At 41.6% G+C, this 138885-nt stretch overlaps 16 protein-coding genes across 23 annotated transcripts in view; 8 read left to right on the top strand and 8 right to left on the bottom strand.

The window, feature by feature from the left end:
• The window catches only part of LOC115798436 (interleukin-21 receptor), a 5600-nt gene extending 3133 nt beyond the window's left edge, over positions 1 to 2467 (top strand). The window contains exons 5-8 of the mRNA XM_030755283.1: positions 857 to 1034; positions 1222 to 1312; positions 1414 to 1492; positions 1568 to 2467. Of these exons, the coding sequence (XP_030611143.1) occupies positions 857 to 1034; positions 1222 to 1312; positions 1414 to 1492; positions 1568 to 1984 (765 nt within the window). The 3' untranslated portion in view covers positions 1985 to 2467. The remainder of the gene's footprint in view (positions 1 to 856; positions 1035 to 1221; positions 1313 to 1413; positions 1493 to 1567) is intronic.
• On the bottom strand, positions 2461 to 8509 carry ube2ib (ubiquitin-conjugating enzyme E2Ib). Its single transcript, XM_030755284.1, has 7 exons — positions 8359 to 8509; positions 6905 to 6983; positions 6701 to 6784; positions 6393 to 6465; positions 5162 to 5271; positions 4425 to 4504; positions 2461 to 3266 (listed from the first exon to the last, which is right to left on the bottom strand). Exons 2-7 carry the CDS (start codon positions 6968 to 6970, stop codon positions 3203 to 3205), a joined length of 477 nt encoding a protein of 158 aa, XP_030611144.1. The 5' UTR covers positions 6971 to 6983; positions 8359 to 8509; the 3' UTR covers positions 2461 to 3202.
• A 3739-nt stretch (positions 8510 to 12248) lies between these two features.
• On the bottom strand, positions 12249 to 28362 carry kctd5b (potassium channel tetramerization domain containing 5b). Its single transcript, XM_030755186.1, has 6 exons — positions 28008 to 28362; positions 19433 to 19541; positions 18885 to 18976; positions 18708 to 18803; positions 15844 to 15969; positions 12249 to 13104 (listed from the first exon to the last, which is right to left on the bottom strand). Exons 1-6 carry the CDS (start codon positions 28227 to 28229, stop codon positions 13075 to 13077), a joined length of 675 nt encoding a protein of 224 aa, XP_030611046.1. The 5' UTR covers positions 28230 to 28362; the 3' UTR covers positions 12249 to 13074.
• A 2224-nt stretch (positions 28363 to 30586) lies between these two features.
• Positions 30587 to 38055, bottom strand: pdpk1b (3-phosphoinositide dependent protein kinase 1b). The gene is made up of 14 exons (XM_030754852.1): positions 37831 to 38055; positions 35420 to 35710; positions 35160 to 35202; positions 34917 to 35054; positions 34680 to 34824; positions 34485 to 34582; positions 33954 to 34029; positions 33809 to 33877; positions 32529 to 32625; positions 32210 to 32383; positions 31811 to 32028; positions 31562 to 31619; positions 31109 to 31261; positions 30587 to 30982 (listed from the first exon to the last, which is right to left on the bottom strand). The coding sequence occupies exons 1-14, from the start codon at positions 37852 to 37854 to the stop codon at positions 30869 to 30871; spliced, it is 1698 nt and encodes a 565-aa protein (XP_030610712.1). The 5' UTR covers positions 37855 to 38055; the 3' UTR covers positions 30587 to 30868.
• Positions 38056 to 38332: 277 nt separating this feature from the next.
• On the bottom strand, positions 38333 to 43299 carry tsr3 (TSR3 ribosome maturation factor). Its single transcript, XM_030755760.1, has 6 exons — positions 42889 to 43299; positions 42507 to 42717; positions 42108 to 42301; positions 41831 to 42001; positions 38946 to 39000; positions 38333 to 38648 (listed from the first exon to the last, which is right to left on the bottom strand). Exons 1-6 carry the CDS (start codon positions 43007 to 43009, stop codon positions 38525 to 38527), a joined length of 876 nt encoding a protein of 291 aa, XP_030611620.1. The 5' UTR covers positions 43010 to 43299; the 3' UTR covers positions 38333 to 38524.
• A 37-nt stretch (positions 43300 to 43336) lies between these two features.
• Positions 43337 to 46708, top strand: gnptg (N-acetylglucosamine-1-phosphate transferase subunit gamma). Of its 2 annotated transcripts, none has more exons than XM_030755759.1 (11): positions 43337 to 43475; positions 43565 to 43619; positions 43698 to 43765; positions 43893 to 43947; positions 44088 to 44171; positions 44282 to 44375; positions 44941 to 45055; positions 45125 to 45207; positions 45832 to 45960; positions 46058 to 46139; positions 46224 to 46708. In XM_030755759.1, exons 1-11 carry the CDS (start codon positions 43409 to 43411, stop codon positions 46298 to 46300), a joined length of 909 nt encoding a protein of 302 aa, XP_030611619.1. In that variant the 5' UTR covers positions 43337 to 43408; the 3' UTR covers positions 46301 to 46708. The 2 variants fall into 2 exon arrangements, with proteins under 2 accessions (XP_030611619.1, XP_030611618.1); XM_030755758.1 differs by having other exon boundaries at positions 46221 to 46698.
• Positions 46709 to 48573: 1865 nt separating this feature from the next.
• On the bottom strand, positions 48574 to 57010 carry chlsn (cholesin). 2 transcript variants are annotated; one of them, XM_030755069.1, is made up of 6 exons: positions 56936 to 57010; positions 56698 to 56834; positions 56499 to 56618; positions 49755 to 49966; positions 49323 to 49404; positions 48574 to 48922 (listed from the first exon to the last, which is right to left on the bottom strand). In XM_030755069.1, the coding sequence occupies exons 2-6, from the start codon at positions 56818 to 56820 to the stop codon at positions 48743 to 48745; spliced, it is 717 nt and encodes a 238-aa protein (XP_030610929.1). In that variant the 5' UTR covers positions 56821 to 56834; positions 56936 to 57010; the 3' UTR covers positions 48574 to 48742. The 2 variants fall into 2 exon arrangements, with proteins under 2 accessions (XP_030610929.1, XP_030610930.1); XM_030755070.1 differs by lacking the exon at positions 56499 to 56618.
• On the top strand, positions 50643 to 53317 carry LOC115798268 (uncharacterized). Its single transcript, XM_030755068.1, has 2 exons — positions 50643 to 50779; positions 51169 to 53317. Exons 1-2 carry the CDS (start codon positions 50777 to 50779, stop codon positions 52231 to 52233), a joined length of 1068 nt encoding a protein of 355 aa, XP_030610928.1. The 5' UTR covers positions 50643 to 50776; the 3' UTR covers positions 52234 to 53317.
• On the top strand, positions 54977 to 56086 carry LOC115797913 (G-protein coupled estrogen receptor 1-like). The gene has a single exon (XM_030754481.1). It carries the CDS (start codon positions 54977 to 54979, stop codon positions 56084 to 56086), a length of 1110 nt encoding a protein of 369 aa, XP_030610341.1.
• A 491-nt stretch (positions 57011 to 57501) lies between the features above and the next one.
• Positions 57502 to 59443, top strand: uqcc4 (ubiquinol-cytochrome c reductase complex assembly factor 4). The gene is made up of 2 exons (XM_030755394.1): positions 57502 to 57685; positions 58701 to 59443. Exons 1-2 carry the CDS (start codon positions 57591 to 57593, stop codon positions 59026 to 59028), a joined length of 423 nt encoding a protein of 140 aa, XP_030611254.1. The 5' UTR covers positions 57502 to 57590; the 3' UTR covers positions 59029 to 59443.
• Positions 59444 to 59743: 300 nt separating this feature from the next.
• h3f3d (H3 histone, family 3D) lies at positions 59744 to 61648 on the bottom strand. The gene is made up of 4 exons (XM_030755395.1): positions 61503 to 61648; positions 60606 to 60748; positions 60324 to 60477; positions 59744 to 60206 (listed from the first exon to the last, which is right to left on the bottom strand). The coding sequence occupies exons 2-4, from the start codon at positions 60731 to 60733 to the stop codon at positions 60078 to 60080; spliced, it is 411 nt and encodes a 136-aa protein (XP_030611255.1). The 5' UTR covers positions 60734 to 60748; positions 61503 to 61648; the 3' UTR covers positions 59744 to 60077.
• A 643-nt stretch (positions 61649 to 62291) lies between these two features.
• On the top strand, positions 62292 to 65194 carry c19h8orf33 (chromosome 19 C8orf33 homolog). 2 transcript variants are annotated; one of them, XM_030755393.1, is made up of 5 exons: positions 62292 to 62313; positions 63253 to 63701; positions 63792 to 63882; positions 64075 to 64221; positions 64299 to 65194. In XM_030755393.1, exons 1-5 carry the CDS (start codon positions 62307 to 62309, stop codon positions 64511 to 64513), a joined length of 909 nt encoding a protein of 302 aa, XP_030611253.1. In that variant the 5' UTR covers positions 62292 to 62306; the 3' UTR covers positions 64514 to 65194. The 2 variants fall into 2 exon arrangements, with proteins under 2 accessions (XP_030611253.1, XP_030611252.1); XM_030755392.1 differs by lacking the exon at positions 62292 to 62313 and adding an exon at positions 62781 to 62987.
• Positions 65195 to 66811: 1617 nt separating this feature from the next.
• Positions 66812 to 74267, top strand: anks3 (ankyrin repeat and sterile alpha motif domain containing 3). Of its 2 annotated transcripts, none has more exons than XM_030754264.1 (16): positions 66812 to 66891; positions 67248 to 67429; positions 67513 to 67711; positions 68381 to 68502; positions 68593 to 68674; positions 68836 to 68953; positions 69049 to 69198; positions 70196 to 70321; positions 71246 to 71361; positions 71456 to 71608; positions 71682 to 71806; positions 72248 to 72389; positions 72484 to 72742; positions 72818 to 72889; positions 72978 to 73069; positions 73161 to 74267. In XM_030754264.1, the coding sequence occupies exons 2-15, from the start codon at positions 67263 to 67265 to the stop codon at positions 73058 to 73060; spliced, it is 1914 nt and encodes a 637-aa protein (XP_030610124.1). In that variant the 5' UTR covers positions 66812 to 66891; positions 67248 to 67262; the 3' UTR covers positions 73061 to 73069; positions 73161 to 74267. The 2 variants fall into 2 exon arrangements, with proteins under 2 accessions (XP_030610124.1, XP_030610125.1); XM_030754265.1 differs by lacking the exon at positions 66812 to 66891 and adding an exon at positions 66901 to 67105.
• A 1560-nt stretch (positions 74268 to 75827) lies between these two features.
• On the bottom strand, positions 75828 to 84301 carry wdr24 (WD repeat domain 24). 2 transcript variants are annotated; one of them, XM_030754281.1, is made up of 10 exons: positions 84253 to 84301; positions 82063 to 82553; positions 81430 to 81607; positions 80613 to 81285; positions 79847 to 79959; positions 79643 to 79767; positions 79101 to 79205; positions 78647 to 78984; positions 78122 to 78306; positions 75828 to 76497 (listed from the first exon to the last, which is right to left on the bottom strand). In XM_030754281.1, the coding sequence occupies exons 2-10, from the start codon at positions 82541 to 82543 to the stop codon at positions 76329 to 76331; spliced, it is 2367 nt and encodes a 788-aa protein (XP_030610141.1). In that variant the 5' UTR covers positions 82544 to 82553; positions 84253 to 84301; the 3' UTR covers positions 75828 to 76328. The 2 variants fall into 2 exon arrangements, with proteins under 2 accessions (XP_030610141.1, XP_030610142.1); XM_030754282.1 differs by lacking the exons at positions 82063 to 82553; positions 84253 to 84301 and adding an exon at positions 81718 to 81747.
• Positions 84302 to 84321: 20 nt separating this feature from the next.
• On the top strand, positions 84322 to 86482 carry LOC115797783 (uncharacterized). The gene is made up of 6 exons (XM_030754280.1): positions 84322 to 84459; positions 84540 to 84689; positions 84884 to 84977; positions 85520 to 85679; positions 85851 to 86003; positions 86244 to 86482. The coding sequence occupies exons 2-6, from the start codon at positions 84565 to 84567 to the stop codon at positions 86423 to 86425; spliced, it is 714 nt and encodes a 237-aa protein (XP_030610140.1). The 5' UTR covers positions 84322 to 84459; positions 84540 to 84564; the 3' UTR covers positions 86426 to 86482.
• A 3102-nt stretch (positions 86483 to 89584) lies between these two features.
• On the bottom strand, positions 89585 to 135657 carry rhbdl1 (rhomboid, veinlet-like 1 (Drosophila)). 3 transcript variants are annotated; one of them, XM_030754320.1, is made up of 8 exons: positions 135112 to 135657; positions 127382 to 127540; positions 118501 to 118725; positions 117407 to 117555; positions 117187 to 117299; positions 98742 to 98842; positions 97014 to 97074; positions 89585 to 91427 (listed from the first exon to the last, which is right to left on the bottom strand). In XM_030754320.1, the coding sequence occupies exons 1-8, from the start codon at positions 135148 to 135150 to the stop codon at positions 91156 to 91158; spliced, it is 1119 nt and encodes a 372-aa protein (XP_030610180.1). In that variant the 5' UTR covers positions 135151 to 135657; the 3' UTR covers positions 89585 to 91155. The 3 variants fall into 3 exon arrangements, with proteins under 3 accessions (XP_030610180.1, XP_030610181.1, XP_030610182.1); XM_030754321.1 differs by having other exon boundaries at positions 135022 to 135157; XM_030754322.1 differs by lacking the exon at positions 98742 to 98842 and having other exon boundaries at positions 135112 to 135654.
• Positions 135658 to 138885: the final 3228 nt, after the last annotated feature.

Below are 138885 nucleotides of genomic sequence, written 5' to 3'. Positions count from 1 at the left end.
CAACTCTTATGCCAATGACGTATGCATTGTGGGTCATTTCCGGGTTCGAGTGCTCGTACGCGCTACCAGTGATGTAATTGGCATAAGAATTAGCCCCTGCAATTTACGACTCCTTTTGCCAGATCGGGTCACATTAGGGCTTCTTCTTTGCGTGGCAGAGCTTTAACCTGGATTTGTGGCTGGCACGGGAGACCATGTTCACAGACTGTGATTTCTGGAAGTGTTCCTGAGCCAGTGCCAGCTGAAGGCCTGAAGATCACAGGCATCCAATATTGATTTTCAGCCTCATCCCTCCCGCACACAGATTTCTCCAGATTCTCTGAATCTTTTGATGAGATTATGTGCCGATCAGATATTCAGAGTTTTTACAATTTTATATTAAGGAACATTATTCTGAAATTGATCTACCTCTGCCCGTGTTTAGTTCTAAGAAACTCTGCATCTCAAAGGTCATGTTACTGACCTTTTGCCAGTTAAATTAATTAGCTGCAAAATGTTTCTCCAGCTGTTTTTCAGTGCCACTTTAATTTCCATCATGAATAAAATAGAGATTTGCAAATCAGTGCATTCTTTTTGTATTTACATTTTACACAGCATAACTTTAAAAAAAAAAAATAAAAAATTGGGGTTGTGCATTGAAGTAGCAAGATAAAAAAATAGTGTGGATTATGTATGCTCACTATTACCACAGTGGATAAATCCCAAATAAAAGTGGTGACAGATAAAGCAGATAGGAGTAGTAAAATGAATGCCTAATTGAACGGGTTTCTTTATAATATATAATACACATAATCAAAATCAGGTCATTTCTGCCTCCTGAAAGTTAATGAGCCCCTTTTATGTTCATTTCTTTCAGGTTAAATTACATGATATTTACACAGAAAGTACGAGTTATTCTGTGGATGATCAGAACTTTGTACCAGACACTGAGTACGGTGCCAGAGTACGGTGCACTCCTACTCAGGCTTCTTACAAGGGCGAGTGGAGTGACTGGTCCATTGAAGCTCACTGGAGGACCAAACCTGCCATGAATGGTGAGTCTCAATTTTAAAAAAGCAGCTAAACTAGACTTTAAATAAATAAACAAAATAAAGTCTGAAATGGACTTTTTTGGATTCACCTTTTCCTATTTTTTTTTAAATTAGTAGTACACAAGTACTTCAAAGTTAAAAGTGTGCTACATTTCTTCTGCTTCAGGATTTTCTATTGTTTCCTGCACAGGTTTCTCAACGCACATGTCTAAGAAGGTGCTCATTCCCATATGTGGGCTGGTGGCAATTGTCTTACTGGTCTGCTATGCTCCTATTAAAAAGTAAGGGCCTTTTATCACATCAAATCTCACCTTAAAAAAACACTTGTTTGAATTTCATATCCATTTTTTTTTTTTTTATGCTGTGGTTTCTATACTCACAGGTGGAAGCAAAATGTGTTTATCCCAACTCCGGCTCCCTATTTCCACACTTTATACAGCGACTGCCAGGGAGATTTCAAGGTAAGTTCAGCCTTTCATGTTTGTAAAAATTCTATTACGTCATAAGGATGTAGCTGACCTTGGTGGTTATTACAGAGCTGGGTGGTTACACACGAAAACACAGCCGACATGTTGGAAAAAGAGGAAACGCTTCAGATTGACATCCTGACAAAGTGCGCAGATGTCCAAGAGGATGACTGCCCACCCAAGTTTGACCCGCACGTGATGGAGGGCAGCTCCTACAGCAACATAACTGCACCCGTCTATGATACCGCTCTCCTGGGCATCCCGTATGCTGTGAGCACCATGATTCCACTCTCAGCTCAGGGCGGCTCAACGAATAGTCTAATTCTAGGCTCTAAATTAGGGAGTCCTGCTGGAGACTCAGGGTGCTGGCTCTGCAGTGACACGTCCCTAGAAAGGGATCCTCCCTGGTACTGCAATGAGTACTGCACCCTTAGTAGCTTCCAGCAGTCTGGTTCAATCCCAGCAGAGGACCATGTGAGCTTCTAAAAAAAAAAAAAAAAAAAAAAAAAAAAAAAAAAAAAATGCCCATTAACTGGGAACGCTGGGAGTAGGTACGCAAAAAAGGAAGTTTTCCACAACACTGTAGTTGAACAGAAAAACTAAGTTCCCATCATGACTCAGTAGCTTGTAGAGCCTCCTGTAGCAGCAATAACCTCAATCACTGTCTTTTATAGGTTCATTGAGATTTGCATACCTTAATTTATGCATAGTATTACAATTTATCATCTCAGTCCCAATATCAGGTATAGATTACGTAGCATCCTTAATTTCAATGTGTTTTCTATGTACCACTTCAATAAGTTACAAATCTGTGCTTTTGTCTTCCCTCCGATCTAAACCGTTCTCCAAATGCGGTTGGAGTCTCGTTTTCACTCAGATTTCTGACTCATTTGTTTCTGAATCACTGGAATGCAAGTTGAACTTTTTGTATACATGATGTTCTTAATAAAGAAAATACAACATTTCGTAGAAAGGTTTATTAAGCCAACACATACATGAACAAAGCACCATATAACCTTTAAGTCTGATACAGAAGTAAGCCTACCTGCCTCAGTCACTGTGGCCATTTTTATTTATAGCAAACACTCTGAATAACAAAAAGACAGCCAAGGCAGCAGATTCTATTGTATATTACAGCATGCTGAATAGAAAACCTGGGAAAGAGAATTAGACAGAGCCATCTAGAGACACTAGTGAGATACAACAGTATAAAAGTGCCATTCATTATACAGCAGTTGAAATACTGACAATGAAATAAGCTAATTTTACATTAAATTTATGGAAAATAAAAGGAGGAAACAAACAAACAAACAAACAAAAAAAAAAAAAAAAAAAAAAAAAAGGAACATCCTGTGAAAGAGCAAAAATAAAAACAGACATTTTCTTCCTTGAATATTGATGACAGTCAGCTTGCATGGAGTTGATGAAACTGGTACCAAGCTGTGTCCCTTGCACGACATAAGACAATTATTGTTTAAAAAGAAATGACCAGGGTGCTAAAAGCACCCATCCCCTCCCAGCATTATGCGCCAACCAGCAATTAAGGAAAAAAAAAAAAAAGATAGGTCAGAGGAGAACGGATGGCACAGAATGTGGAGTTTAAATAGAAGTCTTTAAGCAAGTCCCGATGTGAGAGGAGCACATTCATAGAGAGACTGAGCCGGGAGGTGATTCTCGTTAAACCAATTCCTTCCATCTTCGCCCTTATGAGGGGGAGAATTTTTTGGCTTGTGCTCGAACTCTTTTTTCATATTCTACTCTGTTTTGGCTGGAAAGAGGTTAAAATGGTTATTATGAGCGTTTAGTCACAACGGGAACAAGATGCTTCTCAAAAAGTAAAATCATTTTGAGCCAATAAATTGGGGGGGGGGGGGGGGGGGGGGGGGGGGGTCCAGAATGTAAGATTCTTTTCTCATGTGTACTTAAAATGGGAAGCAGCTTCGCAATCTTACTCCCCAGAGGACCCCCCCTCCCCCTCCCCCTCGGAATTCCTGTTTTGACCACATGCAGGTGCACATCTGCTCATCTTCAGGCCAACCTTTAAATTTCATTCTGCTGAGGAAGACTTTTTTTTGCACGGAGCCAAATCTGGCAAATAGTCCAGGTGGCTATGATTGTGCTGGCGTGGTCAAGAAACACTCGAGCATAGTGGCACACAGCACAGATCAAACTGTACTGAATGTTCTCCCTCAGATGCCTCATATAGTAGAACTTGGCATTGAGACTGTGGCTCTAGGGGACAGATTCCCTGCACACCATCATGGATGTCAGGTGAAAAATGAGGGGAATGCTTCTGATCAGGCTCCCACTTGAATTGCTTTTTTCAGGCTCAGAGACTTCAGGCTCTTAATGAAGCAAGTTAATAAGCTCTGATCACAAATGAGGATCCTCAGCATGGAAGTTGGTTCAGATTGAGGTTTGCTTTATGAGCAAGTCTGAGGTCCAGGATTAAATAGCAAATTTGTACCTGCAACCGGTCAGAAACAGGACTTCCAGGGAACATTTTTTGCTTTTTAAACAGTCTCAGTTTTGGAACTTTTAAACTGAAACTCAATTTTTTTTTTTTTTTAGGTTTAACATGTGAAGCAAAACATGATAGAGTTGAAGAACCTGGCACACTGAATGGATTTAAAAAAGTGAGACATCCATACATCATCTAAGAAAAATGCCACACTGAGGCCTCCACTACATGCAGAAAACTTCAAGTCCCTCAACATGTTTGCACCCTTTGCATTTCAGCATAAAGGTTACATATTCAAAGATCTGTAATAAATGTATGATCACATTTGTCAGTATGTAAGTATACTGTGCCTTAAGAGGTCAGTGGTATTAGTTTATATAGAGTCTAGTAAATGACTTCAGTCTCTGTGGTCATTTTCAGACCCATACAGTTTATTTTAATGTGATGAAATTAAATGTTACTCACCAGTAGATCGTGTAAGCCTCTGCTTGGGCTGGATCCTGGATATTTGGCTCATTTAGGAGTTCCTGGATACCTAATAAGATCTATAAGATAGAAATGAAACACATTTCAGAAATTTAGCAGACTGGCATTTCTCTCTCAGGGATCCTTCCATACTGGTCAAGAACTCAAAATGTATTATGATTACATCTTAATACAGCAGCCAATATACTGAACACACTTTATGTAACACTGCTCAGTGACAATTTTAGCCACTTTGTGTAGAAGCCTTGGTTACTTTCTATAAGAGAAACACATTGAGTAGATGGGTGTGCGGAGTTAGAGAACACACAAGCTTACTGTGCGATCATTTTACATACAGACGCAACCCAAAATTACAGCACAGCCACTGTCTGCCACTTTGTGCTTAACATTATTAAAATACCGCCCAGCCTGAAAGGTAATTGGAGGATTCATAAGCATACATGTCTTCTTTTCCCCTTCAGAATCAATTAAATTTGACTGATTAGTTGATACTTCAAAGATAACGTTCTTAGTTTAGAAATGTCATCTTAAAGCAGAAAACGTGTACCAATTCACTGGAACTTTGTCCATTTTTTCCCCCCAAGACTACAGAAAGTGGCTTATGTGCTTTCATCAACTCCAAGAAAACAATTTTTTTTTTTTTGGGGGGGGGGGGGGGGGGGGGGGGGGGGGTTTAAGATAAGTATTGTCAATAAAGTGACCTTTGCAAGCCAAACCTGCTTTATCGTGATGGCTGGTCTCCAGTCCTTGTCCTCCTCTAGTATCGATAGGCATACTGTGCCTGATGGATACACATTAGGATGGAAGAGTGGAGGCTCAAATTTACCTGAAAGACAACAAAAAGTTAAGTGGGCTTATGTTTCAGGTGCATTATAACTGCCAGGCTTTTCCACAGCGTGCTCTGACTGAACTGTTTCACTGAAGGCAGCAGCGTCTGCTTTTCACAAACTGTGCATTCAGGTCATTTTAATTTGATATTCAGACACCTCCACAGTAGAGCTCCTGCTGCAGGATCGGATCTGTTGTAAGCCACAGTGCTCTGGCCTTGTGTGTGGCAGGTAAATGTGGTAGTGTTTTGAGCCATATAATAAGAAATCTGCTACTTGTTTGTAAGCAGTTTGTTACAATCAGGTCTAAAAATCAACCAAACTCTCAGATCATTACTGGCAAAATGTTGCACAACACATTTAAAAGAAACAGCAAATGATGCATGCATGAAAGCATCTATTGGCTGTGACCCTGAATTAACACCAAAATTGCAGCAACACTGTTATCTTGCTAAGCTTATTCAGCTCCAACATCCATGCTGTGCTCTTTAAATGGCTTTAATAACCCTCCCAAATTAAAATAATTAGAACGGAAAGCCTGCATTTGCTCTTGTGCCATAAAGGTCAAACAAAGGTTATTCCAAAGTTTTTCCTGAAGGGAAGAACTTTTGAGGCAACTCAAAAAAGATTAATGACAGCCACTGGAATAAAACACCTTAACCAGTTTCCTTAGAAATAATGGGCATTGTGGTTTATGAAATGATAATTAAAAAAACAAACAAACAAAAGAAAAACAGGAAGATACACAGGTTTCTGTCAAATACAGATGAAAACTCATCTTGTGTAGTTGACTAGATGAGAGCATGTCTTCCTAAGTCTTTAAACACATGTTGCAGATGTGTTGAGTAGGCTGGAGGACTCCAGTGCTCCCAAACCATCAAAAACTGCATGTTTTTAAATTAACCTTAATCTGACTGCAAATAAACATAACTAAGCTAGGGAGGTGCACTGGGCTACAAATTATACCCGGTAATGCTAAAGGCTCTACAGCTCTCCTGGCTTCATGTCCAGGATTCAACATTTTTCTGAATGACGTAAGATAAAAATTACAGCTAGTGTTTTCAGTTATGACATTTACATGTGTGTTCAGGCTGAATGCAGGTCAAACACAGTAACTCACATTTTGGAGGTGAAGAAGGATAGTCATCCTTGAACAACATGCGCAGTTTGAACAGGCCTCCTTCCCACGGAGTCTGAGGAGAGACACAATCATTAGCTCAGCTTAGAAACAAACCCACATCAGTGTCTTAAAAACTTAATACTGCCAGTTTAATTTTAAAATTATGTTTAAAGCTCATCGTAATTTAATCTGTTTTTATTCTGCTGAGGGATCAAGACATTACATTGTCCTATAAAGCTCACTGTGCCTTTTGTAATGAGATAAAGCAAATATATTCGCCATGCAAACAAATCTATGAAACACATTACCCCCTTTTTGCCAGGAATAGCACATTCCCAGTTCATGAGATTCATGGTTCCATCCGGGTTTTTTGTCGGTACAGCAACAAATCCCTGGAAAATTAACAGTTGGCGTTTCACTGTGTGTTCGAGAAGTGAACACTTTCAAGCCAATGCTCGGGCAGGCTTTAGTTACATGGCATCGTTAATTGGATCTCATGAGCCAACACTTACAAAAGGATGGTCCTTCCGCCATGCCTTGCGCTCCTGGGCAAGCCGGCTCAATGCAATGCCAGACATGATTTGTGGACTCCTGCAATCAAAGAAGGGCTGGTTGATTAGAAAAACTAAACATCTGACAGGCCCATCTCTAATCTCAGATAATTTACTGCTTCTCTTTGAGTCACTGTAAATTCAACATTTGTGTTTTGGACTATTAAATCTTAAGAAATGTAACCTAAATGATCTGTCAACAAAAATACTCATTAGCGGTAGCCCAACTTTTTTTTTTTTTTTTGCCTATTCTGAAAGATTTTGAGTTTTCATACTCTTAATGAAAAAGAATATGTGGTGATAATAGCACACAGCAAAGTGGCTCCCGTGTTGTTATAAAGAAGCATCATTTCAGCTCATTTCCCAACTGTTTTAAGTTATGGAAGGTTTTTATATCCTCCCCAAATAAAAAGTCTACGTATTGAGATATTAACACGTTTTTCATATGTGAAATCACACGGACACAACAACCCAACCTGTTTATGGCGCATCATGATTTTGTAACTATCCCGACTTGTTCAGAGTTATCTTGTCTCACACGCAACGCTGTCGCCGATTTGCGACAGTGGCAATTAGGATGCTGCATAGGAATGTCTATAAAAGCTACACACTGAAGCTAATGACAACGAGGTAAAGCAACAAAACATTACTAGTTAAGACTATTAACGGCCACCGTAATTTATCAACTTAATAAAAATACAGTTGGACTTTATCATATAACATTTTAGTATGCAACGTAAATGGTTTTAAGTGACCTCATGGCTGATATGTTGAAAAGTACTGCTTACTTCGACAAGACTGCGACGCTAACAGGGCTAACCAAGTTAGCTAGTGGTGGTAACAACTCTACAGAAAACGCTGCTCCTACCGTTTACGCGCCCACAGTTTTAAAGCTAAAACGGGCCCCAGTAAACGCGACCGTAAACATTTCATTCGTTAAAGGTTTGCTAAACTTAAGCGTGAACTTGCTGCCAGCGGACACTTACACAAATGGGCAATCAAAGTGATTTGATTAGCACGATGGCCGGTTAGCTTGATGAGCTAACTCATGTGCGCCAGAATCGAGCTACATCCCAACAGGCGCTGGCGCTGTTAGCGTCTGACACGGCCTGATGCAGCACAAAAATGCGCAATTGCGCTTGATTTTGATGACAATTTCTGGATGAGAGAAGAGCGATCACTTCCTCTCCTCTACCGCGTAATAATACCAACTACCTCGTAGGAACAGGGGTGTGAGATTTTCAACCGGGATGAACCACATCATTATCATTTAAAGAATAGGGACAAAGAACGCCAGAGCTAAAAGGCGCACATTTATGCTTTACCAAAGTAGCGAAAATGGCGCAAACTGAAGCGGGTAAAATGCCTTAATACGCGACAAAAACCACGTTTCCGCAATCAGGTTGTACTCCTACCTTTCAGTATGGCTGCACTGGCTCTAGTAATTAAGCGAAATGAATTAATCGTGCTCAAATCCCGTTAAACCTTGTAAAGTTTCCCTCCTGAAAAACCACCCGCTCCGACTCGAGCCAGACAGAGCGATGCGAAACAGTCATCCGCCCTTTACTTCCGTCTTTGCTTAAATACCCCTTGGAAGATACGACTGCGCATTTATCTTTCAGAGGTTTATGTTTTTAATGTATGTTTTCAGCTGACCTGGATTTAGCTGAAAGAGTTCACCGGGTTAGTTGTTTATTAGCTTCCATTTAATTTGAGCAGCTTAGCTGCTATTGGTAGAGCTGTTATCTACGTTTATGCTGGAGAAAATCTTGGTTTGCGGTCGTTATTCTTCGTTTACGTTACAAAGAAAAATAAAAAGCAACGGTCAAACTGAAAATATTACATATGATAAAGTGTATTTCTATATAATTATTTTAAGCCATTTATAGCCAAGTAAAATAAAAAAATAAAATAAAATCTCTCATTTCATATCCCAAGTATAGCGGGGTCTCAAGCTCAGAGGGATTTCTATCTTCTTTAATATATCATCTTTGGTTACCTTGACTAAATACCGTTAACCCGACGACAGTTAGTGACATTAAAATATTTTGTGCGCAGTTAACAAGGAGGTAAGGTAAACAATACGTCTCAATGACACGTTTGGGATATTTTAATATCAGGTGTACACAAAAACGCATTATTTTTATTTACTTTTTTGGCCTCTATTTAGACAGGCATTTTTTTAGGCTACTAAATTACACCAATTTTCGTGACACGACTCAAGAGGTCGCCGTTATCACACATTAGAATTTGTTGGAAAAACTTTTCCAATCAGTGCTACAGTTCCTACAACGTAAGAGCGCTCTGCTACTTGACACTGATCGGTTTAATGTTGCAAAAAATATATATATGTTGATTAAACTGAAGTTCTAGCAACTTGGAATAAGCAAGAGATAAACATATGTCAAAGGAAAAAAAAAGACACAGATATGAATGACAACATTTTATTGGGTTTACCTTACGCAAGACCATATAGATCTACCCCTTAACCCTCATACTCAGTTTGTACATTTTTAACATTGCATAAGATCATATAGAAGTGATCTATGTAGTGATATGAGAACCTTATTAATGTAATTAAGATTGAGGAAAAAAAATGACATTCATTCCCTCTGATTACAAGTGTGATCATCATCAGTCATGCATTACAGTGATCTGTGGTTTATGACTTGAATGCAAAACAAACTGGGCACTTAAAAGGTTCAAGCTACACATTTGATAAGTTTGTCCATCACATAAAAGATTAGCCCAGATCCTAAACCAGATAACCTGTTTGTGAAGGGCGTTCAATGTCATGTAGCTGCTCAAGTAGAGGGGGCGTTGAACACTTCAGAGTATTTCAAATGAGATTAAAACCAAACCAAGCAAATCAAACACAAACACCTTTAAAAAGGAAAAAAAAAAGCCTCAAGAGAGACCTGTATAAACCTTAGCTCAAAGCTAACGCAGATACATTTCATCAAATTAAGAGAGAGAGGCAGGCAAAAGCAAAGATTGTCTTCAACGCTCAAGCACTGGCTGTTCGAAATAGATGGAGCATCTCAACATCAGCCAGCCGGAGTGAATATTAGCTTATGGGGAGTGCTCATTGCCATCGGTGCAGCCACACAAGTCAGGTGTGTGAGGGAGTGCAAGACGGTAAATAATTGGAAGGCTTCTGAATACTATAGACAATGTAAACATAGTCTAGCTCTGGCAGGAAATCCAGTCTACTCTGATTGAACCTCTTTGCAGATCTCAAATTTTGCACTTTAAAAGCCCTTGTGTGTGTTTAAATGTGTGTGTGTGTTGATATATTTATATATTTTTTTAAAAACATGCATCCATACTTGTTTCCCCGACGATATAAAAACGGTCTTAAGTCGAGTGTATACGTGTACATGTGAGTAAATGGAGGTTTGTGTGTCGTTAACAAGTCTATATGTACAAAGTGTGTCAGCATTAAGAAAAGTTTACTCGTCCCTGACACTAAGATCAATGTGTTCAATACACATAAGACATTGGATTTTGGTCACTGGGAAGAAAAATGAAAAGGCAACACTAAATGATTATTTGTGAACGAAATACCCAACCTATCAAAACCACACGTCAAAACCTGAAAACAACTTTCTATTTAAAAAAAAAAAAAAAAAAAAAAAAAAAAAGTGTCCTAAAATGCAGTATTTACATTACCAGCATTACAGGCTGTAAGCAATGTGCAGTGTTTCCCACTGTAGTGCTTGTAATGCTGTGTACGAAAATCTACACAATTCAAAAATGCTAAGAGAAACCTATCACACTGCAAGAAAAAAAACAAACATTTTGTTTTTTTTTTTTTTTTGTTTGTTTTTTTAAACGTAACAGTCAACTTCATAGTCAGCCAAGTATAGCTTTGTTATTGGTTATCAAAACATGTTCCAGGCATGTTCTCACTGAAAGACGCCTTACTGAGCATCCGCTGTTTTTAAACCCCCAACTCGGAAATCTCTAGTCCTGTACAAACGATGCGAAAACAGAAGCCAACGTTGTCCAGGTTCTCTCGTTTTTAAAGATCCAGTATAAACAACTTCCACTTGAAGCTGTGTCTTTTATACAGTGTACAAAACGTGCAGTTTTCTTAAGAGTTAAATATTAATATTGAATTTGGATTATTTACATGAAAAAAAAAAACAAAACAATATCTCGATAGGAATATGAACAAAGTCCTTCACCGCTGCCTTCGAACAGTTCCAGTCCCCAAACACCACAAATACTAAGCCTAAAAAAAAAAACAAACAAAAAATCTTAAAAGATGTTCCCTCAAACGTATGAAATAAGCAAATTAAGGATCAACTCAGATGACAGTGGGGAAGGGAAAAAAGGTGCCATTGTTTTAAGGATGTTTTTGAAACAGGAAACAGGATTTTTTTTTGTTTTGTTTTGGGAGAACGTTGACTTTTTAAAGTTATCACTACATAACATTTTACCAGTTAACTTTAGATTTATGAACATGAGGTCTCAAATAGTTTAAAACTTAAGACATTATTTAAAAAAAAAAATTAAATTTATGTAAACACACTTATAAGCCTTTTAAAAGTCTTTATACTACTACAGGTCCACATTAGCAGAAGAGGACTTCCTGAAGGTATAATAACTTAAAAAGGGACAGTTCACCCTAAAAATCAATTATTGCAGAGGTGTCCGCCTTCTCTTGAACATAAAAGAACTAAATGGAATTCATCTTGTGGCACTGATCATTAAAAAATGCCAGCTGGAGGAAGCGTGCGCCTACCCACGATGAGAGGCTCGTGGCAGTGTGACAGGAGACAGGCTGAACACTTCCTGCTGCTGGCAGGTGTAGTTTGGAAAGAAAATAGTTCCTATGCGAACTGCTCACAAGATCTATGGATTTGTTTTCCTTTCAGACACATGAAACAGTTTTCCCTGACAATTATTATGCGTAGTTATGCATTTACTTGTTTACGCTCTGCCCAACTGTGCTTTGATCGGCTGGTTGCAGCCACTAGTTAAGATGCAGAATGCCCTCTGGTGGACAAGTTATGCAACATCAAAACTCAACATGGCTGAAGGGTGTTTCTCCCGTTATTAGCCGTCATAAATGCAGATACTGGAGGATAAATTGGTCAGACTCTTGCGGCATCCAGTTCCATTATATTCATGAGAATATTTTATACTAAATACGAATAGTTGATTTTCAGGTGAAGCGTCACTTTGATCTAAACAGGACACAAAAAAAGAAAATAAAAAGCACCTCAATTTAACTGGGTTACAAAAAAAAAAAAAAAAAAAAAAAAAAAAAAAAAAAAAAAAGATACAGTACATGGTACTATTACCTGAAGTTAAAAAAAAGTATATTGCTTTGCAACATTGCCATATTAGGCAGCCATTTCTGCATCATAAGTTGGTTTGATTCATGTTAAAAATCTGTTTACTACAGGTCATTATCTCATAACCAAAAAACCCCCCACATCCGCTTACTTAATGCCCCTTTATCTACAGTCAAACTTGGTGAACTTTTAATATTACTGGGAAAAAAAGTTACAATCAAATTCCTAAAACATCTGAAAAAAATGTACATTTGAGATCCTCATGATCACAAATCTCAGTAAACCTGAAGTCTTTGGGTTTTTAAATAATTCTTTGCTTTTTTGGGGGGTGAATTTCATGTTAAACAGCCTCACTCGCATGTGATGAGTAAATACAACAATTCCCTTCTTAAAAATCTCTAAAACAATGATTTTTCTGTTTGATACTCGAAGTTATAAAGACCATACCAATCCCTTGCTAAACCCTTGAGTTGGAGGATATAAGAGTTAACTCAATAGATGACCCTGAGTGAATCATTGGCCTTATATGATGATGGCCATTTGTTATAGCATAAAACATTTGTAGATTACAATTCTTTACTTTCAGTTAATAAAATAAAAAAAAAAAAACTTGCCGCTAATTTAATAAAAAGGTCCAGTTTAAATGTACAGGCACAAATTGTCAGTAAACAGACTTATTTACATCAAGAAATAAAAAAAAAAGTGGAGGGAAAACACAAAGTAAATGCACATCCCCCTCTTTAAATCTCCATTGTGCCAAACGTTCTTCCACATAGATGATATGTTTGCATCATAACACCTGGAGCTCATAATACTGAGTCCTTTTCACATCCGGGAACCCCTTTCCTGAAGAATCTGCAAAGATAGAAAACATTAGATAAGCAGCAAAAACATGTAAATGCTCAACATTATACAATCTGCAACAATTCAGTCACTTTTAGCCCCCCCCAAAACCACCTCTGAAGCATTTATTTTTGTCACACACTTACAGCACGGGATGATTGAAACAAACACACCGATTAGGGGGCAGAGAAAAAGGAAATGCTCGCACGAGTCAGAGTGCCAAAAGAAGTGAACGGCTCGACTTTTCACTCTTAATGTGTGACAGATGCTTTAAGGGTGCCCACATCTGCACACAAGCTGCAGAGAGATGAAACACACGTTTTGTGCGCAGCCAGATTATCCGTTTTTCTGAACAGAAAGAAGCTTTTAAAACTCTTTGTGCTTTTATGTTCTGGTTTCATGTAAAGATGAACTATTATTATAGATTTCTGGTTTAATTTACACACGCACAAATTTTGGTTTTAGAAAATTCTGATATTAACCACTTCCATCTTTTTTTCTCTTTTTTAAAAAAATGCAACTTAATAACAAAGAGGAAATAGTTGCACAAAATGTGTGGTTACATGTAATTTTAAAAGGGTCATTATTAGGCCAACACTACCTCCTACCTGACTTTCTGTACAACAAGATCTTCTAAGTTTTACATATTACTCTGAGACCCCCTGCATGCGCCAACTCTTAGTTAAAAAAAAGAAAATTTCCAGACCTAAAGAACATGTAAACGCCAGTGTTGTTTCTCCATTTCAACCACCTGCCACATGGTGATACAACCCTTTAAAGTTCACCAAAAAAACAAAAAACAAAACAGATTATACACAAAGGGTACCACTGTTTGTTTCTGTTCCTCTACATCCCAGATATGAAATTGGTGCAATTTTGCTATTGGCATTATGATATCCTGTGATATTGATGCTCAAAGTTGGTCATAGAAAGAACAGAAATGACAGGTGGCGTTAAATGATTACACTAGGAATGGGTGTGAAGCTGATTTGGCTTTTTTTTTTTTTTTTTTTTTTTTAATTTATTAATATGGCACTGGGGCATCCTTCCTGGCGTTATTCCCTATGGATTTATCAATAACAAAATATTAGCTTGCCATCCATGCCCTTAATCAATGCAATCCAGCCAGTGTAACATGGACAGGTGAGTGGTCTGACTTTTCAAAAAAAATAAAATAAATAAATAAATAAATAAATACTATGACCTACAGCTACTTTTGACAAAGAAAGGGCAGAGGGAGCACATCAGCCCACCCTTCCCTTTCAATGTCATTCACAGGGAGAATGAGTCAAAATGCAGCAGCTGATGATTCAGCATGCCCTCCATTAACCAAGGCTGCAAGCACGCCAATAATTACAGGGGTCTGAAACCAGATGGGAAGAGCTCCATTTGTTTCAAAGAGAGCTTCACCTGCAACACAGTATCCTGTCTCAGCAGGAGCCGTGAGGCTTTTGATCCAGCTTTGGCCTGCAGACTCGGATGTCCAAAGCTGATTTGCAAACTTGATTGTGGCATTTTATTTTGTAAGCATCTTATGAGCTCAGCTCTCGCTGTCTTTGAAAAATGTAAAAAAAAATAAATAAAAAATTTTGAAGTGTGTTAAAAAGGCATCGAAGAAAAGGAGGCACAAACTAAGGAGGTGTGTTGGAAGGACTATGAGCAGTTGAGCGCTCACCAGTGAGTCATAAGTGCTCAACCCTAATCAGAGTCATTCATTTCATAATCCGTCTCTTCGTCCTCGCTCTGAGCAACATGCAGCATGCAGACAGCACAGAAGAAGACAAGAAAGGCATGTTGTAAAATAATGGAAATGAATGAAGGTGCAAAAGGAGAACAAGGTGAAAATGAAACTAATAAAAAGGATCAAAGGGGATTAACATTAAATCGCTAGCATGCAGAGCGTCTGAGCCAAACAAAAATATAAGCCAAGGACACCGTCCCAACCAAGCTCAGTTCCTGTGTTTCAGATGCTTGCATATTAGTTCATAAACAAATTGCTACTATACAAAAAGACTGGGAATTTCAGATCCCAAATTTATATACAACAATGTACAGAATATAAAAATCAGTCATAAGAACAATCTTGATTTGGGTAGGATGCCCCTGGAAGGAATAAATAAATAGATAAAATCTCTACTGTCTACATTTGCTTCAAACATGCACTGGTAGCATCTAATCTGTTTACTAATCAGGAAACTAAAACAGGCATAACAATATAACTCTTCATGTGCAGCTTCCTTTAAGGAGTGGACTCCTACAGTTGATGGGAATTACCTAAAAAAAAAAACAGCTTTGAGAAAATATCACACTTTGCTAAAAGCTCCACTAATCTGCAGACATGTGCTCGCTTAATGCTCCGAGCTTTTTAATGCAGTTTAGGCTGCAGGTCAAATTCAATGGCAGGTTAATTTAGCCGGAAACATCGATGTTATGTGGAGGAGGGAAAAAAAAAAAAAAAAAAAAAAAAAAAGGTCCTGTTTAAGCCTCAATCTAAATAATTCCTGTAAGATTTTTTTCATCAAGTTATTTTTCTCTGGGTGCTTGTGGTTTTTCTGTTTGTGAATTTTCAGTAGGTCAGGAAAAAACCCAACCAAGCAAAAACAATGTACTCCTTCAGCGGGAGTTTTCATCAATAAAGTAGATGTGCTCTCAGCTCCCTGGAGGCATGTATATAACTGCAAAACATCCAGCACAGGCCATCTTTCACCGATGTTTGCTATGGATTTATAACAAGCCCTTTCACACACTTACCTTAGCCTTCTCACTGGGCTCACTGTTTGTCCCGTATGATTGATTGAGCAACTCCTTGGAGACTACGCACAGGAACTCGGCTTGATCTTCGTTTCCATAGTTGTAGGAGGAGCCGATGCTGACGAGCTAGTGAGATGAGAGCAGAGCAAAGAGGAAGAACTGGCTTTAGTCTGATAGAGTAAAGGCAAAAAATTGGGTTTCTCATGATGGGGTAATGTAAAATGTAAAACAGAAGGGAAACCAAACAGGGAGCACAGAGAGTCTACAGAGTCCTTAAATCTAAACTGCCTCTGCTTTTAGAGGAAAAAAAAAATAAGTATATCTCAGAAAGTCTGACCTTGAAGTTGGAGTTAGTGACGTCACATTTACTGCCTTTAATAGGTTGACAGGAATGTAGAACGCCACAAAATGCAGGACAGGTTGGGAATGACATAAATCTACGGTCAGATTTAATCTCAAGATGACAAGGCTGCACAATTATATGGTACACTGAGGGTAAACAGGGTGTGCCATTTAAAATGAGCCATTTTCAAAAAGGCTACACTGAAATTTGAGAGTCATTATATAAAACAGAATATTAAAAATTCATGATCTGTGGACTTGCAGACATGCCAGGACGGATTTCAAAGTAAAAACATCCAGAAAGTTCACAAAGACAACAGAAAACAAAAGAAAAGATAATCATTGGTTCACAAAATAAGGCTGTGGAAATAAAAGAATGAGCTACAGATGGAAAAGGATGAACAGCAGATAGTTACTGAAGAATACAAGTGCAGCAAAAGGATCACAGGAAGCAACATGCTGGTTGGAGAAAATAAATAAATGGGGAACGGTGGATTGATAGGACCAGGCTTAGCATCTCCTACAAAGAGAAAACCGCAGACTCTCGTTTCCATCCAACGATTCAGATCCATCATAAGCTACTTGACTCCAGATTTGACTGTTAGTGCTGCTATGATGCAGATGGCAAATGTAGGATTTTTCACCAATGCTTCCATCTTCACATTGCTGCTGTTGTCGAGCTGCACTCTTACTTTAAATTGGACCTTTTCTTTCACTTCTATCTTAATAAACATAGCCAAAGTTTCAAATAAAAAGGCTCCAAACACTCATTTTTTTTCCCTACTCGTAGATCGTTACAGTGTAACGACAGTGTACAGTATGGTCATCTCAGGCTTAATTCAGCCCCATCCAGAAGCTGCTGAAACCTTTAGCTTGTGAGAGGAAGACAAATCAGAAGGAAGCTAACTTAAAGGGAGGGTGCAAATAAACATAATAGGTCCACTTTAATGTTTTTTTTTTTCTGTCTCAAGGGCTTACTCAAGACTTGACAGGAAGAAGTAGGCCACTACATTTTTAACCAGATGACAACCTCACTGAAACCACTGCTAGCAACAGCAGCTACCTCTGCACCTTTGTTTATTTCTGGCAAGCAAGGAGTGGTATGAGAAAATGCTACAAATGACACCTATTTTGAGTCCCAGTCACATCAGTCTAAATAAAAAGCAAAAGGACATAAGTGAGATATCAAAAACAAGCAGCATGCATATCTTTAAAAAAAAAAAAAAATTATCAAAGTAACAGCAACTTCTGAATTTCTGATTTCCTGAATGTCTGCTTTTGCTGTTGAATATTAAATGCGTGTGTACTGCAGGCTGCATGTATACCGTCTGTACCCAGGTGTGCATGTTCAGACATGCATCGCCTCATTAGCCCTGCTGCCACAGACTTGTTGTTGTTACCAAACTCTCCAACATTAACACAGAAAAAAAAAAAAAAAAAAAAAAAAGGACCAAATAATCTCAACTAGTTATCTTGGATTCCACTTAACAGCTCAACGAGTCAAACAGCAAATTAGATTTATATAACCATAGCACGTCATAAAAGTCTGTCCTCGTCTGGTGGTGGAGCTTTAGGCTCAGTAGAGAACATTTTTAGGAGTTTCCCCCATTTGATAAGTATAAGGAGATTATTGGGTTTTCAGCTCTGATAGGAGATCCAATGATCCCACATTGCAGAGAGATACACTCACACATAACATACATGCGGTTTCTCTTTGGGTGGGGGGAAAAAAAAAAAAAGAAATAAATAACCTTTGTCAGCTTCAGCTGAACAAACTTTCATCTGGAATCACAATTCACTTGTAATGTTTGATTATATCAGTTACAAGGAAAATACCTGCTGGGAAGAAAAGCAGCATTGCACGTCTAAACAACCAATACTAGATTACAGCACCCACCCGTCCACCCATCCCTCCCCTCCAAAAGTGACTACATCAAAGCAAAACAGATAAAGCTGCTGACAGACTGAATACAGAAAGACAAAAAGTTAAAGTAAAAAAAAAAAATTTTTTAAAAATCACAGACAAGAACAAAAAGGTGTCAAGGTTCTCTTAGCCTCACTGGTGAGCAGGCAGTACACATGAACACTGAAAATAATCAACTGAAAAATTAACCAACAGCTACGTGTCTACTTGGGACAAACAATGGCCAACGGGGTGTGTATGGACAACATGAGGATCATGCAGTGACCAGCCCGTGGACAGAAATTCGTGGGACACACCTCTCCGCTGTTGTTTGGCAAAGCAGACTCCTCTCCCTTCACCTCCCTTGACACAATCAGCAGAAACTCTGACTGGTGGGCCCGCCCGTAACCTATACTGACAAGCTGCAACAACCAATCAGAGCACAGAAGGGATGCCCGGATCATGTATGCGGACATTGAGAAAGATGTGATTTGCTGTTTGGCTTTTTAACCATTTCCAGTATTGAGGAATGGACTTTCTGGGTCAACGTGAGCATAGCGGGGTGGGTGAAGCACATGAAAGGAGGATTGCTGCTGGGATCCTGCAGGAGGAGATTTACCTGTTCAAACTTCCAGCCGTCAGACATGGTCGACACCATTTGAGTGAGCTCCTCCTCCTGGCACTGCAGCACCCGGTAAACATGCTTTACTGGAACCTGACAGGAAGGATGAGCACACAATTAAACAGAATTTCAATGATAAAGAAAGCCATTTAAACATTACGTAATTTCACATACCTGTGATGTTTTGCAATCGCGTTCCCTGATCTTGTCCTTGATGAGCTTTATTAATGATGTGATGTTGTAGAATTCGGCTTCTTCTAACACACCTAAAAACAGGGAATAAGGCAAAAAGTTCTCAGGCAGAAATATTCTACTGAACATCAGGGCCATCCTTTAAAAAAAAAAGAAAAAAAAAAGAAAAAGCCATCTGCATTTTGGGATTTGAGGAGACACTTAAGCAGAATGTGTTTGAATCTAGCTGCATACTATTAAACTATTTATACTACTGCATTCTGTTAAAACTGAGATGTTAATAGGCAAGCAGGTAGGGTAAAAATCATAATCACATTTATTTTGGTTAATAATTTTAATTTCAGTAAGTTAATTATTTTAGACCCCAGTCACACAGGCCTAGAGACTGGCTGGTGGCCTACTGAAAACCACAAGTTGCTAGGCAAAAATGTGTGCTTCCCAACTGGTTGGTAACCATCACTACTGTTTAATACATGTTGTATGAGTGTGTTTACAATACAGTATTTCTTCCTGTTCCACAGAAACATTACCTTCCTCTGCTAAGTCCCTGTTGAGCACCAGTTTGCCATGCCTTAAGTAGTTAAGCACTGGCCCGAAGTACGTGGGGTCTCTGTCTATGAGATAGGCACCAGTTTCATCCTGAAAAGCAAAAAAACAAAACAAAAAGGTGAAATTATTATGAAAATAACTGTAATCATCATTTTCCAGCTTAAAGAAACAATCCAGTATTTAACTAAAATCCCTGTTTTGTCAAATCCACACTTAGAGAACAAAATATAAGATTTTCAGGACTCCCTTACAGATACGAAACAACTTCATTAAATAGCATTTGTTCATTGAAAGGAATTTTTCAATGAGCGAGTGTGTACTTTAAAGTGAAACATAATTCTGAGCACAGACAACATCCACTGCACATCAGTGAACACAGCTCATGGGATGAGAATTACCAGGTCAGCTCCTGTGCTGACAATCACTACACTGGTCGAAGAGACATGCGCACACCGAGCTACACATGCAAGCGCTCTGGGATATCACTTTGCTATTCCCACAGGCCTTGGGTTTGATCCCAATTCCTTCACAACCGCTGGGTATTCCCCTATTTCTGTGATTAGACTGTCTTCGTCTCATGAGGGAAGAGGAGGCTAAAACAATTAGAGCAGAACAGAAAAAGATTTGGAACAGCAGGGCTAACCCACCACGGGGACCAGGAGAAAGCGCCTTGGCTTAGAACCAAAAAAAAAAAATTAGCCAAGTCTGGGCTGCTATGCATAAAAGTCAGCTTGTGCAGCTGTCCAAGACCCGGTTGAATCTACAAGCCGTTTAATACAACATTTAGTTAGTAAAACGTGCTGTAACATTTAGTAAAAGGCCTTAAGCATATTTTGAGCTCATCCTCAAACGCTACATAATGTTCAACTTTGCCTCAGTTGCCCATCTGTCTTTAGGGGCAATCATAGCAAATTAGCAGCATCACTGGTTGATGTAACTTCTAACATTATTTGCCCAAGAACACACCAATATGTCATATACTCCAGAACACTGCATAAATCAAAGATAGTTCATTGCACAGAGATTAATTCATTTTGTAACCCATTAATATTTTCAATAATGAGAAAATGTCCCAGTGCAGTTTCCTTTGTAATGAATCTCTAAGCCCTCTTGGCTGGATGACCTCTTTTCCATGGCAAAAATACTCTACCGGAGCCCAGCGGAGCTCTATTCTGGTCTCAGTGCTCTGTATCAGATTCTTACACTTCCATAGTCACTGGTGTTTAAGCACATGTACAGGTGCGCCTGTATGGAGGACACAACTCAACATCTCATCACATCCACAGCATTTGTACACGATAGTTTGGATTTCACAGAGAAGGTTAAGCTCCAACTCTTGGATTCTCTTTACCGTTCTCTGCAAATCAAAAGCCGCCATCCCACAAATGTTCCAACTGCAGGTCTTCATTTACATAGAAATAAACTTGTATGTTTTGCCACGGTTTCTTTTTTGTATTATCATTGGCCTTTGACCAAAGGAAACTCAGCAAGGCAAGGTGATAAAAACACCTTTAATCAGTTCTTTTTACATTGGCATCACTCAAGCTTAAAATTCCTTTTAAAATGGTTAGAAATTAGAAAGACATCAGAGTCTTTGTCTAAACTATATGCAAAGACTGTCCATACGCCCGGGAAACCCAATGACTGACTGTTAACTTTAAAGGGGAACTTATGGTTCAGTGTGTGGGTGCACGGGCAGTCCACGGGCAGCTACTGACAGCACATCTACCTGCAGTGTCTTCTGTCAGATGAGGGTAGTGTCAAAAATATGTGGTAAAACCATCCTGTGAGCTACTCTTGCTTGCTTGCTGCTGTTGGTTCATCAGCCAGCCGTGGAGAAGAGCAAAGTTACAGCATACACGGGGCCATAGTGAAACCGAATGTTAACAACAAAAAGCGCCACTTGCAGCCACTGCCTGTACTTTATTTATATATATATATATATATATATATATATATATATATATATATATATATATATATATATATATATATATATATATATATATATATATATATATATATATATATATATATATATATATTTTTTTTTTTGCACTTCTCCGATTCCTGGGGAACATCCTTCCCTGTTGCGGCCCACATGTCAACCAATCAGCATTTAGCCAACACACAGCATCATCATCCATGTTGAGCAACATCCATGTTTTCAGTGGTTGAAAACCCCTCTCTCCATAGGCTCTATATAGGCAAATTAGAGCCGTTACATATCACATCGTCTGGGATAACACCGGTATAAATTTTTGCACGACATAAATGTCATATCACAATATCGTCACTTTGTTACCCAGCGTGGGCAATGACGAGACAAGCCCAGGCATGTCAGAGAGCCTAGAGAGCAAGAGCTGCATGTCAGCCTCCAATGGTTTAGTATCTAAAAAGGAAGCTACTTCAACAAAATTCATGGCAGCACAGCACTCGGTAAAATCTGCAGAAAAACTGCTCTCACTGAAGGTGGAAACAACAAACTTGTTTCAACACTTGAGGCAAAACACATCATCGAGTATAATACTAACGACTGACATGGCAGGAGTATTAAATGGTTTGATGATAGGGAACCAGAGTCTGGGACGTCTGTTAGCGATTCACTGTCAGTTTTCAAGCAGTGAGCGACAAGCCAGTGGACGCAGCTTTAGTCGAGCCATGCGGGTGTTTCCATAGTTACATTTTCACTGAGCTGTTTGTCCAATTATCACCATTTTCCCTTTATTTTCCTGTCAGAAGTCACGTGATTTGCATGTCATTTTGCTTTGTGAATAAAACCCAGTCTACTATTCCTGCTCTCTAAATCGCACCTGTGGACACTTTGTCAAAGCAGACTTATTGTAGTGGGAAATGCTACTGGGTTAACAACTACCACCACCGGCGCTGACCAGCAGGGCGCCAGTGGAAACTCTGCTACTACTGACTGAAGACAGTGGGGGAGGAGGAGGGAAAGCATGTTTGTAGGCATTGAAAGAGACTGCAAGAGTGCAGAGGTGATAGTAGGGAATTTAAATGAGTTTGAATGCTAGGGATGAGGTGAAAGGTGGAGGCAGATGATCCACTGTGGCGACCCCTGAAGGGACTGGGTGATAGAAGATGACTGCAACATTTACGGCCAACTACCATTTCAGTGATTAAACAGGGTTACACTCATGTTTGACTGGTCGACATGTTTGCACTCTGAAGAGATCTATTCAACATTAGTTTCACCCTGACTGCAGTGAATCTATGACAACACATTTGTGCTTCAACAAGAATTTTTGATTACAATGCAGAAAACATCCTAATGGTTGAAAGAGGAGATTCATTGCTGCCTGCCTCGGCCAGGAAACTTGCCAAAGAGGTTTTTCCTAGTTGAATAAAGGTTATATAAAAAAATAGATCTAGTCCCAAAGTTACTGTGTGTCATAACACCACCAACACCCACAGCAGGTTGTTTTTGTGAACGTTCACGTGTGTGGTTCAGCTGAACTTGGAAGAGAGCTGAAAAACATTATGAAACTACATGCATGAGGTATTTTTTTTCCTCCTCTCAGCTCATCATCACCACATTATCCAAGAAGAAAATAAACAAAAAGATGGCTTCATTCCATTTAGCTGATTTGCTTTCAGGGTTTCTGGTATTGTGTGAACTGGCTCATTGAGTGACTTGAATAACATGGCCATTGTTTGTGTTATTAGTAACACCTGTGCACACCTATTACTAAAAGTCAACATTACGTTGTGTGCACTATACAAATAAGCTTGATGTTGACACACATGCCAAAAGTTATCAGCAGCTTAAACAGAAAAATATTAGTGTACTCCTGAAACACAAGTTTGCACACACTTCTGTAAACTTGCTGCATGCTTATAAGCAGCACCTCAGGCTCAGTGGAGTTGGCCCTCTGGGTGTGCATGCATTCATGGGGGGTGGGGGTGTCACAGTGGCCCATTTTGTATGATTAAGGGGGCTCTGATATCGGCCTGTGTGCACAAAGAGGACTGTGTTTTTAATTAAAAACAAAAGGCTGTGTCTCTGGGGGCCCAGGCTGGGGAGCACTGGGCAACAAACAAAGGGGTGGGGACAGTGAGGGAGACAGAGGACGGCTGCTGCTAGGATGTACTACAGACAGGCAGAACTGAAGAATTAAGAAAAGTTGCTGAAGGCGAAGCTCAAATCGCAGTATGAAAAAGCTGATAGCAAAATGTGACCAACCTCAATTACACATTCTACAAGCTTCATCAATTAAATTAAAATGCAAGACCAATAAGGAACCAACTAAACCACATGATACAAACAAATATGCTGGACAAGTGTCATCACAGCTTTGGGCTTTGGTCTTGCAAGAAAAATTGAAACCGCATACGTGAGGACCTCAGACAAGTAAACATTTAGGTAAACAAAAGTCAATTAGATGGGTGGGCTTTACACGCAAGAGGGAAGTGTATTGTATGAACCTTATCATTCTTTCTACACACAGTACATATCCTCCAACAGGAAATACCACAGTGACCCAACCCTTGAAGCAAATGATGCCAAATAAGGCTTTCTGCAGACACATTAACACTGGAGAAAAAAAAATAAAAAAATAAAAAAAAATAAAAATAAAAAAAAAAAAAAAAAAAAAAAAAAAAAATAAAATAAAAAATAAAGTCGCTACACATTTGCTTCCAAGAACAAAAACGGCGGCGCATGAAAACACTGCATCATCAATTCAAGAAGAGCAACGCATATATAATGGCAGATTTATTCTGCATAAATGTAATTACCCACTGGTGACCAGTAATGATCAAATAAAAAAAGGGTAGCAACAACAGGAATGAAAGCAATTACCACTATCACCTGAAGCCACTTTAAGTTGTCCAGATGAAAATATAGTTGCGAGTAGCACTCAGTCACCATGACCATTGATATGATCACTAAAAAGTGCAGACATAAGCACTCTTAGGAAAAAAAAAAAACGGGTCAATGTGCAGTGCAGCACCCCCGGTGTCCAAAAACACAATTTTTTCTAAGAAACTGGTCCCAAGTTTAAAAATCTAATGCTGCCAGGCTCTTGCACATTGTTTTGATTAAAAAAAACCAAAAAAAAAAAACAAAGGCAATTATATCAATTAGGTTGACATGTCTTAGCCTTGGGGCATTCTGCAGCATTATCAAAATGAAGAATTAACCAAAGCAAAGACATCAAGAGCTTATTAGGCTAAACACAACTGCTTTTTGCAGAACCATAAATGGACAAACACCACTATTTTTTGTACTTCCTTGATTTGGAGCCAAGAATCCAAGCATCAAGTCTGGTTTTGTTAGATATGACCGTTGCTGTGATGAAAACCACCATAGGGTGCTTTTAACTCTGCTTGATTGAAAATTCATTGAAAAGTTGCATGCATAAATGCACATTTGACTCACTGTGCTGTTAGAGTGCTTGCAATAGTCAGAACTGCCCCCAAATCAGTGTTTGGTTTCAAAACGTTCTAGGGGCTGTCACAGATTCCAAGAACACGTGCAGGACAGGTAGAAACGGTACAGATGCTCATGCAGCTTTGCCGTTTGGCCCCCAACGAAGACATTTCCAAACGCTGCTCTGCCTGAATTGGAGTACACGCCCCTAGCAGAAACAGAGCTCAAATATGTTGCAGCAGATACCCGAGTCACATGACTGTAGATACTTAGCCAAGTGGAAGTCTGATCCTTGTAAAGTAGGAGTCAGGAATCCCTCCGGAGTACAAGCAGTAATGGCATAGTCAAACAGGCCTTCATCTTTTAAATAATAGACACATCACATCACGGCTATATTATGTGAAACTCTCTCATATTTCACATTAGTTGACGCTGATATCTGAACATGAGCAATAAGCCTTTGCCAAGGATGGGAGAAATTTCATACCTTTGAACCATCTTCAAATCTGAAAGGCAGAACCAAATTATGACTGAGTAGTGTTTCTGGCATTAAATGAAACACTCCTTTTAGGGCCCTAAAAGCTTTGCTGCTATGATGAGAGACAGTTTTAGCACCATGGCTTTGCTGGCAAACTAAAAAAAAAAAAATAAATCACTGCAACCTTAACCTCATAACTGAAGAATCATAACTGAAGAATAGGTGAAAGACTGACCAAGCTGACCAAGTTTGCTGCAAAACCTTTAAAACAGGGATGGTTTAATCTTCTGCAAAACAATATGAGTAGTTGGAAGTTCCTGGATTATAAAGGATAAAGCTGCTTTAAACTGGTGAAGGTGATGAAATCAGATTTGAGTCACACCTGAAACTGTCAACAGCACTCTGCAGCATCCTGCTGAGCACTTACTGCGAGAAGACAGTGCAGGAGGAGACGATATCACCGTTAAATATTTACATCGCCTCCCACAGTGTGCTCAGGTATGACACACAACCTGAATCCGGCATTAAACGCAACCATATTTTTCTCTCACACATGCTGCAGAGAGAACTTCTTAAGGCTGCAAATGGATATGAATATGATAAGAATAAGATGGTGAAAGAACAAGAATCTTTGTGATGGGTTGCTTGAAAAATTGATGCAGTACTCAAAGCTAGAAAAGCTGGGCTCTTACTTGAGAGGTCCAGAGCTGAGCAGATTAAAAAAAAGAAAAAGAAAAAGTCTGCCAATGAGACAGAGGCGGACTTAAGTGCAATTTTTAAAGCCTGCTCAAGACTGAGCAGCAAACAACCTAGTAACATCAATATCGCTCCAGCATGACAGCTAAGGCTGGCATGTGTCAGTTCTGAGACAAATTACATAAAAGAAGATTTAGAAATACATGATTATCAGCTGTTATGGCGGGGCACATGACAGCACTTCCTTCACTTTCTCCCTGGTCCACCCCAGTGTGCAAAATAAGCTCCAGTCAACAACATGAATAATGCAGCTCTCCTCAAGAGTCCTGCTGAAGCACGTCAGCCTGCGTGACTGAGAACTGAACCACTCATTTCCTTGGCTGGGAGAAACAACACCGCATTCGTCCAAAAACAGAGTTCTTCACTGATCTGTCAATCTGCCGAGCTTCCTATTCACATGCAGGGTTGTGTGAGTGATGAAAAATAGAAATAATTTTTTTTATTTATTTATTTTTTTTAAAAACACGACTTCTTGGCTCAGTTGTATTTAAGGTGAAATCATGTCAGTGTATGAAGTCTGACACACAGTGGCAAGTGAAGTAATATCCAGGAATAATCTGCCCTGCAGTGGGAGTTACCTTTAACTAGAAAGACTGCAAGGAGAGAGGTACAGAGATGGCTTGAGAGTGTGATACACACTTAAGACAAGGGATTGAGATGGACTGATCCACTGCTCATGGAGGATACAGACAAAAAAGCAAGCTGATTATTCAGAGATTAAGATATTTGTATGAAAATACGAGATGAGCCATGGTCTCAGCTTAGCATAAAGGGGGGCAGGAGTGAAGCTTAAAATGTCCCAGTAGACGAAAACAGTGAACAATGGGGCTATAAATTGAACACTGAAAAACAGAGCACAATACACTATATATACGGACAGTAATACATTGTGTTTGACAGTGTTGGGGAGCCTTTAAACACACATGCACTACTGTTAAAAGTGGGCAGATGGACCAACAGCCGGCTTCTGGAGCACTGGGGTCATTCGGGAGATAAGTGACTTCATCCCAGTTGACAGCAGCACCGCACCCCACCTGACCATGACTTATGTACTAATTAGGGGAGGCTCACCAAATGTACAGAGGTTGACTACTGCACAGCAAACAAAGCAAAGAAGCAGATGAACCTCAAGAGAGGGAGGAGGAAAAGACATTTCATGGGACAGCAGTTTTATTTGTTTATTCTATCATCAGTGCTTAGATATTATAATGACTGAAAGGCCAGAAACGGGATACAGGTTTGCAGTACATCCAAAAATCTCAACAATAGGACGTTAAAATAAATTTCGAATCGGCACATTGCGCTACAGCCAATTAAAGCTAAAACTAACTCCTGCAGTTGCACTACTTTATATACAACCATAATTAAAACTACTTCTTTTTCAGTGCTCAATACTGCCTAGGTTAAAGAAAAAACTAGGTTGCTGTAAACTGTTACTGCTTGACATTTGACACCTCGCTGAGTGCAGCGCAATGCAACGGCCTCAGATGGGGGGAAAGTTTCCGACTACTGTGGAGACTTGATAGATTCACTGCTATTTAAAAAAAAAAAAAAAACCCCACTGTGCTGTCCCACACCTTCAATAGCATGGTGGTGTATCCGCAGAATCTGATAACTTATTGTGTTAAATGATACAACAAAGAAATACACACGCAAGCTAGCAGTAGCAAGATCGTGTGTCATAGGTTGACTGTCGGAATCCAGCTAGCTTTAGCGGGCTAGTGCTAGCGAGCCACAAAAATTCGAGTTAACACCAAGTAGGTGGATGAACACTGATTTTCACAAAGCCGCAGATCCGATTAAAAAAGATGATACACATTGTTATTAATCATCCCAGTGTCGTCAGCAAATATAAGCAGATTCGGTAGAAAATAAGTTGAAGTTAGGAAACTGCTCTTAACTACAGTGCTAGCTCAGCTAGCTTAGCATTTACCTTGTCAGAGTCGAGCTCGGGGTCAGCTTGGCTCAGTCTGTACAGAAATGATTTTGGGTCTCGACACAGCGTCTGTCTCGTTGTTAAAAAGTAGGTCCCCCCGACATTTAGTCGAATCCATTTCGATGCCCCGACCCCAGCCGAAACGTTTCGCTCCGCCGGAGAATGGGCCAAACATCTGCGGTGAACGGGACCGCTCGTCTCGGAGCTGTTCTCTGCCATCCCTCTCCTCGCCTCCTCCGCCCTCGCCTCGGCTCGGCTCTTGTCTGTGCGGCTCACAGGAAATATCGGAGCAGCAGCCACCAACTTCGAGTCCGCGATTCACGTAATGCAAACTGCCAGCTCCTCAGCTCAGCCACTCCTACTAACCCACTCCACCAGCACTAACAGACACTTGCATAAATTATTCCAGAGAAAGGAGGCCCTCCCCGGCTTGATCTCTGACGCGTCAGCATGGAGAGCACATTTACAGGCTCTTGATACAGAGCCTGTAAATGTGTGAGTGAAAATGCACATCTTTGGAGCTGGTATGAACAAAAGTCTTAAGTTTTCTTAATTGTCTCATACTGTGTTTAAATATTCAGCGGCGAGCTGGATGCATACACATGCTTGCGAAGTTGCTGCTGAGCTGTATTAAAGTAACCTTCAGGACACAAAAACAATGATAATGAGCCGGTACTTTATTTACATGCTGCAAAATATGAGATGCCATTGCCAATGAATGATGCTGTTTCTTGACTGTCATGACCGAGGCTGTTGACAGAAGACAGGACACATGGCTTTATTTGTATGCCTAAATCCCTACATGCTTTAATTACTGGACTACCAAGCATTAAGTGGAAAATTCATCATTCAACATCTACTGACCTAGCGCACAAATAATCAGAATGAACAGATTCATTAAATTATCAGAATATGATTAAATCACTGAGCAAATAGAAAATGTATGATATAGTAAGAAAAAAGCTGTAAAATATTATAGTTTACAATAATTATTCACATTCAAAGGCTTTACATCTCAATACATACACAACATGGCCCCTGAACATGACTTCAATCCAAATATGATTCATATATTAGAATTTAAATAACACAGAATGAACTATAGGCTAAACAATAGCCATCAAATAACCTTATACAAGAATAAAAATACAAAAACTGTATCCTAATATCATTGCATTACTTGCTTCAGATTTTAATAATACATCATCTGTACATCACAGTTCTAGTCAGTTACAAGCCAGGTAGAGTATTCCACATACAATGTAACCGACTGCCATCGACTTGATTCAAACTATTTTTCTAACTAGAGGGGAAAACACATTTTTCCTCAACTTTATAGACAGATACAGCAATTTCATCGGTTATTTGGATGAGATAGATATTCTTTGACTGACATCCGGCCCCGGGCCTGAGGGCCAGAGGGTCCCCAGTCACACACTGCACACACAGACTCAGCTGAAGGAAGAGGACCTTTGGAAAAAACCTTAAGGTACTATGACAAAAAAAATTAAAAGCATTATGATAATACATATTTCTAAAACAAGAGCACAAGTTAAATCAATTGCTTTCATTTCTATTGGGCCAAACATCAGACTGAAAACAAAAAGGGGGGAGAAAAAAAGAAAAGATGCCATCTTGTCTGGGGACAACAGCTTTACTGTGATTGCTTCCGAAAATGATAGTACGTGTATGCATCGCTGTTGATTAAGGTTTTTCTGTTCAGCATGGGGTGGTCAGCACATAAGATTTTGTTTTGAATAGGGCATACTGAAGATGAGCCAACTATTCCACCCACCAAAAAATAAAATAAAATAAAAATTTAAGAACTCACACCACAAAAGAAATAGCCAGTGAATGGTACAGAACAACCAAATCATTCAACAATAGTCTCTATGGTTTCCAAAGCAGTCAAAAATATCCACCTTTAAACTTGAATAAACTATATCTCCAGTGCCCTAGGAGAGAGAAGCAGACAAGGCTGAGCTACAAAACTGGCCATGCAGGAAAGTTAAGCAAGTTATGATTAGGAAGTACAAGCTAGTGGCATGTTTACCCACCCCGTTAGCAAAAACATCCTCGGCTATGGAAGGCTCACAGTTATACCGAGACTGGTTCAGACCCACATCTCACTGCAGACCGGCACTCTGGATTGTTATATAGAGACCTTAACTGCAATAAGCAAGTACCGAGAGACTTAAAAAACAAAACAAACAACAATAAAAAAAAAAAAAAAAAAAAAATTTAAAAAACTCAAATACCAAGGGGAATATTTGCGTTCTGACAAAAATAGAGAGGATTTGAGTTTGGTAAACGTGTGAGACTGAACCATTTTACAGTATCTATAGAGTATATGCATTAAAAGTGGGGCTTGTCTACAGCTTGCACATATGATGTAGGATTAGGATATGGTTTAATAAAGATATCATGAGAGGCGCTGGTTCACAAAAGCAAGATTTTGTGTCATCATCGAAGCAGGAAACCAGTCCTTGCATTTGAGATAGTCACAGCGGTACCCAAGCTTGTCACTCTACAAAACAAGCTTGTCCCCCACCCCACCCCACCCCCCCACCCCCACAGAATGTACAAAAAGCAGATGTGCATGGTGGAAGTCTTATCATCCATACATGGAAAAATGCAATAGAAGCCTCACAGAGAGCACAAAGAACAAGCAAAGCAACCCTAAATCCAAAGTTGTATTTTTCCCATGGTTCTACTCAGGAAAACAAACAAGGTCTAGATGCCAGCGTCTCTAAGATTTTGTTTACATTGCTGTGATGAAGGGCACTAAAGAGGGTGTTACTCTGCTCAGTGATTGGCCTCAGAGCTAAAGAGGAGTGGGCACAGGATGAACTGTGCTCCTATAGGCCAGGGTTTTGGTGCCTTTGATAGATCTTTCTCCACACTTCCTGGATCTTCTTACACCATCTGTCTGCATTTCCACTTGGGTCCATCAAATAGTATGTCCGGTTAGGCTGCAAACATCACAAGGGAGAAAAAAGAAAAAAAAAAATATATATATAGTTTATTTTATATAAACTTGTGGGAAATTATTAATATTTGCAACTTTAAAAAGGCATTGCAAATAAATATCTGTTTACCGTGTGAACAAAGAAGGTTTTGAAGTTCTTGGCCTCGGGGCGTAACTCTAAGGACCAAGGAATCTCCCCCTTCAGGACCCTGTTGACAGGATCCACGTAGTACAGGTGTGGTCCTTCAGTGAGAAGCAGCTGTCTTCGTCGGGCAAACAGACCCTGCAGAGGAATGTAAACATCACATTACTTCACCAACAGAGGGGGCTACGAGGCCACTGACACTTTCCACTGTACAACAAGGAATTCCCCTTTACTTCCTATTTGATAGCAGTGAAAAGCCAAAGGAAGTGACTTCACTGATTAGTAGCCAACTCACACTGGAAAACTCTAGCTGGCAGAAAGGTGTAATTCAGAATGGTTTAAAATACTAAAAGATATATATATTTTTTTAAATACTGAAACAGTGCAATAAAGTAACGTTAAGGTTTAAAATATATGGCCTAGAATTCACACACACACCTTTCGTTTATCCACTGGGCCCATTTTCAAGATGAGATTATTCTCCACAAACTGGTGCCTGTGTTGATACACAAAAATGCACTTGTAACAATACAATTTTTAAAACAAATTAACACAGCTAGGTTTTGCTCCACCTCTCTAAGACACAAGCAAGACACTGAATCAAGAATGGTTTTGATATAAATACATCAAAGGACAGCACTCCAACACAGACAGTTTTACAGGGGTGGAGAAATGGAAGGCATTTACCAAGGGTTTCCAGTGGTCTGTTTATCCAGCAATAACTGTTTCTCTTCTTCGGTGAACTGCAGGTCCAGCTCAAAGGAGTTGTTGTCCAGGTCGTGGATGTACTGCTCAATGTTGCTGCTGGACCTCTGCGGCGGCGTCGAGTCATGTGGTGACAGGGAGTGTGATGAGCTGGACGGGGCCACCTGCATGTTGCTGAACTGGCTCAGGAGATCATCATACTGAGAGTCATAAAGAGAGAGTGTGCAGTGTAGTGATGTTATGCTGATCGTTTCAGGGTTTGCTTCAACAAGGTCTCAAATCTCATCCTCTCTCTGAATGAGCAAATAACAGACCAAAACAAACACCGCACCTGCACCCCCCCAAACATCCCAAGACTGTTACCACAGTAAAATATCTTACATTTCCATAGCAGTCCTCATCATCTTCAGACATTGCTGGCAGGTAGGGTGTGAGCCTGGGGGGTGTTTGTAGGTGAAGGTCACTCCAGGAGATGGTATCAAAGAAGGGGTGCTGCTTTAGTGGTTCGTAGCCGCCCATTTCTTCACAGCCAAGCCGCTTGGTAGGGTCCAATGACTGAAAGTAAAGGAACATTTGTTTTTCCTTTACAAGAGAATCCTTGTAATGTAAATAACCAACTCCTAAACAGATAACTGGTTAATTTATTTCCCAATAAATACCAGAAAGGTTGAAATGTGTTCTTGTGGTATTTGAGACATACCAAAAGCTGTTCAACAAGATCCTTGGCTTTGGGGAAGAATTTCTCTGGGAATTCATACTCCAGCTTTATTATTTTCTGGAATATCAGGTACTCATTTCTAAAACAATGGAACAAGAGTGTAACAAGTGAAAATTTGTGTGCTTGATTAGGATATTTTTCATTTGAAATAAACAACATAGCTTGGTCAACCATCATAATGAAGACTGAATAAAGAAAAATTGAGTTGTGTCAACTAGGGCTGCAACGATTCATCGGCGTAATTGATGACGTCGACTACAAAAGTTAGTCGATGTGGAATTTTAATGTCGAAGCGTCATATTTTATAACCCATCCATTCATTTTCTTCCGCTTATGTGATTTTGTAACTACAATAAACTACAGGAACATATAAGGGCAGTATTGCCTCCATTGTCTGCCAATAACAATACCAACGAAGAAGAACGTAAGCGAACCACATAATGATGGTGGAACAGAGAGGAGGGTGGAGAAAATGAAAGAAAATGGAGACAGACTGTCAAAGGTCTGGGAGCATTTGAGAGAAAACAAAAATAAAGCTGAATGCAGACTGTGCAAAGCAGAGCTTTCCTTCCACAGCAGCATCACTGCAATGGTGAGTGTTTAAAACGCCGCACCCTGGAGCTGTGATGTCAGCTCTGGATGGGTACTTTGAGAGAGTTGGTGCATTGTTGATGCCCTGTTAATGTTTGTACAGTAATGTTTCTGTTGGTTTAACTGTCGGAAACAGGCTCTCATGGATGATGCGCCACCATTTTAGTTACGTTAGATAACGAGTGAAGGACAATAGGAGCAGCTACATTGGTTCCTATTTTTTTTTCTTGCATTAATATTAGCATTCATTCTGAATAGTAAACCTCTGTATGAACTGAATCATCTGTAAACATTTCAGCTGTTTTGGACGGAAAAATCTTATTGATTCAATCTGAAGCCTTAGTTAAACTTCTGGACAGAGGCCATTTTTATTTATTTGCACATTTTCATGAAAGAACAAATTGAGTTCACTTTAATATGCATTGTTTGATATTTATTGTGATGGTCACAATGTTAAAAATACATTTGATTAGTTTTGACCTCATTTTTATGGGTCATTATTTTAATTGTGAGAAGAGACAAGGTGATGTTAACTGGTGGGCAGGCTTGAACAGGTGAGGTACGATTGAAATAATCGTTGACTAATTGATAAAATAACTGACAGATTATTCGACTACCAAAATAATCGTTAGTTGCAGCCCTAGTGTCAACAATATCTCATTAGTTCTTACCCTGCTCTGAATGGTGGTAAACCAGCCACCAGCTGATAGATAATACATCCCAAGGCCCACAGGTCAGAACTATAAAATTAAAATAAAAAAAGTGAACTTACGGGAATGATGCTCACTCTGAAAAACCTAATAAAAATCTCATTACCTCTTGCAGGCTGATTTTTCTGTTAGAAGCTCTGGAGACACATACTGTGCTGTTCCAACGAAGGAGTTTGCCCTTGCTGAAAAAAAGTGTAAAAAGGTAAGTTCTTCCTTAAACATGCTCTATACAGCATGCATTCAATGCCTTTACACTGTCAAGTTGTGAAAAGATTACAATGTAACAGGTGACAAGCTTGCAAATTATTTCACCAGCAACAATACACAATACTAACTTATATATGTCAAACTGTATTGCTTTCAGCCATCAATAATCAAACTACAGCACAAAGCAGATGTAAAATTAACAACTGCCTTTCACAGTAAAAGCCACGAGCAGGGGCAGTTACCAAAGTTGGCTGGTAGCATGAACAAATGAACTTTGTCAGTATACTGAGCTCACTTAGGACCACTGATATTAATAACAAGAGTTATCTTGAAGCTATGCTCAGTGCCTTGAGGTTAGTAATAACCCTATATTCATGCCTGTCATACTTTATCCTGAGGAGCATAAGTAAAATCAGCACTGTGATTATACCTTGTTTACTGTCTGACGGTAACTGTTTTGCTGTCCCGAAATCTGTTATCTGAATGTGCATCTCTTCACTCAGAAGAATATTTTCTGGTTTCAGATCTCTGAAATGAAAACATTATAAATTATAAGTAAAAACAAACGCCGACTGAAGTTTCTATAGGAAAAACTGCAAAAAGGACAAAAAGAGTGTTGTCTTACCTGTGTATTATCCCCTTATTGTGTAGGTATTCTAGAGCACAAACTATTTCAGCTGAGTAGAATCTAGTGCAGGTTTCATCAAATGAACCAATTTTGCGAATGTATTTCAGGAGCTCGCCATTCTTAGCGTAACTGAGGCCAAAATCTAAGACGGTCATGTTCAGGATAATTGTATTGAACAAAAGAGCAAAATATGTGTTAAGAGACCTTGACAAACTGAGTTTGTGAAAAGGATACACAGTTTCTCATCATCTTGAAATGTGAAGTAGAGCTTGACGAAGAACGGGTGATCAAGACTTGACATAAGATCCCTCTCTCTTTTTACATACTGGGTTTTGTTCTCCTTCACAATATGGCGTTTCTCTAAAATCTTAACTGAAGGAGAGGAAAAAGGATTCAGCAAGCATAAACCCAGAAACTTTTTCATTTTGTATAGTGTAATTCAATTAATTCAACAAAAACTGTTGCATAATTACTTACTTGCATATTCTTTCCCTGTTGCATGCTCTCTTGCCAGGGCAACCTTAGAAGAAGCAACAACAGATAACATGGCATGTTACCAGCTTGTCAGATGTTTGGAGAAAAAAAAAAAAATCTAATATTTCCTTGGGCTTATTTGTCAATTCACCTAAAATGAACTCAGTGTGATTCATCCAAGTACATTAATCAAAATAGCACTAGCATGTAGCAACATCTACCCTGGTACAATTCAAAAGCTAAGTGGAATGTAAGTTACATACCGTAGAGAAAGAGCCCTCCCCCAGTATCTTGCCAAATTTAAAGTCCTCTGGCTTCTTTTTGCGTGGCTGAGAAGCCTGGACGGCTGGCTGTGTGCAGAGCTGTGGGGCCTGACTGCTTGCAGATGCTCCTACAGCACAAGCCTGTGAGGCTGCGCCCTCCATGCTGGGGCACTGGCTGCTGCTTGCGCCTGGGATTGCAAGTGGCGAGCAGGAGTCAGGGTTGTTTCTTACCATTGATGGATGCGAGCAGGAACAGATGACGACACTGGGCTGAATGGGCACAACATCATACTGGAAGAAAAGAGGGATCACAAAGAATATGTTATTCAGCAGGGTGATGCAGTTAAATAACAGTCATGTCCATATGTGGTGTGGCTCTTTATTGAGCAAACTGAGGGACTGTGTATCTATTAAAAACATGCATGAAGAAAATATGTTTTGCTATTCAGCACTCTGAACTGTCATTTGAATGAGGAATTTCACATTTTTCACCATCAGCCTGTGAGGAAAAATATTTAGTAACCAATTTGGTTATTAACTGTCAGAATCTAGAAGTAACATGTTACTCACAGTAATGATGGTATTACGACAGAGTTTTGGGATACTGTGTTATTTGATACTTTGCAAATCAAACTGGTGAGAAAATTAAGTTAGAGCCCCTGCATGTTTAAAAAAAACAACAAATAAACATTCGTATTTGCAACAATAAAAGCAGAAAACCTGATATAGTGTTGATCTAAATTGAAATACAGTGCTTCTCTAAACATTACCAGCACCAGCAACAAAGGTGAGATGAGTTGTTTACACAGATGAGACTAAAAGAAGATACCCACCACAGCCAGTCTTCTCACCCTGCTGACACCTGAAAGTTCCCACTGCTGTAAACAACACTTTGAAGCATTTTCTTTCACATGATTTGAAATCACTGAACTTATTCCATATATCTACATTGTTACACTGTTTTTTATTAGCATGAAGGAACGACATGTACAATTTTGTTGTGCAACCTTGTGTTGCGTTATAATTAATCCTGAATCTTTAAAAACATCTCTTTCAGAAAAGACACTAGAAAAGAAAGAAATTTACTCACATATTACACAAAGGAAAATGTTAGCTTCCAAGGCTGCTGGCTTAAATTTGTCTTACAGCTCTCTAAATGACACTAACTTAAATAGGCTATTTGAAGTGAGACCACTTGAAGACCAAAGTCTAACAGTGATAACAAGGAACTATTCAAGAAGCCACTTTTGAGCCCGGTGGTCCCACCCACCTGTGTTAAGCTGTAAAAACTATGTCAAAGTTACTTTTTCATGTGACAGTAATACTTGAGACAGAAACGGCACTGAACTCACTCCATTTGTGTGTACATAATCAAACTGACATGGCAGCTGAGCCACACCAACTGCCTGTTTAAACTCTAAAGATAGCGGTTCCTAAGAAATCCTGGTACCAGTGTCATTTACATATAAACACACTGAATTACTCTAACAATCAGTGGGTAGTTCCACTACCAGTTCAGTTAACGTTTAATTAGTCCTGTTGGCCTAGCTTCTTCTCATTCAAAACCAAGGTGTGGCCATTATTTAGCTGCCTATTCCGGCCTATTTCAGCTAACCATATAACTACCTACTGAGTCACTGCTATTGGTCAGGGATGTAAAGGTTGGAAGAAAATGTCAAATAACATTTCCTGAACCCTGGGAAGTCGGGAAACAACCGGCCTGTGCGAACTAACTTTGCTAACAAGCTAATGTTAGCTGCTGCTGGCTTGTCAAATAACGCCGGCCATCGCTGACAGCGAGTTACAAACTTAAAGCCAATAGTGAATTAGCTAACGTTAGCAAATCAGGCAGCACAAGCAACTTCAAAACCGGGTGGAATTCTCAAAAAACGTCGCTTAATCGCGTTCAAAGTTAGTTTGCTTCCGTTTGTGTCTAAATGTGAACGTTGACATTCGAATAGCACAAACGGTTTCCTCAAAAAGACATCTGCTAACTAAAGCTGGAACGCAATAAAGCTAATGTTAGCCTGCTATTAAACGGGAATATCGAAAGCGCGAACCTGTTAAGCTAACATTAGCCAACAGTTGCTGATGGGAGAAAATGCTCACATATCTTCTGAAACTAATAGCATGCGCTGGTAAACGTTTCAGAAGACCCAAATAAGTTGAGAAACTATGAATCATTAATATCGTAAGGGATTTGACGACCCCAATTAACACAGCAAACACTGGGTGTTGCGTTAGCCAAGATTAGCAAAGTAGCATGTCGCTAGGCTAAGCGTTCTCCTGCAGCTAGCACTGGTCTCTAAACGAAGGCCCGACCTAACTATTTATCCTCACACAGCCTCCACACTGACCGTTTTTGAGCACCGGCTTCGAGCTGGTATTCACGGCAAAGTTGTATCACTTACCACCTGACTTGTAGCTCTTGCCATGGGAGTTTTCAGCTAGTATTTATTTGGAATAAAATAATTAGAGAAGCTCCAGTAATGGCTGCCTCTGCGCCTTCATTTTCGAGCTGTGACGTCGTTCCACAACAATGTTACCGCAGGACAGCAGAGGAGAGTCCCGCTGTGTCCGCCCCCTCGCCACATTAACAACCTACTGAACTTCATCTTACTGATAGGGCCGGAGTCAGACGGCAGCAGCTGTGGATATTCAAATACCGCAGTAGACGTGGCCCACAAACTCCCGTTTTAGCCTAACTTAGAATATATGGAAGTCAGACGCGTCTACAGGTCTTTTATTCAAGTTTAACTCAACTTTAAATTCCCGGCCGACAATATGACTGATCAGTATGCATAAAACACTTTCTGTGCAACTGAAATTGTGGCAACAAAGTATATTCAGTCATACACGAGTTTAATATAATGAATATTTTGTTAATAAAAGAAGCGTCTAATGTGTTTTAAATGTTAAAAAAAATGCTTATTTTATTTTTACTTAGTTTACATGCATCACAAAGTTTATTACTTTAAACGCATGTATATACAAAAAATACATAACCATTAACATTTGGCCAACATATTTTTTGAATGTTTTAAAAACAGTCCTTGTATTAAAAGGATCAACAGTTGAAATATGCTTTATTGTAAAGTGTGTGATTCAATCTTCCTCTTCATCATGATGTGAGCCTGTTCTTGTCTCGTCATTACTTTCTTTTTTTTCATCTTCGTCATCTTCCTCCGAGGGGTCTGTATCTTCACTAGAGTCATCATCTTCAGGTGCACTAAACACAGAACTGATCTCAGTAAACATAATCATAGGAAACAATTCATTAAAGCCTATTTTAAGAGAACTCAATATTCTCCCCCAGTAATTCTAGCCATTTTTTTTTTTTTTTAATTTGAGTGATTTTTAAGCCATATAAACATCACTACTAAGAAAACTAATTTAAACAAAGTAGAAATAACTGAACATGGGTTAGTAGATTCATTTAATTACCAATAATTACTGTAAGAATAGATACATGAATACGAGATTTGACATAAGTTATACATTTACTGCCTTTATGAGCACTACTTACCACTGACGTCTGTTGAGATTCATACATTCTACTCCAGAGTTAACATCAAATGGATCTGTGAACAAGAAAGGTGTGCAGCTTTCATTAGGGGGAGCATTTGATTCTGAACTACAGGTTATCACTCAGCAACAAAAACACACTTCCATTTTCTTGACATTTCCAAACAATCAACCTGGACAGAGACTTCCTAATCAGGATTCAAAAAGAATTAGTTGAGTCAAAATCCAATAAGAAAAAGAAAAAGGAACAAGGCGCCCTGATTACGAGGCTAGGAAACAATGCAAGGAAGAGTTATATCAGTCTTGACAAAATATTCAATCATATCACAGTTCATAGTGATGCTTATATTTCAATGGAATATTTGTGATTAATTAATTGTTTTTAAAAGTCTTAAGAATAATAAATTTTTTTTATATCTCAAAAAAATGAGACCCCTAGTTCCTCTCTGTTAATTTAGTGAAGCTGAGTCACCACAGAAAAACTATGAAAATGATTAGAATTATTCATTAGCAATTACCTTGATCCTGCCTTTTCAAAGTGAACTTTTCTAAAATAAAAGTGACTTTTGAATCCGTTTTGTTTACAATCTACAATACTGTGCAAAAGTTTTGAGCCACCCCTCATTTCTTTATATTTTTTGCTTCCAAGGACCCAGACATTCTTATAATTAAAAAAAAAAAAGGGATCCAATAGTTTTCCAGGCTTTCTGAAGGTCCTTCAAAGTTTTTTTTTTCTTTTTTTTTTTCCCCCACTCCAGTCCTTGTACCTGGTTATTTTCCAAGGAATACTTTTTTTTGTTTGTTCAGCCACTTAACACTGACCAATGAATCAATCAAGTATAAAAGACACCTAATTCAAGGGATGATTCAGTGTTGTCTATACAGCAGAAAACAGAGCAAGGAACCACTTGTAACTTGTGCCTTTAGGTACAATTTTTTTCCCCTCACAAAAAACACAGTTTGTTCCCAAATTAAGAAGTGGCAGGTCTAAAAACTATCTACATCAGATGAATGGTCAATCCTTAAGAAATAAGGAAAAATTCAGCAAAGACTTGACACAGGACTCAAGAGTTACATCTGTCCCTTCAGTTGATCCACCTACTGTTCTCTGAAGACTCATCAGAAATTATTTTAGTGGAAGTTGGAGATCTCATCAAAACTGACCGAATTATGAACACAGAAAAGTACCATCAAATTTTGATCCACCATATAACACCATCTGGAAAGCATCAGATTGACAGCAGCTTCATTTTTCAGCATGACAATGATCTCAAACACACTGCCAGTGCAGTAAACGCATACCTGGATAGAAAAAAAAAAAAAACAATGGCGCACTATCAGTCATGGATTGGCCTCCCCAGACCTTGAAAGCAACATTACTGTTGCTTCAGCAACATTACTGAAGCAGTGTGAGATCATCTTGACAGAACAGAACAAAAGGCAGCCAACATCCAAAAAAGAGCTCTGAATGTCCTTCAAGAAGCCTGGAGAACTTTTCCTGAAGACTGCTTAAAGAAATGACAAGAAAGCTGCCTCAGAGAGTTTGAACTGTACAAACTCTATTTATGCTTTATATACTGTACTTACATTTATATTTGCACACGTTTCAATAAATTGCTGCACTCATTTCTTGATGGGTGGCTCAAGACTTTTGCACAGTACTGTATGTACCCATTGCAGAGGTCCCTCAAGAACTACATAGTTTCTAAGCCTTTTATTTCACATTTGTACTCAGTAATAGGAAATCTAAAGTGATGTAACATCACAAGACCTGCTGTGGTCTTATTCTCATTTCATGAACTACACTGCTCAAAAAAATTTAAAGGAACACTTTGAAAACACATCAGATCTCAATGGGGGGGGATTCATGCTGGATATCTATACTGATATGGACTGGGTAATGTGTTAGGAACAAAAGGATGACACATTGTTTGATGGAAATGAAAATTATCAACCTACAGAGGGCTGAATTCAAAGACAACCCAAAAATCAAAGTGAAAAAAATGACACAGCAGGCTAGTCCATGCTGAAATTTCATTGCAGCAACTCAAAATGGTACACAGTAGTTTGTATGGCCCCCTGTGCTTGTATGCATGTCTGACAATGTCAGGGCATGCTCCTAATGAGACAATGGATGGTGTCATGGCAGATCTCCTTTCAGATCTGGACCAGGGTATCACTGAGCTCCTGGTCCAACCTGGTGGTGTCAGATGGAGCAAATCCTTATGTCTCAGAGGTGCTATATTGGATTTAGGTACGGCAAGTGTGTGTGTGTGTGTGGGGGGGGGGGGGGGGGGGGGGGGGGGTCAGTCAATGCTATCAATTCCTTCATCCTTCAGGAACTGCCTGCATAGTCTCGCCACATGAAGGCTGGGCGTTATCGTGCACCAGGAGGAACCCAGGACCTACTGCACCAGCGTAGGATCTGACAATGGGTCAGAAGACCTCAATGCTCATCCTGTTCCTAGTGAAACTAGTGAAAAACTAGTGAAAAAACAGAAAAGATAAAGAGGGGAGAAAATGTCAGTGGCCTCCACCTGTAAAACCATTCCAAGTTTGGAGGTTGTCTCATTGTTGTGCCTCTAGTGCACCTGTTGTTAATTTCATTAACACCAAAGCATATGAAAATGATTAGCAACACCCTCTGCTACTTAACTGACCAGATCAGTATCCCAGAAGTTTAACTGATGCTATACTCTGATTAAAAAGTGTTCCTTTAATTTTTTTTTGGAGCTGTGTATTTAAGGTCCACTGGTTGTACATGAAGCCAAACTACAACTAAAATAACAGAGGTTGGACCAAAACCCAGTGGTCCTTTACCTCCACTGCCACATAAACACATACAAATGCTGCATGGAACCCCAGGTTATTTCTCCCCAGTTTTACCAAACTCCTCCTCTTCCTCTGGTTTAGCCATGAGAAACTCCTTCTCTACAGCGAGGAGCTCTTCCTCTGACTGACATGCAGCATAGCGATCAAGTAGAACTTTATTGAGCTTCAGGAACACTGTCCCCCACTTAAATTTCTTCAACAAGAGAACTGCCAGTTCCTCAAAACCTGAAATATCAAATACAGCATGTTACAGTTTAACTGCCAAAACACAGAATAAGATACAAAAAGCAGTCAGTACAGTACTCCTCAATAACTAAATCTGAACCCTTACCTACAATGCAGAATGTGGCAGCAAAAGCCTCAACGCAAGATAACTTGCAAGGTTTGCCATAATTTACAGGGTTTGCAGCTATGAGGTACGGCAGTAACCTGGGATGACTTCCGACCATCTTATTGAAGGGTGTTTCCTCCAGTTTGGCCCAGGAGCAATCAATCACTGCAACCCCGCTGCTGGCCACAATCTCTCTGTGCACGCAAAACATTATTTAAAAAAAAAATATATATATCACACATTTTGGTGAGCCCATGCCAGTTATAGCCTCATTTTCCTGTTCTTAACTGACAGGAGTGGCAGCCAGTGCGGTAAAAAAGTGAAAAGTTATGAGGTAGTCTATGGCTATAGAGTTCTTTATTTCAGTGGCTGAAGTAAAGAAGAAACAGCTGAACAAACCTGTCTGCTGGCGTCACATACTTCGTCCCCATTGGACTAAGTATGAGTCCATTGAATCTCTGATTGAGTCTCAGGTTGCGTACAAAGCCTTTTCTCACCAACTTTCTGCCAGTACAACGTTTGGGATCGCAGTGACCCAACTCCCACATGGCAAGCGGGCAAGGAAGCTTCACCTGCGGGGCTTCTGCTCCCTCCTCCGTGTGAAAACTTGCTGCGAACATAAAGTGTACAATCTGATTTCTCAAATTTTATTACATGTTGAGGGTTTTCATTCTTTAGCGACAGGCACTTTTTCCTCATGTAAATACACGTCATGACACTAGTGTCGCTAAAATGTCACAGCCAACATGTTAAACATATTTGCATTAGAAATAATGAATACCTTCCAAAGCAGTGTGCATCTCTTCTGTAAAGGCCTCTAAAGATTTCCCTTTCATTTTGTGCCGTTTGTCTTTGCCACTGTGGTCCGGACGCACAAACTTGCCGTGTTTCTTTCGTCCCATGCTGCTGTTTAGCTGTCACTCTAAGACTGTCACTGTACTGAACTGCCCAACATGTTTGACTTTAGCTTTCTGGCTATCCTACTGACACCAATCCGTCTAACATATGCCCTAAAATGAAAACTAAAATGTTTCTTATGTGCAATATGAATAAAACATTTACAACTTTTAAGACTTTATAACAAACTAGCATTAGACACCTTTCATCTAGAACCACTTTAATACCATTTAAAATCCAGCTAGGCTGACTTCGTATCGTGCTAAGCACGTCGCAGTCCCATATGAAAAGTACGCATGCTCGCGGCTTATTTTGATCACGTGGCCTGTCACATGACGGGAACGAGCAAAAGAGGAAATGTAGACGGAAAAGTAACACGCTAATGCTATCGTACATCCACAAAAATGTGTTCTTTTTCTTACCGAATAGCTCGTTTAATAAGTTTGTTTGTCGTCTGCGTGTCTCTGTTCAGTAAGTTCGTCTTTAATGTGCAGCTTCATTCAGAGATTCTAATGCAAATAGAGGCCAGTGTGTCTGATCTTGACTTGTTTTTAATGCAGTTAACTATGGATTCGCCGGTAAAATGAAGATAGTCGAGGAGCCAAACACGTTTGGGTACGCGGAGCAAAATGAGGTCAGTTTGTGCAGTTTGTTGACTTTGGCCTCCTGCTAACTGACCAACTCTGTGTCCAGACTGAACAACCCTTTTATGGCTCAGGGAAGCAGACTACAGCCTAGAGTGACCCCATCTCCTGTATCTGGTAAAAACAAACCGACCCCATTTAACATTTAAAGCCTACATTTATTAATGTGGTTAAATGTTACATGCTGACTAAAGGTTATCTCGATTTTCTGTCTCATCATATGAACAACGATTTCCTCCTCAAGGCCCAATGCACCTTCATCAGCTTGCTGGCAAGTGCTTCAGCCTCACTGAGTCAACGTGTGTATTTAAGCTTTCATGCAGTACCATATACACCATCTTTGCATAGTGCAGATCTTTAGATTATTGCATGTTGCATCTGAGCATCTGGAGCTAAACTACAAAAACAATAGCATGTTGTGTACTTGGTTATTTTGCAGGTATAAATATGAATTCTGTCCATTTCACAACGTCACTCAGCATGAGCAAACATTCAGGTGGAATGCCTACAGTGGGATCTTGGGGTAAGATGTTTCAGAGCCAAAACATAACCATTTTATAGCAGATGTAAATATGTGATATGTGTAAGCTGTTGGCTTCTTGTTACGGTGAAGTTTGTGTTTGGTCCTTGCAGGATCTGGCAAGAGTGGGAAATAGCAAACAACACTTTCACGGGCATGTGGATGAGAGACGGCGATACTTGCAGAACCAGAAACAGAGAAACAAAGGTGTTTAAAAGTTTAAAGACCTCCTGGTAATCATTTGACAGAATTTTGTGCTCCTTCTTGAATATGGGGCCAACACTTTGTAATGCTAATTATTTCTTGAACCAACTGTACATCTAAACATCACAACCAGGTTAACTGTGTCAAATTGTGTGAGTGGAAAGACAACTGGCAAATGAAGGGATCATCTCATTAACAAGTAATTGTTATGCTTTTGCTTGTTTTCTGCCATATGCTCTATAATGAGGTGAAGCTCAGAGTTAAGAGTACTCTAAAGGCTGCATGATGTCACTGAGAACAGATATCCATAATATAGGTATCTTAGACTTTTGGCAAAGAAGCCCCACTCACCTGCTGTTCAAACCTGTCTTTTATGAGACCAATCAGAACAAAAGTGGCTTAGAGTGAGGGAGAAATGAGCTATATTGGCTTGTTTCAGGCAGTGGAGGACTCTAGCAGAGTCCAAGCATAAAAATGTGGAGCTGGGAATTACCATAATACATCCCCTTTGCATCAGCAACATGAATAAGAAATTGTGTTTTCTTTCTTCCTTGTCATGGCTCTCCAGGTTATTCTGGTCTGCAGCACAAGCAGCAAGCTTGCTCAAGTCTCAGAGCCCAGTACCTGTGTGTACTCGCTAACCTTTGAGACCCCACTTGTTTGCCATCCACATTCTCTTTTAGGTAAGATAAACAGGCTGCAAGGCATGCAAGTGGTAATAGTGGTTACTTAATTTGCATGCTCTTTTAAAGTGTACCCAACTCTGAAAGAGGAGCTACAGAAGGAATGGGATGAAGCAGAGCAGGCTCGCTACGAAGGACTTATAACTGAGCAGGTGAGGAGCAGTTCGGTAGCTAAACAGATACTGCAGCATGACTTGGTTATTTGATGCTTGTCACTGACAGTTTATCCCACTCGTGAGATGATGAAATGTAGATGCAGAGAACATAGTGACACATTTGTTTGCAGAAAGTTCAATTGCATTGACATCTATGAGAAAATGACCCTACTGCTCACGTCATTCACGTTCTCAGTAAACACTTTCAACATTAGTTTATTTTCTCAGTTGCTAGTTTCAATGTTTTGTTGAGTACAATATGTCTTATAGCATCCATTAGAGTCACATAGGAGGATAAAGAAGGGTATGATTTGGGGCATACTTGTGATTCACAAGTGGTACCGTATGAGGGTGCAACATTCTTCAGTTTCCTTGCTAGGAAACTGGTTTCAAAACACCGAGATGGCAGCACTGAAAACACTCAGGTCACAGCTTCATGTCCATCTTTTATATACAGTCTAAGAAGCAGACGTCTTTTTTTGTTGCATTAATAATTCCACAGCTGTTTAGACACCAGGTTACAAGCTCTATTATAGAAAAAATTTTTCAAAGTGCCCAATTTTATGGAAATTAGAATTATTAATGGAATGGTTTTGTTCACTTTTTATATGCCTGCTGCAGGGATACAATAATGTCTTGAAGGATATTTTTGAAGATGCTGGACTGCTGAAGAGTCAGAAAGTGAAAGTCAAGCTTCCAGAAGCAGCAGCTGATTCCGAAAGACATAACCCTTTAGAGAAATGTAAACAGGTGTGTAAACTGTCAACATGGTATCGCTCTTAATATTACACCAAAATGAAAATATAGGCTCATTACAGTATTGATACTTGTTTATATTTTTCTACAGGACAACCAGAAACTGAGAGACAAGATCGAGAGACTGCAAGCGCTTCTTACTCAACACAACATTCCTTTTGATTCTGAGCCAAGTAAGAGAAATAAATCTCCACTCGTTTAAGTCTCATACAGTTTATATAAGTGATATGTTTTTTCTTTTCTGTATGTGACAGAAGAAATAAAAGCTACAGTGAGTGCGAAGGTCAAGGATCAACACTTAAGAGGAGACGACGGACTCATTGATGCACAGTGAAGATCACCTGGACCAAAAACCAGTCAAAGCTCACCTGATTTGAAGATTTTGTTGAGAGACACATAAAGTAACTGGACAACACTACTGGCACTGAGGCTATCGGTACTACAGATTAAAATTCAACTGAGAAAACCTTTTTTTTTTTTTTTTTTTTTTTTTAATATTACAAACTTGGCCCTTTTAGTTTTTGATGATTCATCACTGAGCTGGATCTCTCGAAGACTGGAAAGAAAGGATCATTGTGAGCTCAGGTTCACATTTTGCACGCGTGCATCATCTTGAGAAATAAAATAAGTCTGAAACAAGTTTACAGTAGTCTCATCTTAAGTTTCAGTTCATCAGTAAATTTACATTAGTTTTTTTTTCTTTGACAGAACAGAATCCTTGAAAACTGCTGCAGGTGCAGACTTACACATTTCCCTTTTTTTTTCTCTACATTTTCAAGTATTGAAAACTAGATGTAGTGTCAGGGAGGAGGCACAATATCTGCACGGTTGTGTATTTACTAAGTGTACATATTTAAAAAGAAAAATCAACAGGACATACAGTGCTGTGCAAAAGTCTTGAGCCACTCTTCATTCCTGTAACTTTTAAAGTGGTCTTGAGCAGCAGTTCTCCAGGCTGCCTGAAGGTCTTTCAAAGTTTTCTTTGGACATTGGCTGCGTTTTCACTCACTTTCAGTCCAGTCCTTGTACCTGACCTTTTTCTTTTTTTTTTTTTTTTTTTTTTTGGCCACAGTGGCTTTATTGGCAGTATAGAGAGAGACAGGAAATGGGGGAAAGATACAGGGGAAGACACACAGGCAAATCGGCGACAAGCTGGGACTCGAACTCGCACTGCGAAGCGGCCTATGCATGTGGTCACCTGCTCCACCCCTGAGCCACCCAGGCACCCATACCTGACCATTTTCAGAGTAATTTTTTTTTTGTTAGGCCAACAATATCTACAGTATCTGAAAGTCCAAGTTCTTGAGAAATAGGACACAAAAAAATCCAGCAAAGACCTGACACAGAACCTGAGAGATGCATCTGGCCCCTCAGCTGATCCATCTGCTGTTCACTGAAGCCTCATTAGAAATGGTCTCAGTGAAAGGGTGGCTGTCAAGCAGCCAGTCTTAAAGAAGGGAAACAGGGAGAAAAGACTGAGTTTTGCCACATTACACAAGGACTACACTAAAAATCAGTGGCAACAGTTCTGATGGAGTGATGAATCCAAAATAGAAATTTTTGGTTCACATCGTCAGTATGTACAGAGAAGATCAGGAGAGAGGTACAACAATGAGCGCCTACAGCCATCTGTAAAACAAGGCTCTGTCATCGTTTGGGGCTGCATTTCAGCCATTGTTGTCAAAATAGATGGAATTATGAACATGGAAATGTGCCATCAGATTTTCATCCACCATGCAGTACCATCTGGAAAGCATTTTTTCAGTTATGACACACTGCCAATGTAGTAAACGTATACCTGAATAAAACACACAATGGAATACTATCAGTCATGGATTGGCCTCCCCAGAGCCCGGGGGATACAATACACTCTTTGCAGTGTATTGTATTTAGGTGCATTTGGCCAGGAAATGAGGTCACCGGGGTTCAGCTAGATATAGCCTTTGTTTCCTTCCTGTGTGTTTGTATCCTAAATTAAGACTCAAACACGTTCCCTCAGACTGCACTCAAAGAAGTAGCAGTTCTTCATTTCCGTCTAAGTTTTTTGCCCATTTGTGACTCAGAGGACGGGACCCCAGGACTAATGGCACAGTGCAGCAGAGCTAAATGAAGTCTTTGAAAGATCCAGCCAAAATTAATCCACCGCACATTTAGTTTGGGTTTGAATTAGTCACACAAATAAGAAGATAGGCAAATATAAAAGTGCACATGTATGGAACATGACCCAGTGGTTTGGTATGTGTTTGTTACTGTGATTATAAGTAGAGTGCAGAAGAAAAGTTTTTCAGTTCAGTGACTTCACTGATTATGGGCCTTGACATGCACGAACACGTCTGCAAGCATTCCTGAGACGTTACTCAAAAGGTCTTTCCGCTATCTGTTTAACTGTGAGGGATTCACATCTCTCCTAAATGATCTGCCCATACTGGCAAGAGCGAACAGTAACCTCCAAATTACTTTGTGGAGTTGGAGAAAGGATTGAAAATCAGCTGGTGTACCTTTGAATAAAACATTAACCTGTAAGATTTCATATTGTATAACATGGTTTTTCCTGACTGAAAACTACCAAACAACACCACACACAAGTAATGCAAAGAAATGCAGGGAGATAGAGAGTTTTAATTAAAACGCGTGAACAATACTGGTGACACAAACAGGGACTGTTACAAAAATCTACATTTAAAACAGCTTTAGCCCAAGTCTGAGATCGGGGCTATGACCCAGTCCTCTGAACAGAGCTGATTCTTTTTGTGTGTGTCTCTGTAATATTTGTGGCTCAGGATAATAGCTGGATAACTTCTCTGGCTCTGTGTGCCCTCTGCTGGACGACTATGTCCTCTGGTGCTTTTCCAGACTCCTCCACCAGGGATAAGGCCTTCTGCACGGTTGTGTCCCTCCCACTTCCTCGAAGCCCCTCCAGGTACTGAAGCAGCACAGAGTACTTCTCATCTGGAATCTAAGAAGAAGCTACTTTAATTTTGTTGACTGTCCATATCCATATTATAGAGATTCTTGTCCATAGGATGAGAAAGTCATTACAATACAGGCAGCTGTCATTTTAAAAGGTAGCATAGGAGTCAGAGCATCTCCTGTCTGTTTTCTTCAGACCGATCCAAAATACTGGCGGTGCAAAGATAACATAGATGACATGAAACTGTTTAGAAACACTGCAACTATTTATAGGCTTTAGTTATCCCACAATTTTCTTCTTACTTTAAAAAAAGTTTTTAAAAAAATGACAGTTTTGAATGGAGAACAGAGATTTCATGCCATTTAATAATGGAAACAGGAAAGAAATTGCAGTTGATCAGTCTAAAGCCCCCCCGTCTTTCAGGAAGAATGCTGGGTAATTTTACCTTCTCAGAGTCAAAGATGTGCTGCAGTAACCACGTCTGCCTCGTCTTCTGGAACTTCCACTGCGAACGATTTTCAGCCCAGCTACAAAACCAAAACCAAAGACAGGCAGCTACTGCAGAAAGCAGATACTTCACTCACAGGGGGTGGAAATAATACCATGAATACATGATTCACTACAACAGCACCTTACCAAAAACTACATTTCTGAATCACTGTGTTAACTGCATTATGTCTTCCCACATACATTATGTTAAGAGGGTCCAGTGATCTAGTGGTGAGCTTTCTTAAAGTTGGCTAGGAAACATTAAATAATTGTAGTGATATCCTGGGTTTTAGTTCATAGTTCAGCTCAGTGTAAAACAAAATGGATCCTACACATCCCAGAATGCATTTTGATTGCATCTTGGAGATGCTTTGGGCCCGATTCTTACCACGTGAGGTAGTCTAAGGCCTGCTGTTCTGCACTGGGTCCAGGTGGATTTGTTTTCTGCAAAGTCACTCCCTCTTCTTTCAGCCTTTTCTTCTCTTCCTTCTTCCGAACCTTCTTCAACTTCCTCTCGAGGACCCGCTTCTCCTCGGGACTCAAGTCCTCCAGTCCCTCCAGCTCAGCTGTTCCCTCGGGACAACTGGGTGGCTCAAGAATCTGTCACACCAAAGCAAATACACAGCTCTGAATAAGTTGCAACGAAAAGAAAATCATTTAATCACAAATTTCTCTTCATGTACATGTTAATTTGCCCATTCACCTCTACCAGCTGCAAAATAAATGGCACATTTTGCTGTGCTTCTGCAAAAAAGACAAGCCAAAAGTCAAATGCAGTTTTCAGGTTTAGATCACTTCCTCTTGCTCTGCAGCTCTGAGGGATGTTTCCTGTGCATACAGTATTATGATTCACCATAGCGCACTCTTATTCTGCGGCACCCAGCAACCTCCAGCACTGCATTCAAAACAATGACTCTTATGCATGCACTTGCACTGTTTACAAATAGCCACCTGATTACTGATCTTTCTTACCCCCCCCCACAAAAAAAGAAAGAAAATAAGACACTGAAATGATTTTGTTTCACAGAACTGCTTTGCAAATTTCAAAATTGAAAACCATTTCCCTGCTGGAGCACGTGCACACAGCACACTTAAAGACTGCTCAGTCAGGGACTCTGGGGAAGTTGAACAAGGGATACAGTATGCTCTCTGATTTAACAGACCTCAGTCGCAGTGATGAAAAAAAAAAAAAGAGAAGGGAGGGAGGGAGGGGAGGAAAAGAGTTTGGTCACATGGCCACAAAGTCATTCTGAAAGTATGCTGCTTGGGCATTGCCCACAGACACAGAAAAACTTTTTGCAGTGAGCACTTGTGTCCATGCGACTAGCGTCATTTTCGGAGCTTTGACTCAATCGGTAGCAGCGTTGGGCCGGGGGACGCAAAACAAACGAGCGGGTGACGGAAGCAAAAATGGTAAGTGGAAACATGTGTTTTTACTGAGCAGGCAGTTCCTCAAAGGGGAGAAAACAAAGGCCCATAGAAATTACTCATAGAAAATAGAAGCAAAACCTATTTTTAAATACTTATTCATATACTGTATATTTTTAAAGCTGTGTACAGTTCAGTTAAGCCTTTAGCTCAACTTCAAGTTAATTTAGGAAGGAACTGTGTGTTGTAATGCCAATGTTCCTGTGGAAAACCCGTTTAATGATTCATACATTAAGCTAAAATAAACAGCATTAAAACAGTTAATAAATGAGTTTATATTCAAGTTTGTTTTCAACTCACTGGATTTCTCTTTATCCTCTAACGGGAACAAATTCTGAATCTCATCAGTGGATGTTTTGTCCTTTGATTTCCAGTCTAATTACAGCACGGACTCGCCCACCACTCAGAGGAGCCCCACCTCTCTATTTTCTGTCTCTTCTGCCATCACAGAAAGCAGCACCAACATCACGGACACCTTCACTCACTCTTTGTTCGACAAGATTGCAGACAATGACATAATCTCCACAGCAAACTATCTGTACAGTTTATTTGCTACCCTCGGTCTCTTAGCAGGTTGCTTCCTGCTTTACAGTTTCATTCAGACCTACCGTGCCCACAAGAGGCTGGCTTGGCTCGGCTGCCTCCTCTGGGTCTTTTGTGGCTTTCAGCTGCTGCACCTGCTCCTCTCACTGCACATTGTGGCCCACAGACCTCAATACCTAAAGACCACAGCTTTGGGCTGTGCCGCCCTCTCCTTCACCATCAACACAGCCTCTCTGTGTGGCATTTTGGTCTTAGTGCTTATGGCATCCGTCCTCACCTTTGATCCTCCATCCCATCACCTGCTGAGAAAGTCTAGCTTCTGTGCGGCACTAGTGAGCATCACTTCTGTACTGATCTGTCTGGTGCTGGCTGGCATTCGCGGACCCAGCGGAGATCTGCAGAAAAAGGTCGACTGTTTGATGGATCCAACCAAAGATGGTGTTTCATATGCAGCTGCTAGGCTGTGTTTGGTCTTTCTGATTCCCTACAGCCTCCAAATGGGACTTCTGATAGGTGGCTGCGTCCGCCAGTGGAAGTCAAAAGGACGTTTCCTCTCTGGCTCCGAGGAAGGTCCTGTGTTCCTGACAGTCTCCGTGGTTACGCTCATCTGCCAGCTCTTCTACAGCGCGTCGCTACTCAACGGGGCTCTGCTTGAGAAAGAGAGGCAGCTGGGCTTTCGCCCATTTCTGAGTGTGGCTGAGTTTGTACTGTTCTCGGGAAGCAGCGCCAGCCTGCTGTTCGTGCTGTTCTTGCACAGGCCGTGTCGAGAGAGCCTCTTTGGTGTGATCAGGCGGCTGAGGGACTGCTGTCGACGTCCAGGGCGCACACAGCCCAACAGAAATATCATCGCTCCACACATTGAGATCACAGACACTCTGGAAGACATCGAGTCTTAGAAATGTGGCTGTTTGCTAGGACGGATCTCTTCCGATGCATCAGATTAAATGTCTTGTCTGTTGTGGACTATGTGAATGTTTTTACAAACATGCATCTCATCTCTCCAGTCACTGAAAGCTTGCAGAAATCCTGTTTTATGTATTTTTTTTTTAACATTTCTATTGACAATGTACAAAAAAAAAAGCAGTACATTTTTCCATGTTATGTCTATACAGAGGTTTTATTTCTTAAATAAGGGAATCAAAAAACAAAGATTCTGTATGTCTTCATCCTGTTCCAGGATAAATGTCTTTTCTTGGAAACTTTGTTTTGCATAAGCCTGATTTGCACAAAAGCATATTAAGACAAATGCTTGGAAAATCCTCTGCAACTCCCTGCATGCTACATAGGAAAAATGCAGTCTAGGAAAACTAAAGTCAGATTCTATTTTTATGCCAACAGTGTCAACAAGTCTTCATGCAATTATGTTAACAAAAAGTTGTTACTGACTCAGAAAACTGCACGGATGAACACTTTTCAAGAAATTCATGGCCACCAGTTCTAGGAATAAGTGACCTCCACGGATATCATTTTCCATCGGTGGCAACACAGAGCGGGGCCCGGGCTGCATGAGATGCTGGCGTTAACTTTAATGTGGGAACCTGATTCACAGCAGCAGTAGCTCAAATCTGGGATCTCAAGGACGCTACTTCCAGTTTCAAACTTGTCAAATGCAACGCGATACACTGAGCTGACAGAGCTGTGTCCTAAAAAACCAAATCAAAGAGCAAAGATGCTCCTGCACAAACTGTCTTTATGAGCTTTTAAGTAATTTGAAGCCAGTAGAGATCAAGCGAGGCTGTACGTGTTTGCTGTCCATCTTGTTTAGTGTAAATGTGCTGTTCAGAGACAGGCCGACTCCTATATTTACATATTTGAACATTAAACAGTCATCACTAGTGTTGACAAGATGACCTCATGTCTCAAATGGACGTAACCATATAAGCAATAAAAAAAAAAAAATGCCCATACTAATATAAATATGGGATGTTCAATATGACAAGGGACTGTATTACTCATAAAAAAGTAGTAAAGGTTTGATAAAAACACCTTTTTTAACTTTTGTGTGACTTGATTTAAAGACACGCCTGCATTGTGTCTTTGTGTTTATTGTTGCAACTGGGGGGAGGCACTGAATATTTCTCTGAATTCACTCTGACACCACTTTTTACCGTCAGCATTAATGGAGCAAGAGGAGAACTGAAACTGAATGTGGACCAAGAAATCACAGGTAAGCCGAAGCGCTTTTAGATAAAGCTTTAATTTGTTTATCAACAGTTTAAAATCGGTCTTTAATCTGTTTTCAAATATCTTCTCAGCATGTTACGCCTAAGGTATTTGATTAAAGCAATATATAAAAACAATGGGAAGAAATTGAGAAACTTACAACTAACAGGCTACAAATCCTACAGCCTGGCGGTGTTCCCGGGAGCCAGAATCGAACCATTGAAGACACTAATCTGGCCGCACTGGACAGCTTTGGAAAATGTGATGGAGGGCATAAATTTTGGCCTTTTAACTGCATTTTCATAGGTTTTTACAGCTTTTCCTACTGATAAAGACCTCCTCCATGGCCATTAATAATACAGCCTATAGAGTAATTAAGTAACAATTAATTAAATGACAGAAATTTCCTGTTTTTTCACTATCTACTATAAAAAAAAATTGATTTTTACAATGGGTCCACAGTAAAAATAAATTATAGCTAGATAGATAGCTAGATAGATCGATCAGGGATTAAATGTGTAGTTAAACTTCTTTACACTAACAGAAAGGGGAGTTTGACCGGTCCGGACCACTTAAGATCAAAGTGGGCTCTATGTGGCCCATAATGTAAAATGACTTTGACATTCCTGCTTTAGACCATCAAAGCACTCGCAATTGGTTTTCTCTATGCTCATATGCATCTGAAATGGTTTATGAATAATGTTTCTTCATTATAAAGTATTGTTTTATGACAGTTTTCAAAACTGGCTGCACGTTGGACAGATACACAACCAAATTAAAGTTGTGTCACATTCTTCATTTGTCAAAAACAAGTAGATGCTGTGACCCCCAAACTTCTGAGCTGCAAATAGAGCTGACATAAATGATGGCGGACTATCATGTAGTTTTGTAAATTCTCATATTATCATGCTGACTGGAATAAGCACAACCTGTCAGGGGACAGGCCCACAGCGCGCCTCCATCTGTGTCACCTCTCAGAAGCCAGTCACATTTCACTCAGTTTAATTGAATTCAGTTCATCTCACTTCATAACAGCAGTCCTCTCAGTGCGCTTGCACTGTAGTGTAAATTTTACTTTCTAATTTTAAGGCAAAAAACCCAAATGACTCCCTTTGAGCGAGCACTTGGCAACAGTGGGAAAAAATTAAATCTCCCTTAAACAGGAAGAAATGTATTTATTGATACCACAAACAGAATTATTGCCTTCCAGACCTCTACTTCATACCATACCTTCATACCATACCTAATTGATGTTTTAAGAAAGTGAAAGCACGCTGTTGACTTTATTTCACTTCTTTTTTTCTGTCTAGAGAAAAGAGTGCATCAGCACCTCGCTCTGTCCAAGAAGCCACCGCTCACAAAGAGGAAACTAATGACACCACAGACTCCACAGCAGTTAAATACGCTACAAAAATTAAGAACTATGGCAACTTAGTGACTGGGTACTGCTAACATCAGATAAGACAAGAGTGGAACATGAACATGCACGTGGACTATGAAGTCATCACTGAGAATAATTTCACTGCACAACCAAACAATACTCAGGCAGTCGTCTCTGACTGTCTGGAGGCTTCAGATAATTATTATATTATCAGCCTCATCCTCTCCAGCCTCTACACCATATTCCTGTTTCCTGTCGGCCTCATTGGGAATATCCTTATTGTAGTGGTCAACCTGAACCACAGGGTCCACATGACGGCTCCTGACCTCTACTTTGTGAACCTGGCCATGGCCGACCTCTTTCTGGTGGCCGACTCTCTGATTGAGGTGTTCAATCTTAAGAAGGGTTACTACAACAAAGCCGGCCTATGTACCTTCATGAACCTCTTCCAACAGGCCAACATGTACAGCAGCGTCTTCTTCTTGACCTGGATGAGCTTTGACCGGTTTGTCGCACTGACCAGCTCCATCGGTCGAAGCATCCCACGTGCGCGCCTCAGCTGCTGCCTCATCTGGGTGTCTTCATCCTTGCTCACCCTGCTGCCTTTCGCTGTAGCTCAAGTGCAACATGCTGGAGAGCTCCATTTCTGCTTTGCCAATGTGACTCAGATTCAGTGGCTGGAAGTGATGCTGGGATTCTTGCTGCCATTCTGCATCCTGGGAGTGTGCTACTGGAGAATAGCACGGGTGCTTAAACGCAGCCAGCGAGAACTAAACAGCCCTCTGCACAGGCCTCGCAGGCAGAAAGCCCTGAGACTGATCTCAGCTGCTGTGGTCGTCTTCTTCCTCTGCTGGCTTCCAGAGAACATGTTTATAAGCGTCCACCTCCTGAGAGGTGACACTGACGGTGGCACGCTTTGGCAGGACTACCCCTTGACGGGCCATGCTGTCAGGCTGGCAGCCTTTTCCAACAGCTGCCTGAATCCGCTCATCTATGGCTTCCTCGGGGAGGCCTTTAGGAAAAAGATGAGGCTTTTTCTCCAGGATAAGAGCAGATGCTCCAAGCTGCACAGGACACCCTCGGGAAAATCCATCAATGAACCTGCAGCGAGGACCTGCCTCCATGCAACGTGTGACAGTACAAGCAACTCCTCACATTTAAATTGTAACATCCCCCCACCAACTGATGTACCCCCTCTCAAATAAACTGTATCCACATGTGCTCACCAGTCACATGTGAAAAGCATCTGTGTCAGGGGGTTAAAGAGTTATTTGATGCTAAATATCAAGGCAAGGACCCCAACTTCTGCACAGATCTGACTTTTTTTCATGTAAAATGAGACATTTATGTTATTTAAATGAATGATGTGAAATCTCTATGGACTGAATGAGAACATTTCACAGTGCCAAAATCTTGATTTATTAGCTATCAAGTTATTACCTGTGTCATTACATTTTTGCCACCCTGATCTGTGCTTTAAATACTGTGATTACAGGATAATTTTATGATGGCAAATGATTTTCTGTATGAGGCATTGTAAATTAGCAGCCAGCTGACTACTCACAATCAGCAGAATAAAACCCTGGAAGTCGCATTTACATCAGTTTATATCCTCACCTCTGTCTGCTTTGATTGCTCTGTTACTTGGTTCACTTGTTGCTTTTTGTGCTTCTTGTTCTTTTTCTGCTTTTTGCCATCTGTTGTGTTTGTTAGATGAGGCATCTGAGCAGGAGCCTCCTGGATTAAAGACATAAGACGAAGGATACTGTGACTGATTTCAGGTAGGGCTGAAAAAAAATAATTCTGTGCTACTCACGTCTACATCCACCTTTTTCCTCTTCGCGTTTACTTTACTGTCCATTATTTCGCCACTGTCCTCTGCTGCACACAAATTCTTCCTTTTAGGAGGTTTTGATTTCAAAGATTTGTTCTTGGCCATGAAACAACTTACTCCTGCAAACAAAAACAAACGCGTGTTTACTGAATGAAGTACCTGTTCGAGTCTTAAAATCAAAAGAAACAAAATATCTAATCACTAAAAATCTTAAACCAACCTGAGCTACGTTTTACACTCGCAGGACTCGGAAAGCACACAAACACACGCGTGGAAACTCAACCAGGAAGCGGTGCCGCTGAAGTGAACGTCCTGATTGGACGATTAACTACCCATGCTTCGTGATTGGTCGCTGGGTGTAACACGTTTAAAAACTCGATTAGCAAACCACTGAAAAAATCCTCCGATAAAGACAGAGCACAGTTTTAACTAAAGTGGGGAACATGACGACAGTTTGACAGTTTTTAAGCTATTTTAAATATATGGAATTTTTTTTCCGCCACATAATAATAATAATTAAAAAAAAAAACTTTGCTAAGTCGAAATTTCGGGTTGTTTGACTTACACTTTCAAGCCCAAATATGGCATAATCTTCAGATTTATAACCACACTGCTGCTACTACTACTACTACTACTACTACTACTAATAATAATCATTCTTCTTCTTCTTCTATTATTATTATTATTATTATTATTATTATTATTATTATTACTATTATTATTACTATAATTCCTGTGGCTGTAGAGACAGCCGCTGGTTCCGACCGGAGAGAATTGAAGGTTGCACAGTGGTCTGTTACATGACCTAACAGAGAGGTTTTCGCTTGACAACGCTTCAGTTTGATCGTGTTGAGTAAGATGAGCGGTGGTCCGAAATGTCGACAGGAGGAGCAGCACAAGTCTTTGTCCGTTTGACACGAGTGGCTTCGAGTCGGGGAACATTTACTCGCAGCGGTGCAGCGACCGTGAGGTGAGTCTGTGCCGGGGGAAGCATGTGTGTTACTGTGTGTACTGTGTAATCGAGGTTCAATGACATTGTAAGTCTTTATATTTGGTCGGCTGCGTAAGCGGTTAGATGTGAGGACATTTACAGTTTTAGTTAGTGACACATTTCAGCATTTGACTTGTTTTTCTTGGTCCTCTTATGATAACCTCACATTAGTGTCTGGGTATGGGGATGTCAGTATTTTCCCTTACACGAGAACTAAAAACCTTTGAGTAAAGTACAGTCATTGTTCACGTGTTGCCAGTGTGTCATTTTCAATAGAGCAGCTACAGGAATTGTCTCTGGGTGGCATCATCACTGTGTCCTGTCTTTTAAAGGGGTATTTCACAAGAAAATAAACTCAAAATTTTCTTGTTCTTGCTGTTTCTTGATTTTTTTTTTTTTTAATGTTATAAAAACATGGAGCCACATAACGCTGGAAATTATCAATGTCTTATGGTTGATGCTGAAATGTACCTCCAGAGTCCCACTGCACATCATTGTCTATAATACATCTATTGAGCAGTGGATAAGACGTAGGGATGGGATGCTGTTTGTTTTTTTTAAATGCTGTTTCAGACTCTGAGCTGTTTATTCAGTCGCAGTGATGCTAAAAAACGTGTAGCTCTATGTTTCCCCACAGGAAACTGATCTAACATCAAGGGATTTGATCAGGAATCCAGTGTATAAGCAGAAATGATGATCACATTGGTATCGATATGGTTTTTGGCGTTGATTAAAGACAGTTTACTTAACTTTACCTTAATAAAAAGAAAAGCAATTTTTAAGTTTCATAAACATATTTCAGTCCTAATCTTAAGCAAAAACAAGTTTTTTAACCAAAACATACTTGAAAAGTATCCCAAAAACTCAGTATGTGTAAATGTGGAAGTATAAATGTAAAATAATATTTAAATACACTACAATAAGTGTACTTTCCACTACTAAGTCTTTCAGCCTAGAATGATGCCTTATTATTCTTTGTTTGTTCTTGCTGAAGGCTGAACAGTGTGCGATCCCTAGTTCTGAGCTCTCAGCTGTTGGCCAAGTCCAGGTGGGCTGCAGATAATGAGGAGGTGAAGAGTGAGCCCATCAAGTTCTCCACCAGCAAAGCCAGCCACAGGACCTGGAAAGTTGACCGGTCAATGGGGAGCCAGTACAAGCGGCCCTGGTGGAAAGTCGTTCCCATCAGCCTGCTTGCCACTGCCTTCCTATTATGGTGCATTTTCAGAGATGAGACAGACATTGATGCAGCTCTGGAGAAACAGCTGTACGAGAATGCGCCTGGCTTGCTTTTAAATGAAGAGGAGGATAAAGCTCAAAAATAAAGCTGCCTAATGGAATGTGGACATACATCATATCAGGTTATATTTATTGGGAAATGTGTCACTGTACTCTGTGGACCTGGGGTTTAGTGTGGAAATGAAGCCGTCCATTGCTACAGTCATTTTTTTCTCTGCAACAAGTTAGCTTTACTCAGCTTTGATGTAAACTAGTTTATACATCTTCACATGCAGTTCTGTTTTACTCTTACAGCTGATGTAGGCTTAACTTATGCATCACTTTTATCTCAAGTACAAATGTTGGTCATTGTTGATCTGTGATGCACTAAACAGAAGCCTGGGGTCATTCTATAAAGCTGCAAGGTGGTGGGTTCAGGATACAGCTGCCTCAGAAGTTTAAGTACTTTTTAAGCAGCTCTGTCCACCCAAAGCACATGGCTTACACAATAAACTTGAATCTTCTAACACTGCATTTTGCTGGAGCAGTTTGTCCCATTTAGAAAGGTAGCTGCAACCTTTGAATATGCCATCTTTAAGTGCACAAGGGTCATCTGCTTCATATGAGACTATGGTTTTCAGCCACCAGAACTCAGACCATGATGCCAAGTGAGGGAATACTTTGGGAAAAGTACCCCAGTTATCCAATACGGGACCATAAACTTTAAGTCAATGCCCCAGAACAAAGCAGTCTTGACATTAGTCCACAATATAGTTCCCCCTTTCTGTATTTTACGCTGAGATCATCTGCAGTAAATTTAAGTCAGATTGAGGTAGCGGAAAGTTTATTTACAGCACAATGAGAAATCCTATGACATGCGCACACAGGATTACAAAGATACAGATTCTAAAATACATTTGCAAACCTGAGGAAGTGAGTGAAATATTTTAGCATTTACAGATATGAGGCTCTACTCTACAGTGAACAGAACAGCTGAAGAGAAAGTCAGTGAACTCAAAGTACAAAAACATGCCTGAAACTACAAATGACAGAAGGTGGCACACATGCTGGTAAATAGTTCAAGATTTACAAAATAAACCCCAGTGAGTCCCACCCACCCCCCACCCAATAAAAAGATAAAAATCAAATCAAGCATTTATGCTCGCTCTCCTCTAATTCGCCTGGCCAGCTGAATGTCCTTGGGCATGATGGTAACCCTCTTCGCGTGAATGGCGCACAGATTGGTGTCCTCGAACAGGCCAACCAAGTAGGCCTCACTGGCTTCCTAAGAGATAGAAAAGAAAGATGACATGTCAGACTAATAACTTGGCAAAAACATGTTATTCACATTACAGCAGAATACACTTGTTAGATTTTTTTTTTTGGAAAAGCGCCATCTCACCTGGAGAGCACCAATGGCTGCGCTCTGGAAACGCAGATCTGTCTTGAAGTCCTGAGCGATTTCCCTGACCAGACGCTGGAAAGGCAGCTTCCTGATTAGCAGCTCAGTGGACTTCTGGTACCGACGAATCTCACGCAGAGCAACAGTACCAGGCCTGCCAAAACAAAATAGACAGCATAAACGTAAGACTTTCAGGAAACATGAGCAAAGATAGCTTCTCTTCAATTTTCACAGTTTAAACACCTTTGTTTGTACTAAACTATACAGTCAAGACTGCTGTACCTGTATCTGTGGGGTTTCTTCACTCCACCAGTAGATGGCGCGCTTTTCCTGGCTGCTTTGGTAGCCAGCTGCTTCCTAGGCGCCTTTCCTCCAGTGGATTTACGAGCAGTCTGCTTTGTACGAGCCATTTCTCACCTGCAAGTCTAAAAAAAACAAAACATGAAAATCTTAAAATGTGGAAAAAAAAAAAAAAAAGGGGGATCTCCAGATTGACTCGCGTTTACAGTAACGACCCACCGTACAAGCGCGCATTTCCTCTATGACACATGACTCACCTCGCTTACAAAAAATAAAAGAGGGGGAATAAAACTGCCCTATCTTTTACTTTTGTTTACAGCTGAAACCAAGCCTTATAAAGCGCGCCAAACTGGCATTCATCAATGATACAATTAAAAAACAAAAAAGACTTAAGCTACAAGAGTTAACACTTGAACGGTTTTACTCAAATATCGTGTTAAAGTCCACTCTGAGCCCCGCCACCATTAAGCTTGAGACGACACACACGTTTCTTTGCTTCTCGAGCGAGCATTTTTAAAGCTAGCATGGACGGTTGCAAAATGGCGCCAGCTAGTCACCACGAAGATTTACCTTAAAATGAACCAACCAATAAGTACCACCAAGACGAAACTGATTTTTGACCACATAAATTAACTTAAATGCCAGTTTAAAGTGATTTAGTTACGACGTATGGTCGTACAAGACACCTAAAATTAAGCTATTAGCTAGCTGCTAGCCACGGCGCGCCGTTTTGTTGTTAGTTTGGCGATTAACGATAGTCCCAACGCTCTTACGTTTCTCACCGACGCTTAAAAACAAATGTAATAGTTTATTCTCCCACTCGGTCTTAACAAAAAAAAAAACCCAAAAAAACTGTAAAACTAAGACTAAACGCCTTACCTTGGCGTTTGTTTTTGTTGTCCGCGAAAATCAGATATCACCTCTTTCTTCTTCGCTTCGTTATGTTGCCTGGGGGGCTGAGGAGGTCGTATTTATAGCCTCAGCGGAGCGGAACTCGAAGCTCCGCCTTGGCCCTACCTAATTGGTCCAAACTGAAATCCCTAACGCGATATGATTAGTTAAGGGAAAAGGAGGCGCTCTGCGTCTGCATGTGACGTAGATCGGATCAAGAAGTCCCTTATTTTAAAATGAAGTATCTTCTTGATTTGATTTTACTCAATTACCCGAAATTTCCTCCCTTAATCCTACTCTTTCTAGCATAACATTATGTTTGATCAATTTTGGAATTTGTGAATTAATTTCTTAAAACATGGTGATTGCTGACCGCCCCCATCTTTTAAACTAAATGAGTCAAGAAGGAACAATGCTGCCATATTTTGCATTCTAGAGAGAAGACAAATCGAGTACACAGAGGGAAATGTAAAGCATTTGTGCTCCTCAAAAATCAGTCTATACAAATCTCTTCATGTAAATCCAACAATTAATGGGATGATACAGGAGCGGTTGTGTTGAGACCGGAGTTAGTGTATTTGCGCGTAAATGAAAAACAGCATCATTCTGCAGGCGAGAGAAACTGGATGTATCGGGCTTACTGCTCAGTCCTGGTATCCGGTCAAGCATCGTGCGACAGAGCTGGGACACACGTCCGCTGATCCTTTGTGCCTGCGGTGTGTTTAAAAAGAAAAAAGGAGGGAAGCGGGAGATCAGCAGCAACAGCAGCCAAGGGACTGACAAAAACTAGAAATGCTTGGTACCTTGTTTTTGAAATAATCTGTTAATGATACACTCGACTCGAGCTTCATCAACATGGCGATATGATCGTAAACTATTTACTTACTTATATAATTTAAAATTAATTCAAATGTTCTTAAAATCTGTAAAACTAGTAAACGGAATATGATGGCAGAAGTTGTGTGATATACTGAAAGATCTGCCAAATTGGATAGAAAAAAATGTCTTTCTTTCTTTCTTTCTTTCTTTCTTTCTAGACCTTACTAGGCTACACTGTGATGTTTATGTCTGATAATTTTTGTTCCCTTTTCCTTTTCCTTTGTTACTTTCTTATATGTATATACTGTTGTTGTTACCATGGAATATTTGATAATTTTTTCAATTAAAATGTACAAAAATGATAAATAAATAAATAAAAATAAACAAATAAGCGCAGAACATCCACGTGCGGAACGAAGGGGGCGTTGGGGAAGTGTAACTAGACGGACCTGTTCTCGGGTTGCACTGGTGGTGAGTGTTTGGTGTGTTTTTAAGGAGACAGACCAAATAGAGCAATTTAAAAATGCTCTATTTGGAAACGCGGGTTTCACTGAACGTGTTTGTGTCGAGTTAAAAATGTGAAAATTCGTATTTCGACTGAAAAACTACAACTCTGCAGACTCAGCATGGCCGACCAGAGGCTGCTGTTCATCGGTATATCATAACGAAATTACGCAGATGCATGTGCTCGGCCTGTTATTGCTGGACAAAATGTGGGCTGTAAATATTTTAAGTGGACTCTTTAAAAAAAAAAATCAATTTGATGTAGCTGAAATGCAGATGAGGGTTTCATTGGTCTACAGGGGTGTAATCTGAGATTATCATTTACAGTTAAAATATTATATCAACACCACATTCCTCCCTAAAGCAAACATATGTTTAAAATAATGTTTGTGTGTCTTTTGTGTTCATTCAACAGATACCAAAGCTGAAACAAACAGCTCCACACCTGCTGCAGCTGAGAGGCCCCTCTGGACTCGCAGCGACACCGCGTTTGGGTTTAACTTCTTCGCGGATAATTCTCCGGCACCCCAGGAGAAAACATCTGCATCGGACAGGACTGAGCCAACCAGCCAGATTTCCTTCGCTGGACAGGCCTCTGCTTTTGCCTTCAACTTTCAGATCCCTCCTGCAGCACCTGCGGAGGACATGGACACAACAGAGACCACAAACGCTTCACCTCAAGGTGATCAACGGTGCATGAGAGAGGAGAAGCCTCCCCTTTCTCAGGAGCCTATCTCTCCACCTGAACCATCTGAGCAATCAAAAACAAAAAAAAAGAAAAAGAAATCAGGCAAGAAAAACCCCTCGAGTGCTGAACCCCCGCAGAAGCCAGCTGAGGAGGGTGGAGGTGCTAGAGAAGCGCTGGTCAGTGTGCGGTTTTTTCCTTTAAATTAATTACAGTGGGTTTGAGCTGAGCAGTTAGATTAATTGATTTTGTGTCTGATTGTGTTCTAGAGTCAAGAAGAGCAGCTGAACAGGGAGCTGGACTGGTGCATCGAGCAGCTGGAATTGGGACTGAGGTCCCAGAAGGGCACGCCAAAGCAGAGTTAGTGGGATTTATAGCTCAGAAGTATCATGATGTGGTGAATTCACTATATGTGTGAATGTAGCCTAGTTTAAACAAATATTCTAAGATACTTTAATGTTAAATATATTATCTAAACAAGGCCATATATATAGAGTAAAGTTATAATGAATTGGTGTGAGGTGTAACTCCATGAATATGTTCTCCTTTCAGAGGAGGAGGCCTCTCGTGCCCTGAAGACTCTGCGTAGCTCCAAAGCTCCTCTGGCCAAGAAGAGGCAGGTGATGAGAGCCATGAACGGAGACTACAGAAAGAAAATGGAAGAAGAGAAGAGCAAGCAGTTCAAACTCATTCAGAGTGGTGAGTGTATTTGTAGCAGTGGATTCATTTGAACGGTTAATTGCCACCGGCTAACTGGTTTCTCTGTCCCCTGACAGAAATTGCATCAGCCCAGGTCAAACTTGTGTCAGAGTCCCCAAAGAAGTCTGTTTTCCACCGGAGAGCTGAAGTCAAACCTCAGCCGCCCCACGCAGAGGAGAAGCTGCTGCAAACTGAAGCTCAGGATGCAGAGCCGACGCCACAGACTCAAGAGGCGACATCGGCTTTTGTTTTTGTTCCTTCAAAGGACGAGTTCCGCTTCAATTTTCTCTGATTTGTCTCTCCTGAAGCCCAGTGTTTCACAATGCAGTATGCTTGGAAAAAAAGTCCCACCTAGGCTTCCTGAACAGTTCATCCAGAGGAGGAGATGCATAACTTTCTGGTGTCAGAAATGATTATGAACACTGAAAAGCTATGAGTGGCAGCTGAAGGTATGAGGAGAGAAAGCGTCAAAGTCACTGACAGATTTGTAGAAGCCATAATGCATTCACTGAATTAATGAGATGGCTCAAATCTCAAGAGAAGCTTAGTTTCATCCACTTTGGGTTTGAGACATTATGAGATACGTGTGTCTGTAAGTTACGCAGATGGCAGTATAATTAGTTTGTCAAATTTACGAGAAGCGGAAAGCTCATTTAGGTGTGCTGGACGTCGCGGTGTTTCTCCGGGATTAGTTAAATCAATATGGCCTTCACAGGCAGTTGATGCATGCGAAGTCCATTCAGGCTGCCAGCGCGGGAACTGGAGAGACAATCAGGCAGTTGCTGTAAATACTGGATCACTGTGGAGTGCACCTGAGCTGCCAGAATATATTGCTTATTTAGAAAAACAGCAATTTTTTTTTTAATTCCAAATTTTTGTTGTATTTCTGATATAATCATGTTAATTCAGAAAAAAAATGGTTTGAATGTCTTTGACTTTGTATCATATTGCTAAGTACAAAAACATTTTTTAAATAAAAGTTTGGTATTTTTGTCAGTAGTGTCTTAATTCAATGCAATGATAAACCACAATAAAAGTTTCTATGTAAAATCTGATTTTCTGGTTAATAATACTCATTGATTCATTTATTTTTCTTCACTGATGCTAACATATACTCCACAGAGGTATTTACAGTTATGAGCAAAAGAAAATGCACCTCATGAGTCAGTAGTTTGTGGAACTGTCTTTAACAGCAATAACTTGAAGTAATCATTTTCTGTGTGGCTGTATCTGTCACACCATTGTGGAGGAATCTTTTCCCACTTGCCTTTATAACTTCAGTTCATTGAGGTTTGTGGGCTTATTTACAGCAGTCTTAAGGGCCCACCACAGCATTTCAATCAGGTAGAGGCCTGGACTTTGAGTGGCCTGTTGCAACACCTTGATTCTTTTTTTTTTTCTTGTTGTATAGTTGCTGCTGTCCTGCTGCATGACCCAGTTTTGGCCAAGCTTTAGCTGTCAGACAGACATGTGGACAGTGGAGACAAACATCTCCACTTTGGGCTCTTCTGTCCAAAGGACATTGTTCCAGAGGTCTTGTGGTTTGTTCAGATGCAACCTAAGCTGTGCTGTCATGTCCTTTCTAAGAGAGAGGAGACTTTCTCCTGGCAAATCTTCCAAACAAGCTTTTTTCTAATTTTTCTGTCATGAACTTTAATATTTAACATGCTAACTGAGGCCTGTAGGGTTTGAGATGTAGCTCTTGGGATTTTTGGAGTTTATCTGAACGTTGCATGATCTGACATTGGAGTGACTTTGCTGGAACGTCCACTGTCTTGAATGTTTTCCATTTGTGAATAATCTTTCTCACTGTAGAATGATGGACTTCAGTTGTTTGGAAATGGCCCTATAACCCTTCCTGGGCTGATAGGAGCCAACACTTGCTTCTCTAAAATCACTGCTGATGTCTTTCGTCCTTGACATCATGTTACTAAATACACACCTGAATGCTTCAGACTAGCAAACTACCAAAACCTCTGTTTTTATAGACATGCACAGAGTCCTGCGACAACTTTCACATGACTGCATGTAGGGAAACAAGTTGAGTTTGCTCTGATTTAGTCACAGACTATGAAAGGTTAGTCACTAATTTTGATTTATGTTAATATTCACTTTATACAAACACCCAAAATATCAAGGTTAACAACTGTTTTATCCTTCTTCTTTTTTTTTTTTTTTAACAAAGCTACACTAATGAACACAAACTGTCTCCAAAACTACAATTCATAAAAAGAAAAATTTGAAGTTCTTAAAACACATACAAGCAAATATAAAAACCACTGGGACTTATGGTAGACACTGCAAATAACTCATTTATAGCCACTGTATTTCGCTGAATTTCATTATTATTAATTCGCACACATTTTTAAAAATATAAATTCTACTTTTCATTTACTTGACTCATGGGTTTAAATGATAGTGTTGCTAGTTCATAATCTGGCATTCACCCTTTCAGTTGGCCTTGAGAGCAAGCATTAGTTACTATTTTGTGGAAAGACTTCATATTCCTGGGCATTTTATTTCTTTATTTTTATTTTAAGCACGCAGTTTCCCTTTAAAGTTTCTTTCAAACAGGAAAGAGCGGGACACGGATCGGCACGGACACATTAGAGTGTGACACACTAAAGCAGTAAAGTTTCGGCTGCTGGGAAAACAGACTACTTGCTAACTGTAAGCTTTTAACCCGTCACGTTTGTCTGCACTCTGAAACTTGCTCGCTTCTGTTGTCGTTTGAGCTTTTAATTCGTTTCCCGTAGCTCACCGTGGTGGGTTTATTCTGGAGGACAAAAGTTTAGACGGTCATCTCGCTAAGCTAAATTAGCCAGAAGAGTCCCGTTAAATCATCACTAGCTGTAAAGTGACCGTTGTTCGTGAGCCCGTCTAGGTCAGCATTGTTTATGTGTTTGTCACCGAAAGAAGCCGCAGCATTTGGCGCTTCTTGCAGGCTCGTAACCAGCTGCCATTAAAGTGTGAGTCCAGGGGACTGGTGGGTTAGAGAAGTTTATGTTGTCTCTTTTGTTTCCCAGGAGGAAATAGGGAAAATGTCGGAGTTAAGCGATGAGGCCAGCGAGTCGGAGCAGCTGGGTGCCAGCCTCTCCCTGTGGCTGGGTGACTCCCTGGTGCGAGCTGAGGAGCTGGGTGTCCCTCTGGACCTTCACACCGCCTGCTCCATCGGCCAGTACGACGTGGTGGCTGAGTGTATTAAAAAGTGAGGGCCTTTAAATAGGAATAAGACGTTTCCAGACGTGAGAAAATCCTCCACAACTTAGGCATGTGACTGTTTGCTTTCAGGCGTGAGGTGGACCTGAATGGCAAGAACATTGGAGGATGGACCCCACTCATGTATGCGTCCTACATCGGCCATGACAACATTGTAAATCTGCTGCTGGAGGCTGGTGTGAATGTAAATGCCACCACCGCCAAAGGACTCACTCCCCTCATGCTGGCCGCAAGCTGTGGGAACGAAAGTATCGCCTACTTTCTGCTTCAGGTACAATCAAAAAGAGACAAAACAATGACACGGCGACTCATGGCGATTATGTTGAGCATCAGAATGACAAAAAGAGTTTGAAAAGAGACAGAAAGCAAAAAAAGAAAAGAAAAATAAGCATCAAGAATTAGACGGGAAGCAGACAGACAACATTGGACAGAACCAAGCAAAAAGAAATGCAAAATGAACACCAGCAGATACACCAACTGCAAACTTACTACAGTGTTAGGAGGAGCTGCATCCCATTCTAATCATGTTGCATCTTTGCAAACAGCAAAGATACACAAAGGACAAATGCATGTTCTCTTTTAGTCTGAGCATTACTTCTCTGTAGGATATGTCGAGGCACTTGTACAAGTCTATGCACAGGGGCACATCTCAGTCTGTCCACGTGTAACCTTGATTTCTTTTTGTCATTTTGATGGACCTCTATAAGATGAGATTGGCTCTTAAAAGCTGTTTTCAGTGCTGTGAAATGGGGCCTGACTGAACATTTTATTTCTTTCTTTTTGAACTTTCTTGGTCCTCTATTTTGTAACCTTATCCAAAGACTTCTGACTCTGAAAGCTTGGTGCCCCAAAACAGACTATTGTCCATGTTTTATGAGCTTGAAATTTTAATACAACTATTCACTGCATTTCTTTTTCTTTTTGTGCTACGACCCAAAAGCAAGGGGCTGAGTTGGAGCTGAAGGACTCTCGAGGCTGGACGGCTCTTTTCCACTGTACGAGCACAGGCCACCAGCAGATGGTCAAGTTCCTGCTGGATAACAATGCTGATGCCAATGTCAAGTGAGTGTCTTTGTTAGTCATAAAATGGCATCAAAAATAATGATCGGTTCCTATTTTTTGAGCTTTTCATGACTCTTTCCTCATCCACAGGGAGCCAGGGTCCGGGTTTACGCTCTTGATGGAGGCTGCCGCTTCTGGGCATGAAATCATTATTCAGTACTTGCTCGATCATGTGAGTAGGTTACTGTGCTGGAACGTGCTCGATGGAGCCACATCACTGGAAAATAACTGAAATGACTCGCACACCACTGAGGATGGGTGGTGACCTTACTTTCCCGCAGAGCGGTAAATCTCTTAAGTTATTAATTTAAGTTTTCGCCTATTAATTTTCAGAAAGCTAAAGTGGACGAGCGCAATGCCAAAGGTGAGACTGCCCGTGCCCTGGCTATGATGTATGGCTATACCAAAATAGTCAGCCTCATTGACTCACGTTCTCCAAGAATGAAGCCAGGTACTTATTAAAATAGCTCAACATCTAATACTTTAGTTTGGTTTAATAAAATTAGCTGTACAAATTTAATAAAAATTTGTGTTCTGACACGTCAGGACACTTTGAAGATCTGAGCTCCTCTGAGGACTCGGACAGCGCGCCGCCGAGGATACGGTCCAGTCGAAACCGAGCTAAAGGCATCAGCATCCATGATGGGCCTCAGGCCATCGCCAAGTTCCGAGTAGGAGGCACCAGCAAACTGTGTGGTACAGTGTCATGTTAAAAACAACAACAAAAATCCAGTCTTTAACGCGCATCTGTGCTGAACCACACTCTGAACACCACGTTGGTTCTAGTTATGACATCAAATGACACAAAAGATGACATTTTTACAGGGTTCCTGCAGGTCCTTAAAAATTAAAATCAAGGAAATTAAGGTCCTAAAATGTTTTATATTCCCATTAAATTTGCTGCAGGTATTGAAGCAAGTTTTTATTTTTAAGGTTGGTAGGAAAAAAATGTGTGAATTTTTAAGTTTTAGAAATTGTTGTAATTTCATGTCTCTTGCCCTGAGTTGTCTCTTTGTTATTACAGATGTTCTCAAAGACTTGTTAATTTTGTAGTTACATGAATCCACTACTAGGGGGCACTAGCACTTACATTAGATTACAGTGTAGATGTTGGCATTTATTTGAAAAAGGAACTGTAGAAAAAGTAAACACTTTTTTATTTTAGTTTATCATAGTTCAACTCTTTAGGCTTTATTTGTTAAAAAAAAGGCTAATATGATAACAGCAGGTGTGAAATCCTTACATGGTGCTGAGGCCAAGCTTTAAGTCATCATTTGTTACTGTAATCTACAAAATCCACACTGACTGGTCTTGGAGATGAAAATAAAAAGGTGGTCATAAAGGCAAAGGCAGTTATTTAAAACCATTTTTCTTACAAAATAAATGTGGTGCTCACAAATATTGAAACACACAAATGCACAGGTGCTTCACAGGTCCACTAAAATGTATCCGTACAATCTAATATGAACAACATGCCTAAAACATGGTTGGAAAAACTCCTGCTGCTGTGCTGACTGCAACTAAGTACTTGTTTTCAGTCATGCATGCTACTTTACATATAGAGTAGGTCTTACAAATGCAATATATTAGCACTGTTGCTAAATATAAAATGACCAATTGCAATTAAAAAAAAAATTTGGCTCCTGTGCATAAAGCCAAATGCTGATAGTTGATGTCACATATCTCCTCGCAGATCGTCCTGCCGCCTTGCCAGGCTACACGATGTTTCGTGGCATCGGCGAACAGAGCGAGGGCATCTGCTACCGTGACGTGACCTCGCCTATCAATGAACTGGACGGCCAGAGCAACAGCAGTAGAGGTGAGGGGACTCCTGAAAGCAGGTCTGAGTCCAACCCGGTCAAACTGGAGACTCTGATTTTATTTTTTTTTTAACTGAGGAATATGAACGTGTCAAAGCAAAGTTTCTTGGAAAAGAGAAGAGGTTCAGACTTCACATTTTCAGACATGCATTGTGAATTTCAAAAATGTTGCTTGACATCAGTATTGACTGTATTTCAGTGTGCAAACATATTCCAGCATGACATGCTGTCAGAAAAAAGATTCTTGGAGTTACTAAAACAAACTATAATGTAACTTGGATTTCATCCATCCATCCATCCATCCTCTTTCGCTTATCCTGTTCAGGGTCGCGGCGGGGCTGGAGCCTATCCCAGCTGACATAGGGTGAGAGGCAGGGTACACCCTGTACAGGTCGCCAGCCTGTCGCAGGGCCAACACAGAGAGACAAACAACCTTTCACACTCACACCTATGGACAATTTAGAGCAGCCAATTAACCTAACCCCAGTAACTGCATGTCTCTGGACTGTGGGAGGAAACCCACGCAGACACGGGGAGAACATGCAAACTCCACAGAGAGAGAGAGGCCTGGGCCAAGGTGGAATCGAGCCCAGGCTTTCTAGATGTTGTTCTAACTGTGAGGCAGCAGTGCTCACCACCGTGCTGCCCTACTTGGATTTCAGTGTAGGTAAATACATAAACCTCTGCAAATGTGCTCCAATACACGGTTTGATATCATTTGTGTGAACAAGGATATCAATTGGAGGGTCAGACAGCTGCAGGAGGGGAGAGGTCAGTGAGTAGGATAGCATTTAGGGTTTCCATCACCTCAGGGTTAACAAAATCAAAATTTTAACACAACAAACTTCCTGGAACAAATCCCAGAAATATCTAAGTAAATGTAAACATTGTTAAAGTTTTGTATGTTCTCAATATCGCTGCAGATGACAGTCCATTCTTTGACCATGACATGCCCACCATGAGGAGCAGCAGTAGCAGCAGTGAAGGCCTGCCTCATGTCGTCGGCCTCAACTGGGAAGGCTCTGTGGAGAGTAATGAGGTGAGCACAAGAGCCTGGAGTTTGGAGACAGATGCTGTATTTTTATTTATTTTTTTTGTATGTTGTGGCAAACAGTCATCCCTTTGTCCACCAGGACTCTGACCAGTGTAAAAAGAGCAGCTTTCGCAGAGTAAATAAGGGTCATCACTCAAAAGGCAAGGCTCGCCACGGGAGCAACGATGCAGCTCACTCCAGTGGGACAGGAAACTGTAGCACTGGCCTCCCACCTTCCTACACTGGTCCAAAGGCATGTTTGTGTTTGCTTAGTTTTTTGTTTGTTTGTTTTTCCTGGCAAGGACTAAAATCTCGTCTTCCTGTAGGATCTGGCAGAGTTTTTGGAGCAAATCGGTTTCTCGAAGTATCTTCCATTACTTGAAGAGCAAGACATTGACCTGCGGATTTTTCTCACCCTGACAGAAAATGATCTCAAAGAAATAGGGATTACGTAAGGGACTTCAGACCTTCTTCTTCCGAGCGTTGAGGGGTCACCACAGCGGGCGATCTGCCTCCATCTCAACCTAACCCTAGCATTCTGCTCTGTCGCATCAACCCTCTGCATGTCCTCCTTCACTCTATGTATGAATCCTCTTTGTGGTCTTCTCTTCTTCCTGCCTGGCAGCTCCATCTTCAACATCCTTTGTCCAGTATATCCACACTATCCCTCCTCTGCACATCCAAACCACCTCAGCCTTGCTTCTCTAACTTTATCTCCAAAACTCTCAACCTGAGCTATCCCTCTGCTGCTCTGCCACCTCCAACTTGGCCTCCTGTCTTTTTGTCAGTGCTGTACATCATAGCAGGTGTCACTGCTATCTCCCGTCACAAATCAATTACCCTAATTTGAAGAACGTTGTCTTACGTTTTGATATTCTTTTCTGTTCTCTAGCCTGTTTGGACCAAAGCGCAAAATGACTTCAGCCATTGCGAGGTGGCACAGCAACGCTCGACCGCCCAGTGATGCTCTGGAACAAGCTTATGCTGACCAGCTTGAGGCTGAGATGCAAGAGATGGCCATTCAACTACACAAGGTAAACATGAAACACAGCAGCTTTAGATGTGATTTATTTTTTCCTTTTTTTGGACATTACTGAAAATGTGGCATGTGTTTTTCCCCCTGTGCAGCGCTGTGAGGAGGCAGAGAGCCTGCAGAGCCAGGTGTCTCAGGAGAAGGAGCTGCGTGCAGTAATGGAGGGATGTCTGATGGAGGACAAAATGGCATGGAAGAAGGTCCACGGTGAACTGGTGGAGAACCACCGGCTGGCTCAGAATGTGAGCGCCACGCTGGGGAAGGCAAAGGCGTGCCGCTCTGAGCTGTTCACCCGTTTGTCTACAGATGGGATCGGCAGCTCTTACACTGCTGTGGAAGGTACAAGTGTTAAAGGTGAGTTGAGGTGAGCTGTGTTACTGTGTTATTTTAAATTTGATCTTTATAAATGGTGATTTGACTTTTTTGTAGCTGGGGAGAGAATGACATGTTCCAGTATTGCAGAGCTGATGAAGAAGATGGATTTGTATGAGGAAGAACTAGGTAAGAAGGTTTAATACTCAGTGATTTTAAGTGGTTTAGTGTGATGACTCAAGTCTAATGCTATTGCCTCGGTGTTGCATCATTGCAGCAGCAACTCTGCAAACCCTGCTTCAGAATCTGAGGCGACTGAGTGCCCCAGAAAAAGTCTCAGACAGCTGGGAACGGCCATAAGCTTTACAGGTGACACAAACTCACTGACACAGAAGATTTGAGGAGCTTTTTAGCATCTTAAAATAACTGAACATAACTTGCGCTTGTTATATTTTAAAAGGGTTTTCCCAACACTTGACGGAGGGTGATCTCACCACCCTGGACAATGTCACAGAAATGGGAGAAGGCCAAATACAAGGTAAGCACTGCTTGTCCAGAGCAGCTCGTGGAGTGAAACAGACCTGCTGGTCATCTGGGATTGGCCGATGGACCAGACCTCGCCAGGTGCGGACGAGGTCAACAAGGGCGACGCAGCTACCGCAGGAAAACGACAAGCAGGCAGGAAGGGTAGGCAAGCAGGACGTGCTTGTGCTGCTGTTTGCTGGACTGCTGTAGACAGGGTGTGAAAATGCACGAGGTGCTGGAGGAAATCGTGGATCAGGGGTTGTAATACTGTGATATTTTTACGTAACTGTACTCTCTTCCAGTATGAAATGTGCTTTAAATGTTTTCACCACCAGAAGGAGAGTTGAACTTAAGTTTATGTGAATGAAACTTTTTATATGTACTTCATTTATATGTTGTTGAATGTTTGAAAATGTCCTGCTGAATACATTTAAGAATGTACATCAGAGAAACATATTAAAGTGGACCTATCGTGCTCATTTCCAATTTCATATTTTCATTATTGCACTCACTAGAGTTGGAATAATCATTACATATCTTATACCGGGGCTTGGTGCTGCCCCTCAGTTCATCCTCTGACAGAAATGAGCCATTTTAGCTCCTTTTGTGGACACAGTGCTATTTGGGCAACTTTCTTCTGATTGGATGCTCGCTGTATAGAGCGGGTTTGAACATGAGCTGTGTGAGGTTGCTGTACTCCCATATAGAGCTTTGTCATTCACAGAGATCCAAGAATAGAAAATCTCTCTGCAATTGAGCATTTACAGCCTGAGTTTTTGGCTCACGGGGATTACCTTCACATACACTGGCTTGTCTTTTAAAATTTTGTTAATGTTTAATATGAACACCCACAAGGGTAATATCTATATGATAGAACATGCATAAGGGTCCTCTTTAACTATTACAGCAATACATTGTTACTCTCACAAAGGTCTTTTTGATCTCCTACTTCTGTAGATAATTCATATGTAGACAGAGTTATGAAGACGGATAATTCCCCCAAATTAAAAGAAATGCCATATTTAAATCTTAATAAAAACCTGCCTGAAAACTGACTTGAAACTGTTTTCTTTTTTTCCCAAATTTACTGCTAATCATAAAACTGATGTTATGAGACACCAACTGAGGAAAGAACTTCTAAGTAATTTGTCTACAACCATTTTAATTGACAAATATTTAAAAACAATTTTGGGCAAAGGTACCCAAATGTAATTTTTATTTGCTTCTAACCCTCTTACTGGGATTGGTGGAGTTTGTGTTAGACTTGAGTAGATCTCTGGAATATATCAGACATTTACAGATGACTTCAGTCATGCTCCTCTTCACTTCTGTATTTGATCTATGACTCAGACACTCCATGGTCAGATATCAGCTCTCATATCTATCTCCAGTGTCTTTAGCCCTACGATATAAAGTGCCTTTAGATGACTCTAAATAATGATTTGATGCTACAATGACACTGAACTGAATCAATCGGGTGGTTCAAATGAGTCTGACTATTCATGTGGTCAGTTTTTAATCTGTTGACACTGCAGGGTGCTTCTGCACAGAGTGAGCCTCAGGGTCAGGGAACACCCGTCTGATTGTCAAATTTCTGCTCTGAAAATCCACTATTGTGCCCAAGGCCTTGGCAGTAGTTCAGTAATGTAACAATTACTGCTTAGCTACAACTTTGGCACTTTGTGGATGTTGGCTGAGTTTAGCCTGCAGGTTTTTCAATAAGCACAGCCTTCACCCATCACTGCTCTCCACTCATGGCTGGACAACTCCTCTGTTACTTCAGGTGGGAAAAAAAAAGTGACATAAGCAAACACACAGCTAGAGTCGCAGTCCTAATTTACTGAACATCTTTGTCAATTTTTTAAAAATTTGCATTTTAACTGTAGGGAAATTACATTTAAAGTTTAGAAATATCCTAATACTTTGTTGGATTATTATTTTTAAATGGGTATGTCTTCTGATCTGAACTCTGAGGGATTTCCTGTTTTGAATGGTAAGAAGTGCAGAATGCTCCTTAAGGCACCAGTTTATTTATTAAATGTTCAGTAGACAAGGTCAGTGAGAGGAGGATGACAGTGTCATCAGTAGTGGTGCTCTGCTGCACATTCGATGGCACATGATTCTGAGAGGCGTCCAAAATGTACAGTACCAGTCAAAAGTTTGGACACGCCTTCTAATTAAGTGGTTTTTCATTATTTAAAAAGTGTCTACATTGATATTAAAGACATATGGAATTATTTAGTAAACAAAAATTGTGAATATGTTTTATATTTTAGATTCTTGGCATTTTCTCAGTCAGCTTTGTGAGGCAGTCACCTGGAAAAATTCACCCAACACAAAGCAGCTCTCTGTTGGAGTTTACCTGGGCAGACGACACTGATCTGGTGTGAATTTACCAAATGAACGATACAAACTATGACACGCAAACCAGCACACTGTGTTTAGCTGCTGGACTAGAGACCAGACATGCTGGCAGGGAGCCAGTTGGGATTTCTGGACCCATGGGAGTGAAGTGCGGTTAGGTTACCTCAAATATGACTTTATTCACAGACTGACTGACTGAGAATGGATGAACTGTAATGAGTTCTCCTGGATCAGCTTGTCAAAGTGTTAATTCAGTATTTATTGCTTTAACATACTTCTTGAACAGAGAGCTGTTTTCCCTCTAAAATAAATTAATGCAACATAATCTACAGTACTTCAAAATAATCATTATGTACAAACAGTAACAATCCACTTCAGGTGAGCAAACAATTCTTCCCATTCAGATTTCAGGGTTAAAAACTGTAAAATGCAGCATATATATATAAACATCTGATCATACAAATTTGCCAATAGAATCAAAAGCCATTTGCAAATATTAGGTCACATGTGATTGCATTTGTTCTCCTATAGCTGTCCAATAGAGCACCTCTGCTCTGTGAAGCTCTGCCTCCTTCAGGCCTAAGCTCACTTCAAAGCTGCCCTTCTTTTCCTGGTGAGAAAACGCTCCAGGCCCACGTGGAAAGATAAAGACATCTCGTCTGGCTGTTGTGTGTATGTGTGAGGACTGTTTCCCCACTCCCACAGAGGACCAGCTGTGTGAACAGTGGCTGTGACGAGCTCAGGTGTACTCACACAGGTGACCGCAGCCAGCGGGGCAGTGAGCACTGCTCTTGAGCCAGTTCATCATGTGCTCCAGATGTCCGCCGTGGCTGCAGCCCTGACACCACACAAACAGCCCTTTAACCACATGGTGACACACTGCACATACACTGGCACACTGGTGGCACCTGAAGGAGAGACACATGGCACTTGTCAGAGCTCGTCAGAGCAAGGTGCATTTAACTCTGGAACCAACCCAATATATTCACCTGTTAACACTGCCCTATCACTTATAGGCTTTACTTTTTTTCTTAGCAGAAAAAAGAGCCATCCATATATTTTCTTCTGCTTATCCAATTCATGGTCATGGGGAGTGGGGGTGCTGGAGCCTATCCCAGCTCCCATAGGGCGAGAGGCAGGGTACACCCTGGACAGGGCGCAGGGCTAACACAGAGAGACAGACAACCATTCACACTCAAATTCACACCTATGGGCAATTTGGAATCACCAATTAGCCTAACCCCATTAACTGCATGTCTTTGGACTGTTGGAGGAAGCTGGAGAGAACCCACACAGACACAGGGAGAACACGCAAACTCCACACAGAAAGGCCTCAGCCAGATAACGGATTCGAACTCGAGCTAAGCAGTTACTCATCCTGACCGACAAAGATGGTGTTTTGTGGTTTTAAGACTTTTTTGGACGGTGTAAACAAACAGGATATCACGTGATAATCAGAACTGTTTAGAGGTGCTCGTAAACGGAGGCTAGATATTTAACCCTGTTTCCAAGTTAAGCTAAATATTCTTGAGGCTGTGGATTCATAGTTCATACAGACATGAGAGTAATACTAATGTTATCCCTATAAACTGTTTACTGTTTATATAAATTACATTTAGCTTAAAAAAAAAAGAGTTTAATGGAATGTAAACATGTTGAAACTACTTAAGCAGCAGAGTTTATGAGTGTAGTGTAGCATCGAGCATCCATATACCCGTCCACCCTCTGCCACTTATCTGAGTTCGGGTTCCTGGGGCAGAAGTCTAAGCAGAGAAGTTTCCCCGGCCACCTCCTCCAGCTTATCCTAGGTGACACAGAGGGGCTCGCAGGCCAGCTAAAATCTCTCCAGTGTCTCCTGGGTCTGCCCCAGGGCCGCCTCCCAATAGGACATGCCCGGAACACCTCACCTAGAAAGTGTCCAGGAGGGATCTTTGTCAGATGTCCAAACCACCTTAAATGGCTCCTGTCAATGTGGAGGAGTAGCGGTTCTACTCTCAGCCTCTCCTGACCCTATCCTTAAGGGAGAGCCCAGCCATACTTCAGAGGAAGCTCATTTACACCGCTTGTATCTGCAATCTCAGTCACTACCCTGAGCTTGTGGCTACCGGTTAAAGCAGGAACGCAGATCGACGGCTTCCCTTTTACACTGAGCTCTCTCTTCACCACGATAGATCAGTACAGTGTCCACATCACTGGTGATGCTGCACCAGACCTGTCAATTCTTATTCACACTGCTTCACACTTGAACCAGTGACAGCTGGAGATCACTGCCTAATGAAGCCAGAAGAACCACATCATCTGCAAAAAGCAGAGATGAGATCCTGAGGCACCAAAGTGGAAACCTTCCAGCACCAACTAGAAATTCTGAATTCTGAACAGAACCAGTAACAAAGGACAGCTGGGTGGAGTCCAACACTCACTGGGAATGTGCCCAACTTATTACTGGCAATACAGACCTAAAACACCACATTAGAATTATTTCAATACTTAAACACTGCGCTCTAAAATTAAATGGTGCCACAGTGTTCATACCTGTCACAAATCCAGCCCTTGTTGCTCATTGGTCGCTTGCAGTTGCTGCAGTTGATGTGAAGTGTTGTAGACGTCTGGTTCAGGCAAGTGATGGCGCTGCATGTACTCAGTTTGATGACCTCATTGGACACGTTCCACAACTCGAATCGCTGCAGCAGGTCTATGTAGGACATGTACCAGTGCTCCTGAAATGGGGGGGAAGGAACTCTTCAGACTACAATCCTTGCTGTAGCTGTATCACTACACACGGATGTTTTGATGCTGAAAATACAATTTAAAGACATGTAAAAGGCCTTACACCCCCTAAACCTTGCTGTATTTTTCTACTTCTACTTGTTTACAATGAATTTACTGCAGCTTTCTTTTGAAGACAATAGAATCCTTGCTCTCTCTTTCTGATTTCTAACTCTGCCACTAGGAAATTATCCACACCGTCCAAAAGCAAACACTGCTAAATTTTGGCCGTCTTTCCAACATTAAACAAGACAACAGCATTTTTTTTTTTTTTTTTTTTAATTAACTGACCTGAGTGAGGTCATCAATCTCTTTACGAATCCGATCCCCCAAAACAATAAGCACAGACACGGCCATCTGCACATCGCCCTGTTCGGCATAGTAGCTCAACATCTCTCGCACAATGGGGCAAAAGAAGCTGGCGGGTAGATGCGGACTGAACAGCGGCTGGGAGATGGAGATGAGAGAGAAAGATTCGATGGGTGTCAAACAAGTGACTTCGGCCTCGTTGCCGCTAACGTGCGGGGAGTCGGCCTTGTCCTGCTGAAGGTGCTCAGGAGCAGACGGGTTGTCCATGATCTCGTGGCGCAGCTGGAAAGCCTCCTGGGGCAGCGTGTACTCCTGCTCCTCTGTTTAAAGAACAGAAGCACAGACAGCAGACAAAAGGACACTGAGCATGGAGGCAGTTATAAATAGCAGGCGCTGACGTCGGCAACCCTTCCTGAGTGGTGAGACTGTGACCGACCCGTTTGGTTGTCGTGCTCCATGGAATAGAGGTCATCGTCATCCAGCTCAGCATCGCCAAACATATACTCAGGATGGCCCTCGCTGCCCTCCGTCTCCTCGTTTTCTGAAAGAAAATTGAATGAAATGTTAAAAAAAATCAAGACTCATCACAATGTGAGAACATGGAGATCCTAAGAGTGCCCAGATTTTGAGGTCCCATTTGTGCCAAAATTATGTTCACGTGTACTGTCCATGATGGCTTTTCATCTAAGAAAGCATCTGTCTATGTCCTTTAAATTTGGCCTGTCCTTCAGATGAGACAAAAAAAATTTCTACCATCAGACTTTCTTGTGACAAAACACTTGCCTGTGCTTCAGTCATCTTGTTACATTTCCTCTCATTAAGCTGTTTTCTGTTGTAATGTGCCATGTGATTAGATCTTCATGAATGCCAAATGTGTCATTTTGGCATCATACTTGAAACTTCATATAGTGACAGTCAAATTCACTGATTAAGACTGAATAAGACACAGACTGGCCCCAAAGTGTTTTTAGCACTCACCTTCATTATTGCTGATGTACGAATTCCCAGGCTCCAGGTGGATGTTGTCCTGCCTGCTCTCACCTTTACTCCGCTCCAGCCTGCTCTCTGCACCCATTCCTGAACCCAGGTCCTTCAAACTGAAACTGAAAGAACCACCAATACAAACATGAGTTTTTGGTCTATAAATGCATACACTAATGGAACACTAAAAAGCTTGTTTACCTGTTCATTAAAGGCAAGGTGCCAAGTTTACTGAGGTTGTGGTTGGGACCAGATGCTGCGAGGTTTGCCGGGTCAGAGAACATTATTCTCAGCATGGTCCATGTAGTGGAAACCTTGCGTTCAAGTAAAAAAAAAAAAAAAAGAATGATTATTCACAGCACATACATTGCAAATGCGAGTTGCTGCAGTAGTCTTTCCTGAAGAGGAACAGAGCTACAATTTCAGCATCACGTTACACAGATGTAACAGGTTCATTTGTGTTACTTACAGTGTGCAAATATATCTTGACTTTAAATCATGCAGACAATATGTTCGTAAAAAGAATGAATGAAGTATGACTCGGAAAGTGAGACTCAATTACTATAAGCTCTTTCTTAAATTATGGTCTGAGGTCTACTGTATTTAATAATACAGTGAGTGACCACAGCAGTCATAAGGTTAAAAGTAGCTGGAACAGGCGGTCTGATCTGAGCTCACAGGATTAACCTGCAAAAAAAAAAAAAAAAAAAGCAGACAATTCTTTAAAAGCCTGAGTGATTAACAATCTTTGGTTCCAGCTTCTTAAATGTAAAGGTTTTCTGAGTATTCTATGATAATATGATTATTTTTTAAAAAGGAGACTGCTAATCCAATTGCTCAAAATTTAGCATAAGCCATCTACTCACTGTGGAGGGACTGGAGTGAAATACAGTTTAATATATAGTTTAATATATAAATATGTGCCCTAACAAACAACAGCTGATAACAGAGCTGTTCCTGTGCTGACCTGAGGTCTTTTAAGCTCCTGGGCCACCTTGGCATTGTGGTCACATAACTCAGCAAACGGTTTCCCGCTGAGGAGGTAGAGTTGTGCTGTCTTGACAAACCAGTCCATGCGGTGACTGTCTAAGTCTGTCTCAAAGACACTGAGAGCACTGGACACATGGGCAAACTGCTCTGTCGGGTCAGGCTTCTTGAAGAAAAACATGGGGTAGCGGCGGTCACCTCCGGGGTAGGGTTTTCTGTTGGCATCACTGGTGATTAGACTCTCCTTGGCTGCAAAAGCCAAGTCACCCAGCAGTCCAAAGCACAGGCCCTCTGGGTTAGCCTTGTCCACAGGACGTGTGGCATCCCTGAACATATGCTGGTAGAGGGTGCTGTCTTTAGAGCCAGAGAGCAGAAACTGAGGGTCGTGCTGATGGCGCCACACAATTCCAGTAGTCACATCTTTGTGCTCCTCAAAGGTGGCAAAGGGAATAAAAGGTCTGCGGATGTCCCACACGTAGATGTTGTGGTCCACCATCATGGAACAGGTGGCCAAATGAAATTTTCTCTCAGGCCGCCATTTAACTCGTGCCACTGATGCAATCGTCTGGACGCAGTAGATTTCCTTGGCCCTGTTAGTGGTCATGTCCCAAACCTTCACCATCTTGTCTCTGCCCCCTGTTGCCAGCCATCCTCTGAAAATGAAATGAGGTGGAGAGTGACAACTGTAACACCCTGACTTTGATAAATGTAGCTACCACTCTACAAGGTTACAAACCATATCTCAGTCAGCAAAGGCTGAAATTTCTTACTTTGTTTTTCATATTTTTCTTTCTTACCTGTCATCAGGATGCCAGTCACAACAAAACACTGGACCAGTGTGGGCAGTAAACATTCTCTCATAGCGGTCCGGTCGTCTAATGTCCCAAAGCTGCACATTGCCATTTTCAAAGGATGCAGCAAAAGTGAAATAATCCTTCATGCTGAACTGGACGTCCCTTACACTCTCTGACTGACCTAGAAGAAACAGGAGATATTAAGGGAAGATAAAATATTCTGACAAGTGAGAAACACTTCATTACATTAGGTGAACCATAAAACTATGTTATTAGTTCAGTGTCATTAACCTAAAACTGGAGTTATCTCCTTCTTCATTAAATCACTCTTTTCCTGTAAAGAGAAAAGGGTCCTTTTGTAAATATATGGATTTTATTTTCACTGTTCAATGAGAAATTCTCCACTTTGTATCCCTCTACAATAACTACCACTACTATTACAACCCCCCAAAAAACAGACACTTTAAAACCCTGAACCATAGAGATCAAAAGTCTAAGTATAGAGGGTGTTGTTTAGCATACTTGACCATTTTTAACATATTCTCAACATATTAAGAAGAAACACTGCTATTGTTTCATGCAGCATGAAAGCACTGCTGCAAACTAAATTACATTTCCTGTAATATCTCACCCTACCTGAGAAAGTGCTGACAGACTCCTTCTTGCGCAGGTCAAAACACTTCATGAAGCCATCCTGTGAGCCACTTAGCAGCATGTACACCTCTGTGGGGTGAAAGCACACCTTGTTGACGGTGCGCTTGTGCTCAGTAAACAGCTGGTCCTGCTTGTTGCGAGAGGGTTTTCCCAGATTCCACGTCACCACCGCCCCATTGGTGGCTGCCGTGGCCAGCAGGTTCTCCTCCATCTGGTGCCACATGACATCAGCACAGCTGAAGTTCAGCGACGGTTTCCGGCCGACACGGAGATTCAGCTTCTCCGCAAACTGCTCCTCCTCGAGCGTGTAGATCTTGAAGATATTGCGACCGGCAACAACCACCTGAGTGGCATCGCGGCACACGCTGATGGCATTAGCAGGAGCGTCTAAGTGGCAGAACATGGTTTTGCCACTGATGGTGTTGCTGCCAAGAGCTGTGGTTACCCTTGACATTTTCTCCATGTTTCTGCCGCTGCAAAAAAAAAAAAAAAAAAAGTTTTTTCCCCATCAAGTAAAACCCAATTAAAGTGACAATTGCAAACTTACAGTAAGGTTGTTAAATTCCACCAGCAGGTGGCACTCAAGCAAAAATAAATTAGATTTTTACAGCACTACCTAGACTGGGTGGCAGTATGTCACAAATCAATAATGAACTTGTGCTCCCATCAGAGCCAACCTGCTACTGAGAGAGACTGGCATTTCGGCAACACAAAACATGATACTCTATAAGTTTACAGTGAGGACATAATTAATGTCAATCACAAACAAAAAATAGTGAATGAAAAATATCTGTAATGTACACTAATGCTGCAAACTTTAAACTGAAACTTCCCCATTAATTTAAGTAGACAACTGTTCTTTATTAGTTACCGGGTAAAACCATTAAATTACATTTAACAGCATTCAATCACCGGCCAATCTGTTAGGTACACCTCTGTAACTGCTTGTTAATGCAATTACTTAATCAGCCAACCACATGGCAGCAACTCAGTACATTGAGGCATGTAAACATGCTCAAGACGACCTCCTGAACTTCAACCTGAGCATCAGAATGGGGAAGAAAGGTGATTTAAATGACTTTGAATGTGGTGTGGTTGTTGGTTGAGTTGTTGAGGTCAGAGGAGAATGGTCAGACTGGTTTGAGCTGACAGGAAGGCAACAGTAGCTCAAATAACCACTCACTGCAACCAAGGCATGCAGAAGAGCATCTCTGAATGCACAATACATCATGTCTTGAAACACATGGGCTACAGCAGCAGAACATGCTGGTGTCAGCGAAGAAGAGGAAACTGAAGGTACAGTTCACATGGGCTCACCAAAACTGGGCAACAGCAGATTGTGTTGTCTGATGAGTCTCAATTTATCCTGTGACATTTGTATGGTAGGGTCAAATTTTGGCATAAACAACATGAAAGGATGATCCTTTGGGGTATGGCGGAACAGGAGATTCACATTATGGATGTGCAGCTGATCAATCTGCAGCAACTGTCTGATGCCATCATGTCAATATGGACCAAAATCTCTGACTAATGTTTCCAGCACCTTGTTGAATCTATGCTACGAAGATCTGAAGGTAAAAAGGGGTCCAACCCAGTACTAATAAAGTGGCTGGTGAGTGTATATCAATGAGACTGAAATGTTATAGTGTAACTATATTACCAGACACCTGCATGCAGTTTCTAAATACTGTCAGGTATCCTTGCTTCTTCACTACTGGGGTCATCCTGAGGGTTTGTTTGATTTAATCGTTCGCTTGATGCTCATGTGATTTACTCACCCAAGTAACACAAACACGCATTAGCTGACCTGTGGCCAGTGTTAATGTATACAAACATTTTAATCGTTCACGCGCTTTATAGTGTTGTTAGTACTAACGTTTACTGTGAAAATTGTTTTTTTACACATCTACTGATGCATACTAGTCGGGTTGTAGTTTACTTGTCCCCTGCTGAGTTGGCCACAGGGTGCTGAACTCTCTGTACTTCCACTATAAACACGACTGGAATGAAATGCTAGTGCTAATTGGCTAACCTAGTCGCCGAACAGGTTCGGAAAGACGGAGCACAGACACTATAAGCATTTAAACAATTTGATTAGTAATAAAAAAAATATGTCCAACTAAGCAAATGCATGTGCATAAAGTAAAACACAAACAACTTCTAGGGACAAACCTTGTGCTGTGAAGCTGCTAACTGCTTGCGGCGCCGGAAGTAGTATTTTGTTGTCCTCTCGCGGGATTTCCGTATGTAATAGCAGAAGCAGCCATCAACGCGGCAAAACTGAGCAACTTACCACACGTTACTTGGGCGGGTTTGTTTTTATTTTACGTGTCCTTCAAAATAAAGGCTGCATTTGCTGAATCACAGGAAGCCATCAAGGTGAAAGCAATATATGTTTACTTGAATTTTCATTTTTGTTTGCTGTGCATCATGTGAAATACGTGTTTCTGTGTTTGCAGGTGATGGTGTGAACTTTCTGCTGACATGAGTGCGCTGTTTACATGTGAGGAGCCGGCCACATGGAGAAAAGTTTATGAGAAATACTGGGATGTAGTGGAGGCCAAGGCCAAAGGCAAGAAACCTGGGACTCTGCTGAACCTTGACCGCTGGTAATCCTCTTTCCCCTTAAGTTGTATTGTGGAACCCTTCTGACCTGCTTTTACAATATCCTACAACATTTGTTTCCGGTTAATGAACGTTGATATAAAAATTGAAAGTGTTCTTTCCTGTTAAAAATGTTTTTTGAGCTTGGATGAGTTTGCTTTGCTTTGAGTGTAAGATTAAATTGTCTGTCTGTGATCAGGTACCAACAGGAGCTGCCTACGCTGATTTCAAGTCGGCCTGCCAAACATGTCACTCTGTCAGAGCTGGAGAAACTGATGGAGTGGAAGCTCACTGTGAGTTATGTCTGTACTCAAAATCAAAAATGAAAACTTGACATACAGTTGTGCTCAGAGGTTTACAGACATTCATCGTGGGCATGAATGTCACGGTAATATTAGGCTTTTAATGATTTCTTTGAACTGTTCTTATTTGAACCTGTACTATAGTTTTGAGCCTGTTTGAATTAGAGAAAATCCAAAATAAATTCAAACTTGTGCACCCAATCCTTGTATTTTTTTAAAGTCATTAAAAATGTATGCTGTACAATCATTCCACCCTGGAAAAAGAACAGCTCAAAGAAATCATTAAAAGACCCAAAATTACCATGTCATTCATGCCCATGATGAATGTATATGAACTTCAAACAACTCTGTTTCCTCAACATCTTCCTGTTTCACTGCCTCCTTTGTAAGTGCATCTCTCTCATATATTTCTGTCACATGCACCAGTATATACTCCTTCAAACGTGTAGTATAGCTTTGAAATGGCATGAAGAGTCTTAAAGCACTCCCTTCATCAGCTGTGTCCTTGAGTGGCCCTGTGGGCTTTTCTGCAGAGAGGGAAGTTCAGGCCGAGGCTGCGGCAGCTGGTGGCTTCCAACAGTGAGGACGAGGTGGAGAAATGTTCCAGAAAGGCCTTCAGCCTTCTGCCTGACGTGCAGGCAGCGATTGCAGAGCTCAGCTCCCTGAAAGGAGTCGGCCCAGCCACTGCTTCAGGTTGGGACACCACACCTTGACCGTGTCAAGACCTCACTTTGTTCCTCTTAAATTTTACAGAATAGTGCTCAGATTGAGGGGCTGGAACACCCTGTTCTCTGTCTAGAAAATGATATCCACTCGATGGCTCTATTCAGTGTAACGTGGGGCCGACTGTCCATTTCGTTCCAGCTGTGTTAGCAGCGGGAGCTCCAGAACAGGCTGCGTTCATGTCTGATGAAGCCATGGAGAGTGTACCAGGACTAAAGCCAATCCAATACACCGCCAAGCATTACACTCTGTACCTGGAAAAGATGACTGAGAGGACTGAAAAATTAAACAGAGGTAATGACACAAAGCTGGTTACAACTTCATCTGCCTTAGTTTTCTTTGTATATTAGAGCGCTGTAGTATCATACCCCAAATATTGACACTACTCATTAAAATACTGCATAGATTTGTGCTTGTTTGATGAGCTACTTTAATCTTTTTTTATGTCTTGTGTAAAATATTTGAATGGTCCTGTTGTGTAAAAGTGCTTTACAAAAAAAAAAAAAATGCTTTTGTATTGCCTCTCGTCCTCAGTGGATCCGATGCAGGACTGGACGCCCCACAGGCTGGAGCTGTGTTTGTGGGCGATGAGCATAGCTACACAGCAGCAGCTCCAACTTCTAAAGGACATCGATGTGAAGGGGAGCGTGGTGGGGGAGGAGTGCTCCGACAGCAAAGCCGACCAGAGACCAAGAAAGAAACTCAAAACTGTTTAAAATATAACATTTTATGTGAATGCTGAATTGATAGTTCTTCAAAACTATTTTTCCAAAATAATAAAACCTTTTGCTCTGAAGTGCGGCAGATCCACTAATTCATTATGCATCTGTTAAATAACGTTAAAAGCAGTAGGATGTTGCCACAGTATTGTTCTTTATTTATATTGTTTCTAAATTAAAGCAAAGTACAATGAACAGTACAAAATAAAACAAAATATATTCATATATATACACAATATAAAATGGTTCGTTCAGAACATTTAAAAAGTACAATAGATTGAGAAATAATTAATGAGGATTTTGATATAAATTATCCATAGGTAAATTTAGTTGTCCTTTAGTTTCCTCATGACAGAGAGAAAAAAATAGCTTCTTCTGCATGTTCTCTTTGTAAACGCTGTGTTGGTACAACCTCTTGTCTGGTCTGAGAGGCTGAACCTCATAAGCTTGGCACCATTTTATTAATACGAGTAAGCAGCTCATGAAAAACTACCAGAGCAGCGCAGGTACAACTTTTATCCTAAACCATGGGAGAGAAGTGACTCTTGCTTTATGAAATGAGATGCTTGCATGATACTGAGTGCCTCAGCATTTGTGATCATGGGAATGATCTGCACTAAAGCTCGAAACTGAGGTTTCAGCAGGTGTTCCCTCCTCTCCTTTTGCATCTGTGCTCTATTACAGACTTCCCTAATGCATGTTTGGTCTGCAAGTTTATTTTGTTTAACTTCACCAGCTGAGTGGACCCTAACTTTATCATTTTTTTATCTATCAATATTGAAAATAATGTGAGAAATCAAACTAAACATCTCTTGTTTGAAGATATAATTCCATTTAAGGAGCTACAGAGGCCTGCTTTACCCCCAGAGTGCTGCAGTGAAGGGTTACCCATATCTGAGCAGAACTAAACACAACAAAAAGGATTGTTTGCACACAGTTCAGAGCAGCTACTGGATACACAGATGTTTGCACTGCGGTTTCTGTCTCTTAAGGATTCTGTGCATGATCGTGTAGACCGCTAACAGCAAAGCAGCCTCTCTGCCTGGTGCTTTGTTTTGAGCTTATATATAAAAAAGGCATTGGGCATACAGCACGATGGATTGGCATAGGAAGGTAAAAGGGAAAAAAAAAAAAAAGCTTCAAAAGAATGTTTATGTCAGAAGAGAGAATGGCACACAGCAACATGTCAGATACGTTCATTAGAAGAAGAACAAAAAAAACAACCAAAAAGGCCCACTTATGACAAAATCATGAAATCAGAAACAGCCAGTGTCAAGTATGCGTTTTGAATGAGGTGAGTGCGGGTGTTTGGTACAGTCACTTTAACACAGGTTTCATGATCTCATAACACAGTTATGACCATATCGAGACAATTCAGGGGAGGATTTGGATCATCTGAAGTCATGGATTATGGACTGCTTGTGCCATCCCTAACAGAGACTTCCTTCGACTTTTCAAAACTACCACGTCGCCTAACGACAGCAGTTACCATCATGCTGCCTGTCAGATCCACTCATTACAGGAAGATATCCTGTTTATGATTTGGCTTTGGGCTCTGCTGTAGTCTATCCTCACAGCAGCCATCCTGACACGTGGGGAGGGGGATTTCAGGTGTCTCTCACAAACTGTCACATGCTGTCAGACAGAGAGTCTCCTCTCCTTTAAGATGAGCTGGAGGATGTAGAGGAGGTGCCTTTAGAGAGGCGATGATTTTATTTTTTTTTTTCTCCAAGGTGTGTCGGTGCTGTGGTTGGCTCAGGCTCAGGGCCGGGAGATTTGGCTTACAGGAAACTGGTAAATTAATCCTTTTTTTCCCCACCAATGCTATTGAATGCTTTCTTCTTAAAATAAATAAATTCAACATTTGACATTTTTCACTTTGTATAGCCTTTCACTTTATTCCTGCATCTACTTCTGGGAGTGGTTATATTCACAGTTGACGTGTTTTACAAAATCATAGCCATAGCCCTTTTTGCAACCCTTTCGGGTTCCTATGAATCTTAAGTTAAAAGAGGCACATTAACCTCCTCTTAGGCATCCTCTTTATCTTCATTATAGGCTAACAGGGTATGTATGCATTATTCATCAACACATCTTTGCTATCCCAAGCAGTAATATTTCCTAGTATACACAAGAGTTTCCATCAGGGATACATCACTATCAACTACTGGCTGACCTTGTCTTGTTTAAATGTATCTGAAAATGGCTTATTATGGCTATTTCACACCCATTCCCTCATTTAACACAGAGTCTTCTGTCACTACTGACAGTTTCATGTGGAAGCAAATGCTGAGGACGGCCAACTGTCAAGATTGGCAAATGCTAAAAACTTTTCTTTTTCCCCCAGGCAGCCAGTGGACATTCAAATGAATTATTGATTGAAAGACTGAAAAATGGAACGTAGCATTGAGTAAATGTAATTGCTATCCTCGCCTCAGCTTTCCAAAAAGCTTGAATCACTCCGGAGATAAAATATATGACAGGAGTCCTGTCCATAATTTGTTATTTGCAGAAGACGAACTGCAGAGAGGCGTCCACACGCCGCGGGGGGGGGAAGAGCCGGGGAGACGTGGGCACTTGCAGAATTAAGCTGCATCGGCTGCAAACGAGTTAAAAAAAAAAAAAAAAAAAAAAAAAGAAAAGAAAGAAAGCTACATGAAAATATCTCAAACAGTCCAAGTTTTCACAGGCATGTCTTCTTTTCTTTTCACCTGCTGAATATTCACAAAGAGGAAATCATATTTGATCACACACACACACACACGAAAGAAAATGAAGTCTAACAGAAACCACCAGTCAGCTGGTTTCAAACCAACAAGCATGTTTTTTTTTTTTGTGTTTTGTTTTTTCACTCTGCTTTTGCCGCCTCCTTTGAGTTCTTTCTATGGCTTAGTTTGTAAAGCACTGAAGATTTATAAAACCAAGTGAGCTCGACTTGTTGGTGGTCGTCTAACAAACCAGGGGATTCTGCCTCTATTTTTCAGAGGATCAAAGCCATACAGGAGTCATCAGAAGGACAACAATCATAGCATTAGTTTTGTTTGCACCATTTTTCTCTTTTCCCCATTAAAGAGGAAAAAATACAAATAAATATACTCTTGGTTATGAACATACAATATACACATCCACTATCAAATGAAAAACGGGGACAACTTATAACACTTTTTTTTCTTTATAGGTACATTCCTTTACAAATGTATACAGTCCCTAAGAATGAGAAACTGAGGTATCGACTGGGCCTGACGTAGAGACCCCAATGCCCTCTGGGAAACAAAGGTCAGAGGTCAGGTGATGACACATCCGTGCCCTCCCCAGTTCAGTCTGTCAGCGAAGAACAAGCAGAGGCCAGTGTGTGTGTTTGTGTGTGGTGTCAGTGTGTGTTTAAGGTGTTTTTCTCCTCAGCTTGCCCACAGTGACCTGCAGAATCAGGCCGCAGCTACTCTCAAAGACAAAGAGGAGGGGGGTGTGTGTGTGTGTGTGTGTGTGTGTGTGTGTGTGTGTGTGTGTGTGTCTTTGTCTCGCTGAGAGCCACAGAGCATGACATGGCATATTTTACATGGTGCGCTTAGCAAGTTGGTGGTTGAAGTCTGAGTACGTTTGCCGAAGTGATGACCATCCAGGAAACTTCAGCTCTCATTTTCTCATCTTTTTCTTTCCCTTCCTGTCACACGGTCACTTTAACGTCCCATCTTCACGTGTTGTTTTTATTGTGTGTTTTTGTATCCACAGTGTAGGTACGTTATCAAGGAAATGATACAGAAATAGTGATGTCCTCATATGTTTTGGGACTCCATGAAGTGGAAACGACAGAAATGTTTCTAACCTTAAAAACGACAGAAGTTAAAAGATCCACATGAATCATGAATCTAAAACCTCTTCCTTCCTTCCTTCCTTCCTTCCTTCTTGCTATAACTAATTTCTTTTATCACTTAACTGGTGTCTTTGTATGCCCCGGAGAGCCTACACAGCAGCTCAAATTGAAGGAAAAGTTCTGCTAGTTGTGAAATTTCTCAGTTAAAAATTAAACCAAAACCGTCACCTCAACGCTTGTATTGAACTGCTTTTGTGTTGTTTTTATTGCTGCCTTGACAAAAATAAGCAAGCATTTCCTAAAATTTCTCCTAAAATCTTCTCAGGTCGGTCTGATTTGTGGCACAGATTCAGGTGGCTTTAAGAGAAAAAAAACAAAACAAAACACCGACACCCTATTGGCTTAAAGTGCCATCGTTGCAGCTGATCTTGATCTCTCACCTCTCATCCTTTTTTAGGTCATCTTCCTTTCCACCCCAGGCACATATGTCACGAGCTCAGATTCTTCTAATTTGGTTTTTACATGAATGAAAGATGCACTCAAAGAAATAAGTGACGAAAACGCTTTTCAAAAAAAGCCTCTGATAGTAAAAGAGCATAATGGTTAAATGCTCCTTGAAAGGTTAGTGCTGGTAATGTAGATGAGCTTTAACGTATATATTTATATAAAAAAAGAAATTAGGCTCCTCAAAATGGATCTGAGGAACTTTCACCTGTACTTCTTGCTACTGTAATCCCTCTTTAATAAAAGAGACATATTTCTTTGATTTGCAAAGTATCTGTAAAAAGGATTCTTGGTCAATTTTTAGTTTAACCGATTTCATTTGGGTCGAACTTGAGAGGAAATGCAAAGTTAACTATGGTCAAAGGGGAACCTCTGAAGTCAGTGTTTATATGACTGTGGGAGGGGGCCATCATCAGGGGGGAGGTGGTATCTGTACCCCCAGGAGCTCATACGCAAAGATGTTCCAAAAGATGGCGAAGAGGAGGAAGGTGATGAAGGAGAAGACGATGACCCACCAGGAGCACTGCTTCTGCAGACTCTCCTCGTAGCTGCGCAGGATCAGTAGCCCCATGCTGATACCCACCACGGCCCCCGACAGGTGTGCCATGAAGCTGGGTTGTGGTCCGGAGGAGGGCAATGGCGGTGAGAAACGGAGCCAGACTGCACGACCCACCTCTGAACTCACTGCAGAGGAAAGAGAGGAGAAGAAGAAACATCGCAGTAGTATCTGCTCATCACTGCAGCGGTGAGGAAATCAGACAAGACCAAAGTCCTGTCCTAGGTCCACATTTTGGGAAACATACTTCTGATGAGAGAGTTAGATGGGAAGATTGATACCAGTCTCTGATTGATCTCTTGATAAATATGCAAGGTACAGCCATCAGCTGATAAAGCTTATCTAAGCAAAAAGACTGGAAACATGAAGGAAACAGCTAGCCTGGCTCTTTTCAAAGGTCACAAACTCCAGCTATCAGCAACACTAACCAGCACATTATATCTTATTTATTTATTTCACAAAAACAAAAGTAAAAAACAGCAATTCAAAGTCACACAGGAGGTTATGTACTGGGACCAGTAACATCCTGGGTTTTTAGCTTTTCGCCAGGAGGAGAAATAATCTGGTACATTATGTAAAAATTAAGGCAACATAAGTAGAGAGTGAGCACTCATATGCACATGATAGCATTTACACTGACCCCACCGACCCTGCTTGTACTGGGTTGGACCATGGGGTTGGTCCATATTGACATGACAGCGTCACACAGTTGCTGCAGATTTGTAGGCTGCACATCCATGATGAGAAACTCCTGTTCCACTATGTGGATTGAGATCTGGTGACTGTGGAGGCCATTTGAGGACAGTGACCTCACAGTCATGTTCAGTTTGAGATGATTGAGCTTTGTGACATGGCATGTTATCTTGCTGGAAGCAGCCACCAGAAGATGGGTACACTGTGGTTCATAAAGTAATGGACCACCGAAAATATCTCCCTACACCATTACACCAGCAGCAGCCTGAATCGTTCATTCAGGATGGATCCATGGTTTCATGCCGTTCTGACCCTACCATCCGAATGTTGCAGTACAAATCAAGACTTCTCAGACCAGGCAATGTTTTTCTAATCTTCTGTTGTCCAATTTTGTAGAATTGCAGCCTCAGTTTCCTGTTTTTAGCTGACAGAAGTGGCACCTGGTAGCCCAATTCAAGGTTTGGCACTTTGTGCTCTTCTGCACCCCTTGGCTGTAACATGTAGTTATTTGAGTTACTGTTGTCTTCCTCTCAGCTTGAAGCAGTCTGACATCTGGCATCAACAAGGCATTTTCACCCAGAGAACCAGGAGAAAATGCCTATTTTCTCTTTTTCAGACCATCCTCTGTGAACCCTAGAGATGGTTGTGTGGGAAAATCCCAGCAGATCAGCAGTTTCTGAACTGCTCAGACCGGCCCATCTGGCACCAAGAACCATGCCACTTTCAAAGTCATTTAAATCACCTTTCTCCCCCACTCTGACGCTCAGTTTGAACTTCAGGAGGTCGTCTTGACTGTGTCTGCACGCCTAGATGTAGTTGGCACTGCATTAATCTGCATTAATGAGCAGTTGAGCAAGTACAGTACACCCAACAAAGTGGCCGGTGAGTATATACGCTATATACTTAGGATACAAGGACATTCAATATGTTTGAGTGTTTGAATGACAGATCTTCATGACATCATTGTAATGCTCCTAGTTATACTTTAAGCCTCTTCAGATTTCCAGATGACTCACATCTCATTCACTTATTTAAATAAACAATTTTTTATTGTCCTTTTAGGACAAAATGCCACTTGTATTACTCAGTTTACAACATATAAAGATCAGATCCCAGGTCTGAGGTGAGTTAATGTCATTGCCTAAAGATAATCTGAATGGAGTATTGCGGTCAAGTGTTTTATCAAAGTGTATTTCTGCAGACAAACGTCTCAGGGGGATTTAAATGGAACTTCATTCTAAAAATTGCTTTCAAAATGTTATTTGCCTGTGTTTGTTGGGGCTATTCCAAAGTCTCCTTAGCTGAATAAACACTCAGCACTGATACTACAAACACAGAGCAAATTATAATTTGGTTTTCACAGCTGCACACACAAATAATGTGTCACATTTTATTTTTGAAATATCTATCCCCTGTTTGTAAAACACTGAGGAGAAATATGAAATTCCAGCAGAGACTCGCTGCTCTCTCTGTTCGGGGGCGGCAGGCTTTGGACAGATGGAGGGAACATATTGCTCACTAATGAAAGTCAGAGTGTATTGGCCCTCGCATGGAGAAAAGGGACAAGTAGTATGACTCAAATGCCTTGAAAACAAAGCAGCATGTTCAATCAAGGAGCCTCTCACTCTGAGCCATTACGGATGATGGCTTAAGCAGCACATCTGTTGATCAGCTTTGCGAGTTTTTAACCCCACTCAGAAGATTCATGTCCATCCATCCATCCATTTTCTTCCGCTTATCCGGGGCCGGGTCGCGGGGGCAGAAGCCTAAGCAGAGAAGCCCAAGCTTCCCTCTCCCCAGCCACCTCCTCCAGCTCATCCGGAGGGACCCCAAGGCGTTCCCAGGCCAGCCGAGATACATAATCTCTCCAGCGTGTCCTGGGTCTACCACGGGGCCTCTTCCCGGTGGGACATGCCCGGAACACCTCACCCAGGAGGCGGCCAGGAGGCATCCTAATCAGATGCCCGAGCCACCTCAACTGGCTCCTTTCGATGTGGAGGAGCAGCGGCTCTACTCTGAGCCCCTCCCGGATGGCCGCACTCCTTACCTTATCTCTAAGGGAGAGGCCAGCCACCCTTCGAAGGAAACTCATTTCTGCCGCTTGTATTCGCGATCTTATTCTTTCGGTCACTACCCAAAGCTCGTGACCATAGGTGAGGGTAGGAACGTAGATCGACCGGTAAATCGAGAGCTTCGCTTTTACGCTAAGCTCCTTCTTCACCACGACGGACCGGTGCAGCGTCCGCATCACTGCAGAAGCAGCCCCAATCCGCCTGTCGATCTCCCGTTCCCTTCGCCCATCACTCGTGAACAAGACCCCGAGATACTTAAACTCCTCCACTTGAGGCAAGAACTCGTTCCTGAGCCGGAGATGGCACTCCACCCTTTTCCGGCTGAGGACCATGGCCTCAGACTTAGAGGTGCTGATTCTCATGCCAGCCGCTTCACACTCGGCTGCGAACCGTTCCACTGCGAGCTGGAGGCCCCCCCCTGATGAAGCCAACAGAACCGCATCATCTGCAAAAAGCAGAGATGAGACTCTGAGGCCACCAAGGAAGAAGCCTTCCGCCACCTGGCTACGCCTAGAAATTCTGTCCATAAAAATTATGAACAGAATCGGTGACAAAGGGCAGCCCTGACGGAGTCCAACACCCACAGGAAACAAATCCGACTTATTACCGGCTATACGGACCAAGCTCTCACTGTGGTTGTACAAGGACTGAATGGCCCGCAACAATGGGCCAGACACCCCATACTCCCGCAGAACCTCCCAAAGAACACCCCGAGGAACACGGTCGAATGCCTTCTCCAAGTCCACAAAGCACATGTAGACTGGTTGGGCAAACTCCCACGCACACTCGAATATCCTTGAGAGGATAAAGAGCTGGTCCAGCGTTCCACGACCAGGACGAAAACCGCATTGTTCCTCCTGAATCCGAGGTTCGACTAACGGACGCACCCTCCTTTCCAGCACCCTGGCATAGACCTTACCGGGGAGGCTGAGGAGTGTGATCCCCCGAAAGTTGGAGCACACCCTCCGGTCTCCCTTCTTAAAGATGGGGACCACCACCCCGGTCTGCCAATCCAATGGCACTGCCCCAGATCTCCACGCGATGTTGCAGAGGCGTGTCAACCAAGACAGCCCTACAACATCCAGAGCCTTCAGGAACTCAGGGCGAATCTCGTCCACCCCAGGGGCTCTGCCACCAAGGAGTTGTTTAACTACCTCAGTGACCTCACCCCCAGTGATGGTCAAGTCATCCCCGTCATCCCCAGACTCTGCTTCCACTACAGAAGGCGTGTCAGTGGGATTCAGAAGGTCCTCGAAGTATTCCTTCCACCGTCCGACTATAGCCTCAGTTGAAGTCAGCAGCACCCCCCCCGCACTATAAACAGTGTGAGTGAAGCACTGCTTTCCCCTCCTGAGTCGCCTGACGGTTTGCCAGAATCGCTTCGATGCCGTCCGAAAGTCTTTTTCCATAGCCTCACCGAACTCCTCCCACACCCGAGTTTTTGCTTTGGCCACTACCCGAGCTGCATTCCGCTTGGCCTGTCGATACCTGTCAGCTGCCTCCGGAGTCCCACAGGCTAACCAAGCCCGATAGGACTCTTTCTTCAGCTTGATGGCTCCCTTCACCTCCGGTGACCACCATCTGGTTCGGGGGTTACCACCACGACAGGCACCAACCACCTTGCAGCCACAGCTCTGAGCAGCAGCCTCAACAATGGAGGTGCGGAACATGGTCCATTCGGACTCAATGTCCTCAGCCTCCCTCGGAATGCTGTCGAAGTTCTGCCGGAGGTGGGAGTTGAAGATCTCCCGGACTGGGGCTTCTGCCAGGCGTTCCCAGCGCACCCTCACAATACGTTTAGGTGTGCCAGGTCTGTCCAGCATCTTCCCCCGCCACCTGATCCAACTCACCACCAGGTGGTGATCAGTTGACAGCTCAGCTCCTCTCTTCACCCGAGTGTCCAGAACATACGGCCGCAGATCTGATGATACGATTACAAAATCGATCATCGACCTGCGACCTAGGGTGTCCTGGTGCCATGTGCACTTATGGACATCCTTGTGTTCGAACACGGTGTTTGTTATGGACAAACTGTGGTTTGCACAGAAGTCCAATAACAAAACACCATTCGGGTTCAGATCGGGCAGGCCGTTCCTCCCAATCACGCCCCTCCAGGTCTCACTGTCATTGCCCACGTGAGCGTTGAAGTCTCCCAGCAAGACTATGGAGTCACCAGATGGAGCACTCTCCAGCACCCCACCCAGCAACTCCAAAAAGGGTGGGTACGCTGAACTGTCATTCGGCGCATAAGCGCAAACAACAGTCAGGACCCGTTCCCCAGCCCGAAGGCGCAGGGAAACTACCCTCTCGTCCACCGGTGAAAACTCCGACGTACAGGCAGCAAGCCGGGGGGATACAAGAATACCCACCCCAGCTCGCCGCCTCTCACCGAGGGCAACTCCAGACTGGAACAGAGTCCAGCCCTTCTCCAGGAGACTGGTTCCAGAGCCCAGGCCATGCGTTGAGGTGAGCCCAACTATGTCTAGCTGGTATCTCTCAACCTCACGCACTAGCTCAGGCTCCTTCCCCACCAGAGAGGTGACATTCCATGTCCCAACAGCCAGTTTCGATAGCCGGGGATCGGTCCGCCAGGGCCTCCGCCCTCGGCCACCGCCCGACACACACTGCACCCGACCCCTACGACACCTCCTGCGGGTGGTGGGCCTGCAGGAGGTCGGGCCCATGTAACCTCTTCGGGCTGCGCCCGGCCAAGCACCACGGGCTAATGCCTGGCCACCAGACGCTCTCCCTCGAGCTCCCTCCCCAGGCCTGGCTCCAGGGTGGGGCCCCGGTAACCCTATCCCGGGCAGGGTAAACTGTTCCCTTGTTTTTTCACTCATAAGGGTCTGAAGATTCATGTGTTGTTCTGAACTGTCAGCATGTGCGCGTACATTAAATATGCTGAAAAAAGAAAAGAAATAGAAATGTGAGTAATTCTAGAAAACTTACTGCAAACGAGCGCCAGGATCATGCGGAGCAGCTTGTATGGACAGCGCATCCCGGCCCAGTTCTGCAACACAAAAGTGTCTCGTCAGCACAAATGACCACAAAATATCTAACCATGTTAACAGCCTGTCAGGAAACACCTCGGTTTCTCTCTTTGGGCCATATTTAGGCCGCAAAGAAAGACAATCCATATCTGTGTGAGAGAGACGGCAGCACTTACACGAGACAGAGGCACGATTATGCACCTGGCTGGTCTCCACTTACTGGTTCCAACCCAGTGGCACTCTATTAATTAGGGCTAAGATAATTTAAGGCAATGGGAGAACGGGCCAATGAATAGCCTTTGTGATTCCCCGGGGGAAAAAGAACAATGGCACCCCGTCTTAGAATAACACATTTACTCTCCAGGATGAATAATTGCACCAGTCCCATCCTTTCTCAGGTCCCCGGCTGTGGGAATATGACCCAGCGCTTCTCTTCTCTCACAGCACAAAAAAAGGAATGGAGAATATCATGTAAAATTCAGGAGGAGCGTATAAATAAAACCTGCTGTGACCGGAGGTTTAAAACAAGCCCAGAGTGGGAATGCAGGTAAAGTCAAAGTAGATTTTTTAAAAAAAATAAATAAATGATTAATATCGAGGAGGGGAGAGGTTAACGCAGCAGAGTGGAAGAGGAGGTCTGAGCTGGGAGTGATGTGATGGTTACTGCCCTCTCTGACGGGACAGTTTGCTTTGATGCTTCTACTCTTACAGGAGGTGAAGGGCAATCTGTAGCCGAAGCACGGCCATTGCATCTTGTCTGTTATGGATCCTGTTATGATACTCAAGAGGCTGAAATGGAGAGACACAAAACTCAAAACCTGGTCACAAACTATAAGTTTTAAAGACTTTATCCAGAGCTATATGATTTCTAGGCAGTCAGGTACAGAACCTCGCTGAACCTGAAAATGTCATGATGGCTTGAAATTTACTGGGTCAAAAAAACCCCCAGAACAAGTTGACAAAACTCATCAGTGCAGAACTAAGAGGCACCTTAAAGGATTTCCCAACAACAACCAGGCATCAAGTGTAACAGACCAAACAAACTGTAAGCTGCTATGAGCACACAGTAACAGTTACAGAGGCTTTGCTTTGTGCCTGTCAGCGCATTTCAATTTCCATTTCTCCTGGCGCCTTCGCTGCCCACAGTCAACAGCGATTAGTTAAAGCTAGTCGTCAGATGTATCGCCGCCTTGAGTTTAGAGGAGCACGAAGAAGCGGACTCGTGCCAAACACACGCAAACGAAGGCTGTTTAAAAAATAAATAAATTTTTTTTAAAAAAGGCTCTCGAAGCAGCATCAGGGGAATTCACTTCCTGTTTTTTTTAGTGGACACAAACTGAATAAATAAACAAAAAGCGAGTCAGTGATTCAGATGACAAAAGAACAAAATTGAAGGGTTAGCATCTGGAGAATACCAGCCATGAGCAACCTAAAGAAATAACTTCCTTTTGCTAATGAGACGATAACAGATGATGAATATTGTGTTCTGTTGCATCCATGTGATCCTGCTGTGGCAGAAAAAAAAAAAAAAAAACACCAACTAGCATTTTCTACAGGTTTCAAATAAACCAATAAATAAGAACAAAACAGCGAGGTCCAGGTTGTTGGTCTGTTCTGACATTTTGTCCCTACTCAAAACCATTTTCAGACATAACAATGGAGGCGAGATGATGATGATTGCAGTTACCATGACGACATTGGCCAGATGCGCCGAGCACAGAGCGTAGACCCCCCCGGAGCCCCCCACCACGGGAGCACGCATGTCGGTGATGGACACCGTCAGCGAGCCTGCACAGACAGAAAGGGAGGGAGGGAGGGAGAGAGAGAAGCATATTAGCAGTGAAGATGTGAGAGTGCGCACACACAATGCAGAGAGATCGAGTGCGTTTTGTGTGTTTTTAGAAAAAGAGAAAGTGTGAGCAGGGGGGGTAAAAACAAAGGGAGAGTCAGATTACTCATCACGCAGCAGCACAAGTCACCTTCCTCACAGCATTTTTCCAACAGACTCAGTGTTAAAAATCACACTGCTCACAGGGGCTGTGCTACATCAGCCGACCTTCACGTGCCCTTTTATATTAAATCCACGGCCCACTCTTAAATGCGCACAGTGCACGCACACACTCAGGCGTTTGCATGCCGTATTGCACATGCTTTTGTGCTGTCTGCTAAAACTGCAGCAGACTGATTACATAAAAATGTAGAGGGCTGAAGGTAATGTTTCCTAATTGGACCTTCCTTCGGGAGGCTGATGTCTGATCAAAGCGAGGCCGGAAGAGCAAAGTGAAACCTTGCTGAGGAGGATAATGTCCAATTTGTGTGCTCTAAATGCTTTGTGTTAAATTCATGAGTGACATCTAATCTGGGATGTGGCGATATGGAAAGAAGCCAAATGGGTCTAAAACGATCGTTGTAGCATAAAAAGAGTGGCAGTGACAGAGGGATGAGCACAATGGCACAACACAGAGTGACTGCACTCTTATATAACAGCTACGTTACGCTGTGTTTTGACTTGTAACAGCAGGTGTAAATAATAAAATTAACAATGGCTGAAATTCCATTTGCTCACTGTCACGCTGCTATGGTTTAGTAGGACAAATAACATTAACGTGATTATTAACACCTGTACTTTTCCTGCTATGATAAGTCAAAACACCTGCTATGAAGAGGCTCATTTAACAACAAGCTGGGATCCAGCAGCGGTTATTTGGTACTCTTTTTGGAGTGAGTGGTTAAAAGCACTGCGTGCACAGGTATCTTCAATCACTGCGAGCCTCGGGTCAGGTTTGGTAGACCTGTCCCACCCTGACAGGGGAGTCTGAAGGAGCTGTCAGTCACGCCCACCCCCAATCGTTGTTCAGAAGTGGTCTAATCAGGCAACAGAAGTCAAAGCACATGTGTGGGTGAGCTAGAGCAGTGTGGCAGCTTTAACCCTCACCCTGCCTCGTGTTCCTCTGTTTAAGTCAGAGTATTTTTCTACAGTCATGGACTTTTAGATTATTAATTAAATGGAAAAAAGCACTAGTTACATAAAACGCAACATGCCTTGCGGCTAAATTACATAATGGACTTGGCCTCTCAATTGGCCTACTGAACAAGGACTCACAGATACTGAAACTACCCAGGCTTCACTAACCTGTGCAAAAAAATGTAAACATCTATTGATATTGACATGAAAGAGCCGCTGAAATTGCAAACATCTGCATTAAGTGTGTGACCATTCAGAGCTTCTCTACATGAAAGATACTGCAGTACTCACAGCTGCTATAGAGTAGTTTTACTATTAGTACATTTCCAGTACACAAGGAACTTTGAATGGCGCAGGTGTACTACATGTATGCAATCCCTGGCCACTTTATTAAGGAAACCTGTTTAACTGCTTGTTAATGCAAATATATAATTAGCCATTCATATGACAGTAACTCAGTGCATTTAGGCATGGAGACATGACTTTGGACGTAGCATGGTTCAAAGTCCCACCCTGACAGGTGCATCTGACCAGATGGGCTGGTCCGAGCATTTCAGAAACTGCTGATCTACTAGGATTTTCCTGCATAATCATCTCTAGGGTTTACAGAGAATAGTCCAAAAAAACCCAAAACTATCCAGTGTGTGGCAGGTCTCTGGGTGAAAACGTCAAGGCTCAAATAACTGCTCATTTCTGCATGCCTTGTTACAACCAAAGCATGCAGAAGAGCATCTCTGAAAGCACAAACCGTTGCCTGGTCTGAGAAGCCTCGATTGCTTTTTTCAGAATTTGGCGTAAACAACATTAAAGTACGGATCCATCCTGCCTTGTATTAATGATTCAGGCTACTGGTGTTGGTGTAATGGTGTTGGGGATATTTTCTTGGCTAAAATGTCTGAGGAATGTTTCCAGCACCTTGTTGAATCTGTGCCATGAAGAATTAAGTCAGTTCTGAAAACAAAAGGAGGCCCACCCAGTATTAGCAAGCTGTACCTAATAAAGTGTCCAGTGAGGGCAAGTATACATTGATTTTGTCAAACATACAAATTCAGCACCGGCATAAAAAAAAAAAAAAAAAAATCTGCGAATGACAGGAAATATAATCAAATAGAATATAGAGTTTGTGTTTTTGTTCCTCTTTTCTATCATCTCTTTCCCGCTCACCAACCGGTGCCGCGCTCTGAGCCTGGTCTCTTCTTTTAAAAAAGGAACTCATCCTCCCCAAACATCACCGAGTGCTTAATCAAAGGGGATCATCTGATCGTTAGGGGGGGTTCTGCTTCTAAAACTGTAGGATCTTCCCCTTAGAACATCCAGCGCCTTGATGACTTGCTGTGAGCTGAGACACATTTCCTGACACAAGAACTGTAACTGTTACAAAAGTTGATCTCATCCTGCGCCATTGCTTGTGGGCTGCATATTAAGTTCAACACAGGGATGTGTTTTGAGAGCTGTTGCTTCAAACAGGGTGACGTGAACTTGACAATGCAACGTTTTCAGATACGAGTCAAATGTTAAAGCAAAGGGAGTATCTCAGTAGGAGGTCTGTTCAGATTTGAACAAGAATAACAACAACAAAAAAAAAAATGCACCAAACAGCCAAAACATAACACAAAATCACATTTACAGAGCTGTGCATGTTACAGTGTTTCAAATGTATAACCATGATTGCTGTTTAAAAAAAAAAAAAAAAAAAAAAAAAAGGATTGCTGCGATGCTATGAAGTAGGACAGAATCCCAAGCTGGAGAAATCACTGGCAGTTGCTTGCGAGGACAACGTTAGCCCCTGTTAATTATGCAAATGAGCTGATAAGGGAAGCGGAGAGGGCTGATAAAACAACACAGTTTCTTTTTAATCACGGCTGGGGTTTGCTGGAGTTGTGATCTCAGATCTATAATGCATGTTGGAAGATTCACATTCTGTGTGTGTGTGTGTGTGTGTGTGTGTATGTGTGTGCGCGCATGCACACTGGGACCCCACAGAGTAAACACAGTCTTAAAGAACGCCTTGTCAGCCCGACGGTGCTGGTGATGATCGTGGAAAGACAGATGGTAATCAGAATGTGTTCCCGAGTCATTCATCTCTCTTCGCTCTGACACCTATGGGCTATTTCATGTGGATTTATGGAGCATATGAAGGTTGGTGCTTCAGAAAAAAGATTTGAGAAGATTCGCAGTGGCCCATTTTTGTAGTTCCACCAAATTGCAATTACGCAGTGTAGCATACAGTATGTGGTCTCTGATCTCTTCAAAGTAAAGAAAAAATGTATTTGGAGCAACTTCAGCAGCATCGACTTCTGAGTTTCTCTTTTTTTGGGCTTCTTCTGGGACTTGCCTTTAGTTAGTTTATTAAGTCCATGCATTAGAGCTGGTGATATAATGAAATGAGAGGCATCATCTGAGATTTTGGTTGCGCTAATGTGATTGTGGTTAAATGTAGTCGTTTTCCAGCCTTGAAGATTCAGTTTAGTTAACAGATACAATTTTCCATTCCAATCCATTTTCATGTCTGCCACGGTATGTTTTCGACTTCTGTCCCATTTTGTTAGGGAATTCTGAGGGAATTTGTACACAAAGTCCACTTGGAGTCAGGGGTGAGTAGGTTGTAAAGTTCAACAGTCAAGGTCAATGAGACCTGACAAGTCATACTTTATTTGTGGCAAGGGTACAGGATGACTTCACTGTACTGAGGGGCCAGTGGATGGGGCCATGTTCTAATCTATAAAAATGCAGCGAGAACACCGAAGAAGAGTTGTGGATGGGTCTTCCAGCATGACAATGACCCAAAACATACAGTCAAGGTAACAAAGAAGCGGCTAAAGAAGCAGCACATTAATGTTACGGAGTGGCCTAGCCAGTCTCCAGACCTCAGTCCTATAGAAAAATCTGTGGAGGGAGCTGAAGCTTCGAGTTGTCAAGCGGCAGCCAAGAAACCTAAAGGATTTAGAGTTTCTGTAAAGAGGAGTGAGCCAAAACCGGCCTGTGTGCAAACCTGGTGACCAGCTACAATTAGTGTGTTACTGCTGCTAACAAGAGGTTCTCCACCATGTATGTATCATGTTTTGCTTGGGGATCAAATACTTATTTTACTCAATAACATGCAAATCAGTTTATAACTTTTATGTAATGTGTTTTTTTTCTGGATGCTTGGCTGATATTCTGTCTCTAAAATGAAACTGCCATAAAATTGGAGGCCGCTAATTTCTTTGTAAGTGAGCAAAATTACAAATTCAGCAGGGGATCAAATAATTATCCCCCCTGTACTTACTTTAGCTAAATATGTTGTTTGCTATTTATTGCTAGGCTGACATCATGCAGGGTAGTTTCAGCACTTTTATGATTTAGCTAAATGCTACGCTGTGGATAGAAGTGAATTTAAAAAGTTGCAGGCTGTAAAACTGGAAAATTAAAAGCAAGAAGTTACATCTCTCTATAGCTGTGGGGACTGCAGAGAGGATGTCCTCAGTGGGTGCATCACTACCAGCAAATCTTTTCACATACACGAAATCAAATGATCCAGAACGAATGACAAAACACTGCTTTGAACAGCTTTACGAGTAGATAAGTTAGCTGACTTGCTATGAACATGATTCACCAGTTCAGATCACTTCATTTTAGGAGACACTCAGGGATGTGACACCACCATCTGCAGGTGAGGAAGAGGAAACAACCTGAGACCTCCGGCTCAGAGGAAGAGCAGAGCCCCACAGGGAGGATACAAACTGGTATCTCTTCCTGCTCACTCGGCTTTGGTGAGAGGCTTCTGAATACAGTATGAATACTGAACAGGCGTGTCATGTGGGCTCGTCTGCCTCGGGGGATTTAAGATTTAGGATTCTCGCACTCAGCAGGCGCTGAGACGTGAGGTGTGCGATTACTTCAGCGGTGAGCTGACACTTTCCATCTCAAGCACATATTATTTATTGGTGCCATCATCATCAACACCCTCAAATCTTTTTGTGAGCTTGCAGCATCCTCAAGTCAGCTGCAGTGTAGACAGTAAAAATGATGCATTTTATAAAGTGTATAGGTCAACCACACACTCAGGGCTATACTCTGACTACTGCAGTAAAGTAAATGCTGCTCAGAGAACTGAGCCTCTCTGTTAAACCACACATAGATACTCCAGGCTGCCCTTAAGCTATGGGTCAAATTGGGATTTCCAGTTTCTGCGGGACAAGGTACAGACAACTTAGTGGTGAGCTGACCCGAGGCCAGTGTTTGGCAGTGCCTGAGGCTGCACTGCTACGTAGCCACTAAAATAGAGTACAGTAAATGTTCTAACCTTGAAAAATAGGGTGAAACGTGACTTCAGTGTCTGCTTTCTAGACTTTGTATATGTGGGCAAGTATCAACTGTGGCTACTTCAACTAATCATTTTATAGTTAAAGGCCTTAAACTGCAAAAAACCCAAGCTCAGAATTTACAAGTCTGTCAGCATGTTAAATGTTAAAGTTTCTAACAGTAAAATTAGAAAAAGACTGAACAAGTATGCCCTGTTTGGAAGAGTGGGGTGATGATATAGGCTTGTTTTGCGACCACAGCTTGTAGTCACTGAGTTAACCATGAACTCCTCTGTATACCAAAGTATTTTAAAGCATTTAATCCACTTTGTAGAGAAACTGGGTCATGCAACAGGACAATAATCCCAAGAAATGCAGCAAACCTACAACAGAATGGATGGAAAAAAAAAAAAAAAAGCATCAAGGTGTTGCAATGACTCCATCAAAGTCCAGACCTGTTGAATCATGGGGTGTAATTTCTTTTTCACACGACCAGCACACAGATAAACACTAGAAGCAAGGCTCAGTCTCCAAAAACAAACAACAAATGTCCAGTATTAGATTTTCCTTTTATCTCTATTAGGCTTTCATCAACTCTTGAGGGGAATATCTTCAGCTGCTTTAAGCTCTGCGTTTACCAGTTAATCACTCTGGCTGCTATAGCTGTCTGGTCAGACACAGTACAGTGAGGTTTTAGCAATTTCTCCACTAAAACAGTTGCCTGCTGCATCTGGAATCTGTATTGATGAGAGTGAACCAGACCAGTAACGCTCCAGGCCATGGGACCAAAATAATGAGCTAAAAGACTCTAAACCCCCTGAGGAGAAGGGCAGAGTTGGGTGATTTATCTGTGGGTGTTTCACTATGGGTCACAACTGTCACATTAAGCTTGGACATCTAAGCCATTCTTAACAGAAAAATATTGATTACTATAGCTTTACATAAATAAAAAAACCCTCAATGCCACATTAAAGATGATTAAGATTTAGCAATGTAAAGTATGGCTGAAAACATTAATATGCATTGAGATGCATTTCTGGGTTGGTCAGCCAATAAATTACTCAGGAGAGGACAATTAAAGGATAATGAGTGTTTATTTATTCAGGTGATTGAGTCAGTACAGAGTACAGAGAAAGCTGTTTTTATTCTTTGATTCAGTCCGCTGGTTTAAGTCAAAAGAAAAGACGATGCTACACATATTTTTGATGCATTTCATTATAAGACATGAAAGAATTTGTGAGACAAAATATTATTATAGTTAAATTGATAGAAATGTTAAACCATTTTCAATAGAAAGAAGGTTTTCTGCATCAGCTTATGGTGTCAGGTAGGAAAAGCTCTCACTGATACTGTTAGACTGTTAGCTTTTAGGTTTGCTCTGTGTACACAATCACCTCAGACATCCTGTATGCATTAAATCTAGTGGCCCTGCACAGAGATGTGCTGTAGTCAGCATCTCTGCAGTCACAGGGCTGCCCGTGTTGGGTAATAAACTGAAGAAATGCCAGATCAGATTTATTTACTAAGCACAAATAAGAAGAGGGGTAGATTGATGGAAAGAATGAGTGCATGAGGAACAATAAGGCTGCAATCATGCAATCAGATCTTCAGGTTCTGCCTCAGTGTGTGTTCCACCAGTTTAATTTTCTGCTGCCCAATTAGAAGAGTTTCATGATGAAGCTGTTTGTACCTGCTGCTTTAATAGGAATAACATTAAGTAACAAATACATATGAGCACACTGCAGTTTGTGGATAACGTTGAAGTGATGATATTAGATGTTTCAAGATATCATTATTTTATTAAATATATCATTATTAAAAGCAGGAGGCTTTGGTAATATGCAGGTGTAGAGCATTCAGGTGTGTGCTAACCAGTGCCAGTAAGGAAAGACATCAGCAGTGAACTCAGAGAAACAACTGCTACTGCCAATCAGTCTTGGAAGGGTTATAAGGCCATTTCCAAACAATCTGAAGTTCATCATTCTATAGTGAGAAAGATTATTCACAAGTGGAAAACATTCAAAACCAGAGCCAATCTTCCCAGGAGTGAACGTCCCAGCAAATTCACACCAAGGTCAGACTGTGCAATACTCAGAGAAACTGCAAAAGACCCAAGAGCTACATCTCAGACTCTACAGGCCTCAGTGAGTATGTTAAATGCTAAAGTTGAAGACAGTACAATGAGAAAAAGACTGAACAAGTACGGCTTGTTTGGAAGAGTTACCAGGAGAAAGCCTCTTCTCTCTAAATAGAACATGGCAGCATGGCTTAGGTTTGCAGAGTTGCATCTGAACAAACTGTAAGACTTCTGGACCAGTGTCCTTTGGACAGAGTGTTTGGCCATAAGTCACAGCACCAAATTTTGGAGGAAATCAAACACTGCATCTCAGCAAGAACACCAACTTTCAGCAAAATCAGCCAACTTTCAAGCACAGTGGTGGAGGGGTGATGATTTGGGCTCATTCTGCAGCCACAGGACTTGGGCATCCTGCAGTCATTGAGTTGACCATGAACTCCTCTGTATACCAAAGTATTCTAGAGTCAAACGTGAGGCTGAAATTGGGTCATGTAACAAGACAACGATACAAAGCATAGCAGCAAATCTACAACAGAAAAAACATGAATTTGTTGCAACGGCCCAGTCGAAGTCCAGACTTCAACCTGACTGAAATGCTGTGGTGGCGCCTTAAGAGAGATGTGCATAAATGAACGCTCACAAACCTCAATGAAATGAAACAACATTGTAAAGAAGAGCAGACCGAAATTCCTTCATAACAATGTGAGAAACTGATAAAATTATACAGAAAATTATTACCTCAAGTTAATGCTGCTAAAGGTGGTTGTACAAGCTACTGAATCACGGCATGTAGTTACACACAAAGCTTGTGCATTTTGGCTTAATTTTTGTTAAACGTAATTTGCCATGTGTTCATCTGAAGTTGTATTTACCTACCTAAATATCCCAGTATGTGAAAACTGTAAAACCTGAGAGAGGTTGTATTTTTCTTGTTGCCATGACTGTACATGTAACATCACAATCATATTGATCTGTGTAAGGGAACTGATCAATTGGTCTATTACTTGTGAGAGAATATTGACATATACATCACAAGATATATCAATATGTCTCTAAGAAGGAAATAATAGCTGCATATTGTTCAATGATCTAACCAACAGTCAAAAATGCACTTAGAAAACATATGAAAATACTAATTAATAATGAATTCAGAACTACAACCGTGCATTAGTTTTATATCTGATTTGATTTGATTGTAACGTTTCTTTCTATAGGTTTGATACATGAGCACAGAGTTTGATAGTGGCTGGACTAAAAATAAGTAAATGTCTGGGTGACTAAGCTGGAGGCAGGCTATATGTCACATGGTCTTTTGTCTACTTTACAGTCTGAAAAGCTCATAGCTTCAAATGTCATCTACCATAGTTGCGATCATTTCTGAGCCTCATTTCAACTATAATAGTGCTGTCAGCCTGGTGGAGCTCTATTAAAGATATTTTCCACCCGGGGAAGGAGATGGACACTTCTGTGTCATCCACACAAAAAGAGATAAGGGAAATATCACCTATGCCGCCAATGCTCTCCTTGAAGTCAAGCAGCATGGCTTGCAATCAGTCCTCATCCAATCTAACATCTTCATCCATCTCCGTGTGCCCTGGTGAAACGTGGGCGTAAAAGGATGAAAACCCTAAGATGATGTGCACGTAGAGATGGAGCCTGCAAAGTTTTTACTTATCTGCAGTGTCAAGCTGTGGCGGCGCAGCCGCGCTGTCAGTTTCCTCAAAGTGACAAAACACTACACACCTGCTCTCCTGCACGGCAGTCAAAGCAGATCTTTAGAGGAACAACTTCAATAACAGAAACATGGATCCAAAGTTAAAACAGAACATAAATCGGGACAGCTCCTGTCAACATGCACAAAAGCCAGATTCCAGTGCTGCTGATGCCACGCTCAGGCCTGGAGGAACAGATGCAATTCATCAGCTTCACAGTGAGATAACAGGGTCAGTGTAAAAACACTCTGCACCGCAGTTTCCTCAGAGATTTTAAATTTTTTCTACTCTGTCCAAAATTTCCACATGGGGAAAAATATGATAATATATGAGACCAGGGGGCATCGAGAAAAATCAATAGCATCCACTAGAAACGTCCTCAGAGCTGCTGAGAGGAAACAGTCAGGATAAAGTACAATTAAATCTGATCTGGGAGAGTGTGTGGGCATATGAGAATGCTCACAGTGTAAGAAACAGATACACAATGTTTAGAAATGAACAGAGTGAACAAACAAATGCTAAGACTACAAAAATAGCTGTCAAAAAACCCCCACTTGTCACGACTTGCTCAATTATAAATCACATCAACTTTTCAACTAAAGATCACAATAGCTGACCTTGGTGGGAAATTACTTAAATTCTTCCAACATCAAAGAGGGAAAGAAAAAAAAAAAAGAAAGGATGAAATCACTTCCAGTGCTCAAGGATATTACGCCACAGTGATGGCTACAGGGAGCACGATGTGCTTTTTCATTGGAAAACCTTGAAGCTAACCACCGAAGTAAGTGGAATACAGAGCGAGCAGATAAAACTGCTTCCTCTGTGCCTCCATCGCTGTGCCTGACAAATGCTGCTTTCCCGGATTGGCTTCACACGGGAGATGCACGTAGACATCTATAAACGCAGGCAGCTCGCTCCATACAAATGGGCAACACTAAATGAGGCTGCATTACAGTAAAAATATTCATCACTCTTCGTGTTGTTATCGGTGGGGCTGGAGGAAGTGAGCTTGGTGTCACGTAGGAAGAGTTCACTCTGGGGTGGGATTCAGGGACTGGGAATTACCATAATCACACTGGTGGGCTCTGCACAGCTCCAAGGTCACCCTGCTTCCTCCGGCTCAGCACCGGGGGAGAATATCAGAAACACAGGACCAGACTCTTCATTCGCACCACTGTACACACACATCTCTGCAAAGGTTGACTGTAAAGACAGAAATCTCACCTTGCATACTACACACACCTCAACAACGCACCGTCGCAGTAACACAACTTCCCAGAGAGACCTTCAAAGTAAGAGCGGGCAGGAAATAATTGGTATGCAGCTGGCAACAGAGACACAAAAATCGACTCCCCGGCTCTTGCTCTCCATAAACAATCCCAGATTCACCTTCAGCCAGTCAAATCAGTGATGATGTTAAATATCTCTACACCAGTGAGTCAGAGCCAACGCCAGAGTCAGACAACGAGTCACATCCCTCTGGCAATAAGGGTGATTAATTCGGCCCTTTGCTCTGTAATGCTTCCTCTCTCCTGTCCCGGCCCATCTCGTCTTATCTGCTCCCCCCTACTCGTTAAACGTGCTCGGCTGCAGATGCTGCAGATGCTGCTGATGCAGTGTGACGTCGTGGCAGCTATTTACTATTTTAACCCCGAATCCCACAGTCAGTTTCTCAGCATTTACATACATTGATTGAGTAAATCCATGTTTTAAAATGCTTTACATACATTTAAGAGTTGCACTGAAAGCGTGACCCTATCTGTCAAACACTAAAGGAAGCAACATCCAGTTTAAAATCTTGTCATGATCGTTTCCCTGCTTCTCGAGCATCTTGTAAGGCTGCACTGAAATATACAAATACCAAATTTCATTTGCAGTTTAACTAAAGACCATCTGAGAAAGCTGAAATCACTGACTCATCACTGAAAGCTCTGGAAAAGCTAGTAACTGAGTTAAAATTAAGTTACACTCTCCAATCATATCTCCTTTTTAAATTAAAGCAACATGCAGTTAAATTGCTTGTGACATAGTACCACCGATTTATCAGAGATGAAGAATAAACTGAAACAAATAAACTGAAAATGTTAAAGTAATAAAGCTCCAGTTTTGTTTGGTAGATTTTGGCAATGACAAAATTAAATTTCCTTATTTAATTTGATCCCAGAACTACAATACTGGGAGACATCCATAATTTGGAGATTGGCATAACTTGAAGCTTGTGTGCCTGAACGAAACATCAAATATCAGCAAAGTGGATGATAGACAAAGCCGCTCTTGGCCATGCACCAAGGCCCTGTATTCACTGGCAGCAAATATAATCAATTTACCCTGCCTTAATATGTGCCGCATGCTTTCATAAAACATCAATCAGATTGTCAATGTGAACACAGTACTATAACAGGTGGAAAAAAAGAAAAAAGTCAGAAGACCTTCAGTCATTTAGAGACGGAATGGGCTTTTATTACTTTGAGCGAAGGCAGAAACAATCATCAGACTAAATTAGGGCCGACAATAGAGCGAGTCTCACGGCCGTGGGAGAAATCTGACACCGCTGCAGTCCTGCCCGATTTCACAGCAACATTAATCAATCTCTGAAGGATTAAACATTACATGTAACCTGGTGTGATGCTTTTTAATTAATGACAACATTAACTAGCTTGCAACAATGAGGTTATACTAACATGCAGCCATTTGTCACATTTCCATTACCATTTCCCATCAGGCCACGTTTCTCAACAAATGGAGTAAGTATGGCCTCTTTAGCTGACCAAATTATCAAATTATAATGTGTGAAGACATGTGAAGGTGTCTCCTAGGGCCCTGCAAAATAAAGTACGACCACAAGTGCAGGCTTGTCTGCTGGCTCAGGAGCAGAGTCGGAGCTCTGCCTAAGATAATTGAGGGGGTTCAAGCACCCGTTTGTCAAACTTCATTTGGAAAGACAAATTGCATCAGTTTTGTGGATGACGGACATGTGTGGATGTGTGCGTCTTCTGATTTTTGTCATGGTAAATACTGTAATGGTGTGCGGCCTGTCACCTTTACCACTTAATTAATTTGTTTATAATTTGCGTTGCATATTCGGTGAGTCAGGAGTCGGACGTCACACCAGGCAAATTCCAATTTAACCAGATTATATATGTATCATCTTCTTCCCAGCGGAGGCACCTTAGCAACCTCCTCCTTTCTGAAGCTTTCTCAATTACATCACATTCAGTAAAAACTAAATTAATTACCATCTCCTGGATTTGGCCCCACTGGACCACTGCCTCCAATCAGATGGTATAATAGGAACTATCAATATGTTGATTCAACCAATTATCTTGGCACTGGAATTACAGCAAGTCTTTGTGATGCCAGCTCAGATGTGTCAGACTGGTTTTTTGTACAACAGGGCTTCTGTAGAAGTTCAGGAAATGCTTGATACGTGTGAAGCGATCTCTGTTCCCAGATTTCTTGTCTGCAAATGCTTTAATGAGGAATTATCTCTTAGATTCATAAATAATATGTGAAATTCTGCTATATTCAGTTCATACTGAGTCTGTTCTGTAATAAGCCAAATGATTTGTACCTATGTAGTGTTTTCCTACCCACAGGCATAATTCAAGAGACCGGTGGTGATGCCATACAAGGTGTTCATCTTCAGCTTTGGGTCCAGTGTTTTCACCAAGGAGATCGAACCACCAACCAACCCTGAGCTTAATCAGCAACACCTGAGCCTCAGCTGCCAGTGTGTGTGTGTGTGTGTGTTCATATTTACACAGAGCAGCATTTTTCTGAAGTCTGTGTGTATAAAATTGCATCTTCTCCTAGACGCTTTAATAATCACTGCATTGCTTTTGTTTTATTTGTAGTTCTATTTTCCTGCAGTATTCGTTATCAAAGCCCATCTGAGAATAAACATCGCAAACCAATTATATGCGGTATTTTTTCTGCTCAGTACGTCTGCCCCCGCTAAAATAAAACAAAAACGAATCTGACTGAAACAGAAAAAAACAAAAAAAGCCCAAAACAAACTTATTTCCCGTAACAGCAAACAGAAAAGAGAAGCAGTGCAACCAAAATGCCTTTCACATGACGTCCACTAACACCTTTGCTCTCTCTGAATAAACGGTTTAATCATTTCTTTCATGCTTGATTATAACCTTTTCTTTACAATTTAATGTGAAGTCTTGAGCCCTTGTTGATATTGCAACAAATTCTCTTTACTTTCCAAAGTAAAACTTTTACCCCAGCTCCTGGCAGAATAAACTCCAGCAGGTGGCAAGAACACAAAACCCTCATCATCATCATCATCATCACACTCATATGTAGGTTGAGTGGGACATACTTCCAGCAGCCTGTCTTGCTGGTATGAGAGGCTGCTGGAAGATTTGGACTGTCTCAAACGTTAGGTGTTACAGGCAGCAGACACCCTGAGGCTCACGCTGCGCTACGAGGTAAAACATGGTGTTCTGGCACCTGTTGATGTCCTGAACACCACGAGTGAGTTATCGGCCCGAGGGAAGGAGAAGCAAAAGAGAGGAGGGGCGGGAGGAAAGTAGATGGGTAAAAAAAAAAAAAAAAAAGGATTCCCTGCTGCTTCTCTTTAATGTGGAGACTGAAAGAAAAGTTGGAACAAGACTCGAGACTTTACATTCATCTCGTCAACATATTCTGAAATTCTGACTGACATTATTCAAATTTCCCAAGATGAAACCCAAGTGGAGCTCTTCATCCAGTCTTTGTGCAGCAAAGCCATGAAGGATTACTGAGAGGATGCAAGGACAAGGGCCAGGGTCTGAATAGCACTATGGGAAAAGACTCACAGAACTGATACGTTTGTAAGCACATATCCAAGGACAAAGTGCGCCATGTCTCATTTTTAGAGGATGCACTAAAATGTAGGACCAGTGCAATGTAGTCACAATCAGGTCAGATTAAAGATTTATATACTATCTCTATACATGTATAAGACCCCATCACCAACCCAGACCGAAATTTTGTGACCTCATTTTCATGATAACTGGAGAGATTCATGGGTATGTTTTCCCAGCATTTAAAACATCCTTAAAAAAAAAAAAAATCCCAACAAGAAGCAGACATTTCTTTTGGGTTTGAGAGAAAGCCCTGCAGTGCAGAAATTCATGCAGTGCATTAAGGCAAACATAAAGGCACACTACCTGCAGCATGTTGCTCCGTAACTGCACCCATTCAGTGCAACTATAAACTAAAATTTCTGCTGCCTTACAAAAACAACAAGCAACATGATTGAAGTCATAAGCTAGAATAAGACTGCATGAATATAAACATGAGACAGCCATGGGCAAGAAATATGCAAAGGGAAAAAAAAAATCAAGAGTTTCACAGAGCAATCTAGCTCAGGGTAACTTCTAACAAATTCAGGTAATAAAGAACTGGGGAAAACAGGGCAAATGCACAAGTGTGAGGCAGGGAAACACAATTTAAACTGAAGTTTGCACGTATCAAGACCCGTGCACACTTTGTATATCAGTGAATAGAACTTGAACATGTGCATGGATCCTCTCCGTAGATTTACTGGTGTCTTTTGGAGCGTTTTTAAGGAATATAACTAATAATATGACCTGCTGAGTGCTACAGACCATCCAAGAAGTCAAGTTCTATTTTATTACTGTATTATCTCTTTTAATTTGAACTAATTCGCAGGCATCTGTGGATGGACCTTCCTAACCAAGCTTGCTAGCATTAGCTGATAACTCAGCACCCCACACTCTTGTCTAAATATGGTAACTGAGGCAGTTTCTCAGAAGTAAAGATGGGCAGAGGTTCACCAATTTGCAAAAACCTGCATCTACAAACTGTGGAAACATTTTGGAATAATGTTCCTCAATGTAAAATTACAAAGATTTTGAATTTATTATCATCTACTGTACATGATATGAAAAGATTCAGAGAATCTGGAGGGACAAGGCTTAAAATCACTATTGGATGCCTGTGATCTTCAGGCATTTCAGGTGGCACTGCATTAAAAACATGATTCTCATGATTCTGTCCAGGAAATCACTGCATGGGCTCAGGAACACTTCCAGAAATCACTGTCTGTTCACTGTGCCATCGACAAAGGCAGGTTAAAGCTCACTGACGCAAAGAAGAAGTCATATATGAACATGATCCAGAAACATCACCGTCTTCCCTGGAGCAACGTTCACTTAAAATGGACTGAGGCAAAGTGGACAACTGTTCTGTGGTCAGATGAAAAGAAATTTGAAATACATGGATGCCAAGAAAAGAGGAACAATCCAGCTTGTTACCAGCACTTGATTCTAAAGCCTGTATCTCTGATGGTATGAGTGTGCATTGTTGCCTATGGAACTGGCAGCTTGCACATCTGGAAAGGCACCATCAGTAGTCCTTTCTGGACTACTGTAACATGGCGGAATCTGTGGAAGATGACCCCTCTCTCTGTAGGCATAAAAAGCTCATTCTAATGTAGCAAATACAGTAAACAGACTTCCCTACCTAGATTCCTTATCATAAAATTTCACCTTTAGAATCAATTCAATAGAGGCACATGGCTATAGTTTCAACATGTAGTACACAAATTCAATTTTTGATCACACTGTACTATAAAAATAGAATTCAAAGCATTTCTGACTCCATGCTCTGGAGGTACGGATGTCACCTCGCTTGCTGCTTTATCCTCCTTTTCGATTCAGGCTGCAGCTTAAATCTCCAAACAGCATTTCAAACTGCACTTAGGCTAATTCTCCAGAGAGAGACCCTGCATTACTCTCCCATATTTCCTCCTCTAAGTCCCATGCTTGCTTGCTCTCTCTCTGCCATCATTGCTAAAATAAATCAAAGCTACAATAATTCATGAGTGTTAAGAGTGTGCGTGCATGCGAGTCCGTAAAGGAGAGGCGGTCTTTTTGGGTTTTTTTTTTTGCAGAGTACCGGGATTTTTGAGAAGCTTTAACTCCATCTTACTGTGCACAGAGAGGGACCAGGAAAGGAAAGAAATTGAGAATTTGGAATTGAAGTCATGCAGAGAGGAAAAGCCAAAAAGCCAAAAACAAACAAACAAAAACAAAAAAAACAGGTTACTGAAAATAATAGAATAGATGATTAGCTCAATATGAATTAGACTTTTCCTCTCAACAGTAATTAAATAATGGTTAGCAAGATTTATGAAATCCAAGACAAAAACTGTTGAAGTGAAGCTGAAGCAAACAGGAGTTTAATGCAGCAGTGTCGCTACGACTACTTGCAAATGCAATGCTGTTATCACAAATGCATCAGCCAGAAAAAGAATCCACAGCTGACAATCACTGTGGATTTAAAATTTCCAATCTCTGAACCGGCTTGGATGAGGATGAAAGTTAATGAGGTTTCCTGTCAACAAAGACTTGAGTGCTGCGGCTCGACCTCTGGGCAATATGAGTCACTCTGCTGCATTCAGTTTGGCATATTTTGTGTTTACATTCTGTACTTTTTTTTTTTTTTCTTCCCCCGAAAGGACCGGGCCGGGTCAGATTTATCAGAACTATCAAATCGGGCAGCCACAGATGTCGGCTCGAGGACAAGATGCTAAAAAATTCAGTCTGACTCAGTGGATGTGGACTGGATACATGTGGGTTTTTCTACAGCAAACATGAAGTGAAATATAACATCTTTAACTTGATAAATGATAAACCACCAAAAATAAATAAATACATTAAAAAAAAAAAAAAAAGAGTTGTCGACTCTACAAATAATAATAAAAGAATAAACAAAGTAGGGCAGTACGATATGCTGCTGCCTGGCAGAAACACGAGCACATGAACAAAGAGCAGAACAGAGAATAAACGGCCTTTTCTGCTCATGTTATTGCTTTAAGGAAAGCACGGTCCATACTGCTCTGCTACATCACTGTGGTTCACACACGTCTCAGCTGAAAAAGACACCAGAAATACCTGTTATTAGACCACACACACACACACACACACACACACACACACACACACACACACACACACACACACACACACACACAGAGTGTAAAAACCAGTAAACACTGAGTTAATTTGATTTAAGCCTCTAAACATGAGAGGCCATTAATGACTATTTGTGGATAAATATTAAACCCTGAAGAATTAAGTAAGTCATTTCATTAATCATTTTAAATGTATTCCCATTACATCCCCACATTTAGCTGCAGTCTTATTTATTTTTTCACTTCTTATACATTTGCAAATGTAAAGCAAAAACGTTTATGAATGTTTATGAATGGATAAATGTGTCCTTTTTGCGTGTCTTTAAAATTGTATATGACAAAAATAAAATGTATAAATCATGCAGCATCTTTGGCCCTGTTCAGGTTTCACAGTGACTGCTAACCCCACAACCAGTTGGTAACCACTGGTCATGAGGGAAATATGTGCATTATTCTTTGCAGGCTGGTTAGTAGTTGTTGGAGGTTGCTGGCAGTTACATGGTGAAGTTGGTGACAAAAGGGTGCCACACACAAAATCTCCTCGTGATTGCTTTAGTTGCTATCAAATTGCTGCAACGCCCCCTAGTTTGTAAAGATGCCGCCAACTGCAAATGCTCATCGACTGCTCTCTGAGCAGCAGCGATGCTGCTTTTAAAGTAAAAGTTGCGCCTTTTGAAATGTTTTCGTTTCAGCTGAGGTACAACTTTTACTTTGAAGACAAATGTTTTGCATCACACTTTTTCAAATTCACTACACTCTGCGAGTGTTTGTGGGCAAGATGGCAAACAACAAGTGGCCATGGCAATCTGCTAGCAACCAAAGCAATTGCAAGGAAATTTTTGGTGCAGTAGCCTCTTTCTGACTGATTTCCCCTCAAGTCCAGCAACCATTCAGCAGTCATTCTAGGCTTGTGTCATTGGCATGTGAGTGAGTGATAAACCTGTTAAATATTAAATGTATATTAAATAAATCATGACAGCTGTGAGTGAAAAGACAAGCGCATACACCCTCACTAGTCAATAGGCCGTTCAGTATGACGGACAACTGTCCAGCAAAGCACGTATGTCATCAAGTGAGAAATGCTCCTACACACCCTTTGTGAACAGCTTGATTTATTTACAATAAAGCAATTTTTATTTTTGTTGTTATTTTAAAAACTCACCGGCCAGCACCCCTGCCATGTAAAGCAGACTTATTCGTAAGATGCCATGGACCATCTCTAAAGGAACGCCGATCATCAGCTGCAGTAAAGCGTTGAATCCCAGCTGCTCCAAACTGAGGACGGGGGCACACAAAGAAAGTAAGATTAAACTGCCAGCACTGGCTTTTGTGTCTCATCAGCAACAACCACCAAACCAGCACCACAGAAATCAAAAGCTCACCCGACGTGCATGAACATGTAGCTGAAGAAACGCCACACTTGTGCACGGTGACTGGGGTGGTAGACCAGGGGGCTCTTCATGAAGTCAGGCTGATAGGTCTGCAGGACCCACTTGTTTAGCATGATGCCGTAGCACATGAAGACAATAATCTGCAACACAGACACAAAGACGACACCAAACTGTCAATCTGTGCTGGTACCGCACGCTCTCTGCTTGTATAGAAGGTGAAAAGTGCCCTGCAAAACAAAACCCATTGTGCTTTATGAACGACGCATGAGGTTCCCGCCTTCTTTGTATTCTTCAGCTGATGCTTTCTGGACTCTTGCAGACAATTACTGCCAGCAGAAAAAAATATGGCACATCTGGTTCAATTCCATTAATTTCTTTTCATAGAATAATGACTCATTGTTTCTGTGAATTAAAATGAATGTGAACTGTTATTATCGTATTCTCATTGTCATTACAGACCATTCAGTGCCATTTGGAGGCATTATAAGAGCACTTAGCTTTCTTTCCCCAAGAATTAAGATGATTTCAGGGAAAATGATGAAGTTTTGTTAAGAAGCTGTAGGTTATTTCCGCTGCTTAATCTCCAACCATTCAGCTGTGGTCTCTGAGGACGTCTGTGCTAGTGTTTTTCTTCTTTCCAAATTAACATAATAGGTCAATTAAAGCCACTGTGGTGGCCAGGGTGCTTACTGACCTGGTTTCCAAGTTCCAAGACTGGTGTTTGAAAGAAAAAAAAAAAAAATCCCACACATAGGCTGGCTCAAGATTTCTGCTTGGAGGAATGACATTAAATGCACCCACTAAGCCTCCGACTCCCAAATGGGTTACCAGCTCATATCAAGCCCACAGTAAAAGTGTCTGATCAAAGGCAGAAAATCTTTTCAGCCCGTCTAAGGCGAACAACTGAGCCAACAGAACAGTGTGAAGTCATATTTAGGGGATTGAACACTGACTTTATGGATCTTAAGTAAAATGTTGGAGGCCAAAAGTTCTAGGAATACCCAAATCTCTGGGGATAAATCAGGAGAATTACCTACATCACTTTATAACACTGTAAGACAAGCTGATAAATGTCATCCCCTAACCTGGACGATGGTGACAATGGCGATGAAGACGGGCGGGGGACACAGGCGGTTTTGGTGGAAATACCAGCGCCGGTCCGTCTCGCAGGGCAGGATCTCGTAGGCCACATAACGGACAAAACGTTTATAAAGACCCAACCCCGTCTCATCCAGAAGGATCTCTCTCTGCAGTGTGCGGCGGCCATTGGCGATGGCTCGTCGGAAACTGCTGGAGCGTTTGCTGCTCATCTGAGAAAAGGATTTAAAAAAACAACAACAAAAAAACAGGCATGCATGACTTCAGTGTGGGCAAGATCTTGCTGGTAAATGCATGATTGTTAAATAAACATACAAATTAGACTGATGGCATCTTAAAACATATGTTTGCTTTTTAATTATAGAGTTTTAATGAATATGTTGAGGCTTTCCTTCAGTTTATTTTGTTCAGTTTCAGTGAAATACACCAGATAAAAAGATCAATACCACCTGCATGCCAAATACAAAGACTGTATATAAATAATGGACATAGCCACAGTTAATTATGTTGCTTTTCCATTAGTGCCTACTCAGATTGGTTCAACTTGACTCGGCTCGGCTTTTAGGATTGTCCATTAGGTGGTAATACCCACTGCAGTTCTAAGTGATCTGAGTCGAGCCCACTGATTGGCCAGGCAGTGACGCATCTTATTGTGAGAGCCAACTCCTCCACAAAAACCCACTGTTTTTGAAACCCGACAATGAGGGAAATGGCTACACTCTAACCAACACAGATGTTTTTGTGCCTCATGGCTGACGACAGAATCCAGAGGGAGCTAGACTGAGCGACTGTTTGTGTTTGTGTCGCATACAAATGACATCACGTGACTTTCAGGCTGCCTTGCTGAGGCAGTACTCAAGTGTAATGGAAAACAAACTAAACCGAGTCAAGCCGAACTGAGTAGGTACCAGTGGAAAAGAGGCATTAGTGAAGTCCTGTCGTGAAGCCTTGAACTGAATGTGCTCATCGCTGTCAAGTTGACTTCATGCTAATACCAAACTCTACTTTATCCCCCTTTTTGACTCTAAATGGGGCCATAATTTACAAAAACAGCATTATGTTATATTAAAAAAGACTTGAAGTTTGTGCAGTTGAGTCCACAAAACCACCAGGGCGACATTTACTTATCACAGTAACGGATTAGGGAATAGATCCAATTTAGCAGTTTTTCTCCAGACTAGTATAGACTAGTGAAAAACCAACAATCTGCTGGCAGTTAGAAAGAATAAGATAATGTGCTCAGAAGCTACATCCATCTTTTATATACAGTCTAGAGTTAAATGCCTCCAGGAAATGGGGGAAGAGTTAGCCCGGGCCTGTCTGGATCTGTTTGTGTACCAGCACCTTTAAAGCTTACTTTAAACAACATGCCATATTTCATGCAACTTCCTGAAATCTTGACATGAACATGTGGCTGTCAGGGAGCCTTTTCTCAAACAACGGTTTAAACACAGGTTAGCATAAAAACTTTACTTTTTTTAAACCTCGGTTTTAGTTCACTTCCAACAAGATGTTGAGAATTTATTATTTTTGGGCATAGCTAGGCTAATTGTTTTCAGTCATTATGCTAAGTAAACTAAATGAGCTGCACCACTGACACGAGAGCTGTATCAGCTTTTCAACAAGAGTGCACAAAAGCTCATTACCCAAAATTCCCCTTGAATTATTGCTTTCAAAAATGATGAAAGACTCTAAGGAATCTGCACCATGCATTCTGTTTTCATTTGCTGGTTTTAGCTATGTGATGACTTTATGTCTGTTTTTTTTTTTTTTTTTTGAAGCATTACTGTAAACAGCTGGAGAACACCTTTTCATGACAAAACAGATCTCCTCTCGCCTGCTGCTCTCATTTCAACAATTAAACCATAACTTTCCTCACACTAAGTGGATCATACAAAAGCAAAGGAGGGTTTGTTCTCACATGATCTGAGAGGGAAGCTCATCAGTGCGACTAATCGCACTGGATCGGAACAAACTAACATTCATAAACTTCTGATTTCACAGAGGCAAGACTATTTTTCTTTAACGTCATTGCTCATTTCAGTGTGTTCAGTTTCATTTTTTGCAAGCTTGTGCTAAGTGGAATGACTTCTGCGGAAGAAAGTAAAGCTATGAACAGTGATTATCAGTTCATCACTCTGACAGTTTGCACAGTCCTGCCTGTGTGTCAGGGATGGGACACAAATGCTGGTCCTGAAAGTGTTTGGTAAAAAAGTACATGGCATAATGACTTAAAAACGCAGGATATTTTGCACAGGAATGCATTGTTTTTTGTGAATGTTAACGGTGAGTTATTGTACACATTTACTGAATAAATACAAACAATTAGTTTATTCTTTTTTACTTTTATTTTGTGTTTAAACGTTGATTGTTGTGGATGTGTTTATGTGCCCAAGAACATTGTTAAAGTTTTTTTGTAATGGGCCGCCATGACTGAGTACAATGTCAGTGTAATGGCAACCAGCTATATTATATTGTGAAGCTTTTATTCTATACAGCACAGAACTGTTATATTTTTACAATGACAAAATGTTGCAGATTACATTAGGTACACTGTAAGACAACAGTTTAATGATGGCAAAACTCTCTGCCAGCACTTTACTGTAATTTAACTAGGATGTTCCTTATAGAAGCTACGCAAAGTTTATGTGCTTTAAGCTTTAGAGCGTATTCTAATTAAAGCAGAAGTTGAGAGGTATTTAGTACTTAATAAACCTGTAAGTGCACGTGTGAAATTTCTCTTTCTTCGCACTTTTCAGCAGCAACTAAAACATAAAAGTCATGTTACATGTGTTTGCTTTTCACCACATGAATTTCGTATCTCTCTTTCTGTTATCGCTTAAGTAATATTTAAGTGGTTATTTTATTTAGATAAAATGTGAGTCTGACTGCCGGCTGGATCGATTACTGCTCAGGCATTGTAACAAATACGTTGTTGGAGCGCGTCCATCCTTGAAAAGCAAATCTTTGGTGAAAGGAACTATTGCATGGAAAGAAAGAAGGTGTTTGCATGCGTTTATGTGTGTGTGTGTGTGTGTGTGTGTGTGTGTGTGTGTGTGTGTGTGTGTGTGTGTGTGTGTGTGTGTGTGTGTGTGTGTGTGTGTGTGTGTGTGTGTGTGTGTGTGTGTGTGTGTTTATTTTAATCACGGACTTCAGGTTTGCTTAGTGAGCAGAGGCTATGCAGACGCCTGCAGGCCGACACGGCCGGCTTTTGATAAGTTCTTTTATAGAGGCTTAGGATGAAAACTATCCTAATGCCACAATTCTGACAGGCGAGGCAGAGAACTGCCAGGATAACAACACGGAGTTCTTTTCCGCCAGAGTTCCCACTGAAAACACTGTCTGACCAGCTACCCGCAGCAGGGACGCTTCAATATCTGCATTTCTGTACAGAAAATGAGCATGCATGAGCCACTGGTATCATGGTGGCTGAAAGGCATCAAGCCTTAAAATCTCTGGTGTAGCTTAAATAAAAATACATCTCATATGAGGCCAGCTGGCCGACTAAACAATTAACTTTAAATCAAATAATGTGTGATGATGTGATGACACCAGTCTCTAGGAAGATTAAGAAGGCAACAGCTACAACAGCAAAGCTTCAGCACGGGTTCATATAACAGTAACCTTAGACAAACATGGCAGCTTCATGTGATGTGTAATGGAACCTCTGGAGGGGGCCTGCAGGAAGTACAACCCACCATTATGGTACACCATCAGTAATTCATTAGCCAGGTCCTGCTGCTTGTAGACTCATTATATGTAGACACAGCAGGGGATACAGTGGAAGAAATTGTGGGTCAATATCTATAAAAGCTAATGAGCTAAGCACGCTGGTAGACAAAATCTGTAAACAGGGGAGCAAATAATAAAGAACTGCAAATAGTAGCGACCGTTTCTTCCTTCCTCTTCAAGAAATCGCTCGGGCAAAAACTGGGGAAAAAAAAAAAGCGTTAATCCCTTTTGGAAGCTAGCAGAGCAGGATGTGGTAACTATCCTAACTGTGGGTAATTATGATACTGGTGGTTGTACAGCGAGGGTGTAAGGGCCTGTTGCAAAGTGATAACCAGAACGATGTCGAGCTGGGCTGCTGGCTCTCCCACAGACAGAGGGTTGCATATTTAGTATGGAAATCAGGCCTGGAAAATGCAATTATACTATACTTGAGGCAGGAAGTGAAAGCAGAGCAAAAGGAGCAGGGGGACATTAGAAGGCAGCGATGGGAAACATACGACGAGGAGATCAGATGCCTGCCCGTGTGGGTTTGATTAATAGATTTTTAGAGGCCACCAGTGGACAGCGAAGGTGAGACATCTCTCTCTGCTCATTCTAAATATCTTGATATCACTGAAAGTACAATAAAAACAAAGAAAATGTGACTGTCTACTTTTCTAAATAAGATCTCTGCTTATTTAATCTGTTTCTGGCTCCGTGACAACACCTACCACCTCTCTGCATTGCTACTGTATTCTCTCCCATTTATATCGCCTGAGTGAAAATTTGTTCCCTGAAGGCACGGCTAAATGCGACTGTCACTCTGCTTCACCTTCTCTGACATGCAGGACTGCCGACACTAAATTGAGCATTAGCAGGCTTTTGATGTGACGACAGGAGAGAGACGGCAAGCAGACAATAACACACACACACTCACTCACACAGGCAGCCAAAACTTCAGGGGTGACAGAGGAAAATGTACAAGGAAAAAAAAATTCACATGACATCAGTACAGTGTTGTAAGGGAGAAATCTGGGGTGTGTATCAGTTCCCTGATGGGGCAAAGTCTGCAGGGAAATAACTGATGGTGAGGCAAAGAGCACAAACACATATAAAGGCAGTATTCCCCTTTAGGGACGGCTGATTCGAGCAGACTGACAGCGGCGTGTGCCTTGTGGTGGCTGCAGGTTGCCTACTGTACATGCTGCTCTCAGCTCTAGTCAGTCGTCCTTGATGGATTAATTAGTCACACCACATGGTCAATACCATGCAGCTCAATACTAATTAGCAATAACAATTAAAAAAAAAAAGTGGCTTAAAGGCCATCCAGATGTCTGCATTGCAGCTGCAAAACAATCCATAAATGATTCTGATTTTGCTCACTTTCCTTCCTCCCACGATGAATCAGTTATCGATGCTAAAAACAATCGAAGGCTGTGCCAATTAACCAGGCTACAGATTCCCCATCAAAAAGGCTAACAGTGCCACTGTTTGCATTTCCTATCTAATTTGCGAGTCATCCAAAGGGCCAAAAGCACCCTCTCCTTTCCTCTCTCTCTCACTTTGTCATGCTCTCTCGCAGCAGAATCTAAATCACTGCGGATCTCAGCCACGCTGATTCTACCCTGACCCAGATACTCAGGTTCTTTCGTACTCAAATCTTTTTGTGGCCACAACCTTCCTTCGTGGTTTAATAGCTGCAGTGCAAAAAAAACAAATTTTTTTTTTAAAAAGCCTTTACTCCAGGACACTTAGGCAAAGTGCATTACTTTTAGTTGGCAACCCATCTACAACAGAAAGCCTTGACTGGAGTTCAGTGTGCAGTGTGATGCTGATAGGTAGCATCTGTGTCCCTGGAGAAAGAGACACTGAACAGCGTGAGCACTGTGACTTAGGATGACTTGGAAACTTTGAATTGCTGTAATCAGCTACTTCCAGAATGAACTTTAACTCGATTTTTTTTTCCTATCTCAAATATGACAAAGGACTCACTCAGTTTAAAACAGAAAATGTGAATAAACATTAAATATGTGTTTCCCTAACTACACCTCCTGCCGGAGCAGGGAATATTCGTGCATCATCTGGGCAAAAGGATAAAAATGAAATGGGAAAGGAGAAGTCTTAAAATCCTTCAACCTAAACACAGAGAAACCCCTGCTACAATCTCTGAAACACACACTTCACCCATGTAATTAACCATGGCTGCCATTTTGTGTCTCTGTCAAACATTAGCCAAATTATCACCCAAAGGAGAGCTGTGACATACTTCTTCAGCTACACAGCTGGAACATGATAGCATCAGAGGGCTCAATAGGTGAAATTAAACATAGGATCGGAATTTATGAGACTTCAGGGTGAGTTCCTTTTACCCTGAATTCTTAAACACATGCTAATCTTTCACACTTGCACCCCCCAAAAAGCCCTCATGTATGACTTTTGAAACCTTGGGTGTCTTTCAGCCTTCTGAACTGACAAAATATCTGAGTTTTACTGTATAGCTGCAAAAAAAATGTCTATTGGTTTCCTTGCTGCATGAAACATTTGTGCAGAAGTCTTCGCTGATTAGCAGTCAGACACAGACCACTACTCTTTCATATATGTACAAGAGTGTGTGTGTGTGTACGTACAGTTCCCCAAGAGAGGTTTTAGCAGAGCGTTACTTATTCACCCCTCTGGCTGAACTGATGGAGCTCTCTGGCTCAGATCGCCCTGCATGAAAGATGACATGAACGTGAACGACGCGCGAGCCAGTCTCGTACTTGTGCGAGCGCACGCGCTCTCACACAGACACCAGAGAAGCTGTTGCCTAACGGTGTGATTCAAACACGTTTACACCCACTGAGGTCGAGAGAGGCAGTGTGAATTCACGGCTGCAAAACTCACGGAGCGAATGTAGAACAACAAATCAGAAAAAAAAATGTTGAACACAGCCGCTAAGAGACACAACAGAGAGAAATCTCACCAGCTTGTGAACTGAAAGCTCTGAAAAGGCACAGATTGAGAACACGAATGCGCGCATGCACACACACACACACACACACACACACACACACACACACACACACACACACACACACACACACACACACAGTGCATCTTGCTATGTCCATTTTAATAATGTGGAGGGGGTGTTACATTTTCCACAGAGGCCAGACCACAAAATCAATACAGACACCAGACTTCAGGCACAGGCTATATCGCTGTAGCAGCACTGAACCTTCCAAATCACAACACGACTGTCATCTGTTATACACTGGGAGAAAAAAAAAAAAGCAAGCAAAAACTAAAAGAAGGGAGAACTGGACTAAATCCAATCTTTACAGAATGAAGATACAAACTAAAGCCAATGAGGTGAGAGCAGCACAGAGTGAGGAGGGGAAAGAAGGCCAAAGGTATTCACTGATGATCTGGTTGAAAATGGCACGCTACGTGCTGCACTTTGTCTGCAGAGCTCACGCATCACATGCCGCACAATGGGAGGCCAGATTCACATCAACATTCAAATATCCTCTAAATTACTCAGCAAATCTGCACACACAGTGCTCATGTGTATGAATGAGAGACTGCCTACATTAGAGACTGCATGCGTGCGTGCGTGCGTGTGTGTGTGTGTGTGTGTGTGTGTGTGTGTGTGTGTATGTACATCAGGGAGAAGGGGAGGTAGTGAGACAGACAACGAGGAAGTGGGAGGCTGCATCAATTAATAATAAACTTCTTGAAAGTGTTTGTATATATGCCAATTGCATGCATGTGCACAGCGGCGTGGGTATTGTTCCGTATGCATTCACATGCACGTATCAGACAAATCTTTAAAAACAGACCTGGGGGTCGATATCTTTGTGAGACATGGGCGCTCTCAAATTACCTCAGATTACTGCCGACTACTACCAATGCTGGGCTAATCGAAGGCAATTTGCATTTGGCTGATGGGCAATTTTAAAAGTGTCTCCCTGATGATGTTGGAGGCGAGGCAGGGTTTTTTTTTTCTCCCCCCGCAGAACATATGTTCACAAGAAAAAGAGAAGGAGGGAATGAAAGAGAAGGAAATGAGATCTGAGGGTTCAAGGAGACAGGTTTAAAATGAAAGGGAGGCAATACAGCATGAATTGAGAAGGGGAGGATTCAGATGAGAATGCAATGAGATGAGAAGGATGTGCCCCCCCACAAAAAAAAAAAAAAAAAAAAGAAAAAGAAAAAAAACCCCACTTGTGGTGGAGAAAGAGAAATGTACATTTCCAGGTGAGGCTTCGCTGTGGGAGCAGCACCTCTACAATCTGTAGTGGCAGAAACCTCAGAAATGGGACCAGCTCCAAATTGAGTGGCCTCATGTGGCCCTCATTACAAACCATAGGGAGCACAACACACACACACACACACAAATAGACAGAGAGAGAGAGAGATAAATAGAAAAAGAGAAAGCAGGAGCAGGGAAAATGAGCTTACGAGAAGAGAAAATATCCCAGGAATTGCATTGAGTTGAATTAATCACTGTGCTTACACCCTACAGCACCAGGAGCCAAAGTCAGGTGCTCATCAATGTGCTTGAAGAGACTCAGCCATTCACATATAAAGCTCTACGTGAATTTGTAACCGCAACAAGCAGAGCAGGGGATGAATAAAAAGAAAGGCATGCCTCAGAATAAGTCATCTATGGCTGCAGCTGAGATATGATGGCACGTAATCACTCAGAGTCAAACATTAGAAAATGGTTGTGTTTAGAATACTAGGGGAAAAGAACACTATTTGGCCACATTGTATATATTACTGTCCTTACAACGTTATTATGTTTTTATATATATATATATATATATATATATATATATGCTATAATAAATAGAATCTATTGCTTCAACATTGTGCTTTGCCAACTTGGTGTGGGTGTTGCACTCGCTGTTGCCGGCTTGTGAGGTTAAGTGTCTGGATTTACCGACACATTAACTGGAAAGATTGATCCTTCTTTTGGAGGACAACGACCTAAATGGTCGAGTCAATTTTCGCCACTGCAGAGCTCACTGGCTCTGTCTGAATCAATTTTGTAACCTTTCTGAAATCCAACAAAAAAGTGGGATGTTTGTGTGTGCGCAGCAGGACCTAATGCGACTCCCACCCCGGATTACTATTTGCGCCCGCGCACGCATGCTTACGGTGTCCACTCACCAGCTCGATGAGCTCCTGGTAGCACACCTGTCCTTCTTCATTGCTCTGGACGAGGGCTAACAACATGTCCAGCTTGGATGGGTCCAGCTGCAGCTCATGGTGCTCCACCAAACTGGTAAAGTTCTCCACTGCAATGAAACCGGTGTTCTCTGGGTCCAGCTGGAAAAAACAAACAAACAAAACAAAAACCTTGGAGTTAAAAACTGCAAGACAACCGCACTGCACTGCACTATTATATGCAGCCTTATTTTTTTAATAAGCAGAGATTAGGTGTCAGTCTGCCCTCTGGGAGAATGCATCAAGTAATAGACAGCTGGGATACACTAGTATATATAGACACAACAGATAGTCTCAATAAAGAAAAACCAGAGCTTCAGGGCTTACAGCAAAAGCTCAGATAGTGACACCAGATTTCATTAAGCTGATGCTTCTATGACGCCTTTAAAAGACCTGCTCCAAGAAAAAGACCACATTCAACCTCATGAAAGGAGCAAGTCCACTGACATCAAAGGGTTTGGTTGTTGCTGATGTTGGGAGCAGCAACAGGAGACTGGGCGAGTATGTCATTCTAGGTTTCCTAAAAAGAAAAAAAAGAAAAAAAAAAAAAAAAAAGCAATCCCACAGCACTAAATGAGTCTGACTTTTCAGTCTTTGTTCCTGCGTGGATGCTTCATTTGACTGCATGAGTCTGTTTTTGGCCACATTTGCGGCTCTCAGTCAGTGTGGTTTTTATAATCACCGCTCACAAAGACCCACAGCCCCGTGGGTTATTACTGCTGATGCCTGTATGCCAGAGCTGCTCCTTGTAATTGATTTAAGCAGTAGAATGTCATAAAATCGTCCGAGTGCATTTGTTTGAAATAGCACCAGGTTAAAAATGGCTTGTAAAGTATAGGGTGTGTGTCGACGCTTGGTTTATGTAATGTGGTGTGTATGTAATTTTTCTTTTTTTTTTGAGGGGGGGGGGGGCAGCTTTGCATCATACACACCACTACTTCATTTTCTTCTCTACTTTCTCTTCTTGAATGCAATTCAATTGCTCTCCAATGGAGCGTTAATTTCTCATGCCTGCTCTCCTTAGTGCATCTGTGTTTGTGAAACTGTGCCTGAGGAAAAACTGAAGCAGTACAAAGAGACCGCATGGGAAGAGTCCTTGCTGCTTCTCATTTTACTGTTTCCTGAATGCTAACAGTGTCTTTTTAGGTTTTGGAGAGTAAACCAACGGCCTCTTGTCGCCCCAGGGATGAAGTGAGCTTTCAGATGTTGCGTCAGGGTGTAGTCAGTCATGCTGGATCACCGATGCCCATGTCATAAGTCCATGAGAAGAATCTCATCTAAAGGAGCCTTAGTCTGGACGTGATCTGCGCTGACACCGTGTCTGTCTCTACTGCAGGAGACTCAAAGCTAAAGGCTTTACTGCTCAACGAAGGAGCAAAAAGATAAATTAGGTAATGCATTGGTGTGAGTGGAGCGAGTCTCAGCTTTTTCACTCCCTGGACACTGTGCTTAGTCACCTGGGAGAGCGCAGTGAAAGCAGGAACTTATGAGTAAGTTTTAATGGTGCTTTAATTAGAATGAGTGTCTACTCACTCCTAGGTGATGTAGTGAAGGAATATTATTAATTATGATACTCTTACTAAATAACTCTCACCTCCAGAAAAACAAACAAACAAAAAAAACTCTCAAAAAAGCTTTTGTACTCACATAACCACACTGTCTTCAAAATGTTTGACTGAGGACTGTTTACACATCACAGCCATAGAACATCTCCTCCTTGGTCTTGCATCATCTTGCAGTCTCAACACACAGCATCTTGATTGCCCAATGTGATAGCCAGCACTCTCGTGGCAGCCTGAATTGCACATAATACCAAATTTGTAGACAAAAATGAACCAAAATGGGAACGGCACGGGCCCATGTCTATTTTTAGCTAATCTCCTTAACTTTGTGTTCCATGGATATTTGTTAAAACACGGCCCCGTTCTTCCCTTGAGGAGCGTAGCAGTGCAGATATACTCGGTGTCTGTGATGTGTAGCGTACCAAGATCATATGTGGGGGTACAGAGGGGAAGAAAAATGACTGCAAGGAGGCAAGAGGTGAAAAACGGAAGAGGTACGTGGGTGGTTGGTGGGTTGACGAAATGAAAGAAATGGAAAATGACAAGATTAAAGTTGAAGGACGAGAAGGTATGAAACAAGAGGAGAGAAGAACAAGAGAGCGCCAGAGAGGAGACGGGAATGAAACTAAGATGCACAAAGAATAAAAAACACTGTCTCTGTACGTCAGGCTAACCCAGCGGTCTGGCAGCGAGTCCTCTACTTCTCTTTCCTATAAGAGGGCTGTGACACACTCCAGTGCTCTGCATCCTCTTGCCACAGAGAAGAGATAGATCAGATTCTAATGTGCTCCCGGCTCAGCCCGGGCTGACAGGGGGAACAGAGAGCCACACTGGGGACGTCTGATTACTGTCAGCCTCCATATGTCAGCACATCACTACCCTACACATGCAGCAGAAGCACAGACACAGGGGCCTGCTTTATATGGCCATGCACATTTACACCAAGTGTTTACACTGAGCTGTCATACTGCACAGATACTTTCCCGTCATTGTATGACCTTATTCAGGAAGAACGTTGCTGGGGGGAGACTGTCTGCAGAGGATACAGGAAGGTGGTGGATTGGATCTTGTAGCCAATTAGGGTTATCAATTACCAAGATGAGGCACACTGAGATAAATGAGTGTTGGCAAGTAGGGCCTGATTTCCCCCCCCCCCCCCCCCCCCACCCCCCCCCACCCCCCCCCACACACACACACACTCCCCCTTCTCCTCCTCGGACAGGCTGTTGACGTACATGAACAGAGGAGCAGGGCAGAGAAACAGAGGGAAGAAAGGGTTGGAAGAATGAGGGAAAAGCACTGAGAAGGAAGCAGTTATTGAAGCGATCCAACACTGGCGAGGGCGACACTTTGACAAGCTGCATGCGTTTCCATGGTTACTAGTCGCCTGTGTGTCATCCCTTTCTTGCATTTACCCCCACCAACATATTGGCATTCGAGAGGCAACGGAAAGACACAATGGGGCGGGAGGGGCGGCTATAAAACGGGGACAGATACAGATCCCTGAGATGGCAGGAAAGAAAATAAAATGAAGACGGATAGAAAGAGACCAACGAGATAAGAATGAGGCGGTGCTAAGGATGAACTCTGGGTGTAAAGGGAGGCGGGGTGGGAAATTATGATAGTGTCAAGGCAGACAGATCAACCAAGCTGGGTTCCCTTAAGAGCAAGTGTGAGGAGGTGGACAAGACACAGGATAAAAATGTAGAAAGCGGGTAGAAAGAAGAATGCGGACTGCAGGGGAATGATCTCAGTGTTAACCCATGGGACCTCTATTACCTTCGGCACAGCGACTCTGACTGACCCTCGCCAAAGACTGATTTATCTGTCAGTTCCACAGGAACCCGAGGGCAAAGCCTCAAGCCCAGGGACAAACCACAAACCCCAGCTGTGATCCAGATGCAGACAGTATGGCTGAAACACAGCCAGTTCTGCACGGTTCAGCTGCAACACTGAAACCACTGATAGATGACATGAATAAACATTGCTTATTTTGTTACAGTTTGCCATTTTCCTGGGAAAACCTTGGGACCGAGCATTCATTTGGACGTTACGTTGACACGTTCCACTCACATGCATCTGTGGGATGCACTGGAGCAAGCCTGATCAGCGGATTCGCTACTAATGTCCCAGTGTCAGACACCAAAGGACACCCCCAGAGGTTCTGTGCCTATGCCCCAACCGGGTTGTTTGGGTGTTACAAGAGGGACAAACACAATATTAGGCAGGTGGCTTAATTGATGTGGCTGAAAAAAACACTACAAGGTCATTTAAGAGCATAGACAGCCCAAAATCTGAGGTCGTCCATGTTACCTAATACACACCCCTGTTTTAATTAACACATGCTCAGACATATTCAAATTAAAGTATTTTGGCTGAATGGATGCCCACAGTGATAAAAACCTTATCTTTGAACCTCCTAATTAACAAACCCCTTTTCATTATATTAATTATCTAAGATGACTTCTATAAACACATTTTAAGACTGATTTCAAAGACTGTTTATAAAAGATGAATACCACTTCTCTGTTTTCAAAAGGAGGCTGGTTTTATAAAAGTCTAAGAGAAAATGACCCCTTGCTCCCTCATCTGTGACCTCGGAAAACACTTTCCCGATGAGTTTGTTGTCTCAGTCGCTAGTTTCAAGCGTTACTGAATACAGCATGATCTTTTTTTTTGTGTAAATTATGGTCCTCAGAATCCAAAAGGAGGATAAAACACATGCTTTGAGGAGTCACTTTCTTCTGTACAGATCTGAGCAAATTGGTTTGAGTCTACCCCGCACTAATCATGTTTGTAGTTGCACAAGTGGGACTTAAGCAACCACTGGCCTTGTCGTTACGTCCATCTTTGTACTACTACTTGTAGCTACTATGCAGGCTATGCATAGTAGCTACAAGTAGTAAATGAATGGTTGTTTAATGAATAGTATTTACTCCCTGGAAGACAGTGGTTTCAGTGACTCCTCAAAACACAAATGTAGCACCGCTGCTGGTGTGGTTCCTTGGCACAGTCTCAGTAACACAGTACTAACCCTGTGGCACCGAGCCAAAAAAAAAAAAGACAGTCTACTCTGGTGTCTGTGAACAAGAGCACCAATGCACTGTTGTGGCATTTACAGGGCAGAGCGTGGCATCAGATAAAAAAACCCTTTGAATTGCCTCCGCTGCCCTCAGGACACACTGGTGTTCACCAACAACTGGGCCACTGACTCTAATTATCACAATGCATGTTCGGCTGTGCTATTAATATCAGCATGTTTTAAACTTTGCCACTGTGGCACTGCGACGCGACAGCCCTAAGATCTAAATCACTCCGCGGACACTACAGAACAGAGACATCCAAGGTGATGCAAACGGTCATCTAACTCCACTTTACTGCGTTCAAATGCAATTCAAATACAGCTTATCTATGTGGTACATAACAGACTCGCTGTTTCTATGTGACATGAATATGTCAGAAAAGCATTCAGAACCCCAAGTCCTTATGGGTGAGATATAAATATGATTAGATCTGAATGGTGCAAGTGATAACATACTTTAGTAGCTGAATGCTGCCAACCATCAAGTTACCTTATCAGTGGCCCTAGAATAGAAAGGGTACCATAAGCATGTGTGTATGTGAGAGGCTGCACAGGCCAGAAATAGCCCACGCTCAGCACTACAACCTCCTGCAGACAAAGACTAATAAACTCATGTTGCTACTGTTGTGCTCTCTTCCTCTCCCCCTGCAGCATTTTCATGTGGTTCAGTCTGACAGGCCCGCAACAACCCCTCTCCTTCAGACCTGCAGTTCTCACATATGCAAAAGATGTCCCATCCCGTCCCGTCCCGTAGTGATTTTGGAACACTTCACTGAAACCCCCAAATCGTTAAAGTCTAGAGCCTTTAATGACTAAAAGATGTTCAATTAGAGGATATACCAGGCCAAGTCTGCCTCAGTTTCCCAGTGGCAGTGAAATGGATCTGCCTCTTGACTTGACTGTCTGATAAAGACATCACAGTAAAAAAAAAAAAAAAAAAAAAAAAAAAAATAGCAGGCAAATGATACCCAAATCTATTTTTTAAAAGTGCAAGATGGCAGATTCAGAATGAAAGACAATGGAAAAACTAAGAGGCGACAGTGACTGCACGTTCATCTCCCTTTACATCTGACTACAGTTAAAATGCCCTTGAGAAATGCACTTGATCTCCAGGTGCACTTGCAGATTTGCTTAGAAGCTGGTGGGATATTGCTGTTGTTGTGGAAAAGCCTCCAGTGAATGTGACAAGAGAAATCTGGAGGGCAGAGCTGCATCAACATGAGGCAAAACATTTTCCTGGATAAAGACGGTGGAGAGGAAAGTGCTTAATGTTTAGGCAGGCAGAAGGCTTTGTTTAGAAAAAACAAGCTTTCCTGCTCTCTGTCCAAAAGCTGTTGGCAGATTTCACCTCATTTTAGTTGACCTTTTAGTAGATCTTTTCCAAATCAAAGGCCGCCGCATGCAGTCCCAAAGGTGGAGAAAGCCCGTCGTCAGCCAGTGTGAATGATTTGGTCTAGACCTGAGCTGAACAGAACTGCATCCTGCTCAGCTGTGGCCTTGCAAACTGCCTATATGCAAATACTGGCTCAGGCAAAAACATAAACCCCACAATCAATGAAACAAGTAGTAATTTACAGTGTGGAAATATTGGCTTTATCCCCAGCCTGAGGACCTGTTACACTGAAAATGGATATTGACATAGATTAGTCAGCTTCACGCTGAAAAGTATCTATGAAGGAATATGAATTGTGGCGGCATCATTAAAGCAGCTAATGTTGAAGCGCTTATACAGTGCATAACTCATCAGAGCCACCACAGAGCATCTTCTCACATAACCTGCACAGGCCTCCTCCACACACACGTTCATAAAAATGCAGCTGTGCACACAATCGCAGACACACACGTCCTAAATTCAGTACAAATTCTGCGTGTGTGTGTGTGTGTGTCTGTGAGTCATTTACTGTATAAGCACTTTAATGTAAACGTGTTTGCAGTCCCTTGAGTCTGTTAATCAATGTGTTGCAGATGAGCCACTCGTGACCCCCCCGACCCTGCAGCATGCAATCGATTTCTTCCTCTTGGACAAAATGATTGTCCATCCCATCTGGCAATCAGCGCAAAACCCCAGCGGGGCCAGGTTATCATTAAAAATGGGAGATGTGCGAGTTCAATAACAAGCATCAAAACACAGCTGAACTTTTGTCTTCATGACGCACAACCCAAATGCGTTGAAGCTGCCTTTTAAACTAATTTTGGTTTTGATAAATTCGGAGATGGCAGACCAAAGATAAATGTGACTGAAGGGTAAACATGGCAGCTTGGCTTGAGGACAGATGTCAAGAGGCACATTTTTCACTGGGCTAAATATAGTCACCAACCCTGTGTTTCAACTTGGCAAGAATCTCCAACACGGCTGGGAAAAGAAAAAAAAAAAAAAAGATGGAAAAGTTTAAAACCAGACGCTGTTATTTGGCCTTAAAGGAAAAACTATAACCTGAGCTTCAGAGGAATTTTTGGCCCTCAGAAATAAAATGTTAAATAATTCTGCAAACTTATGACCCTCGGGTGTTAATAGTCGGTGTGTGGCAAGTGCAACAACACAATCTAAACTGCAGGAAAAACAAGCACACACACACACACACACACACACACACACACACACACGCACGCACGCACAGGCACGCATGCACATAAACATACACACATCCATACATAGACAGCACAATTGCTGCAGCAGTTATAATTGACCAGTAGACTGAAATTCATTCTTCGTTTGGAGAACACAGTGATCTGTCTATCTAAACATCCACTGAGTATATCCATCCATTTTCACACACATCTCCTTCATAATTCCTTCTATAGACCATGACATGATGCTCTCCCTCCTGCTGTGGCTCAAGATCTGACCTCACATTCTCGGGGGCCAACATCGCTCCAAGATGCTTTCATTTTGCCCATGCACACAGTCCCTTTTTATCAATCCCAACATCGGTTCTCACCACAGCCTCCATGTCTCAGTCCCTGGGTAGACGGTGAGGTGGCCAGGATCCTGTAACCATAGAAACCTCTGCCGCTGCCTCCTTGCTTACCTGCTCTTGTATGAGCTGAAACAGGGAGCTTCTATCCATATACTGGCCAGGGAGGTGAGAGGAACTGCCGAGGACAAGGGCATAGGGAGGAGCAAGAGAGGAATGGTGGTCTGGTTGGTAAGGATGGGAGAAGGTGGAGGGGGATACGGTTAGGTAGCCGCTGGTGCCTAAATAGTAGCGTCAGGCCGTTTTGTTACTGCCGTGTCCCCCCCCCCTCCCGCTGTTAATGGTCCCTGGTTTTTCTCTCTTGTGGCGTCGCCGGGGTGATAACCGGTGCTGAGTGCACGTTGGTGGTGCAAACGGGCCGTGACTCTGCTCTGTGTCAGTACAGCGTGGCGCGGTGGTAAACCCAGCTTCAGCAGACGGCGGGCAGGCAGGCACGCAGGCAAGGCAAATCCAGCAGCTCTCATTCACTCTCCTCCTCCTTCTTGCTCTCCTCTATCCCATTGCACTGACTGCTACTTCCCTCTCTCTCTCCCATCTCTCTCCTCATACACACACTGCACCGCCTGCATACCAATGAGGCAGAGGAGGGAGGCGGCCTCTCGCTTCCAATTGCAGGAGGGGAAGGAGTGGCCAGGGGCTGCGGCTCCTCTCCTCACTACAAGTAAGGCGTCTCAGAGAGGGAGGAGAGGATGGGTTCCACTGCGGCTTTGCGCTTACTACTGCTACAGACACCCCCCACCCACACACACACACACACACACACACACACACACACAAACACACCAAGCATGTCTGGTCTGTTACTGACATTCATACACACAAACCCACACAGTGTAAACAAGACAAAAGCTACTAAGACATAGACGTATGGTAAAATACTATCCATGTTACGTCTGTTAATTTTAGTAACACAGAAGATGTGTTGGATAAGGGACCAAAAACAGTGATATGGATACGACTGTCAGTCCCTGATCAAAACTCTGCAACCCTTAATATCTTTGTTCTAATTTTAAGCGCTGGCACATTAGCATGCTGTAAGGACTGTTACAATGATCAAACGGACTCCCACCTCCAACACACAAACGTGAAATTGAATCAGACACTTTGGATGGCTCACTGATCCTCCCACTGGGCTCAGATGAATGCCACAACAACAATAACACAAATCCAGAATCCTCAATACAACAGTTCATTAAGTGACATCAGAACAAAGGTTCAATCTATAATAATTTGATGGGTAATACAGGGACCGCACGCAGGGAACAGAACATAAAAAAATGGTGGCGGGTGAAGTTGTTAGCGCTCAGGTGGGCGTCTTTTCTTCAGATCATTTAGAAGGTGTTTTCTTTCTGCACCAATTGGCAGTGAACCCTCCTCCTCAGGACAATGGTGACAATAACAATAAGGGGAAGGTAGCAGCAAGGGGACGTAAATCTCAGTTTATTTAAAAAAAAAAAAAAAAAGCCCAGCAGTGTTAAATGCTCTACAGTGGAGTATACTGACAAGGTGGTGACCTAGGGACCACTTCAGCTAACAGATAATGGGTGAAGCGGGGATGTTTCATGTCATCTGCAGTGTTTCCTGCAGGATTTACCATCAGCAGTGTAACTCACGGTGCCTCTACCTGCTTAAAAATTATGATTGCACCACGTGTTTGGCGCTTCCTCTTTCTACAGACAGAGAGCAGTTTATAAGTTCTCTTCAATGTGAGAAAATAATATATATATCATTATAGGGCAATATTGTCTTGTGCGTTATTGGGTCAGATGGAAGCCATAAAGCCATAAGTAACTGCAGTATTTATTCTAATGGATTTGGCCTGAGTTCCTGTCAATATGGCAGAGCTCCCAGATTTTCCCTTTGTCACCTCCCATTATGCCAGTCTGACACACTCCTGTTTGAACAAAACCTTAATAATGACCCACCAAGTCTACGGAAATGACAGGATTCCATTTTTTTTCCCTGCGTGGAAAGACTGAAGTCACGCCATGAAGTTCTTTGTTCAACTACTAATCAGTGCTAAGAATTAATTTGCCTCCAATACTCTGTAGTTGTGAGCATGAATAAGACCAATCTAATTACGAGGTCACTGCTGGAGGATCTGCAAACTGCAATAAGTGAGACAGACTGAAAGAGCAGCCAAAATGAACCTGAATTCAACTGTTGCCTTGGTAACCTCAAAGGACTTCCACCAAACAATAACAGACAAGTTTTTAAAAAATCCAGTGCAATAAAAAGAAGAAAGAAAAAAAAAAAGCAGAAAACCCTCTGAAGAAAAATACCCAGACTTCAGAAAACTGAACACAGGCGTGAAGTTAATGTAATCTACAAAAGCTTTCCTATCATAAACTCTAATATAAAATACATACCGCACTATTCAATCACACTATATCAAGTCAAACGGCCTTGATGGAACAAAACGGCACTTGATTCAAGTAAACAGCATTTTCAATCGTGTAAATAAGACACGACAAGGCTCACAGTAACACCAAAGGTCAAACCGGCATCATTGTTTCCATTACACTGCCACCAAGTGACATTAGACAACCGACAGAAAGCATCGTCTCCGACTGCCTGAAGCATCCCCAACTGAATGAGCTCGACTAAACCCTTCACCTCTGCTGGATGGATGCAGACGGCAGGACGAGCCCAAGACGGCCCTGCTCCTTTTTAACTAGCCCTGAGAGCTGCAGACAAAACATTGGTCGAGCCTCTGCGTGAGAATGGGGAGAGAATAACAAGGCCTTTCAGGGAAGGTAGAAATGCACATTAATTAGACTGCCAGTCTGCACTCTTCCCCAGCAGCTTAACAACCTCGAGGTCCATAAGGCAGGTGTTTGTGAGAATAGCTGTCCTTCAGTGAAAGTGCAGTAAGATGAAGCTATAAATGAATGCCTTAAAGGTCTGAATTCAGGGTAGCTTAATTATACAAAGGCAACACCAGCATTTTTAGTAGGTAACTCAGTTTGCACAGCATGACTCCGTACTACGGACAAGATTAATTTTATTTAACGGGAATCATTCCTTATCTTAAACAGTCTTTAAAAACTGTTAAATCTCAGTTCAGTCTTTATTAAATCTAATTTAAATTCAAGCCTGCTGCTCAGCCTAGACTGAAAAACAAGCCTCTGTGAGCTATTCAGTTTTTTATTGTTGCAGAATTGTGAGTTTCTACACAATATTTTTTTTAAAAAGAAACTTGGCTGTAATATCGTAACATCTGGGTCGAAGCAGCTGTCACATGTCTGCTGCAGAGTAAATTCTTTTAAAACACAATTGGGCCTTATGAAGTTTTGATTGGCTAAATCTAGATTTATTTATTTTTATTATTGAAGATTGGAACGTGTGACTCACGTCAGATTGGGTCCTCAGGTTTAAATGCAACTTTAAATACAAGGAGTAAACACTCTGAACGTTAAGTTTCACTCGACAAACATACTGTGTAAAAGGTGGGAGAACACGATGTTTGCTTTTGTTTCATTACTCCATGTAAAGAGACACAATTTCACTAAATGTTGCAAAAAAAAAAAAAAAAAACCTGCCATCTCATTTTAATGATTATGTTAAGTTGTTTACATGTTTTACAAGATTTTTTTTAAACTGTGCAGCAGTGAAGATACAGCAAACAAACAATGCAGCCGAAAAATGTTTCGCCTTTTGTTTTGTTCTCTTTGTGGGGATGTTTATGGTGATGTGTCATCTTAGTTTCTTGTTGCCTAGTGTACCATTTCACACAAGACGCTTAAACAATCCAGTCAATCAAAAGCTTGCACAGTCAGTCATGAATGCAGTGAAACTGCATACGGCTTCCCGATGATATATCATACA

This window comes from Archocentrus centrarchus, chromosome 19, assembly GCF_007364275.1.
Source record: "Archocentrus centrarchus isolate MPI-CPG fArcCen1 chromosome 19, fArcCen1, whole genome shotgun sequence".
NCBI classification, from domain to species: Eukaryota; Metazoa; Chordata; class Actinopteri; order Cichliformes; family Cichlidae; genus Archocentrus; species Archocentrus centrarchus.
Note: the sequence above shows the minus strand (reverse complement) of the source record. Positions and strands in the feature narration are given on the sequence as shown.

Bases quoted from the DNA above. Each gene is read 5' to 3' on its own strand.
- ube2ib (XM_030755284.1), bottom strand. From the start codon at position 6,970: ATGTCTGGCATTGCATTGAGCCGGCTTGCCCAGGAGCGCAAGGCATGG. The intron at 6,466-6,700 runs GTAATGTGTTTC...GTCTCTCCTCAG, and splicing joins CTATTCCTGGCAAAAAGGGG to ACTCCGTGGGAAGGAGGCCT. The intron at 3,267-4,424 runs GTGAGTAACATT...ACCTCTTTCCAG, and splicing joins GAGGCTTACACGATCTACTG to CCAAAACAGAGTAGAATATG.
- kctd5b (XM_030755186.1), bottom strand. From the start codon at position 28,229: ATGGCAGAGAACAGCTCCGAGACGAGCGGTCCCGTTCACCGCAGATGT. The intron at 15,970-18,707 runs GTAAATCTCCTC...TCATCTCACTAG, and splicing joins ACGGCTGGAAGTTTGAACAG to CTCGTCAGCATCGGCTCCTC. The intron at 13,105-15,843 runs GTAAGTGTGTGA...CTATCTTTGCAG, and splicing joins AGCCCAGTGAGAAGGCTAAG to ATTCTTCAGGAAAGGGGTTC.
- pdpk1b (XM_030754852.1), bottom strand. From the start codon at position 37,854: ATGGCAAGAGCTACAAGTCAGGTG. The intron at 35,055-35,159 runs GTAAGTAATTAT...CCTCTCCTTCAG, and splicing joins AACAGGGAAAGAATATGCAA to TTAAGATTTTAGAGAAACGC. The intron at 32,029-32,209 runs GTAAGATATTTT...TATGACTCTCAG, and splicing joins ATGAGGACTGCTATGGAAAT to TATGATGATCTCCTGAGCCA.
- tsr3 (XM_030755760.1), bottom strand. From the start codon at position 43,009: ATGGGACGAAAGAAACACGGCAAGTTTGTGCGTCCGGACCACAGTGGC. The intron at 42,302-42,506 runs GTTTGTTCAGCT...TTGCGTGCACAG, and splicing joins TATGTGACGCCAGCAGACAG to AGAGATTGTGGCCAGCAGCG. The intron at 38,649-38,945 runs GTAAGTAGTGCT...TTCTGTGTTTAG, and splicing joins AATCTCAACAGACGTCAGTG to TGCACCTGAAGATGATGACT.
- gnptg (XM_030755758.1), top strand. From the start codon at position 43,409: ATGTGTTCTTTTTCTTACCGAATAGCTCGTTTAATAAGTTTGTTTGTC. The intron at 43,620-43,697 runs GTACGCGGAGCA...CTCTGTGTCCAG, and splicing joins GAGGAGCCAAACACGTTTGG to ACTGAACAACCCTTTTATGG. The intron at 44,376-44,940 runs GTGTTTAAAAGT...ATGGCTCTCCAG, and splicing joins CCAGAAACAGAGAAACAAAG to GTTATTCTGGTCTGCAGCAC.
- LOC115797913 (XM_030754481.1), top strand. From the start codon at position 54,977: ATGAACATGCACGTGGACTATGAAGTCATCACTGAGAATAATTTCACT.
- chlsn (XM_030755069.1), bottom strand. From the start codon at position 56,820: ATGGCCAAGAACAAATCTTTGAAATCAAAACCTCCTAAAAGGAAGAAT. The intron at 49,967-56,498 runs GTGAGGATATAA...TTGGTGTGACAG, and splicing joins AGCAATCAAAGCAGACAGAG to ATTCTTGAGCCACCCAGTTG. The intron at 48,923-49,322 runs GTAAAATTACCC...GCTTCTTCTTAG, and splicing joins ACATCTTTGACTCTGAGAAG to ATTCCAGATGAGAAGTACTC.
- uqcc4 (XM_030755394.1), top strand. From the start codon at position 57,591: ATGTCGACAGGAGGAGCAGCACAAGTCTTTGTCCGTTTGACACGAGTG. The intron at 57,686-58,700 runs GTGAGTCTGTGC...TTCTTGCTGAAG, and splicing joins AGCGGTGCAGCGACCGTGAG to GCTGAACAGTGTGCGATCCC.
- h3f3d (XM_030755395.1), bottom strand. From the start codon at position 60,733: ATGGCTCGTACAAAGCAGACTGCTCGTAAATCCACTGGAGGAAAGGCG. The intron at 60,478-60,605 runs GTACAGCAGTCT...TTGTTTTGGCAG, and splicing joins AAGAAACCCCACAGATACAG to GCCTGGTACTGTTGCTCTGC. The intron at 60,207-60,323 runs GTGAGATGGCGC...TCTATCTCTTAG, and splicing joins CAGCCATTGGTGCTCTCCAG to GAAGCCAGTGAGGCCTACTT.
- c19h8orf33 (XM_030755392.1), top strand. From the start codon at position 62,960: ATGGCCGACCAGAGGCTGCTGTTCATCG. The intron at 63,702-63,791 runs GTCAGTGTGCGG...ATTGTGTTCTAG, and splicing joins GAGGTGCTAGAGAAGCGCTG to AGTCAAGAAGAGCAGCTGAA. The intron at 64,222-64,298 runs GTGAGTGTATTT...GTCCCCTGACAG, and splicing joins GTTCAAACTCATTCAGAGTG to AAATTGCATCAGCCCAGGTC.
- anks3 (XM_030754264.1), top strand. From the start codon at position 67,263: ATGTCGGAGTTAAGCGATGAGGCCAGCGAGTCGGAGCAGCTGGGTGCC. The intron at 69,199-70,195 runs GTACAGTGTCAT...ATCTCCTCGCAG, and splicing joins AGGCACCAGCAAACTGTGTG to ATCGTCCTGCCGCCTTGCCA. The intron at 72,743-72,817 runs GTGAGTTGAGGT...ACTTTTTTGTAG, and splicing joins GGAAGGTACAAGTGTTAAAG to CTGGGGAGAGAATGACATGT.
- wdr24 (XM_030754281.1), bottom strand. From the start codon at position 82,543: ATGGAGAAAATGTCAAGGGTAACCACAGCTCTTGGCAGCAACACCATC. The intron at 79,768-79,846 runs GTAAACAAGCTT...TGGTTCTTTCAG, and splicing joins ACCTTGCCTTTAATGAACAG to TTTCAGTTTGAAGGACCTGG. The intron at 76,498-78,121 runs GTATGAACACTG...TCTCTCCTTCAG, and splicing joins AAGGGCTGGATTTGTGACAG to GTGCCACCAGTGTGCCAGTG.
- LOC115797783 (XM_030754280.1), top strand. From the start codon at position 84,565: ATGAGTGCGCTGTTTACATGTGAGGAGCCGGCCACATGGAGAAAAGTT. The intron at 84,978-85,519 runs GTGAGTTATGTC...GCTTTTCTGCAG, and splicing joins TGATGGAGTGGAAGCTCACT to AGAGGGAAGTTCAGGCCGAG. The intron at 86,004-86,243 runs GTAATGACACAA...TCTCGTCCTCAG, and splicing joins GACTGAAAAATTAAACAGAG to TGGATCCGATGCAGGACTGG.
- rhbdl1 (XM_030754320.1), bottom strand. From the start codon at position 135,150: ATGGATAGAAGCTCCCTGTTTCAGCTCATACAAGAGCAG. The intron at 117,556-118,500 runs GTTAGGGGATGA...TCTGTGTTGCAG, and splicing joins CCATTGTCACCATCGTCCAG to ATTATTGTCTTCATGTGCTA. The intron at 98,843-117,186 runs GTGAGTTTTTAA...CTGTCTGTGCAG, and splicing joins CATGGCAGGGGTGCTGGCCG to GCTCGCTGACGGTGTCCATC.